The sequence below is a fragment of the Trichosurus vulpecula genome, chromosome 4 (genome assembly GCF_011100635.1).
Source record: "Trichosurus vulpecula isolate mTriVul1 chromosome 4, mTriVul1.pri, whole genome shotgun sequence".
In the NCBI taxonomy this organism is placed as follows: Eukaryota; Metazoa; Chordata; class Mammalia; order Diprotodontia; family Phalangeridae; genus Trichosurus; species Trichosurus vulpecula.
The window spans coordinates 263,510,904-263,623,316 of NC_050576.1; the positions used below are offsets into that span (position 1 = coordinate 263,510,904).

The 112,413-nt window shown below is 37.3% G+C and overlaps 1 protein-coding gene across 1 annotated transcript; it reads left to right on the forward strand.

Moving 5' to 3' along the window:
• Nucleotides 1–31,663: 31,663 nt before the first annotated feature.
• On the forward strand, nucleotides 31,664–90,551 carry PLSCR1 (phospholipid scramblase 1). The gene is made up of 9 exons (XM_036753406.1): nucleotides 31,664–31,722; nucleotides 55,153–55,178; nucleotides 58,052–58,093; nucleotides 73,415–73,584; nucleotides 76,818–76,860; nucleotides 79,831–80,051; nucleotides 82,952–83,113; nucleotides 85,632–85,793; nucleotides 89,721–90,551. Exons 2-9 carry the CDS (start codon nucleotides 55,166–55,168, stop codon nucleotides 89,754–89,756), a joined length of 849 nt encoding a protein of 282 aa, XP_036609301.1. The 5' UTR covers nucleotides 31,664–31,722; nucleotides 55,153–55,165; the 3' UTR covers nucleotides 89,757–90,551.
• The last annotated feature ends 21,862 nt before the right edge of the window (nucleotides 90,552–112,413 follow it).

The window sequence follows — 112,413 nt, forward strand, 5'->3', positions numbered from 1 at the left end:
ATTCTGAGACCAAAACAGAAAGATGATAAGGATGAAAAAAAATTGTTACTTTGGGCATAATAATTGTTTTAGTGCTTTCTAAATGAATTTCATTATTTTGAATGTGTATCTACTTGTTCTGTTCATATTTCATTGTTGGTATAAATTTAAAATATTCAAATTCTTTAATATCATTCATTCATTTATTAAGTGACTACTGTATGCCCTCAAGGGGCTTTTACTGTATGCCCTCAAGGGGCTTTTATTCTAATGGTGAAATAGAGCATGTTCACAGAGAAGAAAATAAAAAGAACATTTAAGAAGTTATTAAGAATGGGGTGGGGGCAAGAATCAGGAAAGTCCTTCTATAGGAGGAGGTACTATGTGGATTGAGTCTTGTCTTGAGTTATCTGTATTTGCTTATTATGCAAAGAAATCAAATTACTCCAAATCACCTCACATTGTTCCATATAATGCAGGCTAGAACAATAATGAATTAGGAATTCTGAATTCTAGGTAGGAGAAGGCAGTGATACATTTGCCAGACTATTGGCAATATTCCATAAATCAAGGTAAACTGCATATCCCAAAGTTATTCCGTGGCTGTAAGTGACCATGCATAGAGATGGTAAAATTATCTCATGTCACATCTATGTCCAGGGGGACTGCAATAATGAGTGTATTTTGAATCAATCACCAAGTAAAGAAATGACATCCATGCTCTGGTATTACTTCAAAATATATTACAGTGCAGCTAATGTGTTTAGTTCAGCAGCTGCTGGAAAATTGCAAACAGCTTTTGCATTCAAAGAAATTACTCTCTTTAGTGTAACTAACAGACAAATTGTTACATGGCATCTTTCTTAAGAAATCTGAACTTTTTGCCAAATGGCTTGCTCATCAGTAAAAGTCAGGTAATGTTTTATCACCATGCTCAGTCAGTAGTGTCTAGGAATTGAGAACATGTAGACCCTTATGAACTATGGGATTTCCATGTCTCTTGCTAATAGCAATGTGAGAAACAGGAACAGCAAGGGAAGAAAAAAATAACAGAAGAGAAGTTTCACCATTAATGGGAGACCACATCCAGTCACAGACAGCTGTAAGAGCCACAGCTTCGGAGATGGATAATAAACAAGTCCTACTCAACCCAGGAATCCCTTAATATGGGTTATAGGGTTTTGTACTTAATCATAGGTATACAAATACAACTTGAGTGCCCTCCAGCTTATTCTCTGCCAGCAGACCAGTCAGAAATGGTAAATCAGGTAGCTAAGCATTTGTTTGAGCAAAATAACAAAGTAGATAAAAAGAGAAAACTCAACTAGTACAGTAAATCCCTCCCCTTTTCCCAAAGCCAAAGTAGTGCAGTTTCCCACCCTGGGTGGAGAGGGAACATTTCCTGATAGCTTCTACTTTGCTAGGGTTGCATTAGGTCATTTCTCACAGGTTTGTCTCCAAGCAACTGGTTGTTCAGCCCTGCTGTTCCACTCTGGGATCAATTCACCCTTTCCCGGAAGCTGCCATTTGCTTCACTTCTGAAATGCTCATGCCATCTCATGGAGCTGTCATCAACTACTGTGGCTGTTTTTCTTCCTGAAAGGAAGAGAGTGTGTGTGTGTGTGTGTGTGTGTGTGTGTGTGTGTGTGTGTGTAAGAGAGACAGAGAGAAAGAGACAGAGACATAAAGACAGATAAAAACAGAGATGTAGACTCATTCAGAATGAGACAGAGAGAAGAGGGAGGGAGGGAGGAGATAGAGGGAGAAAAAAGAGCTGGGCCAACATGTCTGTGGCTAATCAGAATATTTTCCACCTTTTGAAGAGTCTGGCCCACAACCAAAAAGGAACCAACAAAAGAGTTCCCCTGGTCATTTTCAGATCTTTTTTTTTTTTTATGTCCCCTATCCTTTTTTTTTTTTTTTTCGCAAAAGCAAGACAGTCCTCTCTTCTGGTTATGTTGGATTGAGTGAATTCCTTTCTACACCTACCGTATCCCTTGGCAGCTAGTCCCAATGCCTTGAAAACTAGATTGAAGCTCCAATAAACCCCACAGAGGCAATTAGCAATACCTAAGGAACAGCACGCTGCCAACCTTTTTGCAACCCCTGAATTCTTATTGCTCCAGACAAAGTCTCTTGTCCAAACTGGCAGCTAGGGACTTTGGTTTTGCATTACAAACATTGAGTCCAAGGTTGTCACCCACTTTTGCATCTAAATAGAGCTGTACAAAGGCAACAAATGAGAAGTATCCAAATTTCTAGTGCAAATAAACATATTTGACTTCCTTAGTGTTACTGTTACATTCCTTGAGTTATGGGACTCATAACTTTAGGGGGAGGGGCATGGAAGAAAATAATTAGGTTGGACTTGGTCGAAGGAAAACAGAAATGATATTTTGTGGAGGGTAGACTATAGACCACCTATAAGGCTCAGATGATTCATTTGGTTGTCAGGTACTGAAGTGCAGTATTCTTGTAATTGAAGGATTGAACAAACCAGACATCTGCAGAAGCTCTCTGCCTCTGTCTCTGTCTGTCAGTCTGTCTGTCTCTGTCTCTGTCTTTCTCTCTGTCTCTCAGAGAGAGAGAAAACAGTGCTTGAATTCACAACTTGCTTTAATAATAATTTCATCTCTTACAAAGTAGAGGAACTGACAAAGGGAACTGGTAGTCTAGACTTTTTTTAAGGACAAGAAGAAACCAATTTCTGAGGTAGAAATGATGAGAAACTTGGAAGTAAATGACAATTCCCATTGAAGAGTTCCTCAAAGAGTTCAACAATCACCCAAGCATCCAATGGGTATTAATTGTCATTTTTATTTAGTTGTTTCAGTCATGTCTGACTCTTCGTGTCCCCATCCAATTTGGGGTTTTCTTGGCAAAGTTGGAGTTGTTTGCCATTTCCTACTCTAGCTCATTTTAAGATGAGGAAACTGAGGCAAACAGGGTTTAGTAACTTGCCAGGTTCACATAGCTAGTAAGTATCTGAGACCAAATTCGAACTCAGGTCTTCCTGACTCCAGGCCTGGTGATCCATCCACTGCTCCGCTTATCTGCCCTATTGATTGAGATATTGATTAAGTATCTTCAATGTGCCAAGCACTGGGGATACAAGAAAGACAAAAGACAGTCCCTGCTTTCAAGGAGTCACAGACAAATTGGGAAGATAGTATACAAATAACTACATACAAATATACATATACAGGATAAATTAGAAATGATCAATAGAGAAAGTATTAGCATTAAGAAGGAATCAGGAGGGGCGGCTAGGTGGTGCAGTGAGTAGAGCACCAGCCCTGGAGTTAGGAATTCCTGAGTTCAAATCCGACCTCAGACACTTGACACATGTACTAGTTGTGTGACCTTGGGCAAATCAGTTAACCCCAATTGCCCTGCCTTCCCCCCTCAAGAGAAAGAAAGAAAAAGAAGGAATCAGGAAAAGTTTCTTGTCCATTAAGTGGGATTTTATTTGGGACTTGAAGGAAGCCAGGAAAGTAAAGAAAGGAGAGCCTTCTGGGCATGGCAGATAGTGACAATGCAGAGACTGTTCATAGTCTGAAACGCACTGATATTTAAAAGGAAAAGATTTCAAAGTACTTGTTGAAAAAACAGGCAGGCATCATCCAAAAGGCTTAATCCTTTTCTCAGGTAAATTCAAGTGATAGGAAGCTCTCACGGTTGAAATTCTGCAAATACAACAGAAAAGATTCAGATTGGGGGTAAGGGGAGGAAATTTCAGTGAGATGGTAGATTCTGATAGAACTCCAGCAGAATTCACAGAAGATGAGTTCATCAATCAAGTCATATATTTCAAAGACACACGAAAGATGAAAGCAATGTCAAATAAGAGAGAGTCAGTCGGTCAACAGGCAATGATTATGTACTCACAAAGAGAATAAAAATGAGTGGTATCGTCCTATTATAATAGTCTCAGAAAAAGCCGAGCTTGTCAACGTATGTTAGAAACAACAGAAAGAGTCAGTGTTTTTTTTTAAACTCGAAGTATTCAAAGCTCAAATGAACTGCCTTGAAGGAGGTAATGGGTTGCTCATCACTGGAGATTGTCAAACATATTTTGGAACACCACTTGTTGGGGATATGGTAAGGAATTCTTATCTGGGTAAGGGTTGAACCAGATAGCCTCTAAGGACCCTCCCAACTTCTACATTTCACAACCTTGATATTTTCCTTCATTTTCAAAGCCCATTCTTTCAGGGGGTGATTATAACTGGTGCATCAATGGCTGAAAAGAACAAGGAATACATACAGTATAGTGGAAAACCTGCCAGAATCAAAGTCAGGAGAGACCTGAGTCCAAACTCCACCACTGATGCTTCCTTTCTTTCAGCTTCAGCTTCCTCACCTGTACAAGTGGAATTCTCATGAGGACCAAATAAGATCATTTGGTTAAGCAAGCCATTTTGCCAACTTATGAAGTATAATATAAATTCTCAACTATTTTATTTGTTTGTTCATTTATTCATTCGTTTGTTTATTTATTTGTTTGCTTTTGGTAAAGGCAGCTAGGTAATGTAGCAGACAGAGTGCTCAGTCTGGAGTCAGGAAGACCTGAGTTCAAATGCAGTCTCAGTTACTTACTGGTTGACCCTGGTCAAGTCATTTAATTCTATCTGTCTCAGTTGTCTCTCTGTGATGAGATAGATTAGGAAATGGCAAACTGCTCTGGTATCTTTGCCAAGAAGACCCCAAATGGGGTCACAAAAAGTTGGATGTCATTGAAAAATAACTGAACAACAACAAATATGGGGAGCAGATCCTTGTTTCTCACTCCACTCCCCAAGAAAAGAATCCTAAATATAAAATAGTCATAGAGTGCATTACAGACAGAAGGATTAGGAGAGAATTCAGTAATTTATTACTGTAAGTACAATCAGTTAGGAGGTTAAAGATGATGATGATGATGATGATGATGATGATGATGATGAGAGAGAGAGAGAGAGAGAGAGAGAGAGAGAGAGAGAATGAGAAAGAGAATATTAGGTGAATATTCTGTGCCAGGCTTTGGACTAAACACTAAGGATATAAGTCCAAGTGAACTCAATAATTCCTGACCTCAAGAACCTTGCATTCTAAAGGAGGGTAAAAACACATGAAAAAGGAGCTAGAAAGCAAGGACGGGCTATATTGTTTACTGTATTATGTATTTTGCTTGGGAACTAGTTCTGGGAAAGAAAGGCGGAAAACAGCCCAGCTTAATTCCTGGGGTAGAATCCAAGTTTCCAGTAAAGGCTCCAGTGGCTGGAGTAAACTTGGCATGGTTCAAAGCAGCTGACGGGGAAATACCCCTGGCCTGTTGGGACATGAAATAGTTTTTCCAAGGCTACTTATATGCCATTTCACAACTTAACTTATTTTTACTGAGTACAATCCAATCAAACAAAAGTTCACTCTGCTTTCTGGTGGGCTTTTTCTCCCTCATTCTGATTCTCCCCTTGGTGCCAGTGCACTCCTGCCACTCCCTAGTGTTTTGTGATAGTCTTTGGCATAAGGGAGTGCCTCCCAGAAGGGCACAGGGTCCCCTTGTTGATATTTGATTTCCATGACTAGGCTCATGGCACTATATTTCCCCACCATGGGTGCAGCTACCAAGAGGTTAAGTCCTTGTCTGGGTACTTGGTTTATATTAAAAAGAAGGCCTGTGGGTCAGCCAGAGAAGCCAGGGAAAACAACCCCTTAATGAGTTCAGATGCTTAGAATAACATGTAAAACAACAGGAGTCAGTTCACTACAAAATTTTATTGGCAAGTTATAGGAAAGAGGGGGAATGGGAAAAGTGTGTCACATAAGGGTGACTCTGCTTTGGGGAACGCAGAGACATAGGTCCATTCAGTCGGAAAGGTGTTCTCCAAGGTGCCTTTCTGAGGGTAGGACTTGTATCCTCATTTTGATGGCCAGTAGGAACTTTGCATGTCAGGGTTTGGGGCACAGAGGGTACTTTTGGGGTACACAGGTACAGGGAGAAAAACAAACTGTTGGGAAGAGAATACCTTTGGGCATAGAGCTGTAATAACTTTAAATGTTTTGCCAGCATTTTTCCATAAATAGATTCTATAAGCTACAGCCTCCCTTAAAAAGAGATTGTCATAGTGGTCTCAAGACCATAGGACCTAATCTTTTTTAAAAAAAATATTTATTTTTAGATTTCAATATTTACTTTTATAAAATTTTGAGTTTTAAATTCCCGCCTCCTTCACTGTCCCCAAGATGGCATGTGGGCCACACACGCATGATCGTATACAACATATTTCTATATTAGTTGTGTTGTAAAAAAAAAGAATTAGAACCAAATGGAAAAACCTTGAGAAAGAAAAAAAAAACCCAGGAAAAATAGTATGCTGTGATCTCCAACTATCTCCACAATTCTTTCTCTGGATGTGGCTAGCATTTTCCATCATGAGTCTTCTAGAATTGTCTTAGATCCTTGCATTTCCGAGAAGAGTTAAGTCTATCAAAGTTAGTCATCATACAGTGTTGCTGTTAATGTGTACAATGTCCTGCTGGGTCTGCTCACTTCACTCAGCATCAGTTCATGTAAGTCTTTCCAGTTTTTTCTGAAATCTGCCTGCTCATCATTTCTTATAGAACAAGAGTATTCCATTACATTCATATACCACAACTTGTTCAGCCACTCCCCAATTGATGGGTAACCCCTCAATTTCAGTTCTTGGCCATCACAAAAAAGCTTCTATAAATATCTTTGTACATGTGGGTCCTTTTGCATTTTTATGATCTCTTTGGGATACAGACCTAGAAGTGGTATTGCCATCAGGCCTCATCTTATAACACTTGGGCATTATCTCTCCCCTGCTAATCTGGTGCCAGGAAAGGGGAAAGTACTAGCTGCTGCTGGAGTTGCCTCCCAGTCTTTCAATGCCCACAAGGTCAGCCTTAAAGGAAGGAAACATTCAAGAGATGTAAAGGCAGCCAAGAGTCCAATGTCAGGTACAATTTGAGTCCACATTCAACATGGGGAGTAAGGCCCCGCCACCATAGCTATTATATCAAGGTTGATAAGGGACATCCTTTTCCACCCTTCAATGAAATCATATCTTGACAACTATGACTTTTCTTATTTTTGTGAACTTTTCTTTTCTTTTCCTTCTTTTTTTTATTTTTATTTTAATTTTTTTAAATTTATTTAATATAGTTTTCAGCATTGATTTCCACAAAAGTTTGAATTACAAATTTTTTTCCCATTTCTGCCCTCCCCCCACTCCAAGACAGCGTATATTCTGGTTGCCCCATTCCCCAGACAGCCTTCCCATCTGTCACCCCACTCCCCTCCCATCCCCCTTTCCCTTCTTCTCGTGTAGGGCAAGATAAATTTCTATGCCCCTTTGCCTGTGTATCTTATTTCCTAGTTGCATGCAAAAACTATTTTTTGTTGTTGTTGCTTTTGAACATCTGTTTTTAAAACTTTGAGTTCCAAATTCTCTCCCCTCTTCCCTCCCCACCCACCCTCCCTAAGAAGGCAGGCAATTCAACATAGGTCATTATGTAAAACCCTTCCACAATACTCATGTTGTGCAAGATTAACTATGTTTTTCTCCTTCCTAACCTCTCCCCCTTTATTGAATTTTCTCCCTTGATCCTGTCCCTTTTCGAAAATGTTTGTTTTTGATTACCTCCTCCCCCTGTCTGCTCTCCCTTCTATCATCCCCCCTTTTTTATCTTCTTCCTCCTTCTTTCCTGTGGGGTAAGATACCCAATTGAGTGTGTATGGTATTCCCTCCTCAGGTCAAATCCAATGAGAGCAAGATTTACTCATTCCCCCTCACCTGCCCCCTCTTCCCTTCCTACAGAACCTACAGAACTTTTTCTTGCCACTTTTATGAGAGATAATTTACCCCATTCTATCTCTCCCTTTCTCCCTCTCTCAATATATTCCTCTCTTATCCCTTAAATTTATTTTATTTTTTTAGATATCATCCCTTCATATTCAACTCACCCTGTGCCCTTTGTGTGTGTGTGTGTGTATATATATATACATATATATATATATATATATATATACACATCTACATATATACATACATAGACACATGCATATGTATATATGCGTACACACATATATATGCATATTCCTTTCAGCTACTATGATATTGAGGTCTCATGAATCATACACATCATCTTTCTATGTAGGAATGTAAACAAAACAGTTCAACTTTAGTAAGTCCCTTATGGTTTCTCCTTCTTGTTTACCTTTTCATGCTTCTCTTGATTCTTGTGTTTGAAAGCCAAATTTTCTATTCAGCTCTGGTCTTTTCACTGAGAAAGCTTGCAAGTCCTCTACTTTATTGAAAATCCATATTTTGCCTTGGAGCATGATACTCAGTTTTGCTGAATAGGTGATTCTTGGTTTTAATCCTAGCTCCATTGACCTCTGGAATATCATATTCCAAGCCCTTCAGTCCCTTAATGTGGAAGCTGCCAGATCCTGTGTTATCCTGATTATTTTTCCACAATATTCAAATTGTTTCTTTCTGGCTGCTCGCAGTATTTTCTCCTTGACCTGGGAGCTCTGGAATTTGGCGACAATGTTCCTAGGAGTTTTCCTTTTGGGATCTATTTGAGGAGGCGATCTGTGGATTCTTTCAATTTCTATTTTACCCTCTGGTTCTAGAATATCAGGGCAATTCTCCTTGATAATTTCTTGAAAGATGATATCTAGGCTCTTTTTTTGATCATGGCTTTCAGGTAGTCCAATAATTTTTAAATTCTCTCTCCTGGATCTATTTTCCAGGTCAGTGGTTTTTCCAATGAGATATTTGACATTGTCTTCCATTTTTTTATTCCTTTGGTTCTGTTTTATAATATCTTGATTTCTCATAAAGTCACTAGCTTCCACTTGCTCCAATCTCATTTTTAAGGTAGTATTTTGTTCAGTGGTCTTTTGGACCTCCTTTTCCATTTGGTTAATTCTGCCTTTCAAGGCATTCTTCTCCTCATTGGCTCTTTGGAGCTCTTTTGCCATTTGAGTTAGTCTAATTTTTAAATTGTTGTTTTCTTCAATATTTTTTTCAGTATTTTTTTCGGTCTGCTTTAGCAAGTCATTGACTTGTTTTTCATGGGTTTCCTGCATCATTCTCATTTCTCATCCCCCTTTTTCCTCTACTTCTCTAACTTGCTTTTCCAACTCCTTTTTGAGCTCTTCCATGGCCTGAGACCAGTTCATGTTTTTCTTGGAGGCTTTTTGGTGTAGGCTCTTGCACTTTGTTGACTTCTTCAGGCCATATGTTTTGGTCTTCTTTGTCACCAAAGAAAGATTCCAAAGTCTGAGACTGAATCTGTGTGCATTTTCGCTGCCTGGCCATGTTCCCAGCCAACTTACTTGACCCTTGAGTTTTTTGTTGGGGTATGACGGCTCGTAGAGCAAAGAGTACTTTGTTCCAAGCTTGAGGGGATGTGCCATTGATTTCAGAGTTATTTCTATAAAGCCAGCTCTGCCACCCCAATAACCACCAACCCTGACCTGACGCCAATCTTCAGCAGGCTCTTCACTCCTGCTCTGATTCGCCACTTAATTCCTCCCACCATGTGGGCCTGGGACCGGAAGTAACTGCAGCTGTAGTTCTGTATCTGCACCTCCCCCGCGTCCCCTGGGGCAGTGGCCGAACTGCGAACTCTGTCCCCCACAGCTTTTCCCACTAACCTTCTCTGTTGTCTTTGGTGTTTGTGGGTTGAGAAGTCTGGTAACTGCCACAGCTCACTGATTCAGGGTGCTAGGGCCTGTTCTGCCTGGCTCCTGGTCTGGCTGGTCCTGCTGCCTCCCACACTGAGCTCTGCTCCCCTCCACTCCGTGCTCGATAGACCTAATCCAGCGACCGTCCAGGCTGTCCTGGGCTGGATCCCTGCTTCCCTCTGCTATTTTGTGGGTTCTGCAGTTCTAGAGTTTGTTCAGAGCCATTTTTTATAGGTTTTTGGAGGGGCTTGGCGAGGAGCTCACGCTAGTCCTTGCTTTCCAGCCACCATCTTCCAACTATGACTTTTCAAAAAACACTTTTCAATGGTTTCCTCACAGATAACTAATAATAAAATATATTATAGGAGACACAGCATGTTATAGAAGAAAAGTTGGAAAACTTGGATTCAAATCTAAACTGCTATGTAATAGCTATATGACCTTAGGCAAGTCACTTCAATTACTAGGGCTCAACTTTATCTTTAAAATGAGATTTGTTTTTAAAAAAAAATTTGATCTCCAAGATGCTTTTCAGGTAACTGAAAGCCTTTTCTTTTCTTCTCAAGCCATTTATCAACACCATTTCCTCTACTCCTCACTGCCCCATGACAAATGACCTTGCCTTACATTTTACTGCAGGGCTGTCCAAAATACAGCCTGCAGGCCATATATGGGCCAGCAGTGTGATGTATGCAGCCCGCCTACAAGCATAGAGATTTACATAAATGCTTTAGTAAAGGAAGCTGAGCTGTAGCAGAGCTCTCATTAAAATGGCAAATTAAAATATATTGTCTATTATTTCAATAAAATCCTAAGGTTGGACAGACCTTGTTTACTGAAAAATAAAAAAAGAGAGCATCCGCATGAGTTTCCATTGTCTCCATTGTTCAGTATGAACATCATATCCCATTCTCTTTTCTTTTGCTCCAGAGTCTGATGTAGTCTTAGCCCTCATTTTGCCAAGAATAATACTTCTACTTGAACCCTTTTATACCATTTCCTTCTGTGTCCTCTGAGTCCTTGCCCTTTCAATCATCCATAGTCTTCAACAATCAAACTCCTAGGAAAAATATCTATACTTACTGCCTCCATTTCTGCACTTCCCACTTACTACTAAATTCCTGGTAATCTGGCTTCTGACAAGATTGAAAGTTCTCTTTCCGAGGTTGACTAGGGTCTTTCAACTACCAAATCCAGTGTCATTTTCTTGTACTAATTCTTCTTGCCCTTTCCATGGCTTTTGACACTATTGACTACTAACCCCTGTATACTGTCTTTTCTTTGGGGTTTTCATGTCCTTGTTTTCTCTTAATTTTCCTCTTATACTTCTCAGCCTCATCATTTATCTCCTCATTTCCTGAAGGTTCTCTTCTCTCTATTGGTGATTTTGTCAGCTACCACGAATTCAATTATTTCTACTCTATAACTACAGTGCTATGGATGTTTCCAAACTCAACATAACTCATTATCTTTCCCCTTGTGGGGGAAAACCAGAACCACCATCATTTTGCAACATCTTTGATGGATTAACAGTGTGGAAATCTTCCAATTACCTAGTGGCCTAGTGGTCTTTAACCACTATTAAAGGAGAAATAATATAGAAAGCTATGCAAGGACATATTAAAGCAGAAGGTTCCATTCATTGTTGTAACAACTACATGTTATCCTTGGATAAGAGGCAACTGCAGTTTTGTCTAAATATACGTCTTTAATAATTGTAAAATTATTTGGTCACCTCTTCTTGTCTCTTGCCCTTGAACTGGAAATGTTTTCTTATTTCAATAGTAAATTCTGCCAGTTACATTCCAAGTAGGCCCCTTTTCTTCCTTGAGAGATTTCCCCTTTCTCTTAACATCTCTCTCCTATGAAATGTTTCACTTATCTCTCCTAGGTTGCCACAAAAGGCTGCTGATTATTTGTGTACTCTAAGTGAGCCTGAAAAGTTATAAAAAAACTAAATCGGTACCCTAGGAAACTGTAGCTGCTATAAGCAAACAGTCTTTCTTAGCAAGCTAATACATGTCTTTGCTTTCACTTTGACTTCCTGTCTTTAACCCAATATTCCATATAGTTTTCCCAAGAAGTTTCCTTCGTCTTGGTCCCATAAGAATTCCCCAATACTCTAAAACCTGCTATTTCTTCTCTAGCTCGTTTCCCAGATGAAGAAACTGAGGCAAACAGGGTTAAGCAAATTGTTCAGAGTGATATAGTCCAGGGCGGTCCTGCGGGATGCAGCCCGCAGTTCAATTTATGTGTCCAGCCTACAAGAATAGAAATTTACATAAATGCTTTAGTAAAGGAAGCAAGGCTACTGCAGAGCTTTCACTAAAATGGCAAATCAAAATATGTTGTCTATTGTTTCAATGAAAACCTAAGGTTGGACAGCCCTGATATAGCTAGTAAGTGTCTGAGGCCAAATTTAAACTCATGAAGCCGAGTCTTCCTGACTCCAGGCCTAGGACTCTAGGTACTATTCCACCCACCTGCCCTTATTAAAAAATAAATAAACTAGAAAATGCTGAAACAAATTTACATTGTTCTTTAAAAGTTGGAAAAGTTCTCATTTGATCCTCATGAGAACCCCAATTGTACAGAAGAGGAAATTGCCCCTGAATGATTGTTACTTAGCCAAGTTCACATACTTAGGAAATATCAGTGGTAGAGTTTGGATTCAGTTCTCTCCTGACTTCACTGATGGAGTCTGGACTCAGGTTTATCCTGACTTTGGGCCTATCCTTTTCAGGCATAAACATACCAGTCATAATCACCCCTAAAAGAATGTTGAAAATGAAGGAAAGTATCGAAGTTGTGAAATGTAGGCATTGGGAGGGTCCTTGGAGGTTATCTGGTTCAACCCTTACCCAGTTAAGAACTCCTTACCATATCCTTGAGTGGTCTTCCAAAATCTGTTCAACAAATCCCAGTGATAAGCACCCCACTACCTCCTTCAAGGCAGTTCTTTACACCTTTGAATAGTTCTAGTTTCTAAGAACAAAACTGATTCTTTTTGTTGCTCTTGAAATACATCAACAACCTCAGCTTATTCTGAGACTATTATGACAGGACCAAATCACCCCAGTATCTTTGCCAAGAAATGGGGTCACAAAGAGTCAGACATGACCAAAATAACTAAAACACAACAACTTCCTGACTTCAGGCCCAGCTCTCTATCTCCCCTTTGAAAATGTCTAGTTCTTTTAGTTCAAAAGTTAATTAGGGACCTCAGTGGATGAGTAATACATGGACAGAATGCATTGGGCCAAAAATATCTGTGCATTCTTTAAGGTGGAAAGAGCCCCTTCACAATGAGTATACATATACATGGTTGTATGCGACCCCCTCAACCCCAAAGCTTCTACATGCTCACCAGGAATGGTGAGAGAATATGCACAAAATGGGAAGGGCAGAGAAGGGAGAAAGAAACCTACTACAAGAAGTGGCTTTTTTTGCTTTCAAATAATGAATATATCAAATGATCTCAAATAATGAATGTATGCCAGCATCAGGAATAAAACAGATGTATCATGCCATCTTTCATCCTTTTTCTTTATGCAATAGAAGCAGCCATTGTATTGTAGTATTGTCAATTAGACACTGGCCTTAGAATCATAAGACTCAGATTAAATTCCTGGTTTGATTACTTGTATATATTTCTAGGGAAGTCACTTAATGTCTTCAAGTCTCAGTTTCTTCATCTGTAAAATAGAGATACTACTTTCGAAGGCATACATACAATCACATTTCATAGCCTTTGTATAGTAATTGACACTGTTTACCACCCCCTCTTCCTTGATATTCTCATCTCCCTAGGGCATTAAGACACTGGTCTAACCTGTTTCTCCTCTTACCATCTGGTCACTCTGCTTTTCTGGAGTCTCCTAACTATGGATGTCTCTCAAGGCTTTTCTTGGGCTGTGTCCTTGTGCTTTCTGCATCCTCTTTCTTACTAAGCTCAATTGCCGTGTAAATTATCATTTTTATACAGATACCCTCCATTCCACATATCCCGTCCAGTATAGCCTTGAGGACGCAGGTTACTCACCCCTGGTAGGTGCTTCTCATCTCACATTTGGACTACTTCAATAGCATCTGAATTATTTCTCCTACAGTCAAGTCTCTCACCTCACTAATTCATCTTTGCATAGTAATTTTTTTCTGAAGAATAGATCTATGTTATGGCTCTCCAAGTAAACTTTAGTAGCTTCCTATTGCCTATAGAACTCCTCTGTTGAACATTTAAAGTCCTTCACAACCTGGCCCCAAACTACATTTCCAGAATTATTATATAGTACTCACTGTTCTGAACTTTATGATCTGGACAAACTGATCTCCTTGCTATTTTTTATAGATGATGTTCCATTTTCTCTCCTGTGCCTTGGAATTTGCTCACCTTCAATCATGGACCACACCCCCACTTCGTTTCTGCCTCTTTTAGCATCAGCTGGCCAGGAAACAGTCTGCAAGAGGGAGGAAGAGGACCAAGGTCAAGCACCACTTATAATCCACTGACTGCAGCACCAATACGAAATTATAAATGTTGATGCATTGAAACTAAGGAATGCCCCACCTCGTCTAAAGTTGGATCAGGAAGAATAAATCAATGTTGAACTTTGATATAAAAGGCCCATGACAATATTTTTAAAAGAACAAATAAAATGCTAAAAAAAACCCTTTATCTATAATGCTTTATGCTAGGAATCGATTCAGAAGGTATAGTTTTTAGCAGAACTACAAAAGAATTCTTTTTTAAATTTTCTTTCTAAGTTTATTTATTTTTAATTTTCAACATTTGTTTCCATAAGTTTTAAATATTCTCCCCTCCTTTCCCCCCTCCTACCACTCCCCAAGCTGGCATGCAATTGGATATAGGCTCTACATATACATTCCTATTAAACATATTTTCACATTAGTCATGTTATACAAAAGAATTAGAACAAATGAGAGTAACTATGAAAAAGAAAAACATAAAACAAAACAAAACAAGAAAATAGTCTATTTCAATCTGCATTCAGACTCCATGTTTCTTTTTCTGGATATGGATGACATTTTCCACCATGAGCCTTTTGGAATTGTTTTAGGTCCTTGCATTGCTGAGAAGAGCTAAGTCTATCAAAGTCAGTCATCATACATAGTAGCTGTTACTTTGTACAATGTTTTCTTGGTTCTACTCACTTCACTCAGCATCAGTTCATAGAAGTCTTTCCAGGTTTTTTGAAGTCCATCTGTTCATCATTTCTTATAGCACAATAGTATTCCATTACATTCATAAACCACAACTGGTTTAGCAATTCCCCAACTGATGGACATCCCCTCAATTTCTAGTTCTTGGCCACCACAAAAAGAGCTTTTTGTACATGTGGGTTCTTTTCCCATTTTATGATCTCTTTGGGATACAGCCCTAGGAGTGGCATTGCAGGGTCAAAGGCCATACAGGGTTTTATAGCCCTTTGGGCAGAGTTCCAAACTGTTCTCCAGAATGGTTGGATCAGTTTACAACTCCACCTACAAGGAATTAGTGTTCCAATTTTCCCACATCTTCTCCAACATTTATCATTTTCCTGTTTTGTCATGTTAGCCAACCTGATGAGTGTGATGTGGTATCTCAGAGTTGTTTTGATTTGCATTTCAGAATGTTTATTTCTAATAAAAATGAAAAATCCAACTATCCAGGACACAAATGTGATCCACCTGAACAACAATCAATCTTGAAACTAGGTATTTTACTCCTTACTTGCTATTCATTAGAGACAATAATGAATAAGAATGCAAACATTATGGGATTGATATTTGCTTATGAATGATATCAATATAGCTAGAATTTATACAGTGTTTAAAAGTTTGCAGTCTGCTTTATCTCATTTTATCATTACAACAAGAGAAAGTGATCATTCCAGATGTATAAAGGGGCTGATAAGAATGTTTCAAGGTAAATTTTAAGCTGAAAATTAAAAATTTAAGTTCTAAAATGACATAGAACTTGGTTGCCTTGTTTGCATTGTTGATAGAACTATGTTTGTCCTACTATTGGTATGCATGTTGTGGGACTCTAAATTAGAAAATAGTTAAATCTGATTCTCAAAAGATCACTAAAAGCATTAAAGCCAATGATAAACTCAGGTGTGGCATTCACAGACCTTCATAATCATTCCCCTCCCTGCCACCTTCTACCTTTTCAGTGTTCTTATGCCTTAATTGTCTACATATAATCCTTGAACATGGCACTCCATGTCCCTCCCTGGGAAATTTTCACTGGCTGTCCTTCATGTCTAAAATGCTCTCCCTCCTCATTTTGGCTTCCTGGCTACCCTGGCTTTCTTCGGTTCCCAGCTAAAAAACCCACCTTCTGTAGGAGGCCTTTCCCTCTTGATGTTAGTGATTATTTGCAATGCATCCTATATAGAGCTTGTTTGTAAATAGTTGTTTGCATAGTGTCTCCTCGATTAGACTGTGAGCTCCTTGAGAGCAGGGACTGTCTTTTGCCATTCTTTGTATCCCCAGTAAAGTGTATGGCACATAGTAGTCACTTCACTGACATTCCATTATCTACCTTTGTACATCTGGCCAAATGGACTCCATGGCTAGGATGTATTTTCTATTCATCCTCTATTCAGCTGCTAAACTATTTGTCCTAAAGGGCAGATCTGACCATGGTATTCCCATATTCAATAAACTATGGTTGTTCTTTTGTACTTCCTAGATCAAATATAAAATCCTCTGTTTGATTTTTAAAGCCCTGCCTATCTTTCCAGTCATTTTATACCTCATTATTCCTCATCCAAACACTATGTTTCCCAACTCCTTGCATTTTCATCAGCTGTCCCTTGTAACTGGAATATTTTCCCTCTCCTGGCTTCCCTAATTTTCTTCAAGACCCAGATGAAAACCCACCTTCTGCAGAGGTGTCCTTTCCCTGTGCCCTTTCATTCCTGTGTATTTCCTCTGTTGATTATCTCTAGTTAATCCTATATTTATCTTGTTTGTGTGATTGTTTGTATGCTGTCCTCCTTTCTTTGTCTTTGCTTTTCTTTGTATCTTCAGAGTTTAGCACAGTGCCTGGTATACAACAGGTGTTGAATAAATGCCTGTTGACTGACTTTAAGTTACCACTTCTTACCTGAAGCTTTTTTGGATACCTGTCTACTCCCCATTTAAAAGCTTTCTCTCTCTTCTCAAATCATCCGTAATTAACTTCTCTGTGTATATGCAGTATCTACCCAGTAGAATGCAAGCTTCTTGAAGTCAAAAGATGCTCATGAATTGACATAAGACAAGGATTCTTAACCTTTTTTGTTTTGGCACAACCACACTGAAAAGGTTTGGGGTTGAGAGGTGCTCGACACCCCAAAGTACTGACATGCTGGGTCCTGCCTAAAGAATTCGACTCAAGCCTTCTCAGCCAAGGGAAAAGACAAAGTTTATTAAGGGTTAGCCATATTGGTTAGCCTTAAGAAATCCCACCCCTTGTGACGCTTGTAACAAGCGGGCCAGATCAATGTGAGCTGAGCTAGATTGGATCTGAGCACAAGATGGAGATTGTGGGAGGGATTGAGGGGTGGCCTGCGGTGACTAGAGGAGGGGTTTAGCGAAGGACTTGAGGAGGAGTCTAAGGAGGAGCTTGATGGGACAGAGATGAGGTCAGACTCCAGGGTGGGAAATAGCTGAAGGCTGCATGGAGATGATAGACAATAGAGGGCTAGGGTAACAGAGCTAGGGTATAGATATTTTGATCAGGATTAAGTGTGGGAAACAGCTGGACAATAGAGGGCTAGGCTAGGCAGAGACTTGGGCTCCAAGATAATGCAAGGCTATGGCCTTAGGGGAAGGCCAGATCCAGTTGGAAGACTTCAAGGGGGCTCCCAGAGACTGTACTCCAGGTTCAAGGAGGTTCCCAGAGACTGTGCCATCATCAACACGTTGGCACAACACCCCTGGGGAAGGCTACAAACTCCTTCTAAGAAGATTGTTAAATGAATAAAATACAACACAAATGATTATAAAAGAAACCCATCACACTTATAGAAATACAGTTCTTAAAAATAAATTGAGCTTATGTGTTGTACCAGAAGTGAGTGAGACACGCCACAGAGTATAAGTTTTAAGTGGAGAATTTATTAGCCGGCAGCCATTGGGGTACTGCAATCACAAATCAATGGCCCTGTGCTGGGGTGACAGCTTGACTTATATAGGATATGTGGGGGTACAGGGTGGGGGGAACAGGAACAAAGGTCCCGGCTGATTAAAGATTCAGTCAGGTTATCATCAAGTGGGATAATCTCATTTACATTCCTTGGTGGAGCCACAGAGCCCCAGGGATATGGGCTAGAAAGGGTCGGCCAGGTTATCCTTCAGTGGGATGGTCCTATCTATTGACATTCCTAGGTGGAGTCATGGAGTCCCAGGGGGTTTGCTAAATGCCAAAGATATCTGAGTCCATTCTTTCTGGGAGTGCTTGTCAGTAGCTAGGGGTTTCTCGGGGGTTCCTAATTTTCCCTGTATTACATATGGACTTCAGGCTAAGAATTTCTGACTTAAAGACAATCTCCCTTTTCTTCTAAAGAAGTATTTCCCTTTATCCTGTTTCATGACAGTCAAGACACAATGAGATGGAGAATAAAGTCCTTAATTCTAAAAAAAAGATCTCCAGGAAAACTCCTTGTAATTACGTACTAGGCACTGCCAACAATTCTCTCAATGTTCACAAACATTTTTAATAGCATGGATTACAGACTTTCTTTTTTGCCTTTTTATTTTTGCCTTTTTCTCAATCCCAGGAGAATCCCAGGTAGTTGCTCCCTAGAATTGCTTTCAGGTTCTTAAGATTCAAACCTAACCAGAAGAAGTAGGTACGACTCATTCTTTGCTCATTTCCTTGCTAGTTGGATGTGTTCCCTTGCTGGGCTAAACAGTTGCATACAATGGAAAAGCCAAAACCAAACCAAACAAACAAACAAACAAACAAACAAAAAAAACTTCTTTACCCACTTCATATGAGAACATTCTTTGCCTCTTCTTATAAACAGCTGCCCTTTTAATGATGTTTCTCTTTTTCCAACAGGACACAGCTGCAGATACTAATTAGGGCAGCTCCCTTGCAGAAGCCTCGTTTGCACTCCTGTCATAAACTGGAGCCAGAGAACAGCAGTAATCAACCTAATTTCCTCTGGATCCAGAGGTTAAATAAGTTGGTATTTTGTGCTGGAAACCAATGCTGCTTTAAGGAACTTGAATAAAGGCTTGAAGAACCATTCCTCTTTCCACTTAGTTAAAGAGGAAATTAATGTGCAGCTTTTCAATCTTCTTAAATTTATTTATTTATTTAGCCATTTTATACTCTTTTGGGTTTCCTCCTAATGCTGGGCAACTTTTTTTTCTTTGGAACAGGAGATTGATTGCTCCTCACACAGCAAATGGATATTTTAACATTTGTCACAAGTTTGCAAAACAAACTGAAAACTGCTATTAATGATCTATACCCCAAAGACATCAAAGAAAAAAGGAAAAGAACCTGTATGTAGAAAAATATATGTATAGCAGCTCTTTTCATTGTGGCAAAGAATTGGAAATTGAGGGGATACCCATAAATTGAGAAATGGCTGAGCAAGTTATGGTATGTGATTGTGATGGAGTGCTATTGTATTATAAGAAATAATGAAGGTGGATGGTTTCAGGAGAAAAAAAAAAGAAACATGGCAAGACTTATACAAACTGATGCAAAGTGAAGTGATAACCAGGAGATCATTGTGTACAGCAATAGCAAAATCGTAATGATGATCAACTGTGAAAGACTTGGCTACTCTGGTCAATACAGTGATCCAAGTCAATTCCAAAGTATCATGAAAAAAAGTGCTATCCACCTCCAGAGAGAGAACTGAAGAACTTCTGGTGCATATCAGAGGATAATTTTCTCATTTTCTTTATTTGTATTGCTTTTTTGCAATATGGCTATTGTGGAAATATGTTTTTCTTGATTTCACATGTATAATTGACATGATGGTGCTTACCTTTTCAGTGTTTGGGAGATAGCTGGGTGAGTGGGAGATAATTTAGAACTCAAAATTTGAAAAGAAAAAAAGTTTAAAAACAAATAATAAAATGTTTAAAAACAACAAAAAAATAAAAATGTAGTGACATGCATGGAACCTGGGCCTCTGAGTCCAGTTGGGGCTCTCTATTATGTACCACTCCTCATGTGGTTAGAAAGAAAGAAGGGTTTGCATTTTAATGTGAGATAAGAGTAGAGATCAGGCCTGGAATAATGAATAGGCTAAGAAAGAAAAATAAGACAGTATGGCACTTTGCAAAGGTTGTCAGGTGTTGTGGTGGAGAAGATTAAATGTAAATCTGAGGAAGTCCCACAAAGGTTACGCCTAGAAGAAGGTAGGTGGCTCATGGATAAAGTCCTGGACCTAGGATCAAAAAGACCTGATTTCAAATACAACATTAACATTTACTAGCCCCGTGACTCTGAGCAAGGCCCTTAACTGCTATCTGCCTGTTTTGTCATATGTAAAATGGAGCAATAATGTCCTCTCCTTCCCAGGATTCTTGTGAGTTTAATGAGATAATATTTATAAAGCTCTTAGCACAGGTCTGGCAAATAGCAAGTGCTTTATAAAGACTTGTTACCTTCCTGCTTTTACTTTCTTTTTTCATTTTCTATGAATAAACTAAAGAAACAGAGTTGGCATCTTTGGGAAAGAATACAAATTCCTATGTTGAATCTAGGGAATGGAGCTTAGGTAGTAAATATTGTTACATACATGCATATACATATGTATATACTCACATATGTATGTAGAGATCTTTATGTATAGATTTTTAATATATATATAACATTTTCGGTACATACATACATACATTTCTATTTGAATTTGACACCACTGGTTTTGATGACCTGGATGGCCAAAGTAGCCTTGTTAACTAAGAACACTTGAGCAGTCGATGTCCAGGATTATGTCTAAATTTTAGTGACACTCAGAACCAAAAGTTTATATATATCTATATCTATGTGTGTATGTATGTACGTGTATATATGTATATGTGTATGTATGTGTATGTATATATGTCTGTGTGTGTGTGTGTGTATATACTTCACCCAGAAGAAATCAGAGTATATCAGTGTTAGCTCTAGTTGCTTAGAAAAGTCCTTTCATGTATTAAATATATATAAATATTTATTTTATAGAGAGATACACATACATACATATATGTATATACACATACATATATGTATATATGCATAATGTTATCTAGCAAGAGAATTTAAGAACAGAAGATCAAGTCAAAAGTGAAAAATCTTTTAAGAATAATAATAAAACATTTATCTGCAGTGGGACAACCACTCCCATATGTGGGTTCTCCTCATATAGGGAAAGCTATCCTGAGGTTTCCTTGGCATACATGTGAAATTCCATCTTAAATATGAGGGGACTTAGGCCTCAAAAGGTTAAGTGACTTTTTCAAGGTTGTACAGGTCATAAGTGGCAAAGTCGAGATTTGAACACATATCCTCTGACTCCAGACCCAACACTTTTTGCACTGCACCAAGTCCCTTTAGGAATAACATAGAAAGAGAAGCAGGCATGGATGGGTACAGTATTCATCACTAGGAAACCATACTCACATTGATGCAATCACAGATATAATGGGAGCATCATATCAATGATTTAGTAGAATGTTACTGACAGGAATGGATTATTCTCTAAGCTATAAACAGCAGCTTTCCATTAAAATTCTCTTTAAATTTTACATAATAAAATTAATCATCATTGTCATCATCCTCATCCTTTCCAGATAGGACATAGTCAACGAAACTCATTAGAAATTTGGATGAGGGGGAAGAGATGCTGTGAAGTTGTAGGAGGGATGGGACAACCTTGTGAGCTTTGAAAATTTAGAGGAAACACCAGAATCCCTCTTTTCTTGAGGCCTTACCCCACCTTATTATTTCAATGATTAATACTAGTCAAATCTCTGTCTTGGATTAGTCCCACCACTTGTTCCTTGACACAATCTATTGAAGGAAGGTGAAAAAAATCACACAACCACTCTGACTGGGTCCATTACAAATTTATGTTACACAACTTCATTTGGGCCCTCATTCTGCTAGGCAATCCTACTGTATCTTTCTTATCAACTCAATACTCCACTTTCCATAGCAGCTCTTCCAAATTTTTTCATCTCTCCTTAAACTTCCTGTGGCTCCCTATCTTGTCTCACCTGAGAACCTTGTCACATATTTTACAGAAAAGAAACGAGATCGTTAGCCATGAACTCCTTTTTTCTCGCTTCCTCATCTACCCTCATTCATCTGTCTTCGGCCGCTATCTCTTCCTTCACCTCTGTCTTACATGATAAGGAGGCCTTATTCCCAGTCAAGACTAGCTCCTATACCTGCCCAAGTGATCCCATTCCACTTAATATCTTCCAACAGATTATCTTCTCTATCATCCCCACTCTATCACATTTTTTTTAAAATTTAAATCAGTCTCTCCTTTTAATTTAATTTGTTTTGAGGGTACATCCTTAATCTCCTTGTCTTGTTTTTTACATTATTTTCATTTTTTCCCCAATTACATGTTAAAAATAATTTTAACAATTTTTTTAGATTTTGAGTTCTAAATTCTCTCCCTCCTCTCAGTCTTTGAGACAGCAAACAATCATATAGTTTATACACATGTAAAATATTTCCATATTAATCATTTTATACAAGAAGACTGAAATAAAAAAGAACAAGAATATGAAAAATAGCATGCTTCAGTCTATAATCAGGCAATATAAGTTCTTTCTCTGGAGGTGGACAGCATGCTTCGTCATGAGTCCTTTGGGATTGTCATGGATCATTATATTTCTAACAGTAGCTTAGTCATTTACAATTCTTCATTGTATAGTATTGCTGTTACTGTGTGCAACAGTCTCATGGTTCTGCTCACTTCACTTTGCATCAGTTAATGTATATCTTTCCAGGGTCTATCACTTATTTTCAGTTTCTAGCAATATACTGGCTCATTCTCTACTGCCTATAATTATGCCCATGTCTCCTCCATCCTCAAAACACCCTCACTTGATCTTTCTATCCCCTAAACTATATCTCATTTGTTCTTTGTGGTTAAACTCCTGCTTTTTAAAAAAAAAATTTATTTTTTCCAATTACATATAAAAATTTTAACCTTCGTTTTTTAAGATTTTTAATTCCAGTTTCTCCTTCCCTCCCTCTCTGCTCCCTCATTGAAAAAACAAAGCAATTTGATATCGGTTAGACATGAGCAGTCACACAAAACGTATTTTCATATTAGTTATGTCATGAAAGAAAACATGGACCAAAAAAACTCAGGAAAAACAAAGTAAAAATGTATGCTTCAAACTGTATTCAGACTCTATCAGTTCTTTCTTTGTAGGTGGATTGTGGCTAAACTCTGTGAAAAGCCTGTCTATGATAGGTGTCTCTTCTTTCTCTCTTATTCATTTCTTAACCCATTACAGTCTGACTTCCAACATTATCATTCCAACAAAACTGTTCCCTCCAAAGTTACCAATAATCTCTTAATTGCCAAATCCAGTGGCCTTTTCCTCAGTCTTCATTCTCCTTGACTTCTCTGAAGCTTTTGACACTGCTGATCACCCTCTCCTCCTGGATATTCTCTTTTCCCTAGGTTTGCAGGACACCACTCTTCTGATTTCTCTCCTTCCTATTGCAAGATCCCACTAGATCACCCTCTAACGGCAGGGGTCCCACAGGGCTCTGTCCCAGAGCCTCTTTACTTTTCCTTTTATACTACTTAACTTAATGATCTCATCATTCCCTATAGATTTAATTGCAATTAAATATGTACAAAGCTTCATCTTTCCCCCAACCCTTCCCCCACTCCTACCTTCCTTATCATTGTAATCATTTTTCTATGTCATCCTTAGTTCTATATTTTTTCCTAACCCTTCATATCTAATCCATTGCCAAGGCTTGTATATTTCAACCTTGCAACATCTTTTGTAAATGGTCCTTTCTCTACTCTGATATTTCCATCGCTCTGGCAGAGGCTCTCATCACCTGATCCCCTGTACTTAACAATAGCCTGCTAGTGGGTTGACTTGCCTCAAGTCTCTCCCCACTTCAACCTATCATCCACTCAGCCAACAAAGTGATTTTGCTAAAACGAGAGTCCTAGTGTGTCACCCTCTCTACTCAGTTAAGTCCAGCAACAAATTGATCTCCTCTAGGATCAATACAAACCCTCTGCTAGGACCAATACAAATCCTTTCATAATCTAGCACTCCCCTACTTTTCCAGTTGTCTTACACTTTACTCCCTGGCAGGTACCCTTCGCTCCAGTGACACTCCCTTCCTTGATGTTCTATGTCCCAGGCACTCCACCTCTTGGCTTCAGGCATTTTCTCTGGCTGTCCTCCATGCCTAGAATTTTCTCCCTCATCTTCTTCACCTACTGGCTTCCCTGGCTTCTTTAAATCCCAAATAAAATCCCATCTTTTATAGGAAATGTTTCCCAACTCCTCTTAACTCTAGTGCCTTCCCTTTCTTAATTATTTCATATTTATCCTGTACATAACCTATTTATACATATTTATTGGCTCGTTATTTCCACCTTTAACTTGAGGGCAGTTACTTTTGTCTATTTTTGTATTCTCAGTTCTTAATACTGTCCCTGGTACATAGTAGGTGCTCAATAAATTTTTATTAACTGAATTACTGAAAATGTCCAGAGTTGGGAGATGGAGTGTCTTGGATGAGTAATAGCAAGGATGTCTGTGTCACTACATCATAGAGGACATAGGAGGGAGTGCAATGTAAGAAGAATCTAAAAGTATAAGGGGGCCAGGTTATGAAGGTCTTTAAACACAAAATAGAATTTGATATTTGATCCTGGAGGTAATAGGAAGTTACTGGAATTACGATGAGGATGCATAATATTACAGTGCATGGCACACAGTAGGCTCTCAATAAATGCTTGTTGACTTGATGTAGAACCTTATGTTTTATAAAGCCCTCAATTAATATTATCTCAGTTGTTCCTTATAGTACTGTTTTAAGTGCTATTATCTCAATTTTTTCAGATGAGAAGTCAAGTAACTCACCCAAGATCAAACACCTAGAAAATATTTAAGGCAGATTTAGGGCCTAGGTCTTGCTGACTCCAAGCACAGCATTTTCTCCATTGTACCCACTGACTCCCATAGTGGTATGATATTGATTTTGTTTTCTTGAAGGCTATTCTGGTTAAGGGAAAATTCTTACAAATACTACCAAGTGTCAGATGTTTAGAATATGGACCCAAAGTTTGATTCCATTTCTATCCCACAAGGACCAGTCTAGACAAGTTTGAAAAGGCTCCTCAAGGGAAGCTTGACCGCCAATCAATGAAAATATTTTATTTATAACCTCTCATGAAGAACTATATCTAAAGGGGTGCAATTAGCATAAGGACTATCTTCACTAATGCAATCACAGATCTTTAAAAAAGTATAGAAAGAAAAACATTTTATATTTATTTCTTAAATAAAAGTTGAAAAGTACTCTTGCATTATTCCACTATGTAGAAAAACCCTCAAAGACTCTTTTGTCTCTGTTCTTCTTTTACAGGTACAATGATTTTCAGTTTTTGAAAAAAATTAAATAGGTCAAAACACTACTTTGGAATGATTAGTTCAGTTTTAGCTATTGAGAGATAGACATTCATTATAAATCAGTACTTGATATCAAAAACTCAGATCATGGTATTCTGAAACCTGAATTTGAAGGTCATTATGGTCCTATATTGGCTAGGAAATCAATGTTTAAAATTAATAGTTAAATAAATAAAGCTAATTTTAAAAGTTAGTTTTTTAAACCCATATTTTCTATACTGTAAAATTAGCACGGCTCTTTTCTATAAAAATAATTTCCTTAATCCACCTATATGAAAAGAAAGAGAGAAACTTTGATGAGGAACAAAACTATATCCCTTTCATATTGACAAAGAGCCAAGAATTCCATAGGAGGTAAAAAAAGAAAGAAAAGTCTATTTTCCTCTGGTGCCATTTAACAGCCATATCTTCTGATGTACATATAAAAATCTTTTGTATTCAAGAGTAACTCAAATTTTCACCCAAAAAAATCTTATTAAAGCAAGTTCTGTTTCTGATATGACCTATATCTAATGGTTATATACAGTTTACATACAAGTTGAAACTGTGTAAGTAACCATTGGATACATGTCAAATTAGGTTGTGATTTACATCATTGAAGGAACTCCCAAATCTACAAGAGCACAGATGCATTTGGGTACTTATTTGAGTATATTTGCAGTCTGTATTTGTCAAGTATCTTTCATTCACTCAACAGTGCTCATTCAACATTTGTCAAGTACATATTCCGTACAGACCACTGTGCCAGGAGCTCTTTTAGAACCAAATTTCTTATAAAGGGTTAGAACACAAATATAAACAAGCATAATGCACAGTATTACATAAGAAGCACGCTAGAAAGTTGTAAAATAACATACAATGTGAAATCTGAGAGAGAAGATCATTACTGGAATGGTTTCCTGAGAGAAGGGGCTTTTAAGTTGCTCTTTAAAGGAAGGAACCAGTTCAATAAGTAGATGTCACATGTGAGCAAAGGTGGGGAAAAAGAGTAAAGCAGATGACTTATCCTAGGGATGTTTGACTGGATCACACAATATATGGAAGGGAATTAGCATGAGGCAAATTTAGGAAAATAAGGTAGTATCCAAAAGTACAGGGCCTGTAGTACCAAGAAGAGAAGTTTGCATTTTACCTGAGTGACGACATGGATCTATCGAAGATTTTTGAGCCAAGGAATGACAGAATCAAATGTAGGCTTAATAAAGATAATTCTGAGAGCAGAATTGATGGGTGGGATGAGGGAGAGTGCAAAGGCAGGAAAATGTGGTAAGAAACAATTGTGACAATAGTCCAGATAGGTGGCAATAAGGGTCTGGGTTTTTTTTGGGGGGGGGAGGAGGGATGTTTTCTCTTTTTTCTTTTGGTTGTGACAGTGGGAATAGAGAAGAAAAGGTAGATTTAAGCAATGTTGCAGAGTTGGAATCAACAGGACTTGGTAATTGATTGAATATGTGATGTACAAGAGAGAAAAATTGAAGATAAGTCCAAAGTTATGAGCATGGAACATGGCTTGGATGGTGGTTCACAGACAGGGTGTTAAAAAGAATTACAAGTCCCCAATGGGAAGGAAAAGTCAACTGCATCAAAAGTTGCAAAGACAGTCAAGGGGATGAGAATTATAAAAATAAAAAGGGTGCTGGGTTTGATTATTACAATGTCATTGGTGGCTTTTGAAAGAGTAGTTTCAAAATACACAAGATGAAAACCTAATTATATTGCTATTGTTTGGGGAGTGGCTAAATAAGTTGTAAAATATGAATATAACGCAATATTATCCTGACATAAGAAAGAATGACAACGACAAAGTCAGAGAAGCATGAGAACATTTACAAACTAATGTAGAATCAGGGATCCAGTAAACAAAATGACTATAACTATATAGATGGAAAGTATAGCAAAAGCAAACCAAATGCCATGGAGTTATAATGTATGGACTTGGCCCCAAAGAGAAGCTGAGAAAACGTATTTTCTTCTATGATTGCAAAGAAAGAGAGGACTGTAGGTATGGCATATTACATATACCATCAGACATAGTTATTGTGTAAGATTACTTTTCCTTAGCTTTTTTTTCCATTATATTTTTAAATCTTTTTTAAGGAATGGAATACTAGGTTGGGGGAGGTAGATATTAGTAAACTAAAGTTATATGAAAGATGATATTGATAAAAATAAGGTTAAAAAAGTTGTACATGAAATCAGAAATTTTCATTACTTCCTCTGTGTGTGTGAGAGGGAGAGAGAGAGAGAGAGAGAGAGAGAGAGAGAATGGCTGCATATGAATAAATTATTCTGTAGTAATAATGAAGCTACCCCCAGCCCCAATATTCTAACTTCCTTATAGGCCGCACCGAACAGCAGGCCCACTGTCCCTGCCTAGCCACTCACCCCCCTCTACTTCAATATCCTAACTTCTTCATATATGCCTCACTGCTTGCTAGAACAAACAGGTGTGCTGATGAACTCATATTTCTCATGGAAACAGCAGGTGTGTCCATTTGATGGGATTCAAGTCACTGCCTCTAGCTAGCCACTGCCCCCGGAAGAATTCCTCATATTTCCCACAGAAACATCAGGTGTGTCCATGCACTCAACCATAACCACATCCATCTGGTCTCAGACAGGACCACAGTACTCAGGCAATCAGAAAGCAGCATCACCAGAATGCACAACAGGATGTGGACCCCAAAACAATAGAAGGGATTTTAACTAAGTAGGCACCTGGTCAGTAACAACAAAAGCTGTCCTTTAGGTGAACTTGTGACATAGAGAGCCTTATTATAATATCATTATCATAAATACATACCCCCCAATGGGTTTTTACTGTATGCATTGTGGGTAATTGCAATGCAGTTTCATTGTGGCTAGGACCCCTCCTCTATTACCTAATCCCTTAAGAAATCCCTCCTGTCTTTTTAATATTCATAATTTCTGTTATGTAATTGCATCCTTCCCCGATAAAAATCCATCTTGCTTTCTCTGAAATTGCAGGTTCCTCTTGGAACTTAGCCAGCTTCATGAGAGGCATCAATCTCAATAAATGCCTATACTTGGTTTAGAGGCGGTCTGACTGAATTTTTTGAGACGGTTCTGCCACAATACATCATGAAACCACAATAAAATGACAAATAAAGAGAATCCAGTGAAATACAAGATTTGTAAGAAATTATTAGAGTTAAATAAGAAGAAATGGAAGAATAAGATGCAGAAAAAACCTATGGCTAGGTAAATGAAAAAATCACCAAAAAAAACCCCAAACACTGAGTAACTGAATATCCCACAATAGTTCTGAAAAATAGATAAACCCACGACTTCCTCCTTTCTACAAAGTCAAGGTACTATGCTATCAGAATGTAGCATACATTGTCACACCCAGTCAAGGAAGGTACAGTTTTTGCCTATCTGCTCTTCTTTATTTGCAAGAGAAGGTTACATCCTAAGGGGTGTGAGTGAGGGGTGAAACAGGAAAGTACTGTTTTGTGTGAATATTAAGTTTTCCAAAATTTTCTACTCCGTTCTCTGTGCCTTTGCTGAACTCTTTTGCACATTGTTGTAGAATTATGTAGTGACTCTTATTTATATTTTAGGCACCATAGCAAGAGAATAGCCTTGGACTTTGGAAAACCTAAGTTCAAGATCTGCGTGGCTGTGTCAGTCACTTAACTTCCCAGTGTCTCAGGCAATTACTTTTTTTTCTCTTTTTTTTTTATCACTTACATAGCACTTTATCCCCTCCCACTTAATAGTATTTTATTTGTTTTCAATTACATGCAAAGATCATTTTCAATATTCATTTTTACAAGATTTTGAGTTTCAAGTTTTTTTCTCTCTCCCTTCCTTCCCTCCTTCCCAAGATGGCATGCAATCTGATATAGGCTATATACGTACAATCAGGCAAAGACCTCCAGGTTATTCCCTATAGTCTAGGACGAACAGGCATCTTCCAAGTGCCAGACCTCCATGTGTTTCAGGCAATTTCTAAGACAGTTTTGAGCAACTACAATCTGCGTTGATAGAAGGAAGTCCCTCAATGGGAGTTGGAATGAAATTACAGGTCCCATCCAAGGGGGGAAAATCACATAACTATAATTAATCATTATGTATATTGTGGTTCTCATCTTGCTAACTTTGGTTTGTATCATTTTGTCTTCCCATAGGTCTTTATATTCTTCATATATAAAGTGAGATCCATATGGGCTCCCCAAAAGAGAGATGCCCACTGTATCCTTTCTTCTTTTCTCCCTCTTTAGCAACCTTCTCTCCAGTCCTTCTTTGTCCTCCAGAGAGGGAGATACATCTGGGTACCCCACATAGTACCTAGCCCCCATCTCTCCTAGGGGATACCCCTGATCTCTGTCCATTGCTTGGTGAAGAGTTTCTATTTTTAGGTCTTGTGCTTTATATTTGATTTTTAATTTATAGAAGAGAACCAGCATTTCCATAAAAAAAATTTTTTTGTCCATAAAGCACTTTGCAATCCCTGGCATTGGTGGCATGGCGAAAAGAAGGCTGAACTTGGAATGCAGAAGAGGAAGACCTGATGTGATCTTCTAACCCTGAGGTTTACTAGATGTGTGATCACAAGGAAGTCATATCACTTTTCTGAACTGTCCCCTCCACACTTATAAAAAGGCCCTTGTATGTAGTATATAGCTTGTGAAACTCAAGGGAGATGATATGTGTAATGCACTTTTAAATGTTATATCAAAAAATATGTCAACCATTATAATATCAACACAGATTTTTTAAGAGGTCACTGTGCGCCAGGTAATGGCAGATAAAACAACAACTATGACAACAAAAGATTCCTGCCTTCAAGGAGCTCTCACCCTAACAGGAGACACTCTGTGTCAATAACTATGTATATACAAAACACATACTAAGTAGATGGAAGGTAATCTCAGTGAGATGGCCCTAGCATCCAGAAGCAAGGGCAAAGGGCCTTCTGATGAAAGTGGGATTTTATTTGACTTCTCAAGGAAGCCAGATGCCAAGTGGAGGAGGTGAAAAGGGAGTGGATTCCATCCCTGGAGGGCAGCCAGTAAAAAGGTGGAGACAGAGCAGAGATCAGGTGGGAACAGCAAGAAGCAATTGCTGAGTATGTGGAGGTAAACAAAATGTAAGAAGAATGGATGGGTAGGAAGGAGCCAGGTTGGGAAGAGTTTTAAGGGCTGGAGAGAAAACATTTTAAAATCTCTAGAATTTAACTTGTTTCTCCAATTAAAGTTATTTTTTTTTCTTTACACGGACTAGACCTGACCTTAAGGTAGATAGGGACAGTAAAACACTAAAATGCTTTAATCATATCTTATCTGTCTCCAACGTCATTCAATCCAATTAAAGGATCTAGGAAATATGTAAACTCCACGAATTCAGGAACTTTGTTATCTTCATTACTAAGTAAAGCACTTGGCATGTAGGAGTGCATGGTAGGTGACCTATAAATCATCGTGAATTGTGTAATTCGTTTGTTTCAAGGCTTTCTAATACTGACTTCACTATTCTCACTAATCCATCACAATCCGGTTCAAATGCCCCTTTATTTCTCACCGCCAAGCCTTTGCTCAAGCAGACCTGTGTACTGGGAATGAACTCTGTGCACTCTTGGTTAAACCGTAAGAAGCATCATGCTTCCTGGAAGCAATATTAGACCTAGAGTCAGGACACCCAGTCTCAGGCACCTAGCTGCATGGCCCTGGACGAGTCAGTTTTCTTCTCAGCCCCAGTTCGTTCATCTGTAAAATGAGGGAGTCTTAGGTCCTTTTCAGCTCCTTGCTCCTATGACGGAGCTCCACCTCAGTTTCCTTAAATAATGTTTGGGGTCTACAGAGAGCCTGCTCACATATATCATTCCCTCCTATTTATATGAGTCTCTACAATTCACAGGCACAAATTCAAATTTCCCTCTTCTCTTCATTAGAATGTGTTTCTTGTAGTGTTAGGATAGCTGTGTGAAAATGCGTGCCCATTTTCATAATGACCATCAATTGATGTCTCAACACTGAGTCTTATCTTAGACTTAGGAAAGGAATTGAGGTAACTCCGTCATTTTACATAGCATAAAAGCAGAAGGAAGAAGTGAAAAGGAGAGGGGATTGTTTTCCATCCCTCCTTCTTGAAGAGGAGCAATGATGTCAGGAGGGTTATATCTTGACTCTCAAGTGAATTGACGGTAAGCGAGGCAGGGCTGTGCAAAGTCTCCAGCCTCACTTAAAGGAGAAGGGATCCGGATTTATGAAAGCACCATTTCAAAAGGACCTCTCCCTGGAGATTAAATGGTGTTGTAAAGGCGGAGTCTGTTGGTTAGCAGCCTCTGGTTGCCTAGTTCATTTTTTTTTTTCCGATTTCCTCCTGTGAGGGACTTTTAACAGCACAGTTCAAGAATCGAGCCGGAAGATTAGACCCAGGTAGGTCATTTTTCATTCTAGTAGAGTGTGAGGGTGGAAACACATTGGGTCCACACAGAACCGAGTGGGAAATATCACATGCCTTTAGCGAAGGGCCATTCCCTTTTCTGTTAGTGATTTAGAGAGATAGAGAAAGAGAAACAGAAAGGGGGGACTCGGCTAGGAGAAAGAGAGTTCGCAGGTGGAATTACAACGGGATGGGCCGGTGGCCCCTGAGTTCGGGGGAGGGGAAGAAGCGGGCAGAGTGGAGTGTGCCGGCAGCTCGGCTTTATTAGAGATCCTTGTCGGATGCCGGGGTTCGGTTGGGGGTGGGAAGGGGAGGTTGTCCCTCTGGAAGTCTGGAGTGGAGGAAAAGGGGGTGGATTTAGGGAGTGCGGAAGGAGAGGAGGGAGAGCAGGGAAGGAGGTGGTAGGTGGGATGAGAATGGGTGGGAAATGATCCGACCCATGCCGGTCTTGAGTTCCGGTCGGCTTGGGAGCAAGAATGCCGGAGTATCATGAAAGCAACTGTGCTTGGAAAGAAAACGAGCAGAAACACGAGAAAAGAAACCGAAAGTTTAAAAAAAGTAGTGAGTCTCCTGTAACGGGTTGGCAGCACAAAGCTTGGCTAAACCGCTGGCTGGGGAGCTTGTTGGAACAGTTGAGCTGGTCTTTCCGAAATCACACAATCTGTTATCAAATATCCGAGCTAGAAAGAAGTGCATAGGATCTGTAATCCGAGTCATACAGTAAAAAGAAATTCCTTTATGTTATACGCAAGAAATCCTTACCGAAGGCTGGAGCATGCAGAGGTTAATTAAACAAGAGCAGAGAGACCCTACCACCTTACAAGTCCAGAGGCAGCCCATTCATTACATTAGCTTATCTCGGAAAGTTGTGAAGTATTTTCTTTCGTCACAACTCTCATGACCACACTTGGGGTTTTCGTATCACAGATACTTCAGTGGTTTGCCATTTCCTTCTCCAGCTCATTTTACAGATGAGGAAACAGAGGCAAATAGAGTTTAGTGACTTGCCCAGGGTTACTCAGCTAGTGTCTGAGGCCAGCTTTGAACTCAGGAAGATGAGTTTCTGAGTCTAGGCCCGACACTTTACCACTACACCACCTTACCTCCCCCCCTCCCACACGCCCTTTACCTAGAGCTAAAATCTGCCCCTCCAACTTCCAGTCAGTCAACAATTTATTAAAATACTCACTATGTCGAAGCGCTGTGCTAACAGTAAAGCAAAGAAAGACAAAAACAGTCCCGGTCCTAAGGAGCTCAGAAACTACTAGAGGAAGTACCATGTAAATAGATATACAGGATATAATAGAGATGAACCGTGAACTTAGAGACGAAGGCACTAGACCCCTGGGAAAGAAGGAAAGGGAGGGAGGCAAGAAAGACTCCTGCTGAATGTAAGATTTAAGCTCAGTGATGCCAGTGGGAAAAGGACCTAGGAAAGGGAGGTGAGGAGGGAGAGCATTTCAGAACTGGGGTATACCCAGGAGACAGGACATGGACTGACCTTCTTTCTCCACTAGTTCTGAACGGGACAAGTGATGACTTTTCTCTTGAGTTTGTGCTACTTCTAGCTAAGAGTCCTGGAGTAAGGGTCAAGGAAAGTCATCTAGAATTAAACACACAATTGTATTTTTTTATTCAAGGCAACCAGAAGGGACATAAAAAAGAAAGAAAGAAAAGAGGGAGGGAGGAAGGAAGGAAGGAGGAAGGAAAACTAAAATTATTTACTGAAAACGTCTTTTGTGCTGCTAGTGAAGCATGTGGAATGATATGGAATATTCCCTGAAATGACATAATATGCAATCTCTGCTAGTACAGAGTTAATATAGTCCCATTGTCCATATGCTTTCATTTATTTTTTAATGATTCCTGGAAATCTTGGTATACTCATTCTCCCTTTCCAAGAACAGGCTGTCCTGTAGTCTTGGGGATTTTGTTTGTGCCTTTTCTCTTGGGGATAATTAGAGAAAAGTAATTCATTCAATGAGACTTGCTCAGTCAGACGCAGTAAGCAGAAGTATTCACAGGTAGTTTGTTTCCCCTAATGGTATTTAGAGTTTCTCAGGATTATTGGGAATGCAAAAAGAAAATGTCCACTAAGGATTAGAAGAGAGGGAAAAAAAAAAAGAAAACCATTTCCTTCATTGGCTAATACACTTGCAAAATTGGTTACTACACCAGAGTTCCATATTTAATCAGTTCCCACATCTGGAAGAGAGTTTCTTTGCTTAAAACACCGACCAAAACAAAAACAAACAAAAAAAGTATTTCAGGTCACATTAGAAACCAAAATGAACTCACAGAGCCCAGATCATGTCTCTTTCCATCAACAATTGGGTTCAGGATTATAAAATCATCATTTCAGATCTGGAAAAGATCATCTTCTTATCCAACCCTGCTATTTTACAAAAGAGGGGACTGAGGACACGGGAAACTAAGTAACTTGTCCAAGCTGACACAGATCTTAGGTGTCAAAGGTTGAATTTGAACTCATCTCCTCTGGCTGCAGAGAAATTGCTCTTTTCATTGGAGCACACTCTTACCCAGTTACCCTATTCTCAGAAAAGTACCCTGGTTTGCTGTAAAGAGCTCTGGCCTTGGAATCTGTAGAGACTTATGCTTCTGAATTACTTGTCCAATGCCAAACATCTTGTGGCCATGGTGAAATGATATGAGTTTGCAGATTTCCAGGTAGAGGGAAGCTTGGAGACCGTCTTGGTCAACCTCCTCATTTTACAGATGAGAACAATGAAGCCCAGGGAGATCGAGTCACAGGAGCTAAATGTCAGAGATGAATGTGGATTTTCCGATTCCAGTGCTAGACTTGGACCTTCTGCATTTCACTGCTTCCTTTGTGCTCTGACTCTGAGACATGCATAAACCATGTGACCCTGAGCAAGTCACCCTTAATGAGCCTCAGTTTTCTTATCTGAAAGATGGGGTTGATAATACTTGTACCTACTTCACATACTTGTGATAATCCAAAGAAGTTGTCCACATAAACTGTGAAGCTCTAATTCTCAGCCCTGATTCTCCTTCAGGGCAAAGAGTATTTGGTTTTGGTCTTTCAATCCTGAGAGTATTGTAGGAGCTTAAGAAAACTAATTGATTGGTTGTTGATGGGAGGGCGGAGTAATGTTGGGAAGGTAGCAAATAGAGTGTTGGAACTAAAATCTGGAGGACTCAAATTCAAATCCATGACCATGGACAAGTCATTTAATTTCCACTTATCACTGCCAACTCCCTAGAACATCTCTAGAAAAAATACTTTTTATCCTTGGAGGAATTTCCCATGCCTGAAATTTTCCACCTCTGAAGAAATTGTAGAGCCTCTATCTTCTGCTATTATAATTGAGGAATGAAGCATTTTGTTATTAAGGTCCAGAAAGTCTTCCAATAGCTTTATCTAATATAAAGTGCAAATAATGTAGAATGAACTTCAAGGTATCTTAAGACTAGGGATTTCTCAAAGTTATTTCTTTCCCCTCTGACAACTGACAATATTTGGAATGGGAAAATGTCTTATTTAAAAGTGGAGGAGTACACAGACCCAGTTAGGGCAGAGGCCAGAGGACAGAGCTGAAGGTCAAGGTTTGTTTTCACACAAAAATAAGAGAGGGGCAGTTTGCCTTTGTCAGTCACTCTGGAATTAGTGTGTTTTATTTTTCCCCTTTCCTTTAAGGTTTGTTATATGGCATACAACCAAAGCTGCCCTGAGCATGTCCCAGATTCTTCAATAACAACTGCAGTGATAATGGCTAGCATTTATATAGTGTTTCAAGGTTTACAAAGCACTTGGATAATATTATCTCATTTTTCCTCACAACAAATTTGGAAAGTAGGTTCTACTTTAATTCCATTTTAGAGATGAAGAGACTGAGGCAAGCGGAGGCAACATGACTTGCGAGAGGGTTACACAGCTTATAAGTGTCTGAGGCCAGATTTGAATTTGGGTCTTCCTGACTGCAGGCCCAGGGCTCTATCTACTGATATCTATCCACTTTGAACTTAGCTTTATAGGTTAAAGGTCAGAAGAATTCCTAGTTTGGTATCATTTATATTTAACACTGCCCCCACCCTGAACCTATATAGGCTCAGAATAATATATGCATAAAGTCCTAAAATGCTCACCTTCCTGCCCTGACTCCCTCAAAGGAAAAAGGGCTGTGTTCCTTTCTTCACTGCTGCCTTTGCCAGGAAACATTCTTCAGCCAATGTCCTCCTTGCCCCACCCCCACGCACCTGTCAATGTATCTGTAGTGGGGGTGAAGATTGAGAAGCTTCATTTAAAAATATGGAAGTTATTTGATTTATATTGTGTTTCGTACATAATTAACATGTAGTCCAATGAAAATATTGTTGGCTCTCTATTCAGAGGATGTGCTTTCAGATTAGAGGTCTACACTTACTAACTGTATGACCTTGCATCATCAAAGATTATTAAGCACTTGCTATGTGATGAACTTTAAGGATAGAGGAAGCTAGGGCACCATAGATAGACTGTTAGATTTGGACCAAAGAAGGCTTGAGTTCAAATCCAGCCTCAGAGACATAATTGCGTGATCCTTCAACAATTCATTTAACCACTCTTTTCAGTTTCTTCATCTGTAGACTGGGGATGATAATAGCACCTACCTTCCAGAGGTGTTATGAGGATCAAATGAGATATTTGTAAAGTACTTGGCATAATGCCTGTTATATAGTAGGTACTTACTAAATATTTTTGTTTGTTTGTTTGTTTGTCAGTGATTAAAGATGTGAGATGAGGAGAAATGTCAAGTCAAAGAAGACTATATTTGCAAACAACAGTGAGAGGAAGGAAAACTGGTACCTTTGATAGAAATAGGGAAGTTCAGAGGAGGATTGAGGATTTTGTGTTCCTTTGAGGTTCCTAAAAGTTAATTGATCTACTTTGAGTTAGACAGAAAATTAAGGGAAGAACTGGGTTATGAATACAGATCTCAGCCCCAGCTTGGTACCTTCCCTTCTATAACCATGTTGCTTCTCCATCTCATGGGGATGTAGGTTAAAAACTATAAGCTGTCTCCAAGACAGGGCAGTATGGTTTAGGATAAAAAGCAGGACATTTGGTCTCAGGGAACTGAGTTTGAACCCCAGCTTTTACTTACTAGTTGTGTGACCTTGGGCAAACTGCTTCCTTCTCTGGGCTTCAATTTCTTTTTTTAAATCCTTTTTGATATTTTGTTTTCCCAATTACATGTAAAATAGTAATTTCAATATTCTTTTTTTAAATGAGTTCCAAATTCTCCCCCTCCATGATTGAGAAGGCAAGCAATTTGACATGTTATAAATGTGTAGTCATGCAAAACACCTTTCTATGTAAGTCATTCTGTGAAGAAAACACAGATGAAGAAACCCTAAGAAAAATAAAGTAAAGAAAATGTATCTTTGACCTGCATTCGGGCATTACCAGTTCTTTCTTAGGAGATGGATAACACCTTTCATCAAAAGTCCTACAGAATTGTTTGGAACATTGTATTTCTGAGAATATCAAAGTTATTTTTGGTAAATCATCATACAAGGTTGCTATAAATGATTACAATGTTCTCTTGGTTCTGCTCATTTCACTTTGCATCAGCTCACATAAGACTTTACAGGTTTTTCTGAGAGCATCCTGATCATCATTTCTTAAAGCACAGTAGTATTCCATCACAATCATATACAACAACTTGTTCAGCCATTCCTCAAATGATAGACTTCCCCATAATTTCTAATTTTTTGCCACCATTAAAAGAGCTGCTGTAACTATTTTTGTACACATAGTTGCTTTTACTTTTTTTAAAATTTCTTTGAGATACAGACCTAATAGTGGTATTGTTTGGTCAGAGGGTGTTCATGGTTTTATACTCCTTTGGGCATAGTTCCAAATTGCTCTCCAGAATGGTTGGATCAGTTCACAGCTTCAGTGATAGTACATTCGTGTTTTAATTTTCCCACATCCTCTCTGATACTTGTCATTTTCCTTTTCTGTCATGTCAGCCAATCTGACAGGTGTGATATAGTAGATCGGAGTTGTTTTAATTTGCATTTCTCTCATCAATTGTGATTTAGAGCATTTTTATATGACTATGGATAACTTTGATTACTTTGTCTAAAAACTGCTCAATTGAGTAATGGCTCTTATTTCTATAAATTTGACTGTTTTCTGTATGTTTGAGAAATGAAGTCTTTATCAGAGAAATTCACTATAAATTGTTTTTTTCACAATAATGATTACCCAGCTATGTATTTCCCTCCATCCTATTTCCTCCCCTGTTTATCCCATTCTTTCTCTCCTTCTACCCTGTCCATTCTCAAAAGTGCTTTGCTTCTGACTTTTATCTTTTCCAAAATGCCCTCCCTTCTATCAGCTCCATGCCCCTTCTCTTATTCTCTTCCTTTCCTACCTTTCTGTATGGTAAGATAGATTTCTACACCCAACTGAGCCTGTATATTATTTCTCCTTTGAGCCAACTCTGATAAGAATGAAGTTTATGTGCTCCCCTCCCCACTTCCCCAATTTCTCCCACCACCATAAAATCTTTTTCAGGCCTCTTTTATGTCAGATAATTTATCCCATTCTACCTCTCCTTTTTGCCCTCTTGCAGTGTATTCTTCTTTCTTATCTCTGAATTTTATTTTTTTAGATACCATACAATCACATTCAACTCACAACTCTGCTTTCTATCTATGTATACTCCTTCTAACCACACTAATAATAAGAAAGTTTTAGGCATTATAAGTATCATTTTCCCATGTAGGAATATAAACATTTTGACCTTATCATATCTCATGATTCCTCTTTACTGTTTACCTTTTTAGGTTTCTTATGCATTCTTGCATTTGAAAATGAAATTTTCTGTTTAGAACTCAATATAATTATGCCACCCTATTCTAGAGGATTTCTAAGCTTTCCTGATGAAAAGACCAGAACCATCCTGTTCTACTTTAAGATAGCAGAGACTAAATGGGCACAGATGGCCTTTAGTGGATAAGCCAAGTTTGAGTATCTATTCTTTCAATCTGTTAGCTTTCATATTCAGATTAAAGATTAAATTTTCAAAGATTCATATTAATAAAAGTCAGACATTTCTTTCATTTCTACCCCACTGTCATGATAGGGACTCTGTGTTGACTTCTCTCCCTGTCATTTGAGAATGAGTTGAAGAAAGTAGGAAAATCAGTAGGAAAATCAACCTAGAGAGGGGAAAATGGAATGGAGGGGCAGGGGGAAATAGGAAGAGGGAAATATCTTCATAAATTTGTGAAAGTATCACATAGAAGGGAATGAGATTTATTCTCTTTGGTCACAGAAGAAGATAACTATGGAAAATGGGTAGAAGATTTAAAGAGGAAGGTGTTAGCTCATTATAATGAAAAATGTCCCACCAATTATCTGCCAAGCAGTGGTAGGAGCTGCCTCTTAAGGCAGTCAGTTCCTCATTAGGAATATTTAAGCATAGACTCAACGATCACTTGTTGGGGATTATCACAGGATTCTTTCTTGAAGTAGGGGATTGGACAAAAGGTCTTTGTGTAGGTGTGGTCTGAGTGGCCTTATTCCCTTCCAATTGTAATGTTCTGTACTTTCCTGCAATGCAGTTCTGTGCTTTTCTGAATTTCAGAGAAGGCTACTTAACTAAATTAGTTAAAGCAGTGTGCTATTATGTGCTTCTCTGAATTTCAGAGAAGACTAGTTAACTAAATTAAAGTATTGTGCTATTATGGGCTACTCCCACAATCATTTCCTCTATATTACAAATACCTTCTTCCTATCACATGGCTACAGATTGTAAGCTCACTCCAGCTAACCATCTCTAATATGGGTGTCAAGGTCTCTCTCAAGGACTTTGGAACTGATTGTGTGACATGGGAAACACTGGCACAGGACCATTCAGCATGGTGTGCCCACATCAGAGAAGGTGCTATGCTCTATGAGCAAAGCAGAATTGAGACAGCTCAAAGGAAGCATAGGATGCACAAATTTGGAGCATCCACCCTAAATGTTCACCAGGACTATTTGTGCCCAACCTGTGGTAGAGCTTTCCAAGCTCCTATTATATGATCAGCCACAATTGGACACATTGAAACTCGACTCTAGCATAGTGATTTTATTTTGGGCCTCTTCAAGAAGGAAAGACAACAACCAACCAACAACCATTGGTTACCAATGTTAAACCTGAAAGTTTGGTTGAAGGAGGCAAGCAAGCTAGGTGATAGAAAAATCCATGTTGTTTATTATTTACCCTTAAAGCATAGCTAAGTTAGCTTACTTGTACGTACAAGGAGTCAGAGCATAAGCTCTGGCTGTCTGAACAAAGGAATGAGAAAACGTATATACGTTATTTTAGCAGACCCAGCAAGCCTATGTTACCTCATTTTTTATGACCCCCATGTATGTTTAACCATGATACAAGAAGAGGATTTTCCTTAGTGGAATAGGGTTGTAAAGAATGTTGACAAAGGTCAGTTAATATTAAGCAAGGCAGTCTTTCTTGGGGTTAGGGTCTCATCCTTTAATAGCTAACAGGGGTAAGAACATCCTTAGGTCAGTCTAATCTGGCCTTGTTGACAGTGGTAAGGGTATTTCCTGAGCAAACTCTAGAGAACAAAGAAGCCCAGGTCCTGGATCTTCTTCCAGTTACTCATTAATTCAGGCTCTGGGTCTGGTTAAAATTAAAAATGATATAAAATGGTATAAAATGTTCCACATTTCCTCCTTTTGGTCAAAGGCAAACTGAAAGTTTCACCTGAAGACCAATTAAGGTATAGAAAAACCTCTATCTTCCTCAGGGGTGAAGTTCTAAAAATCCTTATCTAGGTGGATTCAGGTTTTTTTTCTTCTTCTGTGGTTGGACATCCCCAGAGGTGGACAGTAATTGTAAACTAATTGTAAACAAGCAGAGGGAGCAAGTTGCAAGGAGCATCAGGGTTGGGAGCATAATGGAGAAACTAGAGCGGCTAAGTAAAATAAGCTAAAGACACCAAAGGTACAAGTAAACAGTCTTGGGAACGCAAGGGACTCAGAAAGGGAAAGAGCAGTTCTTTGTTCAGGTTCTGGTCCAGGCTCTTGGGAAGGTTGCCTGCATCTGATGCTGTCCCCTTCAGGCTCCTTTGAAACTGGAGGGCAAAGTCTCCTATGGGCTCAGATGTCCACTTAGGAGCAGGGGCAATCCTCAGATGTGACAGAAGGATCAAGGAGTCCATATCCACAAGTTGGCAGCTGTAGAAGTAGTCAGACCTGACAGGAGCTCCCAGAACACATATGATTTGATAATTGAGAGAAAAACAGCACAACATAGGTCCCAGCCTTGCAGGGCTAAGTTCAAACAGTGAAATGAATGGTTCAATATCCCAGCCACACAGAGCTGAGTTTAAACAAATACAATAAAGTTCTCATAATTCACAAAACTGCACAATTACATTAAGTACAGACCAGACCACTTAGATGGCTCACAGTAGACTGGTATTGAGAAGGGGAAATTTGCATGTCACATATTTTACATTTACATATTAGATAACCAAGAAAACTTAAACATGAACCATACAAAGTGATGTAATCATTATTAACAATGTTGAATGTCATAAACTTTAGTCATGCCATGTCTCTGATGGCATTTACAAAATAAACCACAAGCCATTCTTAACAAAGCTTAAAGTGTTTCTGATTTAATTACAGCAATTACTTGCACAATTTGTATACAAAGTTACTTTAAATCCCAGTTACATATTTCCAATGTCCATTTAAAGCAGAACTTTTTTTTTCCAGATGCCTGATTGTAGTTATCTGGTCCCTAGATAGTAAAAGAGAGTTTTGCGTCTCTGGTTCAGATCTAGAAATTCTCGGACAATTCTTACTTAATATAACTTAGTACAATCACCTAAATTTGGTTCTCCTTTTTTTTGAAACTTCAGAAAATTTCAGTTTCTATATCATCTGCTGTTTCTATCCATACCTAAGTTTTGTACCTGGTATAAGAATCCTTTAAAATATGAAGGTCCAACCATAAATTGAACTCATCTTCCTTTCAAAATTATCAGACACATACTTTACAAAGGAGAAATAATTTCACCTGTACCACTATCTTACACAATTTTTTTTGCAAAAATCCTAATTTAAGATCTTATTACCAAAACACTTATATTAGCTTGAATTTCCATGATTGATAAATTTTGGAGCCAATCATAAACATCTGTATATAATTCTTAGAGGAATCAATCTGATCTTATTGCCTTTTCCAAAATTTGCTGTCCCCTTTCTTTTTATTAGACATTTATCACATTACATCTTTGCCTTATTACTTTGTCTAATCATTACATCTTTGCCTTATTACTTTGTCTAATCATTTCCTCCTTTTGGAGGATGTTATCTCTATATTCTTTTAATCTTTATTTGGCCATGAACATAGGTTAAAATTGTAAGCTATTCATTCCTGCACCCCATTATAATAACTCAAAGATATTCCAATATGCATCTATTACCTAATAGATTTAGCATTGTGCCTACAAAACTTCTTGATAATATAAATTTGCTATGAAAGAAAAGAGGGACAATGTCATATATCTTAACAGAAGGAAAGAACTTCCTTAGCTCTGTTTGATTCCAGGCATGAGTCATATCTGATAGCCAATCATATAGCCATTAGATGCTGAAAGCAGGGCATAGGAGTAATCAGGTGAGGATTTTCCTTTTCAGAAAGGAAATAGCAGAATTGGGAAATAGAGTCAGGAAGATCCTACCTAGGCCATGTCCAAGGTCATCTTCAAAACTTTTTCCCAGGCACAGACATCCACCTGTAAAAATTCTCAGCCTGTAATGCCTGTCATTCTACTACTGGCTTCATGTCATCAGAGCTTAAAACAACATTAAATTGTAGTCCCATAGAATCTTAAATAGCAAATAAATATCCTTCAGATAGGACTGTCCCAAATTTCATTGAGCTAATAATTATCAAATAAAGCTACATAACTTTTCTGTCTTTTAAAATACTTTCTCACACTCTTTCTCAACTTACTTAAACCATCTGAAACTACTCTCTTGGGACAGGAGAGGCTTAGCTAAGTCCCATTTGTCCCTAAACCCTTTTATCTGCCTTTTGTATTTCCAATCAAAACTTTATTTACCTTTCCAATCTCTCAAACCCATTATTCAGTCTTCCTTTACATTTCAACCATAAGACAAGACAACTCATAAGTTAATACTCTTTACTGACATAACTGTGTCTACTGGAATCCATTCCAGCTTAAACAAAGCAAAGAGGTTAATGACCAACCTTACAGGTTGATGGATTTATGTCCCCTGTTTACTTATTCTAGAGGAAAGGGACACTTTAGGAATTAAGTCTCATACACATTGATAAGCTCTAACTCTTGCTTAAAATCACAAAAACATTTTTCAAAACATTTCTAGAATTATTTCCCTTCTTTAAAAACAGTTTAAATTTATCCTGATGTTAAAAGGAACACTCACTAAACTTTCCTGAAGACAATTATTTAGAAAGTTTTAAAATGATAAATATCTCCTTCTTTCTGCTTATAGCAAATTAACCCTTAAATGCTGGAATTCATTAACTAAGTTGGTGCCAAATGTTCTCATTCTCAGATATTGCACAGAATTCCTAGATATTACAAAGTTCCTTAGTCAAAAAGGTGTTATAATGGAGAGGAGACTTAGTTTCTATAATTACATACCCAATTAAATTTACCTTATCACAATAACAAAGTTTACCAGGACTTTAAAAACTTACTTCATAGGAATTCCTCTACACAGAAAACCACACAAGATTGATAAGAATTCATGACTAGATGGTTTCAAATGCCCTTGTTTCAGTTAATAACCTCAATTTCTTAATTCAGCACAGTTCTTAATCTAATAACATCTGGATTATAAGAGGAATTATTTTTCTAACAGCATGGGTAATGCAATGTAAACCAAGTTGCATAATATAACAAATTTAGAAATATAAGTACACCACAAGCAATTATCATGTATTTAAAACTTGAAACAGACTATAACTTAGTTGGATGAGCAAATCAAATATGGATTAATAATCACTAATGCTAACATTTTAATTTCTAAGGCCCAATACTTAGCACTGTAAAAGATTATTATTTATAAAACCACATTTTTCTTCAATATTGCTGATACATCCGTTTGCCAAATTACACAATTTAGAAATGTAACAATGCCCTAAACATAATTATATATTTTAAAACTTGAAACAACCCATTTATCAATTTAGGTGAACACATTTTTAAATCTCCATGCACAGAGGATCTTTCATCTCATCATTTGAAACTATAACTTTAAATCATCAGATATATTGTCATAATAGAAAACTTTTTCACATAGAAAGTCTGTTCTCATGGTTAAATATTATGAATTATTTCTTGTTATAACCAAATATAATAGCTCCAAATTGTGAAATTTATCACATCCCTTCAAAAACCCAATTCACATATATCAAAATCAGATTAAAATTGCTACAATATCATTTCTTACCACACAATGGTCTTCTCAAATTTCACAATCTAAGAGAATTTCAGAAATACAATGCAATTTTAGAAATATAGAAACAATAATTTTCAGATGACATCAATTGGATTTCCAGATTACCACATATTGAAATTATTCAGCTTATTACTTTTGGTATTTAAAAAGCACTTCAAAAGTTAACAATTACATTAATTTAAAGAGAGATAATAATAATGTTGTATCTAACATATACCAGACTTTATGTTATGCAGTTTACAATCATTATGTTTTGATCCCATAACAACCATCATTATTATTTTCCCTTTACAAATCAGGAAACAGGTCAAACAGAGATTAAAATACAGTTTTGCAATTGGAACAAAGAAGTGTGAAGTTACCTAGAGCAGAAGCTGGTATCCCGGTGGTGACAATTCTGGGAGGCAGAAAGTCCAAATCCATCTACCTCGCCCTTCCCCCACAACTGCAGAAGTTACTGAGCCTAGGGCAGTTTGCAGCTGCTGGGGACAGAGTGGGCAGAATGCATAGGACCTAGGTGACATTTCCAAGTTTTGCCAAAAAGGATGGGCTACAAAGGTATCCAGGGGCACAGGACTGTCAGTATACTGTCAGTCTGTGGATTTCTGTCCTTCTCCTCCTTTTGCCAGGCGGGGAAAGGTGATTTAAGTTATCCCTACAGTTCTCCTACATTCTCTTCTTATCTGATCTGGGAGGAAAGGAGTTTGTTTTAACTGCTCTTACTTTTACTGCAGCCCTGGCTCGATCAGAGACAGGACAACAATGGTGAAAGATCTCAATGATTGTAACTCAAGTAAACTTCACCTTTTTTTCACTCCTTAAAAACCTTTTTGCACTTAAATCTAAGGGAAAAGATTCCCTCTTAATTTTGGGGAAGGAGTGGGGAATGATAAGTGATCAGCATTGGGAGGAGGTGTTTCAGCAAGAGTGTGCGCCTGGAGTGATTTTACAGACTCAGGAGTTCTCTCTCCCAAAATCCAATCAATCAATTTCCAAACATTTAATGAATAATCAATTCCAGAATCTGCTAAAATGTTTCCGCTCTATTTTTTTCTGCAAGACCAGGCATTACAAAAAAATGAGTCTCTTTCCCTAACTGGAGCCTTAGAATTCTCTGGCTACCTGTGTTTCAGATTTTACACTGTATAGACATAGAGCACACTCTCTCACACAGACAATTAACAGACAATTAACAAAATAAATATAGAACAAATACAGGCTGAGCTCAGAGTTTAAACAACAGAGAATTAGAAGCTTTCAGGAGTTGGCTATTAGCACCCCTATGGTCTTTGGGGAAGCCTTGGCGTTCCCGATTTTTTTCTGACTCCATATCCTGTCCCTTAGGAAGGGGGAAAGGGGAGATGGAGGAGGACTAGGGCAGGTAAGGGAAGGCTAGGAGTAAGGATAAAATGCATTTATCCTCCCCATAATCAGAGCCTTTAAGTGAAGGAAGCAGGAATAGGGCAGAAGGCAAACAACAGAGCCCTTAAGGGAAGGGGGAAAGGGGGAGGAAAGGAAGAGAGAAGGCAATGGTAGCAGAACAGAGTTACCTCCCTCCGGATCAGAGCCTTTACTGGGAGGCAGAGGGGGAGGAGGTAACAGTAAAGTGCAGTTTTTCTCCCTCCCGGATCCGGGCCTCCAAGGGAAGGAAGGGAGGGAGGGGGTGAGGAATAGGGTGGAGGGAGTGGAGGAACGGTTGGACTTCTAATTCTAGTTTTTGACTGATCCATAGCTAATTTTCTAGATCAATCAGTGTTTCCAGGGGATCTTTATGCTTTTGACCGCAGATTTGTGTTTTACCACAGATTTGACCCCTTCCCCCAGAGCTAGCTTAAAGGGAATTTTCGTACTTCAACCAATTTTGTGGGAGTCCTTTTTGGAAGCTGGGAAGAGAGACAACTTACCCCCACCAAGGTCAAAATTCCAGGAAAAATTAATCCTATGGCGCCCAAAGCGTTGGCAAGGTTGGGCTGCATTGTCCCGTTTCCATCATTTCCATCCAAAGTTCATGGCACCATAACTGTTAAACCTGAAAGTTTGGTTGAAGGAGGCAAGCAAGCTAGGTGATAGAAAAATCCATGTTGTTTATTATTTACCCTTAAAGCATAGCTAAGCTAGCTTACTTGTATGTACAAGGAGTCAGAGCATAAGCTCTGGCTGTCTGAACAAAGGAATGAGAAAACTTATATACATTATTTTAGCAGACCCAGCAAGCCTGTGTTACCTCATTTTTTTATGACCCCCATGTATGTTTAACCATGATACAAGAAGAGGATTTTCCTTAATGGAATAGGGTTGTAAAGAATGTTGACAAAGGTCAGTTAATGTTAAGCGAGGTAGTCTTTCTTGGGGTTAGGGTCTTATCCTTTAATGGCTAACAGGGGTAAGAACGTCCTTAGGTCAGTCTAATCTGGCCTTGTTGACAGTGGTAAGGGTGTTTCCTGAGGAAACTCTAGAAAACAAAGAAGCCCAGGTCCTGGATCTTCTTCCAGTTACTCATTAATTCAGGCTCTGGGTCTGGTTGAAATTTAAAAAATGATATAAAATGGTATAAAATGTTCCACACCAAGAAGTACAGAATGAAAAGAATAATTATGCAGCAACACAAGTCCATTATCATAGAAGGAAAACAATTCAAAGTCTATTTCCTATTATCCACTAACCCCTTCCTATATGAAGGACATTGCATTATTTCATAGAACCACAAACTTTCCTCTACCTTCCTCCCAGGGTCTCTGATTCAGGGATTCTTAATCTTTTATGCATGTTGTGAACCCTTTTGGCAATTTATATGAAGGTAACGAACGCTTCTAAGAATGTTTTCTTTTCAATCATAATGGAAGAAAAGTGAAAATATTAAAAAAAATTTTTTTCATTCTAAGTTCATGAGCTCCCTGAAATCTGACCATGTACCCCAATAAGCTTATAGATCTGTAACTTCACCAATGGAATTCCTTTTCCATTTTTTCAGATCACATATCATTGTGACTCTTGTTATCCCCTAAGTACTAAGAAGGTCCACTCAACATTCTAAGAGCCTTTTCTGTGGTGCTTAGCATCACATAGAAACACTTGGGTTGTTAGTTCACTACTTAAGCATCCCATGTCTTTTTCCTGATCCACATCTCTTTGTTCTGATTCTTGCACCCAATTCATTATTGATAAAATAATATCCTATTTGCATCTGCCATGCCATTTACTTTATCCCTGATCTTTATTTTATAAACAACTTTGAACCTGTACAATATTGCCACCATTATTAAAAGATCATACTTACCGATGGTCTTTGTCCAATTTCCTTTGCTTGTCTTTCAAAAATCTATGTTGTTTGATTTACATGTGCATCTGTATCCTTATGTCTTAACAATTTCCCTCCTTCTCTGTCATAAAAAGTGTTTTTCTTTCTGTATTGAAAATCTCATTCTGGAAAATTCCTCAACTCTCCTGGTCTTAACTTCCCTTGAAGAACTTTACTCCATGGAATATTGCCTCTTTTCTCTAAACCGTTTGGAAATCTTCTCATCCAAAATCCAGTTCACATTTCAGCACATATTTTGCTCCTCTCCCACAGATTCTAAAATGGAATGGTCATTTCCATTCAAGGTTCCCACCATTTCTACTTGAATAACCAATTTACCTTTGGTAAATTTCAGTCTAAAAACCAGAATTCAATTCCTGGCTTTGCTACTGCCAACTTGTGTGGTTAACTAATTTTAACTCTCTGGGCCTCAGTTTCTTTATCTTTAAAATAAGTAAGAGTGGGAGTAGATCTCTTTTAGGTCCCTTCTAATTCTATGTCTTTTGAACCCAGCCTTCCAGACAGCTAGGTGGTGCCAAAGGGCATAAAGCACTGGGCCTGGAGTCAGGAAGACTCAACTTCCTGAGTTCAAATCTGGCCTTGGACACTTACTAGTTGTTTGACCCTGGCCAAGTCACTTAACCCTGTTTGCCTCAGTTTCATTATCTGAGAGCTGGAGAAGAAATACAAACCACTTTGGCATCTTTATCAAAAAATACCCAAATGGGGTCATGAAGAGTTGAACATGACTGAAATGACTGAACAATAACACAACAACATGAACCCAGGCTATAGCCTTTAGGTCTTGAAGAAGACAGATGAGTGTTGGAGGAATAATCTACTTTCTTTTTCCCTGCCCAGAAATCTCCTCCCTGCTCCCGAGAAAGCTCTGAGTTGCTGAATTTAATAAGTTGGGCCCAAGAATGTGGTGAACCTGAAAGTTTAGGAAGATAGAGCATGCATGGAAAGAATGTGTAGTTTGTTTATATGCATGTGCATGTGTGTGTTTGTGCTTAATTTTGTTTTGTTTCTTTTAAATGTCTCCCCTTAGGTAATTAAGGTCTTCTGTTTGTATAGAGATATTTCTAGATATATGATTTCCCTATGCCAAGATAACATGCTACCTTCTTTGGCAATATTTTAACAAAAAGGCAACGAATAGAGGGATTGAGGGTGGGGAGAGACAAGCAGACTAGGAAGGGAGTTTAGGTCTTTACAGAAAAGCTGTAATATTCCTGTAATGTTACTGAAATCCACAGGTGTCTTTCACCATACTGTCCATGCAAAGGGCTGAGGGCCAGTTTCCTGAAAAGAGAGGGTGGGGCAGATTTCTTTATTCTGAGAAATATTTTTACGAAATAGAGAGGTTAATTGTGAGGTTGCACCAGTCTGTAACTTGACTCTGGAGACATTGTACAATTGTTAAACCTTTAAGGCAATAGGGAAGTGAAAAATTTCAGCCTCCAGTTACTCAGCAGCCAATTTCTAAATCTTTGTACTAATACCTAGTGCAAGGATCTGTACTATTAAAACAAGACAAAAGAAAGTCACACAAGCTCATGAGTTAGAAAGGACCTCAGAAGTTCTCTTGTTCAAACAATACCTATACAGGAATTTCCTCTTGAGCATACCCTTAAAAATTATCATCCAGTCTTCACTTGACAGCTTCAAGTCAAGAATAATTCATCATATCCCAAGGCAATATGTTCCATTTCTGGGTGGCTGTAATTCTTTCTTCAATTTGTATCCATGTTCCTAGTTCTATCCTCTGGGTCCAAGGAGAAATCAGGATAGCTCTTCACATCCATCTCTCATGTTGTTGTCAAGTCCTCTCTTCTCTAAGCTAAAAATTTTGTTTTGTAAGCTAACACTTATACAGTATAATTTCCTTACTGTACTGGTCATCTTCCTCTGGATATTCTCCAACTTGTTGGTGCCTTTCCTATAATGAGAAAGAAACAAAAAAATAGGGAGGTTTCTTTTTAGTTCACTTTTTAATCTACTCTTAAAATATGGTCACGTAGTTCTGGTAAAGTAGAGATATTCAAGTATTTCCTTTTGATTTCTGTTCATAGCATAAAGCCTGAACTCTGACCCACTTTGAACCATCCAAATAGCTGGGTACTTCTGCCTGAATATTCTCAGTGGTTATTTATATCAAACATATTCCACAAAGATTGGAAACACAATGGTGCTCTGTCATTTATATTTTTTAAACCTATTGTCAGCAAATACATTTTATGGGCCACCTTATCTTTGTGGTCTTATCTTTCAAGTTCAGTCTTTTATCCTGACTTTCAGCTGGTTTCCTCAATCTAAAAATCTCAGTTAATATTAGGGCCTCATTTTCCACTTGACTCCTCATTTTCTTTAAGGAAATCATTTACTGTCTCTAGTTTATAGGCTTTCTTCTGACATCCAAAGAATCAGCAAGGGGAAGGGGAAGGGTCCTGAGCAATCCACTCAAATTCCATTTTAAATGGGTTAAACTCTTTAGTATCTTTATTTTCTGGGGTAAATTCCTACGAACTTCATTGGAAGAGGGGATTGATGAATCACAGGAAGGGCCCTTGGAGATTATTGTCCAGCCTCCAATCTACACTTAGGAAGTAGCACATTTATATTTGAATGACTTTGGTTATATGGGATAATAAGATCACAGATCTAGAAAGCTACCTGAGAGGCCATAACATTTACAGATGAGGAAACTGAGGCATATGGAGGTTAAATGATGTGCTCCAGGTCACAAAAGTTGCAGGTCCTAGAGGTAGGATCTGACCCAATTAGCGAATCCTGTTTGTTAATGGATGACATGTCCATCATATTTATTATTAAGGTGTTGTTGTTCAGTCATGTCTGATTCTTTGTTTCCCCATTTGGGGTTTTCTTGGTTTGCCATTTCCTTCTCTCACTCATTTTACAGATGAGGAAACTGAGGCAGACGGGGTTAAGTGAGCTGCCCAAGGTCAAGTGTCTGAGGCAAGATTTGAACTCAGGAAGATGACTCTTCCTGACTCCAGGCTAGCACTGTGCCACTTAGCTTCCCTTTTACCAAATAGATACTGACAATTATAGAAGATTAGGCCATAGAGGCCACTTGAACCATTGGTGAAGTAATGAGCCTGATTTTCTTAAAAGGCTTGTGAAACAAGTTTTGTTCCTTCCCATATATAGCCATACTCTATGTGAAGGAAATTGAAAAATACTCTCATATGAGGATTTAATATACTCAACTTTTTGTTAGCAATGTCCTGTCTACTCTGTGGATTAATGTCAACATAACCAAATTTCAAACTCACAATCCCATCACACCGCCTCTACCCCAGACTACGAATTACAAATTCATGCCATTGTATAGCAAGTTTTCTTCACGGAGGAAGCTCTACATATGCTTCTCTCCTCTTTTCCTCCTCTTTTTGGTATTTAAAGCTCTCCCTAATCTGACCTTTCCTTACATTTCCTATCTTATACTTGACTTTGCTCCTTGTATCCAGCCATCCTGCCTTACTGGCTTACTATTCAGCACAAACAATGTTCTATCTCCCACCTCCATCCTTTTGCATTGGCTTCCCCCCATCCCTGGAATGCATTCTCTTCTTGCTCAGCTAAATGTAGTCTTCTTCGTGAAATCGTTCGTGAGAGCTGCTAATGTACTCTCTCCAAAAGCTATTAGGAATTCATTTTCTGCCTGGGACACTTGGAGCTGTGTGACCCTGAGCAGGTCATTTAACCATTCTCAGCCTGTTTCCTCATCTGTAAAATGGAGTTAATAATAACACCTGCCTCACATTGGTGTTATGTGATCAGTGAGATAATATGCAAAGAGCTTCGCAAACTTAAAGTGCTATATAAATGCTAGCTAATAGAGGATTATGATGATGATGCATATTCTTACATGTGTACCTTTTGTCTCCTTAATATTACATATGTGTGTAGTATATGTGTGCAATATATACATGTGCACACACATATATATGTACACATATATGCACATATGCACATACATACATATAGGTGTATATGTACATATGTATATGTACACATGTATATATATATGCATGTATGTATATATGCATGGATGTGTGTGTATATACATATATATATATAGTATCTAGAAGTCAGGGCTGGTTTGGTTTCTGAGCCCTTAGCATAGTATCTATCATATAGTAAATGCTGAATAAAAGCTCGTTGTTCAAAACTTCATGCTCTTTCCACTTTTGTTCAGCAGATGAGTTGCCTGAACTTTACTTCAATCAAAGTCAACATTTGTGAATTTTCTCAGCTATTCTTTTCTGGATTTAACCTCTCTATGTCTTCCCCGTGCCTATCCACTCTGTTAAGACTTACCTATCTACCTGTGCATTTGATCCTATCTGTCCTCTCCTTTTAAGGGCTATATTCCATCATTCGCTATCCCCCATCCTCTCACCTTCCATTTTTAATCTCTCTTCTACTGTTTCTTTTCCTCAACTTATATAACATATTTGGGTTCCCCTTCTCTTGGATTCCCCTTCTCCTAGTTAAAGAAGTCCAATTTTGCCATGCCTTCTCTCTCCTCCTCTTTACAGTTACTTCTTGAAAGGGTAGCCTGCTTTTACTATTTCTACGTCCTCAACCACTTCTTCCTTAATGCCTTACAATCTGGTGTCCATTCTCAGAAATGTACTGAAACTGCTTTCTACATGGGGCCCACTGATCTCTTAAGTGACAGGTTCCAGTGTAAACACACACACACACACACACACACACACACACACACACACACACACTCACTCACTTAATCTTCTTCTTTGTGCCTTTTTATAGCATTTGAAACTTTTGCTCACATCTTACTTTTTACTATTCCTGGTCATCCTAATTCATTTTCTATCTCTGACACCTCCTTTTTTCTTCCCAATATCCTCCAATCCATTAAATGCAGGCATCCCAGAAGGTTCTTCTCATTACTCACTTCTCTCTTGTAAGGCATGCTTCTCTACCTTAGCAATCTTATCCACTTCTGTGATTCAACTATCACCTCTGTGTGGGTTTCCCATCAATTGGGGGAAGAGCAGTTTTACTGTGGCTGCCACCAATAGCTTGGATGAGGGCATTAACCTTTTTCTTAACCTGAAGATGCCTAAAGGCAACAGGCAAAAGCAGGATGAGCCCAGTCCTTTGGACTGGTATTCGTAAGCTAGCTCTTAGACTGTATCCGGAGGGCTGATTTTGCTGTTGAATGAGAGAGAAAGGGAAGGAGGTGAGGGAGCTTCAGAATAAGGTAGCATCCAAAGGGTGAACGAATTTCTAAGTCCCAGCCACACATTTTTTTTCTCCTCTTCCGTGACTACCAGGAAGGTAGGAGAGTATTGCTTTGGGTACTGGGCCACCTAATTCAATATGATAAATGCATCTCAGCTTGCTGCTGTGGTGATGAGTGAATAATTTGAGTACCAAGGTCTTACATTTTGACTTTGGCTGCCTCCATTTGCCATCCTCTTACTATGGCACTTGCCGTTGTGGAATGGACTCCTCTTTGTGACGTTAGATAAAGTACCCACAGCCTTTAGGCTCAGTGGCAGCCTCTGAAGTCCATCATACAAAAAAATACCAGATCTGAGGAATAGGCTTCAAACAAATCATTTTGTCATTCCTCCTACCTTAGAACTCCCCTCATATTAGATTGATGGATCCAATTTGATTAAAGGAAATTGCAGAGGAGATGTAGCTAAACCCAGCACAGTGGAGGTCTGGATAGTCCAAATGAATCCTAGAAGCAAATGGCATCAGTAGGTAGGCAGGCAGCGGATGGTGAGAAGAATGTACCATTCACATGTGATATGGAGCACAGATGAAGCAAATGTTTTTTGTTGTTTATGTTTTTCTGTCTTACTTCCTATATGGCTGATCTCTCTCTATGGTATTCTGCAATGACCATTTAAAGTATTAGGCTTAAGGAGAGGCCTTTTTTTCTCTTTCCTGTACTGATAGTCAATTAGATATCCAACAGCAGTTGCCCCCAGGCTCGTTGGAAGTCCTACATTCAAGTCCTTTTCTTCCTCCCCACCCCCAATATATTTTTATTTCATTAAATATTTTTTCAATTGCACATAAAATATTTTTAACTTCCATTTTCCTTAAATTTTGAATTCAGAATCATCCCCATCCATCCCTCCTTTCTCCCTTTCTTGTGAAGGTAAGCAATTTGATATAGATCCTACATGTGAAGTCATGCAAAACATATTTCCATATTAGCCATGTTGAAAAAGAAAACACAGACAAAAACAAAACAAAACAAAAACCAAGAAAAATAAAGAAAGTTTCAAAAAGTATGCTTCTATCTGCACTCAGATTCTGTCAGTTCATTTTTTGCAAGTAGATAATATTTTTCATCATATGTCCTTCAGAATTATCTTGGATCATTGTATTGCTCAGAATAGCTAAGTCATTCACAGTTGATCACTGTACAATATTACTGTTACTGTGTACAATGTTCTTCTGGTTCTGTTCAATTCAATTTACTTCAATTCATATTAGTCTTCTCAGGTTTTTCTGAAACCTGCTTGTCATTTATTGTGGACAAGAGTATTCTATCACAATCATACACCACAACTTGGACATTCCCCAATTGATGAAAATACCCTCAATTTACCATTCTTTGCCACCACAAAAAGAACAGCTCTAAATATTTTTGTACAAAGAAGTCTTTTTCTCTTTTTTTGATCTCTTTAGGATACAGACATAGGGGTGGTATTGCTGGTTCAAAGGCCATACAGGGTTTTACAATCCTTTGGGGAGAGTTCCAAACTGTTCTCCAGAATGGTTGGATCAGTTTTCAACACCACCAACAGAGTGCAGTAGTGTCATGATTTTTTCACATCCCCTCCAAAATTTGTCACTTCACTTTCTGTCTTATTAGCCAGTCTGATGGGTGTGAGATGGTAGGAGACAGACTTTGGGCAAGTCATTTATACTCAGTGGGCTTCAAATTCTGCACGTGCAGAATGAGGGAGTTGGACCACATGGTCTTGGAGTTGCCTTCCCGTGCAAAATTTATGGTGCTAATCCTGTAGTCATGACCTCTACTTGCTCCCAAACTTTATAACCCTGGTAATTTTCAATTCCTTACATAAGGTGAGTGGTACTATTTAGCATTTGAAACATCTGTAATTTTATTGGTGTGGGCATTCTGGCAGTGAACTCTGAGAAGTTGCAGCCTACAACCCTAGATTGTGTTCAGGAGGGACTGTGGCCAATATATTGATGAGCCTGATGCCAATCTGAGGAAAAGCCTCTCTAAATTTAGCTGTGCTGGTTCTGAAGGAACAGACTCAGGGCTAATCGACCATACTTGGAGCCCTTCCAACTTATTATGACTTGTCAGAGTTTGCTGGCGGAGACCTTATGAACCCAGAGTCATTTCCATATCACAGTATGGCTCCAGAATCAGATTTGAGTGGACATCCGTACTGTATGTTAACAAAGAAACAATCTCTTTACATAATTGATTTTTATTTGTCAACTTTCTATGACAACCTATGCTTCAAGAGATATGTTTAACTTGTGTTAACTTGTACTTATAAGCAAATAATTTTTGGACTTTAAAGTCTTGCATGACTATCTTTTTTTCTTTTACAGTCAGTTAACAGCCATGGACAGGCCAGGTAAGTACTTATTTATCACTTAACTATTTATAAGTTGTTTTTAATTGAATATATTATCTGCTTGCTTGATTTCCAAGAATACTAGTGATAAATTCATAGCTTATTTTTAAGAGATTAGATTACGCATTGTACATGAGAACCCTAAGTTCCCTGAAGTCCATGGAGGGAGAAGAGAAGGGAATGAGCATTTATAATGTATACTTAGTGTCAGGCACAATGATAAGTGCTTTACAAATATTAGCGCATTTGATCCTCACAACAATATTGTGAGGTAGGTGCTGTTATATCCATCATATAGTTGAGGAAACTGAGGCACATATTTTAAGTGACTTCCCAGGGTTATACAGCTAGTATCTGAGACTGGATTTGAACTCATATCTTCTTGACTCCAGGTCTCTCTTATCTATAGCACCACCTCATTGCTACTGAGGCTGTGACTTGCCCAGGCTCTGTCTTGGTAGGTGGAGAGGAAACATAGCTAATAGCAGTTCAATCTGAGGCCTAATAAACAGATCATCTAGTCTTGGGTCTTCTAAAAAGTGTGACCTTGGCCAAGTCATTTCCTCTCTTTGAGCCTCAGATCTATCAAGGTTAAGGATTGAACTAGGTGACCTATCAGGTTCCTTCTGATTCCCCTCTGTTATGGTTATTTGTTTAGTATGAACAACCTTTTGTTGTCATGGTAGAGGAGGATTACCTCACACTGTTGGAAAAAGACTCTTCATTTATGCAAAAGATATGCCTCATTTTAGTCCTATAGGATTTCCTCAAGTTTATATCCAGATTTCTTTTAGCTCTTGTTGAAAGAATCTAGGTGTTATGAATTCTTCAGTAACCAACTGATGAATTTGATAAGTGGATATTTAAATTCATCAATATGGCCCTGCCGTCTCTAATGCAGACCCCCAAGCATCGCTTTTCTTCCCTTAGACAGTGTGTCTTTTTGGTTCATTTTGACTGAGATATTTTTAATCTGTCTTTATATCATTCTGCTTCATAAAGTAGTCACTAGATGAGGCATACCCCTCCATACAATTCCAGCTTTACTAGATACACAACATTTATGCCCCCTATGGATGGAATCTCAGCTTCCCCTCAAGCTTTCAGCACCACTAGAAAGTTATATGGCTACTCTTCTTTTGTTTGTTTTTTCACTTTAATTTAATTTACTGAATGGAATTAATGAGTTTTAAAGGTTGCTTACATGGGATTATTTTGTTTCATTGGCAAGCTATATTCCTTTAAAAAAATCCTAATCAAATTTTAAAAGGTTTATTCCTTCAGCCAAAACTATCTTTTATACTATTTTACACTATTTAACACAATGGTTTAGATAAATAGCAGAGCTTTTTGTTGAGCTGTCCCTTATATTTGTTTGTTTTTGGAGGGGGAAGGGGAGGCGATCGGGGTTAAGTGACTTGCCCAAAGTCACACGGCTAGTAAGAGTCAAGTGTCTGAGGCTAGATTTGAACCCAGATCCTACTGAGCCCAGGGGCCCTGCTCTATTCACTGCTCTACCTAGCTTCCCCTGTCCCTTATATTTGAAAGGATGTATTGTATTCTTTGTTGTTGTTTTTTTTTCCTCTGTCTCTTAAAGGGAAAGGAATGGGCCTGAAATTTAAGCAGAGGCCTGGAATTTCATTATCTCTTTTTTAGGTAATTTCAGCAGTGTCTAAGCTGTTACTACAAAACTAATCCTAAGTCAGAAAAGAAAAGAAAAATAGTATGAGTTTAACATGTAAAAGACTGGTGTTAATAGAGAACTCACAGGCTAGAAGGATTTAGGGATAGGAATCTGGAGGAAGATGGGCTAGGGTTTCAAAGCAGCTGCGTCTACCCATTAGATATTGTCCAGGAAACGGACCCTACCAGTATCACAATGAATAACTCTTCTGGGCTGCTATGCAATTTTTCTCTGCCTTTGTACTTCTTTAACTGAAATCACAAATGGCTGATTTCTGTTGAGTTCCATATTCTTGGTGAAGTGATGAAGACCAATCCCTGGAAAGTTTGGAAGCCTGAGCATGACTGACTTGAATTATTTTTAGTTTCTATGATCTTCTAATTTTTTTAAATGCAAATTTGTTTATAGATGTTTATAACCTAGTCATTCGTAGCCCTTGAAGAAATGACTAGAAGAGAGGGTGACCAATGTTAAGAATTTGAAATGAAAAATAATTATCTTGATAGAAAGGCACTGTAATTCTTTTTTTAATGATGAATTTCAATATTTATTTATGTTGTATAAGTAATAATGTATTTACATAGACAAAATGAAATGTAAGATTAGATAATGTTCCGTACAACTAGTTTTAATGATACAGCCCTCCTTGCCCACCAAAGCAGGTGTGTGTGGTGTGTGTGTGTGTGTGTGTGTGTGTGTGTGTGTGTGTAATTTGTTATAAGCACAAATTAGCCAAAGAGCTATTTGCTTTTAAAGTGAAGAATTCACTTTTCCAGAAAGGCAATGTAACATAATGGATAGAGTTAGACTTGGAGTCAGGAAAGCCAGTGGTCAAATCTTACTTCTGACATTTCCTAGCAGTAGGATAATAGATGAGTCATTTAGGATGTCTAATCCTCATAGCTTGAGGAACCTATGTAAAATTAGGTTATAGACGTTACAGATTCTAACTCACCATTTCCAACTACGTGGATTTTTACCTCCTGAGAGCTTAAGAATTAAGTATGTACCCTCAGAAAATTATGAACTTCAAATATTTTATATAGGAGAGACCTATAAGTAAACAGCTTTGAATCTAATTGAGTTAAATGTTTACAGTAACAGGGTTAAATGTTATATATTGCATATTTAATTTCTAAGATATTTGTCTTCAAGTCAAATAACAAATCAACCTCTTGGTGTCTTATAGGTGGACAAAGTAACTCTCCCTACAAACCAGGAACATTTCAAGGTAAACAATTTCTCATGTGTCTTTGTCAAAAGTCCTTGGACTTTCATTATCTATAATTATGGGACCCAAAAAGAAAGTTGGATTAGAATTGTTAGAACATAAGCTCCTTGAAGGTAGAGTTGGCTTTTCTTTTGTTTTTTTTTTCATCTCTATCCCCAGTACCTTGCGTGTAATGAATACTAAATAAATGTTTGTTAAATTGAATTGAAGCCTTGGGAGTTAGAGGAGTCTTCAAGATTTTATAAGGCTGTCACATAGAAAAAGGATTAAACTAGTTCTGGGAAGAACTTGAAATGATGGGTGGAAATTAGAGAAGATGTGGGTTTAGCATAGGGTAAAACTTGGAAGTGACTAGTGTGTCTGAAAGTAGAATGGATCCCTTTGGGAAGGAGATGATAGATGAGGATTTTGAAGAGATTCTTCTTCAGGTATGGTTTAGTCTTTGACCTCTTAGTTTATCAAATTTGCAAATGATGCAGAGCTGGGAAAGGGAGCTAATATACTGTATAATTGAGTCAAGGATCCAAAAAGAGAGATAGGAGTAGTAGGATGAATCTAAAAAAAAGATGAAATTGAGAGTCTTATACTTAGGTTCAGAAAATTAACTTCATATGTACATGATGGGGTCATCATGGTTAGATAGCAGTTTGTCTGGAAATAAAAAAAGAGGTGGGAATATATATGTGGACTAGAAGCCCAAAGTTGTGTCATCAGCATGTTGACAGAAATATATATGTGTGTGTATATACATATATATGTATATATATGATCTTGAAATAATTGAGTAGAGGAAAAAGTGAGGAAATTGTGCCCTTTATTTCCTGCCCACATCAGATTGTAATGGGAACATTATGTTCTCTTCAGGTATTAGATTTTTCTGGAGGATATTGAGAAACTGGAGGCAATTCAGAAAAGGGCAAACAGAATAGTGAGAGGCTAAAGGAAGTGATGGTATTTAGCCTAGAGTAAAGAAGGATAAAAATAGATATAATACCTGTCTTTTTTACAAGGTCTTATTGGAAGTATGATATTGAGCATCAATACAGCCACCTAAATTTAATAAGTATTTACAATCAAATCAATTAATTTTAATGAATAAGGTATTATTTTTTATATCTTACTATCCACTCTACCCACCTGATGCAGTAGAAATATTTTATAACAAATATTTGATCAATAAATCAAGTTAATCATTCAGTGAACATTTACTAGATGTCTAATATGTGCCAAGCACAGTGCTAAGTGCTGAGGATACAAAAGGAGGTAATTTACCCTGTTTGTCTTTATTAGTGTTTTCAAAGACTGTTTTTTTTTTTAAATTTTATCTTTTAATTTTAAATTTTTCATTTTAAATTTATCTGGACTTCTAAATTTGTTGCTTTTCTAGTTTTATTTTAGTTCTATTCCCAATTCTTTGATCTGCTTCTCTCTTTTGTTGATGATTACAAATATTGATATAAATTTTTCTCTAGGAACTACTTGGGCTGAATCTCACAAGATTTGATATGTTGCCTTATTATTATGTTCTTTGATAAAAAATCAGTTGTTTCTATGTAATGCCATTCCATTACCTTTAGTTCATTTAAGCATAAGATGTAGGTTTCCTACTTATTTCTTTTTACCATGTTTAATTTTATCGTTGCTTTAACTAAGATCATGACTGCCACTCCTGCTTTTTTTTGAATTCACTTGAGGAATAATAAATTCTACTCTACTCCTCCTTAATCTTAGTACTACATAAATCTTGGTTTCAAGGATGTTTTTCTAAACAAAATATTATTGGATTCTACTTTTAAATCCATCCTGCCACCTTCTCTTGTATTGGTGAATTCATTTCATTAACATTTATGGTTATGATTTTATTTTCTTATTTCATGTCATTTCCTATCATAATGTTTCTATTCTATGACTCTATCATATTCCTTTTATAGCAGGTAGGTGGAACAGTGGATAGAGCATATGGCCTGGAGTCAGGAAGTTGTAAGGTTAAAGCCAGCTTCTGACACTTACTAACCATGTGACCTTGGGCAGGTCATTTAACCCTATTTGCCTCAATTTTCTTATCTCTAAAATGAGAAGGAAATAGCAAACCACTTCAGTATCTTTTCTGAGAAAACCCCAGTTGGGTCATGAAGAATCAGACAGGAATGAAATGACTGAACAGCAACAAGGAGTGGGCTCATCTTAACTTTATTTATCCAAATTTGACCTAAATTGATGAGTCTTACCCTTAACTTCTAGCTGTTTATTCCCTTCCTTATAATCTGTCCTCCACAGCTGAAGTTTGCTTTCCTTCTGGCTATTCCCTCTTCTCTACTCTCTTAAACACTCCTCTTGCCTCTTCTAGTCCCAACCTATTTTCCTACTGATTTTAATGTATTTGTATACTGCACTCAGGATGTGTATTCAATTTGCCTTCAATGAGAATGAGATTCATGAGAAACACTCCTCTGTTCCCTACCTCCATATTTAAATATTCTTCTGACATACTCAAATTCGGGGGGATGTTGTTACTTATTTCTTCCATAATATATTCATTTTCTCCTCCATCTTCTTTACTCTCCTAAATCAAACAGAAGAGCTTAAAACTCCACCCAAGCTTAAAGTATGTTTTTCTTTGTTCCCTTACTAGCTCTTGAGGACAATAAGGTTTTAAGGGACAAACATCTCTTTTTCCTCTGTTACAAAGTAAACATTTGACCATTTAGCCTCTTCACATTTTTCAAATGTTGTTACCTTTCTAGGTGCATTGTGTCCTATGTCTGTATTTCAAAGATTCTGCCTAATTCTTGTTCTCTCAACAGAAATGTCTGAAAGACCTCCATTCTATTAATAATCTTTTTTCCCCTTTAGGATTGTACTCCATTTCATAGGATGTACCTTTCTCTTTTGATATAACATAAATGTAGTTTTCTTCTCTTCTTTGACCAGAAAACTCTGGATTCAGGTTATGACATTGTGGGAAATGTTCAACTTGGGGCTGCTTAAAGGTGACCAATTGATTTTTATTTTTACTTTGCTCCCTGTGTCTAATAAAACCGGACATTTTTAATGATTTTTTGACATATGGCATCCAGTGGTTTCTTGTTGTTGTTGGTTGGTTTGTTAAGTTTCAGGGAATCAAATTATTTTTAAGTGATCTGTCTGATGTCTTTTTGATGTCAATTTCTTTTTTTCTGATATTAGATGTTTCATTTCTTCTTCTAACCTTTCATACTGTTTTGACTTTGTTCTAATATTTCTTGTTGCCTCATTAAATTATTGAGTTCTATTGGTTGCATTTTATTTTTCAGATGTCAAACACAGGTAAAGTTGCTAAGTTTTTGGTCCACCTATTTATGTTTCTTCTAAGTGACAGTTTAATTTGCTGCTGCTTGTTTTAGCTTTTCCTTCTTTTCTTCTAGCTATTCTTTGAAACTGTGTAGCCACCTTTTCCCTAAAATTCTACCTATGATTATATCAGAATCATGTCCTTCCTCTGAGATGATGTCAAGATTATTTTAACCCGTATTACATATTGTAATTGCAGCTTTGTTTTATTTTGTTTGTTCATGCCCATAGATTCAGTTCTTGGTTAAGGTGTTGTGCCAGAGGCAGGGTTTTTCCATTCTTAACTGTCATATGACCTGGTTACACCCCTGTTTTCCTTCATATTACTCTAGGCATAAGGCAATCAATCACACTGGGCTGGAATAAGCTTCAGAAGCCATCTAGTAACACACACACCCCGCACCACTCCCCCACCCCCAACCCCACACACACCTTATTTTAGAGATAAGGAAATCAATGCCTCGAGAGATTATTTCCTTAAGTAGTCACACAGGTTCTGGGTGAGACATTGCCTGGTCCCAAGCCCTGCCTTCTTCTAGTCTTAACCTAGGATTCCAGCTCTGGCCCAGATCTGGGAGATAGACAGAACACTGGTACCAAACCCTTTCCCACTTGGGTACTCTTCATCTTCTATTTCTTCTTGGGCTTCCCTAATGGTCAGACAGGTAATATTAGGAAAACCACGCTGACAGGAAAGGATATGAACAGGCAGTTTTCAAAAGAAGAAATCAAAACAATCTATAATCATGCAAAAATGTTCTAAATCCCTATTGATTAAAGAAATTAAAATTAAAACAACTCTGAGGCACTACCTCACACCTATCAGATTGGCTAATACTACAGAAAAGGAAAATTACTAATGTTGGAGTAGATGTGGGAAAATTGGGACACTAACGCACTGTTGATGGTGTTGGGAAGTGATCCAACCATTCTGGAGAGCAATTTGGAACTATGGCCACATGATTATAAAACTTTGACCCAGCAATAACACTACTGGTCTGTATCTCAAATAGATCAGTTAAATTTTTAAAAAGGAAATGGAACAATACATGCAAAAAATATTTAAAACAACTCTTTTTGTAATAACAAAAAATTGGAAATTGAAGAGCTGCTCATCAGTTGGGGAATGTCTGAACAAGTTGTGGCATATATTTGTGACAGAACATTATTTTGCTGTAAGAAATGAAGGGCAGGGTGCTTTCAGAAAAACCTGGAAAAATGCACAAATGAATGCAGAGTGAAGTAACAAAACCAGGAGAAGAGTGTTCACAGTAACAGCAGTATTGTAAGATGATCAGCTGTGAATGGTTTTGCTATTCTTGGCAATAGAGTGATCTAAGAGGATTCCAAAGGACTTATGATGAAAAATGCTGTCCACCTACAGAAAAAGAACTGATAAAGTCTGAATGCAGATCAAAGCATACATCTTTATTTTCCTTGTTTCTCCCCCTATCTTTTCTTTTACAACATAACCAATATAGAAACATGTTTTGCATGATTACAAACGTATAACCTATATCATATTGTCTTCTCAATGAGGGAGGAGGAAGAGAATTTTGAACTCAAAATTAAAAAAAAAACATTACAATTGTTTTTACATGTAATTGGGGGAAAATTAAAGAAAAAGATGTATGGGCATCTAGGTCGCACAATAGATAGAGCGGAGGGCCTGGAGTGAAGAAGACCTGAGTTCAAATCTTTCCTCAGACACCTACTAGCTATGTGACCCTAGGCAAGTCACTTAACCCTCTTTGCCTCAGTTTCCTGATCTATAGAGTGAGCTGGTAAAAGAAATGGCAAACCATTCCAGTATCTTTGCCAAGAATACCTCAAATGGGCTCGCAAACAATCAGATATGAGTGAAATGAGTGAACAACAACAACACTTCAATATGTGACCTACAGGGATACTTACATATGCTTTAGTGGTCTGCTTTGAGATTGACACCTTTTCTTTACGGAATAGAAGAGATCAGTGGTGCTTCTCCTTAATTTTAGAATTTCATTTGGCTTTACTTCTGTATTATTAATATAGTTGTTCCTTAGGGGATATCTTGGCAGATGACCATTTTAATTATTAAGAGCTGTCATCAGGTATTTTCTCATCTAGAATGGGAATTAGACTTATTCCATTTGGACCCAGAATACAGAATCAGGTACAATGAGTAGAAGCCACCAAGAAGAGAATTTGGGTTTGATGTAATAAAGAAAAGATTGCTAAAAAAAATTTTGGTCATTGTTGAGCCATTCACTTATGTTCAACTCTTTGTGACCCCATAGAACATAGCACACCAGGTCCCTCTATCCCTCACTGTCTTACAAAGACTGCCAAGCTCATGTCCATTGCTTCCATGACACTATGTCAACCTCTGCTGTCCCCTTTTCTTTTTGCCTTTAATCTTTCCCAGCATCAGGGTCTTTCCCAGTGAGTGCTATCTTCCCATTATGTGGCCAAAGTATTTAAGCTTCAGCTTTAGTATTTGACCTTCCAGTGAAGAATCTGAGTTAATTTCTCTAAGTATTGACTGACTTGATCTTTGTACTGTCCAAGGGACACTCAAAAGTCTTCCCCAGCACCACAATTCAAGTGTCGATTCTGTCAGCTTTCCTTATAGTCTAACTCTCACATAGATTTCTACTGGGAAAACCATAGCTCTGACTATACACCTTGGTCAGCAAGGTGATGTCTCAGCTGTTTAGTGTTGTCCAGATTTACCATAGCTTTACTTACAAGGAGCAAACGTCTTTTGATTTCATGGCATCAGTCCCTGTCTGCAGTGATTTTTGAGCACAAGAATGTAAAATCTGACACAGCTCCCATTTCTTCTCCCTCTATTTGCCAGGAAATGGTAGGGCCATTTGCCAAGATCATATTTTTTGTTGTTGTTGCTTCAAGCCAGCTTTTACAGTCAGCAAGAGGCTTCTTAATTCTTCACTTTCTGCCCTCAGGGTGGTATCATCTGCATATCTAAGATTGTTGATATTTCTCCTGACAATCTTAATTCCAGCTTTTGATTCATTCAGCATAGCATTTTGCAGGTTATACTCTGCATGTAAGTTAAATAAATGTCATTATACAGCCTTTTCCTATCATGAAACTAAAAATTAGGACTATCTAAAGGTGGAATGTACTGCCCAGAACCAAGTAGGCCTCTCCTCCCCCAGGAGGCCTTCAAGCAAAAACTGTGTAAACATTTATTGGGTGTATTATAATTATTTTTTTCTGGATATATTTTGTACTAGATGGCCTCCAAGATTTTTCTGATTTTTCTTTCTAATATTAGATAATTTGGGGGGAGGGGAGGGAAGGTGATTTCCTTGGAAAAGTGAATAAAAGGAAATTGCTGATGATACAGTATAATTATGACTCCTATTGTAACTGTATTAATGATTTTTGCAGACTACATGGTCTGTGTAAATTTTTGCATGAATTGTTACTATTTTGACATGGATGTGAAAATTATATTGGAGGAGAAAAGGTAAAAAAAATAGTAAACTTGTGTTTAGGTGTTCTTAAGAAACCAGTATTTTGAGTAAAAAGTGAAAAAAAAATTAGCCACACTTTCAGTTGTGCGGAGTTTGGGGTAAGCACGTCACTGTTACTATTTTTTGCTCTCTTCAAGAACTGATTTATTTAGGCTATATCATGTAGGACATTCAAAGTTAAGAGATATGGTGAACAAACTATTCATCCAAGACTTCAAAAGATTGTAGGGAACCAGAAAGAATAGTTGGAAATGTATGAGGGAAAAATTGTCCTGCTCTTTCACAAGGCGGGGGAGGAGGAAAATTCTAGAAGCCATAGGCCCACAAGGTTCCCTTCAGGTGCTATGCAATTCTATCAATGGTTATTAAGTGATTAGCTTGTAAACCTTATAAAGGAAAACGATTATTTATTACAGACCTACACTGAATAATTGGGAATTCCACTGTGAGCTCATTAAGATGGGGGACTGGTTTGGGTTTTTGTCCTTCTTTGTATCCCCAGGGTGTAACTCTTTAATAAATGCTTGTGGACTGAACTTGGAGAGAAAATCCTGTCCAATAGACCTTGTTTTCTTTTTGCCGGGGTTATTAGTTAAGGTGAATGCAGAAAATCTCTTATTAGTATCCCATTCTAATAGAATAACTAGAGTGGGAATTGAGGGTGGAGTGAGGGAGGCTATTAAGGTTTGGTGGATTTGAACAATTTAAGTAGCTTTGCCCAAAGAAGGGTGACCAATGTGTTATCATAAAGCTAGAATTGGTTCTCTTGTGGTAGCCTGCAAGACTTGATTATTGGTTAATTCAACTTTTTTTTTCAATGATTTGAATAAAGATACACACATATACATACATACATACATATATATATATATATACACATACATATATATATATCTTATTAAATTCACAGAGAACACAAACATGAGAGCTAATGTAATGGATAATGGAATTGGAATATGAAAAGGTTATAATGGATGAAATCTAATAAGATGACATGCAATTAAAAAAATCAAGTGTCAGGTATAAGATGGGGGTGGGGTGGAATGTGAAAAATACTTGAAAGCTTTAATGCACTGAAAGTTCAATATGAATTAATGATAGGATGTGGTCAACCAAAAATAACACAAAAGCAAGCAAACAAACAGAACTGTAATTAACTTTTAGGGTGTGTCATTAAATGGAGAATATTCAGAAAGAGAAGTCAGAGATATTAAGAACAGTTTCCTGTGCTACAAAGTAGGAGAGAGATTATCAAATAGTAAAGCACATCCAGAAGAGGGCAATTAGTAGAGTGAGAAGACTCAAAACCAGTTGGAGGAATTGGGATTGTTTAGTCTGGAGAAGAGAAGACATGATTTTCCATTTTCAGATATTTGAAAGGCAGTCATGTGCCCGAATTTTAGAGCAGGAAAGAACCACTAGGAATTATCATTATTATTAATTATTCTTAAATAATCTAACTCCCTGTTGGAAATGAGGAAACTGAGGACAAAAGAGATTAAAGTGACTTATCCATGGATCTGATCTAGGTAGTTAGTAGCAGACCTAGAAATAGAGTAACAGAATGCAAGTCTTTGAACTCCTAGTTTTCTTTATAAGACATGAACCTAACCTTCTTCGATCCAAAGGAGAGAACTAGGACCAATGAAATGACCAAAGTTACAGAAAGATAATTTTTAATATAAGATCTTAGGATCATAGAACTAGAGTGAAAGAGGAAACCTCAGAGGCTATCTAATCTAACCCTGTTATAGGCCTGACTTGACTCTGGCCAGTCAAATTGTTCAGGTTTGGGACTAGAATGAAATGAGATACTAGTAGGCCATCTAAAAGTTTAGAAAAGGAAGTTTACTTAACCATGATACAGAAAGGATCTTAGGTATTGATTCAGTTGGATGCAACTTTCCTGTCTGTGTTGGCCATATTGACCCTGCCAGTCAGAAAAGTATGAGTCATCTGACTCCTCCCATGCTGACTTTTGTGCTTAAGCAACAAGGAGGTGGTTCTATCTTTAGTTCCCTGGGCCAATTAGGTCTCAAATACAGCTTTGCTCTTTTTTTGGGGGGTGGGGGAATGAAACCCAGTCTACCCAAGTTATAAGAGAGACTGACCACATCCTTTCACTTTACAATTGAGAAAACTGAGATTTGTGGAGATTGTGATTTGTCCAAGGTCACACAAGAAGTAAGCAAGAGAGGCAGGATTTGAATCCAGGTCCTCTGACATCACATATTCTGCTCTTTCCACTGTACCATATTTGAAGTAACTTCCTAACCAATAGAACTGCCTAAAAGGAGAATGCTTCAGATTAGAACTAGGCTGGGTAATGGTTTATGGGGATACTCTAGAACTCATTCATGCTTCAGGCAAGGTTTAGATAGCATGACCTCAGAAGTCTTTTCTAACACTACACTTCTATCATTACATAAACAATAGATGTTTAGCCTGGACAAGAGGATGCTTAGAGAGGGGTATATCATAGGTATCTTTACATAGCTGAAGGGTTACCATGTGGAAGAGATTATTTAGTTCTTGAAGGAGGAAATAGGACTGCTGAATGGAATTTACCAGAAAAATTATATTTGAATTGAGTGTAAGAAAAAAAAATACTTCCTAACCTTTGGGTGGTCCCCAAATTGGAATGAACTCTCTTGTGATGTTGTTGTTTAGCAGAGACTCTTATGATCACCTGATTAGAATGTTGCACTAAAAATGGATACCTTGGTTCAAGACTTGGACTAAACAAGCTCTCTAAAGTTACTGTCAAGTGTATACTCATCAGTACTGAAGCCAGCACTAATAGAATTTTGTCAGTTAACAAAACACCTTTTATACTAAGTTGGGTGGGAAACCAGGGTGCATCCTTTTTCTCAAGTTATCCTAGAGAGAGTCACTCAACTTCAGTGGACAACTGATTGTATCTGAAGTTCTTAGATCAAATTCAGAATCTGCTACTATAGTCTGAACCACTCCCAGAGAAATGGGCCCGTTTTCTGATTTCCTCTGAGTAACTGTGTCTAGTTAGGAAGGGCCTGGTTCCTTGCCTTGATTAAACATTCAGGGGTCACACCTGTGGCTGGCTTTCGTGCCTTACATTTCAGGGACATGAGTCAATTAAACTCTAAGGCTTAATTCTTGGAGAGTAGGTACTTGAATTTCTTATCAATCCAGCTCACTGCATATTGCTAAGAAACTCTGACTAATCCACTCAGTATATCAAGAGTATTATATACCCAAGCAAGTACAATTACACATGGTCTGAGATCCCATGAAAAAATCAACTGTTTCTATTGCTCAAGTCCATAAGAAAATTCACGTGAGACTAAAGCATACAAATAGAGATTTTTTTTGTCTTTCAACAAAATCAGTTCCCTTAATAAGACTCATATTTCAGTTCTCTCAGCCATTAACCTCCTTGTATACAAAATTTTACAGTTCTTAACCTAGGGTCCATGAACTTTTAAAAAAGGTTGATAAATGTATTTAAATATAATTATTTTCTATGGGAATCCAATACATTTAGTTTTATACATTTACAGTCATTATTCTGATCAGAGGTTCTTAGGCTTCTCCAGACTGCCAAAAAAATCTATGGCACATGGAGGAAGGTTAAGAACTCTTCTTTCAAAAGTTTCCTCAATCGCAACTGACATAGTCATAATACTTTTAATGTGTGTCTTTGTCCAATAAGAAAGGATGAGGCAGGGCTTGAAACGGCTTTTTTACATGTCCAACAAAACTTCATGTATCAAGAATATATCATTCTAGATAGGTGAGACTTTGACTCTAAGCACAAAAAAGCATCTTAAACTGTTTTGTATGGAGGCATTTCTAAAATGTTGGACACACCTCCCTGCCTACTTGCACAGATTAAATGACCTCCCACATACTCTTTGTGAAACCTCAAATAGAGTAAGCACTTAATATTGATAGATGAATTACAATTCTCATTAAAAATGACAACGATTATACTGTGCTATAATACATTAACCCCCTCAGGGACCATTGGGATTCTTAAGGTTATTGATTCTAAATGGTCCCAGACTACTGTGCTTTTGGAGACATTTTGTGCATATTTTCTATAGTTTCCCAGCTTCTTCCACCTTTTCCATAAATCATCACTTTCCCTTAGTATCTATGTGCATTTCTCTAACTCAGTCCATTAGACATTAAAAGCCTATTATGTAGATAGCAGTGTGTTATACAATAAGGATACAAAAATTTTAAAATGAACTTCTACATATGCAACAAGGTTGGCATGGAGATAAATAGATCGGTTTTAGGGGTTTGTAAAATAAGAGGAAATCAACTTAAGCTTGGCCTGACATGCTTGCCAATGAGAAAAGTATGTGAGCTTTAGTGAGTAAACTTTGTGACTTAATCTGACCTTTTATTGATTTTCCAACAATGAGGAGTAGCATAGCAGTATCAAGTACTAGGGGAAATGGTGAAAATTCTATGCCTTGCTGTCCCAGTCACTTCTTTGGATGTTGTACTGAGAAACATACTTACTCTGTGAATGATTTTGGTGTTCCCAAAGTGGTCTTCATTAATTTCATGTTTTGTGGTTTTAAATAATTACTTGATTAAAAGAATGGAAGCCAAAATTCCTGGACATGGACAATGCTTGGACATGGGAAGAATTGTTCCCACAGTGGATAAATGAATAAAGGATATGAACAGATAGTCTTCAAAAGAAGAAAGACAGGCTATCGACGATCGTGAAAAATGGTCCTGATATTTAATAACATTGTTTTGTTTCATTTTCAGTCATGCCAGAATTTTTGTGACCCTATGTGGGGTTTTCTTGCCAAACATACTGGAATGGTTTGCCATTTCCTTCTCCAGGTCATTTCTACAGATGAGGAAACTGAGGCAAACAGAATTAAATGAATTGCCCAGGGTCACACAGCCAGTAAGTGTCTGAGGCCAGATTCGAATTCAGGAAGATGAGTCTTTCTGACTCCAGGACCAACACTCGATCCATTGTGCCACATAACTGCCCTATGCCTTATATAATAATAAGAGAAATGCAATATAAAATGACTCTAAAGCTCTACTTTACACCTATCAGATTGGCAGATGATTTAGAAACTGGCAATTGTTGGATGTATTATTGGAAGACAGGCACATTGAAACACTTTGGGTGAACTGTGAATTTATCTACCCATTCTGGAAAGCAATTTTTAACTACCACAGAAGACACTAATTTCAACTAGCTATATCAGTACTAGACATGTAAAGAGGAAATATCCACATGCACACAAATATTTAAAACATCACTTTTTGTGGGAGCAAAAAATGGAAATAAACTGGGTACCTATCAATTATGATGTGACTGAACAAATTAAGATTTAATGTAATGTGACATTATTTTGCTGTTAGAAATTTTGAAAGTAGCATAATCCATAGAAACCTGGAAGAAATGTTTCAGTGAATGGATTTAGAAAAAAATGAGTAGAACAAGTATAATATTTCTACAGTGGCTACAATAGAATAACATTTCTACAGTGGCTACAAAGAAAATAATTGTAAAGGACTTAAGGATTATGATCAATGGAACAACCAACCAAGACTTTGAGAGACAGTTGATGAATGATAGTTCTCACCCCCTTGGAAGAGAAGTGATGGACAAGAAGAAGGAAGGAACAATAATTTTTCAGATGCAGTCAATGTTTAGATTATTTTGCTTGAATAAACTTGTTACAAGGAAAAGGTTATATCTGGGACCGAAGGAGAGATGTGGGGGGAGTAGAAGGAGTGATAGTGTTACCAATTTTTTTAAAAAAGAAAAAAGTGTCAATGAAGTATTTTTAAAAATTCATAGAACTGCTGGGAAAACTGGAAAAGAGCATAGCAGGAACTAGGTACAGTCCAACATCTCATACCATATACCAAGAAAAGGTCAAAATGACTACATAATTTACACATAAAGAGTGATACCATAAGCAAATCAGGAGAGCATGAAATAGTTTACCTGCCAAATCTATGGATAAGGGAAGAATTTAGGACCAAACAAGTTATAGAGATCATTACAAAATGTAAAATGGATCATGTTGACAATATAAAATTTAAAAAGTTTTGAACAAACAAAACCAATACAACCAAAATTAGAAGGAAAACAGAAACAGGAAAAGATATACAAATATCTCTGATAAAGGCCTCATTTCTCAAATATATAGAGAGCTGAGTCAAATTTATAAGAATACAAGTCATTCCTTAATTGATAAATGGTCAAAGGATATGAACAGGCAGTTTTCAGACAAGGAAATCGAAGCTATCAAGGATCATATGAAAAAAATACTCTAAATCACTGTTGATTAGAGAAATGAAAATTAAAACAGCTCTGAGGTAGTACTTCACACCTACCAGATTGGCTAATATGACAAACAAAGAAAATGATAAATGTTGGATTCGATGTGGAAAAAACTGGGACACCAATGCATTGTTGGTAGAGATGTGAACTGACCCAACCATTCTGGAGAGCAATTTGGAACTATGCCCAAAGGGCTATAAAACTGCGCATACCCTTTGATCTAGCAATACCACTGTTAGGGCTGTATCCCAAAGAGATTTCCAAAAAAGGAAAAGGACCTATTTGTACAAAAATATTTATTGCAACTCTTTTTTTTGTAGTGGCTAAGAATTGGAAACTGAGGGGAAACCCATCAATTAGGGAATGACTGAACAAGTTTTGGCATAAGATTTAATGGAATATTATTTGTGCTATAAGACATGATAAGCAGGATGATTTCAGAAAAACCTGGAAAGACTTACATGAACTGATACAAACTGATGTAAGCAGAACCAGGAGAACACTGTACACAGTAATAGCAATATTGTACAAGGAAGAACTGTGAAGGACTTTACTATTTTCAACAATACAGTGATCCGAAAAGACATGGTGAAAAATGCTATCTGACTCCAGAGAAAGAACTGGTGTTGTCTAAATATTGATTGAAGCATACTGCATTTCTTTTCCTTCCTTCCTTCCTTCTTTCTTTGCTTCTTTCTTTCCTTCCTTCCTTCTTCCTTTTCTCTTTCCTTCTTTTTTTTCTTTCTTTTATTCAAGTCTTCTTGCATTAAGTGACTAATATTGAATTGTTTTACATGATTGTACATGCATAACCTATATCAGAATGCTTGATATCTCAGGGAGGGGAAAAGAAAGGGAAGGAGGGATAGACTTTGGAATTCAAAACTTTAAAAAAAAGAATGTTAAAAATTGTTTTACATGTAATTGAGGAAAATAAAATGTTATTTAAAAAGAAAGTTAAAATACATAGGAAAGAATAGAAGGATTTTGGAAGGGAATACACAACCAGGGCAGTGTTAGCATTACTGAGATAAACTTAATATACAAAGTGCTCCAAGAGTTTTAATGTAGTTTTAAGTTTTAATTGCTTAAAACTTTTCTAAGACTTTAGGGACATCTTATATTCTTTATTAAAAATAAATTTTATGTAAGAGAGATTTGTGGTGTCGCGATCTATAGCAAGAGAACTGCAGATGTGGTAAGCAATGGCTGCTCCCCTGATTGCTGCCCTATTTGCATCCTCTGTTGCTATGAGACAACTGTCACCTTTCTCTTCTCCCTTCCTCCTTGAGAGTCCTCAAAGTCCTGTTGTCCACTATGTGTGAAAAAATCGACACCCTTCTTTTTAATAGTATTTTTTCCAATTATATGTAATGACAATTTTAAGCATTTATTTTTATAAAATTTTGAGTTCTAAATTTTTTTTCCTCCTTTCCTCCTCCTCTCCTCTTCCAAAAATGTAAGCAATTTGATATAGGTTATATATGTGTAAGCATGTGATACATATGTCCATTTTAGTCATAATTGTAAAAGAAGAAACAGGCCAAAAGGAAAAAAAATATGAGAATAAAACAAAGTGAAAAATAGTATGCTTTGATCTGCATTCCAAGTCTATCAGTTCTTTCTCTGGATGTGGATAGCATTTTCCATCACAAGTCCTTTGTACTTGTCTTGGATCATTGTGTTGATGAGGAGAGCCAAGTCATTCATAGCTGGTCATCACAGAATTTTACTGTTGCTGTGTACAATGTTCTCCTGGCTCTGCTTATTTCATTTTATCCACACCCTTCTTGTCTCAGTGCTCATCTCATGGTAGATACTTCTTTTCCCAAACTGGGAAAAGCTACAAATCCTAGGTGGTTTTGTGGTTGGCAGACACTTTACTGGGGACCGTCACATTTACTTTTGCTGACACATTTATTCCCCTTCTTTAATTTTTATTACAAGTCATGGCTCACTGGGGGAGGAGAAAGGGATACATGTGTCTAGCAAGGTGATATAAAAGGAAAAAATATCTATAAATTTGAAAATTTCAATCAATACATTGGAAAAAATTCGGACTGTGTTAACTCTTACAAAATTATTTCAGTGTGTGGTTTTCTAAGTCATTAGCGGTATCTCAAACTTGTTATTATGTTATAATACGTTGGTGCACAAAATTACGAAGCTCATCATTATTTCACACTCAAGGCCCCCCACAACAGATTGGCTATCCTGCCCCTGGACCTATTGGCTTTCCTACCTATCAACAACCTGGTGGCTTTTCTAATCAGCCTCAGCCTGTTATGTCTCAGTGGGCACAATGGACTCCAGCATCACCACCGGTGAATTGTCCACCTGGACTGGAATACTTAACTCAGGTACTGACTTGTCCCCCTCCCCTTTCTAATTGGGGTATTGAGATAAATCCATGATCTCAACTCTGTGAGCATTCCTATAACCTATGTGGATCACAACCCATTGATTAGTTCTGATTTTGTGAAATTCTCATCAATGCCTGTGTTAATCTAACATGGAAGGTAAAGCTTATTTCATTGTTTGTCTTTGCAATCCAAGTGCCTGGCACCATGTTCTTGCACAGAATTGGTATTTAATAAATGTCTGTGGAATGATTTGAAGAACAGCTGGGTGGCTCAGTTGAGTGGTAGGCCTAGAGTTAGGAAGATCTCAGTTCAAATTCAGCCTCAGGCACTAGCTGTGTGACCCTGGGCAAGTCATTTAACCTCTTTTTGCTTTAATCTACTGAAGAATGAAATGGCAAACCACTCTACTATCTCTGCCAAGGAAAACTCCTTGGATGGTATGGTCCATGGGATGACAAAGAGTTGGACCCAATTGAACAACAATGGAACAATTAATTGATTGGCAGTTGACCCAAAGCTTCAGGCCTCTCTAGTTCCCTTTAATAATTAGGGTCAAATATTAACATAACTGTTGATATTTCTGTTTGTTATCCCTTGCTCTTGGATAAATTATGTAGTAAGAGTGAGGGAAGTGCATTCCATAACGTAAAGTAAAATACCATATAAAGTGAACCAACAAATGTTAGCTTTTGAGTTTTCTTTGCTTCGTTCAGTTTTTTCAGTTATGTCTTACTGTTTGGCATTTTCTAGGCTTCAGCTCATTTTAGAGATGAGGAAACTGAGACAAACAGGGTTAAGTGACTTTTCTTTAAGTCAGTTTATTTAAAAAGGCTTTGTATGCTTTATGTGACATTTTCGATAGTTGTCAATGAGCATTTTATTACCTTTAATTCTAGTAAATATTTGTTGAATTGGATCAGTCAAATACCTGCCATGTGAAATGCACAATGCTAGGAGGTAGGGATACAAAGTTGAAGAACATAAAGCAAGACTTGCTAGAAAGCAATTCGCACAAAAAAATGGAGAGGTTTTCGTGGACTATAGGCTGAATATGAGGCAGCCAGTAAACCATGTAATATGGCAGCCCTCCCATGCACCCTTAAAAAAATAACGATATGGTCCTTGGCTGCATTGAGAATCTGAAAAGTAAGAGAGGAAAGGCCCACAGTGTTCTGCCATGTTCAGTGTACATCTAGAGTATCATGTTACATTCTGGGTGCTATATTTTAGAGAACTTCTAGAGAAGGATTTTGAGGATGGTGAAGGGCCTCAAGATCCTGCTATATGAGGATCAGCTGAGGGAACTGGGAGTGTTTGGCCTGGAAATAAGAAGTTTTAGGAGGAAAATGATAGCTGTAGCTAAAAATTTCAGATGCTGTCCTGTGAAAGACAGATTAAAAGTCTTGGACGCAGAGCTAAGAATGTGGACCAATAGATGGTAGTTGCAAAGAGCCCAACGTAGGCTTAATTTCAGGGGAAAAAACAAGGCAGAAGAACTTGCTAGTGATTTGAGATGCCCAGAAGTGGAACAGACTTCTCAGAGTGATAGCGAGCTCCCCTTTGTTGTGGATCTTTAAACAAAAGCTGTTTGACTAGTTCAGTTCCACAAGAACCTCTAATCATCTGCCATGGACCACTATGTAAGGCACAATGAGTGCAAAAACACAAACCAAATATTGCCTCCTATCCCTCCTGTAGAGGGACTTGCTTCATACTTAGATGACCACTCATCTCACATTACAGACAGGATTTTTGTTCAGGTATAGAGAGATTGGATCAGATGTTCTCTCAAGTTCATAGGATCATTTTCCTCCCTAAATTTAGGGTGTGAAGAATTATTAGAGCATTACAATCCTGACACACACTTACCATAAAAGATGATGCAAAACTGAATTACAGTAGAATTTTTGAAATGTAAAGTTTACATCTTACTTTCTAAAATACTTTCTGATCTATTTTAATGGATTTACACTGAAAGCAATTTTCTGTGTTAAGGATTGACCGGAGTAACAATGGATGAAAGTAAGAAAGGTTCCTCGGGGAATTTGGTTTTAGTTCTATTTTTTTTCACAGTTTAGTAAGAACTTGAAAATTCTGGTTTTTGATTCATTTCATAATCAACATTTATTAATAAACATTTATTAAATAAACATTTAAGAAACATCTATTAAATGCCTACTCTGTGCCAGGCACTATCATAAGTGCTAGAGATGCAAAGAAAGGCAAAAGACATCCTCTGCTCTAAAGGAATTCCCCAGTCTAATAGGAGAGACAACATGCAAACAACTATGTACAAAGAAGCTACATATATCTATATATATATATCTATATATATATGTAGATATATATATGATAAATTGGAAACAGTCAATAGAAGGAAGACACTAAAATAAAGGGGAACTGGGGAAACTAGTATTAGTGACACAGATGTTATCAAATAAATCTTTTGTATTTTTCTGTCATTTCAGTCATGTCCAACTCTCTGACCACATTTGCAGTTTTCTTGGCAAACATACTGGAGTGGTTTTGCCATTTCCTTCTTTAGCTCATTTTACGGATGAGGAAACTGAGGCAAACAGAGTTAAGTGACTTGCCCAAGGTCATACAGCTAATAAGCATCTGAGGCCAGATTTTTTTTTTTGCTTTTTTGGCAGGGCAGTTGGGGTTAAGTGACTTGCCCAAGGTCACACAGCTAGTACATGTGTCAAGTGTCTGAGGCCGGATTTGAACTCAGGTCCTCCTGACTCCAGGGCCGGTGCTCTACTGACTGTGCCACCCAGCTGCCCCATCTGAGGCCAGATTTGAACTCAGTTCTTCCTGACTCTAGGCCTGGTGCTCTATCCACTGCATCACCTAGGTGCCCAATAAAATTTTAAAATAATGTAATCTTTTCAAGACAGATTTTTGAACTTATACTATTTGTGCATATTAGAGATTTTAAGCTTTCTTTGATGGGGTAATATATAATCAATAGGCATTGTGTATAGTGGATAGAGAATTGACCCTAGAACCAGAAAGACACATGTTCAAGTCCCAGCCCTGCTACAAACTGGCTGTGCAACTCTAAGCAAATCATTTAACCTCAATTTACTGTAGGCAGCTCTCTTAAGAATAAGTTGCAAAGAAGGTACTGACTAGTTTGTATTGGTAGAGATTTTCATCATCTAGTTGTTCCTTTACCTGCCCCTAATAAATAATTATTAACTATATTATTTGTTTCAATCATATAGATAGACCAATTACTGATCCATCAGCAAGTTGAACTTCTGGAAGGTATGTACCCACTGTATTACTTTATTGAATTTTAATCCACTCCTATATAAAAAGTGTATTCTTGCGCTTTGTATTCAGCAAAGAAATCTTGGTGAAGGGAAGATGACACTAGATATAGTTCTCCTGGGCTGTGTTTCTCAATAATTGGATCACTAATTGTGGGCATACCCCAAGGCTCTCTTGGTCAGTAGCTTTTATTAAAACCTACTATGTGTCAAGTACTGCTTTAAGTACTGGGTGTACAATGCCTCCACACACACCCCACCCCCATCTACCTCTTGAATGCTGCAGTTTCCTTCAAGATTCAGCTGCAGTGTAACCTTTGGCATGCAGGAACCTTATCCCCCAGTTGTTAGTACTTTTCTCCAATCCCTAAAAATCAGCTTGTATCTAATTTGTACATACCTATTCATATACAGTTTGTCTCCACCAGCAGACTGTCAGCTCCTCGAGAGCAGGAATGTTTCATCTTTGTCTTTGCATACCTAATGCCTAGCACGGTGCCTGGCCCATAATCAGAACTTAATAACTGATTATTGACTGAGGGAAGTGTTGAAATTTACAATATGAATTAGGTTGAGAAATGGATAGTAAACCATTCAGTTAAAATAGAGAAATATCAAGTTATATTAAGTCAATGAGAATTTATTAAGCATCTACTATATGCCAGGTGCTGTATAACCGATGATCATATATCATTTAAAGTATTAGATTTAAATTATTTTAAAGTGTTTAGATTTATTTATTTTTTTATAAACTATGTTTCACTTAGGATAGGGGAAAAACCATTAGATTACCAGTTAGATTTATGGATGATCCTCTACCACTCTCCTCAACACCCATTCTCCAGTTTCTTTGTCACTTTATTACTGATAAAAATGCCAAGTTCTCTCTCTCTCTCATTTGGCCATGACATCTGCTTGGATTATGGTCTTCTCACTCTCTGTTCCTCTTTATTGCTCCATTTTTAGTGTCATTTTATTGCTTCTGCTTCCTCCCTACCTGCTTCTTAATCTCTTAAAATAGCACCCAGCTTTCAAATGTCACTGCTTCTTCTAAAGTCTCTTAGCTGATAGAACGATAACCATTTCTCAGTCTTCATGCTACTTCAGAGCTCTTTAGTTTTTGAAGTGATCAACCACTCCCCACCTTCTGCAAATCTCTCATCCCTTGGCTTCCTGCCTTTTTTACATGCTCAGCTTGTTTGACCATGCCTGGACATTTTCAGTCTCCTGTAACCTGTACTCTAACTGTGAGTGTTCTGGAAACTTTTTTTTTTTATCTTTTCACATTTTCTTCATGAACTTATCATTTGCCAAGATTTCAGCTATCTCCCTGCAGATGACTCCTACAACCACATAGTCTGCATCAGTCTTCCTCCTGAACTCCTGTTCCTCATTGCCAGCTGCATGCTGGACTTCCCTACCATGTTTCATTAGTATTTCAAATTCAATAGATCTAAAATGGAACTTTGTTTCTATCAACTCCTTTTAACAGACTTCTCTTTGGAGGTTGCCATCATACTTCCATTACCCAAGTTCACACACTTCGAATAATCCTTTGTCAGAATAACAGATTCACCCTCACAATTTCATCAGTTGCTGAGTCTTATGGATTGGTTTCTAGAACAACTATTGCCTCTATCCATTTACCATTCTGTTGACCACCACCCTAGTTCAGGCTCTCATCTCCTTTTCCCACTATGATTAGTGGTAAGATCATGTCTTACCACTATGAGGATATTGTTACAGAAGCTTCCATATTGGTTTCTCTGCTTCTACTCTCTCTTCTCTCCAAATTATCTTTTCCACAGCTGATCAAATAGTTTCCCTAAATAATGTCTGATCATGTCACTCCAATACTCAAAAACCTTCAGTTGCTCTACAATGTCTCCTAGATGACAACTGCATCATCTGTCATTTAAGGTCCCCTATGAACTGGTTCCAACCTACCTCTGCAATTTTTTTTTGTTATGGCCTATGAAATCTACATTGAATGTGAATATCATAAGATAATAGATTTAAACCTGAAAGAGATCTTTGAGATTATCCATCCCCTCCTCATTACAGATGAAGAAATTGAGTCCCACAGAAATTAAGGTACTTATCTGAGGTCATATGCCTAGCACGTATGAGACATTTAATAAATACTTGTTAAATGAATGAATGAATAAATGAATGACTAAAATAGGATTTAGACCCAGGTCTTCTGATTCATATTTTTTTCTGTTCTTTGCCATCATAGTGTTTTTTTTCCTGCACCATTACATTGTTTATTTCTTCTATATCGTGGATTTTTTTCTACACTATTATATTTCTCTTAGACTCTGTTATTCTGAATGAAGTCCCCACATTTCTTTTCAAGAAGCAGCACAGAGGAAGTGGTGCAAGTTCAAAAATCAGAAAAATCTGGATTCAAAGTCCCATCTCTCACATACAAAAAGGCTGTGTGACCTTGAGCAAGTCTCTTAACCTCTTAGTGCTTCCAGACAGCTCTGTAATACTCGAAATTGCAAAGGCAGCGCTGGTCTACATTGGCAGAGATAGTTTTCTCATTAGAGCTCATTATACCAATGGAATCACAGGTTCAATCTGAACGTGAAAAAAAGTTCCCTTTCATGAATTGGGAATGATAAAAAAAATCATTTTTCAGGAATTTGATCCAAAATAAGAACAATCGAATTTCTAGTCTTAAACAGAAATTTATGAAACTATAGGAAAGAAATATTGAATCTTAGATCTGAAGAGGCTTTAGAGATGATATGGTGCAACCTATCAACCTATAGGGTGCAACCTTGTTTTATAGAAAACCGAATCCCAAAGAGGATAGACAATTTGCCCCAGGTGGCACAGCAGGATAGAATTAATGATTGGAAATTATTTAGCATATTTGTGCTAAAATCATTTTCCCAATAGTGGTCTTATTAGTGCTAATTAGCATATATTCCTTTATTTTTTTTTTCATTTTTAGTATTCACAGGCTTTGAAACCAACAACAAATATGTAATTTGCAACACCTTGGGACAGAGAGTTTACTTCGCAGTGGAGGATAATGACTGCTGTACTCGAAACTGTTGTGGAAGCTTAAGACCCTTTATTCTAAAGATCCTGGACAATGCAGGCCGGGAAGTGATAACCTGTGACAGACCGTTGAGATGTGCTACCTGTTGTTACCCCTGTTGCCTCCAAAAGGTCAGTGAGCATCTTTTTGACGTACAAGCCTCTTGGTCATGATGCTGCCTCAGAATTAGTGGACAGTGATCTCTCCCATTAGAAACCATGCCATTCATGGATTGATTAAAGACTATATTTATACCTGGGGGTGGGGGAAGGTGGGCATGGCACATGATAATTGTTGACAATGGAGGGCTATTTTATGAAATAAGGATTAGAATTGTATTTGACCCCACAGGGTAGAACCAAGAAATAAGTGGAAATTGTAAGTCTGTAATTATTTGCATGTCATCTCCCCATTAAAACCTGAGCTCTTTGAAGGAAGGAGCCATGTTTTGCCTTTGTTTGTATACCCTAGTCCTTAGTACAGTCCCTGGCATACAGTAAATGCTTAATACATCCCTGTTGACTTGAAGTTGCAGAGAAGCAGACTGGCTTGATGTAATTAAAACAATAACAATAATTAGATGTTGAAAAGCCAAATAGGCAGCATTGTAATTTAACATTCCAGATCTTCAAGCAAAGTCTGGATGACCACTTAAATGGAGAGATTATAGCAGAAGGAACCTTCTATTCAAGGATAGAATACTAATAGATTATCTCTAAGAACCTTCCAGATAAGACTTGAAAAAAAGACTTAAAATGGTGATTTACACACTCCATGTGTGGAACTTTGCATATATCCCCATTTTACCATTAAATTTGGCCCAGTGTACTATCTATCAAGTGGTAGAGTCACAGAGATGGCTACAGTATACCTCACTGCAACCTTTAAGTTAGGATTAGACTGACAAGACAGACACCCTGACCCTTCCTAAAAAAAGTCAACCTATTTGCCTGGTTTCCATTAAATTTCCTTTCCAGCAAGCCCCTTCTAAAATGCACATACCCCTAGAGAGGATCATATAAGCCAATATCAGCTAACACTTTCCATATCCATTGGTTCTTTAGCAGACAGTCGATAGCCAACTGCTAACTAGACACTTGAAATATAGGGAAGGTACCTTAGGAAAGGAATGCCAAAGAGAGAAGAAAGACACTAACAAAGACATTGCCTATTTTTCGTTTTTGCGTAGGGTCAGCCATGATTGTGCCACTTACAATTTCCCTAATCTTGAGATTAGGATTAAACTCACAGAGTCTGATTTAAAAGGGGCTTCGAAAGTAATCTATTCTAACTAATCCCTAAAAAAGAGTTCCCTCCATCACATCATCAATAAATCAGGTCATCTAGCCTTAATTTGAAGATCTCCTGAATGGGAGAACATACCACCTTTAAGCTGTTTGAATGCACTTTTGGAAAATTCTAGTTTTAAGAAATCATTGCTTATTTCAATCCTAAATTTATGTTTTTGTGATATAAATCCATTTGTCCTGGTTCTGCCTTCTGGGGCCAAACAGAATAAGTTTTCTTCCTCTTCCATCTTAAAGACTTTCAAGTATTTGAAGGCAGCTTTCATTTCCCCCATTAAGTTTTCTCTCATCTAGGTTGAATATTCCAAATTCATTCAACCGATTCTTGAATGGAATGGTTTTGATGCCACTCATCAGACTAATGCCCTCCCTTCTCTGAATTATTTCCAACTTATTAAGGTTTACACCAAAATGTACATAGAATCTAATACAATGTTTCAATCTAACACCAGGGCACAGTGCAATGAGACTATGTCATTCATCATTCTATACAGCATGCCTACCTTAATTCAAACCAAAGTCTTGTTAGTTTTTAGGCTACCATGGCCATATCAAAATGTTGTCTTGTTTTGAATTTGCATGCCACTAAAACATGCACATCTTTATCAGTTAAATTACTGTCTAGCTATACCACACCTATCATCTGCTTGTAATGGTGATTTACACACTCCATGTGTGGAACTTTGCATATATCCCCATTTTTACCACCCTATTAAATTTAGTCTAGTGTACTATCTATCAAGCTTTTGATTCTATTATCACAAAGTTAGTGACATTCACTTACCACCACCAAAGCTTTGTGTCACCTGCCAATTTGGTAAGCACCCATCTATGCCTTTACCTAAGTCACTGTTAAAAATTGTTGACTAGAACAAGGTCAAAACAAATCCCTGATACTTGTCATCGAAAGTTCCTTTTCAGAGTTGACGTTGAGATATTAATAGTCACTCTACTGGTTTCCGAATCCACTTAACCATTCTGTCATCTGGTCTCAAGGATGACATGAAAAACTCTCAAAGGCTTTAGTGATATCTAGGCCAGTTATACCTTGAGCTTTCCTTTTCCATCAAATAAGAAACATTGTTGGAAAGGAATATGGTGTTAATTTGATAATTCAGAAGGTATTGGTGAGGCTCCAACCTACCAATGGAGTGGAAGGGGAGGAGAGAACATAGAGTAAGAGTGGAGTGAGCACATGGATAAGAGCTAGCCCCCATGAAGAAAAGATGTTTGCTGGACTTTGTGTGATAGAACTGAATGCGCTTTTTATAGTTCATCTTTCTTCCCTGGCCTCACTTTCTTTGCCAGAGGTATATTGCTTACCAAGTTAGCTACCTTTTTGTAATGAGTCTAGCAAAAGCCACTGGTTGCTGACCCTTAGTTTGACAAGGAACAAAACTCTAAAAATCAGTTACTTTTTTTTTCCTTTTTTCTATAATAGCCTGCTATCATTATATAACTAATCCATGAACTGAGTTGCCTAAGCCTTTCCAGTCTATTTCTTGATCAGTTAATTAGCAATAGCTACATGGAATCACAGGAATAACAGAGCAGAATCTAAGTCCAAAAAGTTTAAGAAATTCATCCTACCATTGCATGAGCACACAAGCTGTTTTGAGCAGATTTTCTGAAGACTTTTCTCCCTCTTATAAGTAGCTTATTTTAAAAATTGAGGTAGTTTATGTTATTCTACTGTGTCTTTTCAATCTCTTTTCCTTTTCCAGTTGGAAATACACTCTCCTCCTGGTGTACCCATAGGTTATGTTGTCCAAAATTGGCACCCCTGTCTGCCAAAGTTTACAGTTCTAAATGAGCACCAGCAGGAGGTGCTGAAAATCGACGGCCCATGTGTTCCTTGCAGGTGTTGCACGGATGTTGACTTTGATGTAAGTTACATTGAAAATAATATTTCTGAGTTTCTCTACTCAAGATAAGAACAAAAAAAAAACAAGTTTAAATTGTCTCTCATTTTGAAAAGGCTGTTTTAGCTTCTGGCACACTTAAAAAAATAAGCTGTATTTCTAAATTGATGTGTTTGTTCCAATTGGAGGGGAAGATGTTACTGGAGTGTTGTTGTTGTTTTGGTGGCAGCCAAGTGGCTCAGTAGATAGAGAACTGGCTCTGGAGACAGAAGGATCTGAGTTCAAATCCTGCCTCACACACTTACTAGCTGTGTGACCCTGAGCGAGTCACTTAGCTGCCATTGCCTCCCCCCCTCAAAAAAAAAAGTGTGACTATGTAAAACGTATCTGGTGATATATCACCAAAGCATCAAATGTTTGAGGTAGGGGTTACTTTAAGATCTTTTGATCTAAGATCCTTAGAGAGATCTTGGAGATGAGGAAAGCAAGACCTAGAGAAGTAAAAGAACTTTCCCAATTCCGTAGCTAATAAGCAACCGAGCCGGGACTCCAATTAAGGTCTTTGGTTCCAAGTCCAACCAGCTCTCTGATTATACTTCCATCCTCCCAAATTATGCTGATGCTAAGATTGAAAATGACTTACTTTTATCACTTTGAAATAGATTCAGTTGAACGAGAAAAGGGATTTGAAATAAATGATTTTGTGTGTCACCTACTTGTTTATTTGGTTTTAACTAGAATTAAGAAATAGGCCCTAGATTATAATATGAGATGTTAATTACAGAGACAAGGGGGTGGGGTGAAGAAGTCGCTGACCCATATAACTGAATAGAAGTAAGCAAACCAACCAAATGATTTAGGATGTTCATAAATGAGGACTGGTCAATGTTGGAGGAAATGTGGCTTATTAGTATTAGAAAATCATACAACTAAAGTCAGAAAGGATCTTAGGGGCACCCTAGTACAATGCCTTCATTTCACAAATGAGTAAACTGAGGCCCAGAGGGGTTAAGCAACTTTCCAAAGTTATGTAGGCAGTAGGTGGCAGAGATGGGCTTTGAATGCAGGTCCTCTAATTCCAAATCCATTGGTCTTTCTACTTTACTATGCTGCCTCTTCTGTGATTAATTATAAGGTTCAGCAGTAGAAAATGGTGAATTTGTCATTGCTAAAGCAAAGCTTTGAATGGAATTATACTGAGACAGGTCTAGACATACTGGCTACGGTTTTGTCAGTTGGAGCTGATGATGGATTTTCTAGTCTCTGCCATTTGCTTAGATGTTTTTGCTGCTTCTTCAAATCTATACAGTAATCTCTTCTCATTTTTAGTTATTGGTTTTGCCTCCCCCTAAGGCAATTAGTTCAGTGTTTTCTTTATTCTTCACATAAGTGGAAGTTAAATATTGCTCAAAAGGGGAAGCTGTAAGTGGGATTTTCTTCCTCTCCCATTGGACTCCAATCTCACTGAATCTTTTCACATGATTTCTTTTCTTCCTGCTATGTTTCCTCCATATACTTTTTATGATGGATTATAACTTTGAATCTAAGACAAATATAAAAGCTTTCTCCTCATTTCGGAATTTGATAAAATCCCTACCCATATATTTCAAAGTAATGGTAGTATCAATCTAATTTATCTGTACTATACAGCTCAGTTAAAAACAATTCAAAATTCTATAGGGGACACTACATGTTCTATTGTGATTCTAGCAGACATGAGCCAATGTGACTTTCCAGTGCTAAAGCCGCAGGGGACATACCAGTTGCAGAGCACCTGCAGCTAACTCCTTTCCCTGTGAGTGTGAGTTAGATAACAAGCCCAGAGACCATGCAGATACCTACAGTCACAGGAAGAGAGGGTTTGCTTTGGTGTTTTTTTTAAAATATGTTTTTACTGCTTAGCTTGGGGAAATCCTAAAAGAAACTCCCTCTATCAAGACATATCTGACCTTCTCTGCAATTTAGTGGTCTTAGAGGATTGCTTCCCTAAAGAAATAGCTACCACTTTAGCTTCATGTGCTACAGTATATAATACAACTATCACAGAACTCCAAAGAACCACAGGAATAAAAGATGCTATCACAAAACTTTGTTATAGAAAGAGAAGATGGGCTGGTCACATGATGAGAGCAAGGGATACATGGGTATGAAAAGCCATAGTGTCCCAATGGTGCTCTTGTGTTGTTGGGATAAAATGTGGAAGGCCTCTAGCGTGTTTGGGTCTGGGAGTCACAAAGGGGAGGCAGACATGGATTTGTAGTAATGGAGGGAACTCTTAAATTCAGTGAGATCATAGGTACATTTGGGTATGTATGACAGGAATTAATTGAGGAAAATCTGACTTCAGGTAGAAATATCCTTTCTCAGATAAATATTTTCCAATTTATGCATGAATTGCTCTCTCTCTCTACTGGCATGTATACTATCTGTTTTACAAATAATAGTATCTACATGACACCCTTTAGCGTAATAAAAATAAGATCTTTTCTCATTCTGTGTTGAAGAAATATTTGAGGTCATAATTTATTTCTTCTCTCATTAGGTAAAATCTCTAGATGAACAGACAATAGTTGGAAAAATTACAAAGCAATGGACAGGATTTGTAAGAGAAGCATTCACAGATGCTGATAACTTTGCAGTTCAGTTCCCATTAGACCTCGATGTGAAAATGAAGGCTGTGATGTTGGGTGCTTGCTTCCTCATTGTAAGTACATGATTAATAATTTTGTTTGCTTTATCCTAATTTCATTAATTGAAAATAATCATATCCACTTCATATCCACTTCACACATGTAATGGATTTTGTATTTCTTGTCTTTTCAATGGATGGGGGAAGGGGAAGAGCAAGGGAGAGAATTGGGACTTAAAAAAATCAAATTTATAAAAAGAAATAAAAATATCAAATGGTGGTTTTAACAATTTTCCTCCTTTTAAAAATGAATGTTTCATACAAAAAGTAGTCCTTCATCCCACCAACAAACTTGGTGTCATTCTGCATAGCCTATAGATTTCAAGACCTAGGATAGCATAAAGGACTCTATTATGGTTCAGAGTGACCCAAGCAAGCCTAGTCTGACCTAGTCTGGAAAGACCTTTGCTAGTTTATAGTTTTATTCCTTACATCTCCAGGCACTCAGGATCCAGACTTTGGAAAATACCCATGAAACAACATTGGTTCAAACCAAATGAAGTGGGGATCTTTGGGCATATTTCAGGATCATTACCCTGTGTCTTCATCTTCCTCCCTCAATATAAAATTTAACTGAATCTCAGAAAGAATTATCCTATCCAGTCATGAAAATCCATTCAATATGCATCTAAAGAGAGGAAAGAACAAAACAAAGTTAATGGGCTCCAAAATGATCCTTTAAAAATACTCCAAGATGTTTTTTTTTTCTTTTTGAGGTGTCTGTGGGGGGTATGGACCTGTGATCTTATTGGTATTGGGAATCACCAGTAAGGAAATGTGTCCTACCAATGCAGATCAAAATGGCATCTGCTCTGCATTTTGTAGTGGTACAGAGTTCCCTGGAATACTGAAAAATTGAGATGGGTAGGTTCACATAGCCATTACGTGTCAACTCTAAAGTCATCTCTCCACTAAACCATCTTGTCCAAGATCAATAGTCTACTATCTTGTAGGGCCCTCAAGGAAAATAACAGTTGTCAAGTTTTACTTATAGCTGGTTAAGACCTTACCAGAACCCTATCCTCAACTTTGAGTAAGAATGCAATTGTTCAGCTTGGAAGAACTAAATGGGACTGAAAATATGGTTCTTCAGCTCAGGCTGAAGGAAGGACAGAAAAAGGTTTAGTTTGTTATAGCCCTTGACCCATGCATCCTGAAGGGTTAATTCCCATGGATCATAGATTTAGAACTGTAAGCAATCCTGGAGGCCATCTAGTTGAACTTTCTATTTTACACATGAGAAAACTGACACTCAGAGACTTTTAAGTAATTTGTCCAGTCACACAAGTGGCAGGTCTAGAATTTTAACCTAGGGTATCTGACTCCAAATTCAACATTATTCCCAATGCATTGCTCTGCCTCACACCTTGCAGGGACAGAACCTGAAAAGTGATAGTTCATTGATCTGCCCAAGGGAAGGGTACTTTCCAAATTGGACTTGTTTTTCATTTTAAAGTATTTGGCACTACCTATATGGTTGTATGGTTTGTCCTTTCTCAGAGAGGACCATGACATCAGGAAGATGATGACATAACTTACAATTGAATTGAATTTGAGTGAGGAAGGGCTTTGCAAAGTCATCAGCCTCACTTGCTCCTCCAGTGGCCACATATAGAACAGGATGACTGGAGGGGAGACCTTGGCCTTTCTAAGGTCTTTCACAGTTCTCACTTTGAGTGATGCAGCATCCATTCTGTTTAAGAAGTGAGTCAAGGGATGGCCCCTTTAATCAAAAAAGAACTACCGAGAATCACAAAGTAGCCCATGAGGGATAAGGTCATTCTTTTCAAGCTAGAAAAGCACATGCTGTTTGCTTCCCTCTCTAAATCAAATCTATGAATTACACAAAAGGAAAATTACTTGGAATCTTGCCAAGATTCTTCATCCATTAACAATTTTAACCTAATTCCATTTGATGTTTCTCAGTGGTCCAGACATAGTTTCCAGTGAGAGTGTAGGGCTTACTTTGGGTTGAAAGACCAGGATAAGCTTCTAAGTTCTCTAACTCCTTGTATAAACATGATTTTTAAGAGAAAGTTTCATAGTTCTATACTCAAATTTATCTGACATCTACAGGGGAGAAAGAGAAGATGGAAGACAAGAATTAGAAAATGATTTGAGGGGAAGATTAAAGAAGAGATAAAAACAATCATGCATATGAATTTTAGCTAGCTATAAGTTAAACTGAGAAAAATAAAAACAAAAACACTTTTTCCATAGAAAAAAGACACTATAGCCCAGAACCAATTTATATAGTAGTCACTTTCATCTTAATGTCAAACATTATTTGTATACTGTCCTCAAAACAAGCGTTCTATGTTCAAAACAGATTTGATATGTCAGACTTGGTAATAGTAGTAATGTCATGGTAATGGTAAAAGGTGAGGGAGCAAAACAGAATCTGAGATTAGAAGTAGAGGAAAGGGATTCAAGAGGAGGAAAGCAAAGGGGAAGGTCAATGGAAACCTTGAAGAATTAATTAAATTCACTCATGTCTGAGTAAAATAGAGCTAAAAGAGTGAACTTAATATGAGCATGATATGCTGCACCCCAAGTTCCAGGCATACAAAGACAATATTTAATCTAAAATTGGTGGTGAACTCTCAAATTATCTCTCTTTGGTCTAGTTTGGACCCCACTCAGAGGATCCTCTGTGAACATCAAATATCATTTGTTTCTAAATTCCCATTGATATAGATATAAAGGTCCCTCATTTCCCATATAAATATTCAACATATCTGTATATTCAAGTAGAGGGAATCCTTTATTTTATTCATAGAAAATGCCAAACAATAGAGAGGACTCACAGTAGTCTTCTCATGCCTTATGGTACTATCCTAAATTTATTTCCTAGAAGGAAAACAAACTTGAACTTGCCAGAGACGCAGTTCCTGTATGGATCAGTCATATCTCCAGGTCACTCATGGTAGTAACAGAAAAGTCTAGACTTTTGCTGTTCTGTATTGTGCATGGCTCAGTTCCTTGTGCCTCCTTCAGCCCTTGGATCATCTATTCAATCACCTCTCTAAGAGAAGGATATAGTGCAAGAAATCCGCATCTCTCCTCTCTGGTAGGCTGGCTCATGTGATGAAGAAACAAATTTAAATAATAAAATTCAGAAGGCCAGAAGTGCAAACAAGGTAGAGGGAAGAATGTGCATTAAAAAATAGTTCATATATTTTATGTCTGGAACTTAGTTTTGTTTGATAAATATAACCACATGTGTACTAGATGTAGAGACACACACATATACATGTATACATGCATATAGACACATATATGTATAAAAATTCATGCATGTGTCTGAAATTATTAAAAGGGCTGTACAATTTCTAAATTAAGTCTAGACTGGAACACAAATTCATTCTCTTAGTACTAGAACTCTTTCCAGTCCAGGAAAAGAAATTCTGCCAATCCCCATATACATAAATCCAACCCAACTCATTTTATACATGTATCCCTTAGTCAGTCCTTCATCACAATATTTAGAACATTATAAAGCATTTTATACAAAAATCAAAAGTCTGTGTTATTACCCAGCAGATAATACATATGAAAATATTTCAGAAATTAATAATATATGTACATAATATAAAATATTACTAAAATATGACAGATACTGATGGGTATAAACTGTTCTTTTCCTTTATAAAAATGAGACCTTTTGTGCAAAGGATGATAATAGTGAAGTTAAGAAAAGTAAAATGGGGGTTAGGTCTTTAGTAGTACCCCTGATTTTTACCATTTTACCAGCAGTTGTTGTTGGTTATGTTAGTCCTCCACAGGTTCCAATAAACATGAATACTAAACTTTTTGGCTATATTCAATTTAGTTAAATAGATTATGCAATTTCTGCATTGTTTTATGCCTTGTGCCTAAAAAACAAACTTAGCTCAATTAAATTCTAAATCTAATTGCCTATATTTTGGATTTTCATTCTAGGACTTCATGTTTTTTGAAAAAGATGGAGATCGGTAATCTTCAAGACAAGCAGTATGGCAGTAGTTGGATGGATTCACCCTCAGTTTCATTTGAAGAAATTGTATTGGGACATTCGAATTGGAAATATAATGGGATTTTTAAAATTCAGCTTTAAAAAAGTATACTAATAATGGTGGAATCTATACAGTAATAACACATTCAGCTTTATGCCTTTTGTTTCAAATTATGGAATATGTTCTTCCTTTGTTTTCTCATCTGTAGAATAAGGGAGTTGATTAAATTACCAGTAAGCTCCCTTCCATCTGTAGACTTATGATTCATTGATCATATCAGACAAAAGTCTGATATATCAAATCTGTTTTTAATGTAGAATGCTTGTCTTGAGGACAGGAAGCAAGTAATGCTTGGCATTTAGATAAAAGTGACTACTATATAAAATGGTTCTGGGTCCACATTGTCTTTTTTTCTATGTAAAAGTTATTTTTTCTTAGTTTAACTTATACCTAGTTAAAATACATGTATGTATTTCATTTTGCAAACTCGAATGTGATTTGAAAACATATCTAAATAAAATAAGATATAATAGCATTTACTGACAAATACAGAAAAAATATTCTTTAACCATCTGGTGCCTAAGATAGTGGTGCCTAATGAAACTTAACCATTGTGATTGTAATGCTCTTTTCCAAAGGGGTGAAAATAGAAATTGTTTTATTTTTATGCCTTTTATTACAGAGAGATAACTATTTTTCTTGCTTATATAATTAATTATTGGGATCTCTTTGAGGGAAGGAGACCAGCTTTTGCCTATTTTTGGATCCCCAGCATTTAGTACAGTACCTAGCACATAGTATGTGCTTAATAAATGATTGTTGACCTACTGAATAATAATAATAAAGAACAATGGGGGTGAGAAGGAAGGGTGGGATCTGATCTGCTAGTTTTTCTCAACTGAGTGCACATTTTTAGACATTTCATTTCCTTGTTCCTACTGAAACTGTCATGCCATTCACAAGTATTTACTTGTAGCTCTCTGTTCAATTCCAGTTGATTTTCTGCTGTGTGAATTAAATTGTAAAGATTTTCTTACATTAAATAAAATCAACATATGTTGTCTCTTTAGAGTGTGTGTGTCTCTGTGTGTGGTTGAGTTATAATAACCTTTTTCTTTTTTAAAAAGTGGCCATGTTGGATATTTATGCTACTAACTGAAGAAACTTCATGAACTCAAAAATTTAATATGATTTTATTCCAAATGTGCTCCATTTATTTTCATACTTGGCACTCTCTATTTGGTATTTCTACATAGCAAAGAAACTGGAGAGGGAATTTTTCTTGAGCTAGGCGATGAAGCCAGTTACAATTCCAAAGACAGCTTTCTGGTTTATTCTGTTCTTTGGTCCTTCATTTTTACATTTACTCTCTATATACATCTTTCCTTCTCTCCCATTGCTTTATACAACCTCTCCTTCTTTTCTTTTCCTAACTTGTGCTGGGTGCAATCCTGCCATTAAAGGAAAAGCAATTGGCCTAGAGAACAAGCCCATCTGAAAGGGAGACAAGTAAGTCAGGTTGAGGGTGAGGATGATGATTACCTTGGATCCCTTGGATGGGCAATAGTTGTGAAAGAGAAGTAAGAGATGGTTCTGGGGGGAGAGGGGAGGAGGGATCCGGGAAAGGAAAGGGAAGCAGTCTCTGTTGTGTTGATTTTTACCTCTCTGAAGGCACATGGAGCACCTAACAAATGTGATGGATGTGTAATGTGATTGTGAATATTGGCTGGGGGACATGGATCAATTCACTCAACCTCTCTGTACTCCCCAAACAATCCTCTAAAATGGTAAGTTGCAGAGATAGTGCCGTTCTGCTTTAATAAAGAAAATTTCTTATGAGGAACTATCCATACCAGTAAAATTACTAGTCCTTTTCAAAAAATATATATGTGTATTCCACTTCCATTGTGCTTTGAAACTGAATGCAAAGATTTCAGTAGATCTCAATTTCTTTTAATGATACCAGGTTTAATTTTGACATACTGTTTCTGAGGACTTTATTCACTGATTAATTTAGAGAAGTTTATATTTTGTGTCTTCCCAAATGTCATCAGGTAATCAATGTCGGTCTTATGTCCCTGATTATATATTAATTCCCCATATATCTTATACTCTGTGCCCTATGGATTTAGACAAATCAAGCCAACTGCTAAGAAGTGTATTAGATTTTCCCTACCCTTATAAAATAAAATTAATAATAATGAGTAAAATATTTAGAAAATTCTTTAGTACAATGGATTTACTTGTCAGCTACACAGTTTGAATGACAAACTATAGAGGTAAAACATTGCTACTGTGATAGACCAAAGAATCATGGATTTTTCAAGTTTAAAAAAAAAGACTTCAAATAACTCCAACTTTAACTCCTACATTTTACAGATGAGGAAATTGAGGCCCAGAGTAGCAATGTCAGTATAATTTTATTTATGTCTATGCATATTATATATAAAGGAATTTGGCTGTGAAACTATTTCTTCTCAGTGAGGGGAACCCCTAGGTGTGTTGGTCAGATACAGCCTGGCATATATACATAAATACATGCAATGTATGCACAATGTGTTTATATATATATATATATATTCTTATACATACATACATATATACATACATACTTGGAATCTTTGCCCTATGTTCCTATAGTATTAATCATTTAATAAGAGATTGGATTGGATTGGTTTGCATTGGATTGGACTAGATTAAGATGACCAGTGAGAGTTGGATTGGCATAGTGGATGGAGAACCAGCAAAGAAGTTAGGAAAGCTTGGGTTCAAAGCCAGTTTCTGACACATAATGGTTTTATGAGCAGGGAAATCAATTAACTCTCACATCTCCAGGCAATTCTATATTACTATAAGTTGCAGTAAAAGAGGAATTGTCAGTCTGCATTAGTGAAAGAGATTTTCATACCAGGAATTCTTAATAGCAGTGAAATTGCTGGTGTGGGGAAAACAAATAAATAAATACATTTGACCAGTGCTGCCAAAGACAACAAAGGTATAATAATTCATTCGAGGATGAATATATTTCTAATCTATATGGACTAATGTTAGTATAGTATTAATATGGAATAATATTAATATAATCTAATGTATAGGACTAATATAATTCTAACATATATTCTACTATATTCAGAGTATATGTAAAGATACACACACACACATCCCACACAATTAGAACTATACTAATTCCAATGATCAATAGTGACCTATGAGACCACAATGTTTCCTGAGATACCTGGGACCTCCCTTCACTGAAGAGGGATCACATTTACTAGACTATCTGGCTAACTTAGAATTGAATTAGGTCACCTCATGACTGGTTCAGACTTTTAAACTCCAGAAGAGTGCTAGACACTATGGAATTAGTGCTGATGACATTCTTACTTGGCTGCCTATTTGAAAAAACACAGTGATTTTTAACTAGCTCAAGTCATTCTAGCGTCTGATTCATGGAATCATTCATTCATAAAAGCAAATATTTAGAAAAGCAAACATTGGATTGATGTGTATAAATTTTAATTGGTCACGTTGGGGTTTATTTTTTATAATAGAAAGTTGAAAATAATGAGTGATTTGTTATGTGGACTTTTAAGAAGTGTTTTTTTTTTTTTCCAGGGCACTAAGTAGAATTAGTTATAACTCCTAGAAATGCAAGGTGAGCCAGTGTGTGCTCAAGTGCATGCATGCATTTTCAGATTCAAGTCATGCTATTGTTAGTTTCGCTTAATTGTTTTACTTTGTTACAAAGAGTTCTCAGAGACTGTGCATAATCTGGAAATGTTTATAATGTAATAACAAAACACATGAAACTTTAAAATGAATATGTATATTTACATATACAAATGTATACATACAGCATATCCGTATATACATACCTATATTCACAGATACACACACATAATTTGAAATGTCTGTTTTTATGAATTACAATAAAATTGCTATTTTTTTGTTTTTACATTTGATTTTTACTATAGTTTGGCTTCTAGTCATTTTTTCGTACTATTTCCACTATCTTACTCATAGTATCAGGCTTTTAAATATGCTTGTTGTTTTGGATTAGATTGGACGAAGTCAGTTTGCAAATTTTCCCATCTAGATGGTTAGCCACCAAATGATTATTTTTTTTTTCTATCAGCAGCAGCAGCTCATGCTGGGTGTCAACTAAAGTATGGAGGGATCACAGACTGTCTCATTGGAAAAAATCCATGATAATGATGAAAACACCTATTCCTGAACTATAAAAATATTTGCATCAATATAAGTGTTTTCAGGGACCTAGTTAACAATTTTGGTACCTGGTATAACTCAGTTAGAATAGTTTTCCTCCTAGAAGCTTCATACTTTAATGAATTATTCTTCTTAATTGGGCCCTAAACTGAATTATTTCTGTTGCCGAGGGTGCCTAATTTGTGTGGTTATTCTAAATTTTGACACCATAAGTCAAAGTACCAAGTGCCCCACCTTGGTTACAGCTCTGAGTTAGAGCATAACAAAATGTCACCATTTGGAAGAGATTAATCCGTATGCGGTAGGGCATAAACTCCTACATGGTTGTAATAAATCACAACATCATGCCAGTCTGGCCAAGACACAGCTTTGTTGTGCTGATACGGAACATAGAATTGCTCAGTTTTCTAGCTCACTTTGCTTATTTTGGAAACAGCATTCTTAAAAAAATCTAAAATGAGTAGTTTATGTTAGATTCTATCCCATGGCACATTTCTCGAAGTTAAAAATATCATAGTATGCTATATATAAACAATTTTTTTCTAGAATTTTAGACTAAAAAGTCCCCAAATGCTTTGAGAATAGAATAACATTCTCTTTTACAATTTTGTTTTTCTCTAGTCCCCTCATCTCCTACTATACTTATAGATGATACAGAAAAATCACACAATCCAAGACCCAAAGCCACTCCTCCCTACACTTCTCATTATCAAATAGCTGTGTTCAGTCTTCAGAAAGGTACTTTTTTCTGCCCTTGGTTCAGATTTAGAATTCATGATCAAGGTTTCAGGAAGATACATTTTCTCACAACACTATTGTTATTGTATTGTTGGTCATCGTTAATGAATCGCTCTGATCCAGACATAATATCTTTTTAAAAAAAATATATTGTGTAGAGAACCAAACTTTTGGAAGGAAGGACCTCTTATTTGACAAGAACTGCTGGAAAATTAAAACTATACATGGCCAAAATGAAAATCAGACCAGAATCTTTTAGAATGAAATCTTTTAGTATGAAAGATCACAGCATTAATATAAGAAGTAGAGAACAGAAGGCAGTACCTGGAGGGAGGTATGTGGTTTAGTGACGAGTGCTTCACCTGGAAAACCTGAGCATGAATCTAGTCTCAGATACTTAATAGCTTTGTGACTCCACTCAAGACACTTCATCTCTGCCTGATTAACTTTCCTTATCTGTAAAATGGGGGTGATAATGATAGCAGCTATTTCCCAGGGTTGTTGTGAGCCCCAAATGGGATAGTATTTGTAAAGCATTTTGCAAACACTCAAGCACTATATAAATGTTAGCTATTATTGTTGTCATCTTTATTACGCCTTTCACAAACATGGCCAAGGGGAGATTCTTTTTTTAAATAACATTTATTTTTCTTCTAATTACATGTTAAAACAATTTTTACATTTACAATTTTTTAGAGTTCCAAATTCTCTCTTCCTCCTTTGCTCCCCTCCACCTTCCCTGAGACAGTAAGCAATCATATATAGGTTCTACATGTGCAATCACATAAAACATTTGTGTATTAAGAAGATTTGAACAAAAAAAATGGGAGAGAGCGAGAGAGAGTGAGAGTGAGAGAGAGAGAGAGAGAGAGAGAGACTATTCTTCAGTCTGTATTCAGACAATATCAGTTCTTTCCCTGGAGATGGATGGCATATTTCATCATGAATCTTTTGGGATCGCCTTAGATCGTTGTATTGCGGAGAATAGCTACATCATTCACAATGCTTCATCATACAATATTGCTGTTACTATGTACAATGTTCATTTGGTTCTGCTCATTTCTTTTTGCATCAATTCATGTAAGTCTTTCCAGGTTTTTTCTGATATCATCCTGCTTGTTATTGCTTATGGCACAATAATATTCAGTCATAATAATATACCATATCCTGTTTAGCCATTCCCCAACTGATGGGCATTCCCTCAATTTTCAATTCTTATCTACCATGAAAAAAGCTGCTATCGATATTTTTGTGCAAATAGGTCCTTTTCTAAGGTGAGAAATATTAACCAAAGGAGACAGAGGTAATTATCAAAAATAAAATAGACAATTTGTATTTCACAATTTTTTTAAAGTTTTGTACAAGCAAAATCAATGAGGATGAATAAGAAATTATTGAGTGGAGGGGAAAAAAGCTTTGCTTCAGATATCATTAATAAATATCTGATAGCCAACATAATTCCAGCCAACAAGTCAATAAGTATTTAGTAAACAATTACTATGTGCCGGGTACTGTGCTGAGTGGTGGGGATACAAGTGTAGTTGGTATGCGATAGAAGTAGTATTTGAATACAGGTTTTCCTGGAACCCATATCTTCCTGATTCTGGGGTTAGCATTTTCTTACTCTCATATGAATATAATTGATTCTTAATAATATTGAATTGAATTAATAACCTATATCATACAAAGCTAAGAAAATTTCTTTTTATGTAAAATATGAAAGTTATTGAGGACATTTGGTGCAGTGGTGTAGTGGATAAAGTGCCAGACTTGGAATCAGGAAGATACTACTTCTAATTCTTGTGACCCTGGACAAGTAATTGAATTTCTCTCAAGGTAATTCTTCATATGTAACTTGGGGGAAATACTATCTGTAGTGAATACCTGTCAGGGTTCTTGTGAAGATCAAATAAGATGATTATGTAATTTTAGTTTGGAAAACATTATAATTATAATAAAGAGTTTGAAAAAACTCACATAGATATGTGAGTTATGTTTTATTACTGTTCCATGAGTATTTGTTCATAGAAATACAATTTAATTGTAAGTAACAATGTCCTTTTCATCCTTCCTTTTCATTTGACAGGCTTTGAAACAAACAACTGATATGAAGTCAAAAATGATTCTGGACAAACGATTTAGTTTGTACCTGAAGACGCAGATGACATTAGAAGGGACTGTTATAGATCTTCTCAACCTTTCATGTTGAGGGTCACTTACTCTATGGGCCATGATATAATGAGAATTCACAGACCTTATAAATTCAGTTGTTGCTGCTGTTGTTGCTGTTGCTGTTGTGATTCAATGATACAGGAGGTGAGTGAGGTGGATCTTAAAACGTGGACTTCTGCTTCACCTCATTGCAAAAGAGATTTGGAGGTGAATATCTTTCAGGTGAACAGATTTGCATTGCTCTTCTTTGTCTCTATGGCAATCGGGGGGCTGTGCGCATGGAATTCTCAGCAAATGGTAACATCTATACCCTGGACCTGATATGAACATTCACCAGTATCTAGCCTATCCTCTGCGGTAACTGAGGCAGTCTTAGTCATTAAGGGATAGGGACATAATTCTTACCATATTAAAAACCTCAATCAAAACTGTGACTAAGGTGAGATAACCAGGCTGATATTGCAGGGCTGTAGAATTTAGAGGGTGCCAGATTTAGAGGGTTCTGATGCAATACAGTTCTGTAGGAGCCTAGGAACATTGGTTATCAAGAATTAGTTAAATTAGTGTACTACAGGCTGGTAGTCTGCAGTGAGCTTGCTTAATCCCTTACTTATAATTGAAGGTGGGCTCTGTGCAACTCCCACACAATAATGGGTTATGATACAGGCACCCAGGAACAAGAATGTCTATTTATGGCTCTGAGCACAACATTTCTGGGGGGTTAACCTTTGAAATACTACTGATTCTGATAGGGTATGATAGTTTTCCTGGCATTATGATTCTTATCCTTTTATCTTTTGAAAGTATAATTTTAGTCCTATGGGCAGAATTGTTGAAAATAAATAAAAATTACCTTCTTAATAGAGTTTTATCATCTTTGCCCTACAAAACAGTTCAATCAATCTGATGCTTTGAGCCGTTCAAAAGAGAAATTTGTGATTGACTGTGTCATAAATCTCCTGTAAGAATTCACATTGGGTTCTATAGTATGAATTCTATGTGTGTGAAGTTTTGGTAGAGGACAAGTGTGACAGAAAATTGTCAAAAACATATTTACCTCATGATATTGCTAAAAGGAAAACATAAAATATGATGATTGGGACAGATAATATGAAAGAGATGCAATGCAATGTAATGTCTACAGCAACGAAATGATTACTGCTTGGTTAGGGACAGGGCTACACATATACTTACGGACATAACAAGAAAATTGTTTAAAATGTAAGATAGCCTTTCATTCTAGTCAATTTAGTACCAATCAAAATTCCAGGTAAAGAGTAGATAAGTAAGCAGAATTAAATGGAATGCCTTGTAATCCTTTCTAGATGTTTCCTTGTGAAGAGATACAATCAGAAAAATAGAATAGCGAAACAATGCTTTTAACCTATTGGTATGTGATAGTGTGGAAATAATGCCAATACTTTCAATGTTCTTCTAACACACTTTGCCTATTACCTTTATAGTAGCCTTTAATTTTTTATTGTTCCGAAAGACACATGAAGGTTATGATGATTGCATAATGTATCTCTCAAGTAACTTTTCTTTTGTAAGATTGACATTGAGTCACCTGTGGTTCAGTGCTTGGCCATGTGCAACAAAATGGAAGTTTCTGGCAAGGAAAATTCAGAATTGAAAATGAGGGGAAAGATCTTGTGATGAACATTGTTGCCAACTATTGCTGCTATTGCTCAGATACCATTGTTAAAATGAGATCTTCAGTGATATTTGTGGAATTCGTTTCTCTGCTTAATGACAACCCTTTGTCTACTTGACTTGAATGCCTTAGATTATTATTTTTGGTTAATAGGGAATTTAAAATACCACAACATAAGAAGAATTGGTACTTGAGAGGCTGTGTTGGGTAGAGAAGATAAAGATGTGACCTTCTAAGGAAGATCTAGGTTCAAATCCTGAATCTGCTTTACAGTCACTGTGTGACCCTGGGCAAATTGTTTCACCAATGCTTATCAGTAGCTCTTGTCACATGTAATCTTAGATAACAGTCAGCATGCTACTCTGAACACTCCTGTGACTCATCACTCCAGTCCATTCAATAGCTCCTCAGAGATATCTGCCTTGATCAAGGCTTTTTCACACTTAGTTGTAATGCCATTGATAGATTTGATTCAATAAAGATGCTTATCCACCTAGTAGATGCATTTCCACCAGGATGTAGCATTTTAAAATTTACTTTAGGTAGGATTAAATAATTTGATTTACTTTCTCAAACAACACCCACTTTTACACGTAAAATAGGAATAGTGATAATTATACCACTGACCACACAGTGCTCTTTGGAAGATCAAATGAGATGGTGTATATAGAGTTATAGATGTCACCTATTATTATTTTATGGCTAAACCATAACATTTGCTTAGTAAAGATTGCTCTCTTTTTTGAAGGTAACTTCCTTGGTTTGGATACGATTTTTTTCCAAAGGACTTTCAGAACAATCCTCTGATCCTCTTAAAAAAATAAGCCTTCTCATACATTTTTATGTTTTATTTAAGGCATGGGGATGAAAGTTTTCAAGGTAATTAAGTGTTTGTAGTGGAATGGATTGAATTTGCTCACTTTCATTGCCCCCTTTTTAAAAGAAAAAATACTTCTAATGATTTTTTTTTCTCTTTATACTACATTCCTTTAGTCCCTGCCCCTTTGGCCTAAAATCTCCCTTATAACTAAGAAAGACAGTTGAGCAAGTACATCCTGCATAGTAACCCTTCTGACAATGTATATCTGCTAATCTTTCCCCTGACTATCTGCCTGAGTGGGAAGTTTGTTTCATCATTCATCCTCTAGGCCAGGAGTGGGGAACCTATGGCCTTGGGAACACATGTGAACCTCTTGGTCCTCAAGTACAGCCCTCTGACTGAATCCAGACTTCACAGAGCAAATTTGTTTAGATTCAGTCAAAGGGACACACTTGAAGATCCATATGGCCTTGAGGCTGCAGTTTCCCCACCTCTGCTCTAGGCTCTTCACTGGTTTTTCAATTATTCAGAATTTAACTTCCTTTTAGTAATCTTTTCATTTGCAAGGTTGTAGTCATAATAAGTGCTATTCTCTTAATTGTGCTTATTTATTCAGCATCCATTCATACAACTCTCCTATTTTCCTGAGTTCCTCATATTAAATTACATCACATTAATATGCTGCATTTTATTCAGGCATTTCCTAAGGAATGGACACACATCCCCTGCCCCAGTGTATTTTTTTTACCATAAAAAGATGTGCCATGAATATTTTGATCTATATTGTACCTGTGTTTCTATCTATGACTTTCTTTTGGTTATACGACCGGTAATTACTAAAACAAAAGGTATGGAGTGTTTAGTTTATTTTTTCCACCTAATTCCTCATAGATATCCAGAAGGGTTGATCAGAAATCCCTTCATTCTTCCATTAAGTGCTCACCAATAAGCCTTTATTCCCATAGCTCCTCCAGTACTGTCTGTTCTCATTTTGGGTGTTTGACCCTTTTTCTTGGAACAGCATGAAACCTCAGAGTTGTTCTAACTTACATTCTTCTTACTATTAGCAATTTGAGCCTTATTTTCCTATAATCATTTATAGTTTACAATTCTTTTGAAAACTGTTCATCTGGTAAAACGTATGTCTAAGATGGTTATTACATAGTTTGCAAGAAACATTGGGGTAGATCTGAGTATGATATAATGTTAAAAAATAAAATTGTTTAGGAATAGCTAAAATGAGTAATTATCTTATACAAATGAGGTGTAAGAGGAAGAACCCACACAAAGGAATTAGATATTAGCAGAGGGCTCTTAGTTCTGGAAACATACCTTCATCAGGAATGGGTTCAAGAGAGAACAAAACATACATATGTATGTACATATATATGAGTATAAACGTCTTCTAAATTCAGAAAGAAATAAAACTCTAAGGAGATAGAGAAAGAGGGAGAGGATAAGGAAGGGATCTCTAGAGGGGAGGGTGAGGGTGAGGGAATAGGTCAAGGTATTGAGGATGAGAGGATAAGGGAGGGATCCTTAGAGGAGGAGTAGGTTAAGTAATAAGAGGGCAAGGTAGCAGGCAGAAGTAAAGTAGAGGAGTTAGGAGGGATAGGAAATAAGAGGTATGCTCAAACATAAAACAAAGATTAAGAGTAGAATTTGTTATGGAAAGTATATGTTTACATATGTATGTATGTATGCATGTGTGTATAGGCATGTATGTATATATGTATATGTATCTATCTATATATCCATGCTTAATTGTAGCCTTCTGGAGGGAGGGGGGAGAAGAATAAAGTTAAAAGTGCTCAGTAGAGAATGAGAAAACTTGCAAGGAAGGAAAGAAAAGATGAATAATTCTCCACACAATGCATAGTTTTTATTACATGGGATTTCATGAAATGGAAATTTATTGCTATATATTTTGAATCCTCTAATACTCTGCTGTGCATATGACATTTTTTTCTTTTCTTATTTTGTATTTGTTTTAATATTTAAGTTTATAATGTTTCTTTTTCTTTTCTTGTGTATTTAAGTTTTGGAAAAAATAAAATAAAAAAAAACCAACCTGTTCATCTGTTGACCACTTATCTACTGAGCAATTCACTTACTTCACTTAGAAACTTTTAAAAATAATGTACTTCTGAAAGGAACCTACCTTTCTTAAAAAGTGAATTCTCTGAGCTAGCCAAAACTTTCAAAAATTCATTGAGGCTTGGGAAAAGATAATAAGATGTTGAAAAGTCTGCACATATGGACAATTGGTGACTGTTGCACTAAGATTTAGATCACAAGAAACAGGAAATTTGGAGGAGTAGCCTGCAAAACTATAAGAATTGAAGGGATGGGGAGGTAGTCAGTAAGAGTCAAGTCACTGATTCTTTAAAAAAAAATAGTGCTGTGGCTGGAATCAGGAAGACCTGAGTTCAAATCCAGCCTCAGACAATTACTAGTTCTGTGACACTGAGCAAGGCACTCAACCCACCTCAGTTTCCTCTTCTGCAATGGAGAAGAAAATGGCAAACTATGACAATATCTTTGCCAAGAACACCCCATATGAGTATATTAAAGATCGGAGTTAGATTGAAGACCTAACATACAAACTGGGTGAATATAAAAAGTCCGGCCATTGTTCCCAATTTCTGCCTTTATAATATGTGGTTGACAATAATCTCCAAGACTTTGAGACACATTAAAGAAATAGGCAGTTAAGTAGGTAGTTGCTGATCAAAACAATGTAGGCAGAAATGGAAGAAATCAGAAACTAGATCAATGTGATCGCTAGTCTTGACTTCATATGACTGATCTTGAAACATTCGTATTTCCTCTCAAGAGAAAATTTGTAGAAAATAAGTGTGGAATGAAGTACATATTGTCATATACAACTAATCTGTAGGATTTTTTTGCTTTAATATATTTCTTTGTTACAAGGGAAGGGTGGGGAGATAATTAATGGAAGTGCTAGCAGTATTTTTTTAAGAATCAATGAAATTTTTACCCCCCCCAAAAAAAACTTTCCCAGTAATTAAAAATGGAGACTATCACTTTATATTTTACCTTACCAGAAATAAAGATACGGATTAGATCTAAGTTTTCTTCAACATGTGGAACTCTTAGATGAGGAAACTTTTTGTAGCAATGTAATCAATAGCTTCTCTGCAACGTGGAGTCTTAGGGAATTGCTTACAACATAGAGAGTCTATGCATCATTTCCAGAATCTCATAGCCAGTAAGAGACAGAGATAGTCTTCCTGAATTCTATGTCAGCTCTCTAACCACTACACCATGGATACTGGATAGAGTGCTAAACCAAGACTTAGGAACACCTAGGTTCAAGTCCTACCTCTGACAATAGCTGGGTAACCTTGAGCAAAGAACTCAATGATTATGGGCCTCAGTTTCCTCATTTGTAAAATGAGAGGTTGGACCAGATAGTGTTTAAGGTCCCTTACACTTCTATAACTGAGTTCCTATGAGGATTTCCAGCCCACTGCCCAGCATCCAGGGGAAAGAGCTTCAAAAAAGCCAGAAGCTTTATGATATAAATGTTAGAAAGGGGGTTCCTGAGATATTGTTCAAGTATCATTCTTATTATTTAAGTAAACTATTAACATTTTGCCATATGCCTAAAATATCTTCAAATAGAATTTTTTAGATATTTTTATTTCTTAGAAGACTATAACTACTCATTACTGGAATACTTTGTTTCTTTTTAAGGTAAAATCATGTGATCAATAGACCATGGGGACTATTATTAGGGAGTGGCCTGGTCCTTCAACCAACATCACTGCTGATACCTATGAGATTCATTTTGAATTAGAAGATGTGAAAATGAAAGCATTGATTTTGGATGCTTGCTTCCTCATTGTAAGAAACTTACATCTAAGTTATATTATATGTCATGTATTTCTAGTGATGTGCTTATAAATGACAATGGAGAGTCCTTATGATGGCCTCCCTAATCAGTTGACATTCTATAATCCACTAAAATTGCCCAAAGTAGTTAATGATGGATATGTGTGCTGTGCAATTCAAGCATTGGAAACCAGATGGCATAGTAGATAAATTGTTTGACTTAGAAAGAAGTGAATTCAAATTCTGCCTGAGACACTTATTGGGTGTATGACCCTGAGCAAGTCACATAATCTCTGTCTGCCTCCTCAGACTCTAGATTGTAAAGTAGGGATAATAATGACTTCTATTTCACAAGGTCATCATGAGGATAACATGAACATGTAAGGAACTCTGCAAACCTAAAAGCATTATATAAATGTCATCTATAGTTGATATTAACCAGAAAATAGCGAAAATTCTGGAATTTTAAAATTATTTAGCATCACTCAACCTCCAAGGTTATGAAAAAATAATTTTAGTAAACTATTGAATACTCTTTTACCTAGATGTTCCCAAGTCATTTGACACAATATCTTGCGCTCTTCTTAAGGTCATTCTGGAATGGAATGGGCAAGATAGTAGAAATGTTAGGTTTGAGAACTTTAGGAAGGCTGGACCCAAAGGTCTCCTATTGGTGATTCAGAGAGAGACCTTTAGGGGAGGAGCCTGTGTTCTTCAATATTTTACTTAGTGCCTTAATAACAGCTAGCATCTCTGTAATGCTTTAAGGATTACAAAGTGCTTTTCAAGCAGTATCTCATTTCATCCTCATAAAATCGCTGAGAGGTTGGTGCTGTCACATTTATAGATGGGAAAACTGAGGCAGCCAGCGGTCACATGATTTACCCAATGTCACACAAGTCGGAAGTAAGTGTGTGAGTCTGGGTTTGAACTTCTGTCTTCCAGACTCCAGGTTTATTGCTCTACTGTACCACCTAGCTGTCTTAAATAAAGACATAGATAATAAGTTTTTCAAATTTGTAGATGATATATAAGTAGGGAAAGCAAGAGCCAACATTGGATGACAGTCAGGATTCAAATAGATTTGAAAGGCCAGATGATGGACTGAATGAAATTAGATATAATTTATAATGTAGTAGAAAGAGAATCGGATCTGAAGTCAGAGGGCCTGGGTTTAATCCAAGTTCTTCATCTTAAATTCAATTCAACGAGCATTCTTTTAAAATCAATTTATTTATTTTTAGTTTTCAACATTTACTTACATAAGATTTTGAGTTTTAAATTTTCTCCCCCTTCCTTCCCTGCCCTCTCCCCAAGGTGGCATGCAATCTGATATAGATTCTACATATACATTTACATTAAACATATTTTTACTTAATCACGTTGTGAAGAAGAATTAGAACCAATAGGAGGAACCATAAAGAAACAAGCATTTGTCAAGTGTTCACTATGAACCTGGATTATGCTTGGTCCTGGAGCAAGTAAGAAAAAAAATGGTCCTATTATGCACCTCATTTGGGGGGTGGGGGAGAGTGGTGGGCAAACAATATGTATAAAGGCGAGTAAACACAAAATATGATTTGAAATGAAAGGTTCAGTATTCAAATGACCAAGTTCTCCCTAGATCCCATAATTAAATCATCAATATGGCCTACAAAAAGAGAGTAAAAATGTCAAGTGCCCCTAATTACAGCTTTAACATTAATTCCCTCTGAAAGCCACTGTGAATGATGATGGAATGAATTCCTTTGGCATTTTCCTGCTGTTTTTTCGAATGGCAGAGAAAATAAGTTTTTAATGATTACCTTAGATTTGGATATATATATGCATATATGTGTGTGTGTGTGTGTATATATATATATACATACATATACATATACAAACATACACACACACACACACACACACACACACATATATATATATATATATATATATATATATATATATATATATATATATATATATATATATATATATATATATACACACAGACACATATCACATTCTCTCCAACTACCCTAAGACTGAGAAAGGTCTCATGAGTTACAAATATCTTTCCATGTAGGAATGTAAACAGCTCAAATTTAATTAGTCTCTTATGATTTCTTTCCTCTTTACCTTTTCGTGTTTCTTGTGATTCTTGTATTTGAAAGTCAAATTTTTTATTCAGCTCTGGTCTATTTTATCAAAAATTCTTGAAAGTCCTCTATTTAATTGAGTATCCACTTTTTCTGCTGAATTATTATACTCAGTTTTACTGGGTAAGTGATTCTTGGTTTTAATCCTAGCTCCTTTGACCTGCAGAATATCATATTCCAAACCCTCCAATCCCATAGTGTAGAAGCTGCTAAATCTTGTGTTATCTTGATTCTATTTCCACAATAACTGACTTGTTTCTTTCTGGCTGCTTGCAATATTTTCTCCTTGACCTGGGAACTCTGGAATTTGGCTACAGTATTCCTAGGAGTTTTCCATTTGGGATCTCTTTCAGGAGGTAATCGGTGGATTCTTTCAAGTTTTATTTTACCCTCTGTCTCTAGAGTATCAGGGCAGTTTTCTTTGATAATTTCTTGAAAGATGATGTCTAGGCTCTTTTTTTGAAAATGACTTTCAGCTTGTCCAATAATTTTTAAATTACCTCTCCTGGATCTATTTCCAGGTTAGTTGTTTTTCCAATGAGATATTTCACATTGTCTTCTATTTTTTCTTTCTTTTGGTTTTGTTTTATAACTTCTTGATTTCTCATAAAGCAATTAGCTTCCATTTGCTCCATTCTAATTTTTAAGGAATTATTTTCTTCAGTGACCTTTTGGACTTCCTTTTCCATTTGGCCAATTCTGCTTTTTAAGTCACTTTCTCATCATTGGTTTTTTGGACCTTTTTTGCTATTTGGGTTAGTCTATTTTTAAAGGTGCTATTTTCTTTAGCATTTTGAGGTGTTCTCCTTTAGCAGGCTATTGACTCATTTTTCATGATTTTCTTGCATCATTCTCATTTCTCTTCCCAATTTTTCCTCTACTTCTCCTACTCGATTTTCAAAATCCTTTTTGAGTTCTTCCATGGCCTGAGATCAGTTTGTGTTTTTCTCAGAGGCTTTGGTTGTAGGAGTTTTGTCTTTGTTGCCTTATTCTGGTTGTATGTTTTGATCTTCCTTGTCACCAAAGTAAGATTCTGTAGTCTGATTTTTTCCACTGTTTGCTCATTTTCCCAGCCAATTGCTTGATCCTTTAGCTCTTTGTTAAGATAGTTCTCTGCTTCCAGTGTGTAGTGTGTACTGTCCTTAACTTCAGGGGTTTTGTATAGCTGTTTTCAGAGATATTTCTAGGGACCTACAAATTTTCAGTTCTTCAAGGTTTCATCTCTCTATTTCTTAAATTTCATTTCCCTGTTGATCATTGTTATTCTTCGCAGTCTATAAATCTCTCTTCTTGGTAGAGAAATACAATCAAAATAGGAGTTGCATAATTCAGGCTTATCTTTTCCTGATGTTTATCTTGCTCTGTAATAACCATTAAAAGTCGTGTTAGTTACTACAAGCTCAGTATGAGTCAACAGTATGACGCCAAATTCAATAAAGCTAGTGCAAACTTGGCCATTACAGTGTCCAACCTAAGTTAGATAATAATTCTAGGATATCAGATGCCTGTCAAACTACATTTGTATCAGTCTTTTACTTCTGGCTTCCACATGTTAAAGGAACATTGAGCAACTAAAGGTTGCCCCTGAGTGGTGAGTCATAAGACCTAGGCTCTCATCCTATATGGCTCACTAAGTACTTGTATGACCTTATTATTTGACTTCAGTTTCCTCTTTGAAAAGGAGCTTGGAAAATTCTGTGAATCTGAATTTAAAAAGGCATTGTAGATGCAGGGTGATCTGGAAAGCATATCACATGATGTGGAATTAAAGAAACTGAGACATTTATCCCATAAGAATGAAGACTAATATGTGCTACACTGTTCCTTAAAATATGCCATCATTGAAGAAGGAGTGTGACCAGAGCTGGATGATGTAAGGACCTAAGAACATGCTATAAAATGATTAGTTAATGGAGCAAGGAATGTGTAGTCTGAAGAAGGCTTAGGGGAGATATAATAGGTACCTTCACATATTTGAAAGGCCGTTATGCTGATGATACATTAGGCTTGTGCCCCAGCAAGGAGAAGTAGGGGCAATTGGTAGAGATTTTAGAGGGGCAGATTTAAGTTTGATATAAGTCAGTCTTCTTAATATAATCAATTTTATGATTTGTGGTTCCCTTATTTATAGTATGAGAGCTGAAACAAGAAGGATGAGTGTTGCTTTGTTCAACTGCAGCTGGCAACATTATCACTCTGCATATATTTATGATTGACTGTGGAAGTGCCATGGCTATTAATTTTGAGGTTACAAATAAATTTTAGATAGCAAGTGAATTCAGAAATAAGAAATCTACAAATCATGAGGACTGACTGTAATTGGTTGTTGTCCTTCATAGTCAAAGAGGACCAAAATGAAAATCACTATGTCAGGGTCAATGTACAATGTGTCTGATTGTAATTGATCAGACAAATAAAAGCTCAGATATTTCTACCACAATTTGGGCACAAATTGTGTGTATGAACATTTGGAATAGAGATGTTTCTAAATTTGCCTGTCTCACATTTTTCAGTTATATCTTGCCCATAAAACACAGCACCTTTTTTGATGTGGGTATGCCATGCTGGACTTTCCTGTGCCAGTGTTTCCCATGTTTCAAAATTGACTCAAAGTTCTTCAGAGAGACCTTAAGGGTGTCCTTGCAACACTTCTGACCTCTCGGCAAGTTCTTGCCTTTTGTGAGCTTTCCTTAAAATAGTCTTTTAGGCAAACATTTTTGCCATCCAAACAACGTGGAACCCATTGGAGTTGCACTATCTGCAACAGCGTTTGAATGTTCAGCAGTTCAACTCAAGGAAGGACCTCAGTGTCCAATACCTTACCTTGCCAAGTGATCTTCAGAATCTTCCTAAGACAATTTAAATGAAAGTAATTCAATTTCTTGGCATGGTGATGGCATACTGTCTGGGTTTCACAGGTATTCAACAATGAGCTCAACACGATGGCTCTGCAGGCCTTCAGATTGGTAGGCAACTTCTTCTCTCCCAAACTTTCCTTCAGATCCTCTCAAGCACTGAGCTAACTCTGGTAATGAATGTGTCAAACTTATCATCTATGTGCACATCCCTGGAAAGGATATTCAAGGTAACAGAATTTATCCACAGCTTCAGGTTTTCTCCATTTTCTGTAACTGATGGTTCCACGTATGTATGGTGTGGTGTTGGCTGGTAGGGAACCTCTGTTTTCTTGGTGATTGCTACCAGACCAAAATTAGCATAAGCAACACAGAATCAATTGTACTCTGTTGCATTTCAGCCTCAGGAGGTGTATTGAGTGGACAATCATCTCCAAACAAAAAAATTCCTATACCAACTCTCCCTCCACTTTAGGCTTGGCTTTTTCAAGCTAAATAATTTACCATACATGGGATAGCTGACCTTGATTCCACTTTCATCCTTGTTAAAGGTGTCAGACAACATAGCTGAAAACATCACGCTCAAAAGCATGGGAGCAAGCACAGAGCCCAGCTTCACTTCATTCGTGACTGAGAAAGCATGAGATCATCATCCATCATCCAGAACCCATGCAAGCATGCTGTCATGGAACTGATATACAAAACTGATAAGCTGGGCAACCAATTTTTGTCATGACCTTCCACAAGCCCTCATGACTGACAGCATCAGGGGCCTTGGTCAGATTGATGAACATTGTGTACAGACATCTGTTCTGCTCTTGGCATTTCTCCTGCAGTTGTTGGACAGCAAGTATCATATTGACAGTTTCTTGGCCCTTTCTGAAGTCACACTGGCTCTTGGGGAGATGACCATCTTCCAGATGAAGGATCAACCTATTAAGGAGGACTCTAGCAAGAATCTTGCTGGCAATGACTAATAGAGAGACCTCCCTGTGATTGCCATAAGACTACCTATTTCCTTTTCCTTTTTAGAGATGGACAATGTAGGCATCATTGAACTCCTGAGGGATAACCTCCTCTTTCCATATGATTGGAAAGATCTCAGTCAACTTTTGTACTAGCAGTGGACCTCTGCCTTGTAAATCTCAGCTGGAATAGAATCAGCACCAGGTATTTTGCCACAGAAGAGAAGCCGGATGGCATTCAAAACCTCTTCTTCACTTGATAGTTTAGCTAGAGAGGGATTGACTTCAAAGCGAGGTAAAAGGTAAATGGTTCCAGCATTGGTTGATGATGGTTTGTTGAGAACATTAAGGAAGTGTTTAGCCCATCTCTCCAAAATCATGTCCTTATCACTAATCAATCCATCAGCACTGAGTAGTTGGGCTGCCCCATAGGTCTTTAACACATAATTAGCCTTTAGGACATCATAAAAGGGGTTTGGATTGTTACTATCAGCATAAAACTGAATTCCATCTGCCTTCTTACTGAGCTGAGAATCCTGCATATCTCTAAACATTGATTGTACTTTACTTTTGATGGAGCTAAATGTTACCTCTTTAAGAGACAGATAAACTATTCTGCTGGTAAGCCCTTGGAAGTTTTTGTTTTTCATTCAGTAACTTCTGAATTTCCCCATCATTTTTAACAAACCAATTCTGATAGTTGCAAGTGTTCTGGCCCAGATGAGTAAAGGCAGTGCTATATACCAAATATAGGCATATGGGCAAGCTGGAAGAGAGAGAAATCAAGAGAGAATTATCCCAAGTGACAGGGGCTAAGATAATTAAAACAATACTTAAAAATATTAAGTGACAGCATAGTATAATTGTCCCTAGATGTTGGCTTGAGGAGTAGCAGCATGTGTTGTGGGGTGGGGTGGGGGGGAGGGTAAGAGAGGGGAAGAAGTATCTTTCGGCTCCCAAAGCAAAAGGTAATAGTAGTTAGACACAATGAAAAGAACCATTTGGACTTTATTCACCATCTAGTGGATAGAGGGGGACATTACAGCTGACTGAAAAGTTGAGAGTAGCATAAGATCCAGACAAAGAATTGCTCAAGCAGAACACCAATGGTTCCTACTCAGATATCACACTATGAATCATTTCAAACCCACCTGATTATATTTTTTAAAATATATTTCATTGATAGCTTTTGTTTTTACATTGCCTAGCCTTGCCTCTATGTTCCTATTCTTCCCCACTCCCAGAGAGCCACCACTTATAACAAATTTTTAAAAGAAAAAAAGAAAAAGAGTAAAAATTAATAAAATTGCTCAGTATATGTAAAAATAACATGATACAAAAGATTTTCATTCTCCTAGATCCCCTCCCCTACCTCTGATAAGGAGGGAGCTGTCTTTTCACACTTTGTTTTGGGACCAAGTTTATTCTTTGTAATTTTGTCATATTCCTTTTCAATTGGTCATCCTTATTGTTCTCATTGACTGGATTTAACCTATGTGACAGCCGTCCTTCTGTAGGTTAAGAGAGGCAATACCTAGCCACACAATTATTCCTCAATTATAAATTTCCAAATTTCAAAGGACATGTATTTTAAAGTAGGATGTGCCCACCTGTTATATGTCATACCCAGCCTGAGCAAAGCTTTTTGCCAGTCTCATATAGAAAAGATTACTGAAGGTTGTTAGTCCATAAACCAGAGTTATAGTTGTGGTGTACTTCCGGCACATTTCATATAGAGTTAGGGTTATAAGGAAATGTAGAAGTCAAGACTTTAAAATATGAATCTCTGGAACTTTTATAATTGCCCCACATATCTAGGCTAACTTACAAGTGCTCATAACCCTACTCACTTCCCAGAGTTTACAATTGACCTCAAATCCACATAACTGAGGTTTTCAACTGTAGATCATTTTGTAAGACTTCTCATTGGTAAAGATGATGACATGAGGCAGCATTCATCCATAAGAGGTGACATTGGCACAAGCCTTTGGGAAAGTGAAACTTTCTTCTTCCTTCTTCCTTGAGGACAACTGTGTCCCCCCACCCCCCAAATTACTTATGATATCCAATTTATCTCCCTAGAGACTTTGGGGGCATTTCTCTGAGTGAGATTGGGAATTCTCTCTGCTCAGCCAAGATACTCCCTCTGTGTACCACCTGGTGTATTCGAAACTGTGTAATTTTTCTGATTTCTCTTTGCTAGATGTTTGGATAAATAGGTTTATTCACTATTTATTATCTTTGATGGTCTATTCGATAACTAACCTTTAGTGAGAAGGCACCAAGCCTTTGGATGTATATAAGCTGCACCTCTTCCTTTTTATTGGGTAGTGACTAGGGAAGCAGCTGCAATCTAAAATGGAACTGAAAAACGCTCACCCCAGAAGGGCAGGGGCTCTTTGGGCAGGGAAGGCTCCTGAGAGCCTCTCACTCCCCTTAGGTCATAGTGTATTTGTATTAATAAGCTACACAGTTAATAATGATTAATGCTAAAATATAGTGAGTTGGTGTTCTGCTTTTCTTTATCTGTTTTTAGAAGCATCATATTCGCACATTTTAGTAATATAGCAAATTACTTTTCTCTATAAATATAAATGTGCTCTGAAGATTACAGACCTATATTGTTAAATAACTTGCATATAAGTTGGAAACTCCCAGAACTGCAAACAAGTTGAAAATTCCTAGAATTGCATTATTTTTACCCCATCATCCTCCCCAAAACATTCAGGATGGAGCATCACCAAAGCTCTTCAGAAAAGAATCCAAACCACTCCTTTCCACTTCTGGCACCAATGCCAAATTATAGTCCACTGATTTTATGTGAGGGTATTATGCTGTTCTCCTGGGGCTGTCCAGAGATCAGATTAGATGTTGGAGCTGTCCCCACCCCCTATCCCTGCAAAGAAAGGTTAATTACTAAATATTGGTTGTTTTTCCTACTGATGCCAACAGAACAGACAATCTCCCATAGTCCCTTGCTCCCTTCCTGTCTACTTCCCTTCACCCCTCTACATCTGGAACAACTTAGTCTGGTCCAAAGTGGGTGGGGAGTGGGGGTGGAAAGAACTATTGCCTGGGTGTTGAGTCATTTGGGTTTGCCAGAATCAATTGTGCAAGCCAACTGCCTAGGGGTGAAGAGAGAAGAGCAGAGCAAAAACTCATCCCTGAAAACTGCTCCATTAGAAGACACTCTCCCCAGCAGGACTTGCA

What these genes read in the sequence shown, in the direction of transcription:
- PLSCR1 (XM_036753406.1), top strand. An exon ending in GCAAGTTGAACTTCTGGAAG is followed by an intron (nt 76,861 to 79,830) that starts GTATGTACCCAC and finishes TTTCATTTTTAG; the next exon opens with TATTCACAGGCTTTGAAACC. An exon ending in TGGGTGCTTGCTTCCTCATT is followed by an intron (nt 85,794 to 89,720) that starts GTAAGTACATGA and finishes TTTTCATTCTAG; the next exon opens with GACTTCATGTTTTTTGAAAA.